General features: G+C 32.2%; 9 protein-coding genes and 1 long non-coding RNA gene across 13 annotated transcripts; 6 read left to right on the top strand and 4 right to left on the bottom strand.

Moving 5' to 3' along the window:
- Positions 1 to 2,491: 2,491 nt before the first annotated feature.
- On the top strand, positions 2,492 to 3,990 carry LOC106125212 (uncharacterized). The gene is made up of 3 exons (XR_001228254.1): positions 2,492 to 2,757; positions 2,841 to 2,939; positions 3,665 to 3,990. It is a non-coding gene; the product is annotated as an uncharacterized LOC106125212 (long non-coding RNA).
- A 445-nt stretch (positions 3,991 to 4,435) lies between these two features.
- On the top strand, positions 4,436 to 5,671 carry RpL37-1 (ribosomal protein L37a). The gene is given in 3 exon segments (NM_001312056.1): positions 4,436 to 4,481; positions 4,643 to 4,778; positions 5,494 to 5,671. Coding segments are annotated over 3 exon segments (279 nt in total). The 5' UTR covers positions 4,436 to 4,478; the 3' UTR covers positions 5,634 to 5,671.
- A 1,123-nt stretch (positions 5,672 to 6,794) lies between these two features.
- Positions 6,795 to 16,682, top strand: kermit (PDZ domain-containing protein GIPC-like protein kermit). Its single transcript, XM_013322620.1, has 4 exons — positions 6,795 to 7,323; positions 14,717 to 14,947; positions 15,200 to 15,451; positions 15,814 to 16,682. Exons 1-4 carry the CDS (start codon positions 7,084 to 7,086, stop codon positions 16,051 to 16,053), a joined length of 963 nt encoding a protein of 320 aa, XP_013178074.1. The 5' UTR covers positions 6,795 to 7,083; the 3' UTR covers positions 16,054 to 16,682.
- A 1,750-nt stretch (positions 16,683 to 18,432) lies between these two features.
- Positions 18,433 to 22,421, top strand: SCOT (Succinyl-CoA:3-ketoacid CoA transferase). Its single transcript, XM_013322754.1, has 9 exons — positions 18,433 to 18,695; positions 18,879 to 19,074; positions 19,249 to 19,367; positions 19,495 to 19,635; positions 19,940 to 20,360; positions 20,760 to 20,915; positions 21,146 to 21,267; positions 21,516 to 21,686; positions 22,034 to 22,421. Exons 1-9 carry the CDS (start codon positions 18,618 to 18,620, stop codon positions 22,193 to 22,195), a joined length of 1,566 nt encoding a protein of 521 aa, XP_013178208.1. The 5' UTR covers positions 18,433 to 18,617; the 3' UTR covers positions 22,196 to 22,421.
- Positions 22,422 to 22,605: 184 nt separating this feature from the next.
- Positions 22,606 to 26,028, top strand: LOC106125138 (tetraspanin-6-like). 2 transcript variants are annotated; one of them, XM_013322222.1, is made up of 6 exons: positions 22,606 to 22,789; positions 22,867 to 22,993; positions 23,479 to 23,692; positions 23,777 to 23,904; positions 23,977 to 24,130; positions 25,879 to 26,028. In XM_013322222.1, the coding sequence occupies exons 1-6, from the start codon at positions 22,690 to 22,692 to the stop codon at positions 25,879 to 25,881; spliced, it is 726 nt and encodes a 241-aa protein (XP_013177676.1). In that variant the 5' UTR covers positions 22,606 to 22,689; the 3' UTR covers positions 25,882 to 26,028. The 2 variants fall into 2 exon arrangements, with proteins under 2 accessions (XP_013177676.1, XP_013177675.1); XM_013322221.1 differs by lacking the exon at positions 25,879 to 26,028 and adding an exon at positions 24,249 to 24,717.
- mRpL20 (mitochondrial ribosomal protein L20) lies at positions 24,617 to 25,281 on the top strand. Its single transcript, NM_001312134.1, has one exon. It carries the CDS (start codon positions 24,748 to 24,750, stop codon positions 25,222 to 25,224), a length of 477 nt encoding a protein of 158 aa, NP_001299063.1. The 5' UTR covers positions 24,617 to 24,747; the 3' UTR covers positions 25,225 to 25,281.
- Positions 26,029 to 26,161: 133 nt separating the features above from the next.
- Positions 26,162 to 52,613, bottom strand: LOC106125131 (pancreatic triacylglycerol lipase). 3 transcript variants are annotated; one of them, XM_013322212.1, is made up of 15 exons: positions 52,367 to 52,613; positions 31,159 to 31,311; positions 30,785 to 30,905; positions 30,084 to 30,231; positions 29,181 to 29,333; positions 28,931 to 29,020; positions 28,694 to 28,829; positions 28,180 to 28,410; positions 28,028 to 28,103; positions 27,745 to 27,881; positions 27,592 to 27,653; positions 27,415 to 27,491; positions 27,259 to 27,328; positions 26,874 to 26,998; positions 26,162 to 26,671 (listed from the first exon to the last, which is right to left on the bottom strand). In XM_013322212.1, the coding sequence occupies exons 2-15, from the start codon at positions 31,304 to 31,306 to the stop codon at positions 26,566 to 26,568; spliced, it is 1,680 nt and encodes a 559-aa protein (XP_013177666.1). In that variant the 5' UTR covers positions 31,307 to 31,311; positions 52,367 to 52,613; the 3' UTR covers positions 26,162 to 26,565. The 3 variants fall into 3 exon arrangements, with proteins under 3 accessions (XP_013177666.1, XP_013177667.1, XP_013177668.1); XM_013322213.1 differs by having other exon boundaries at positions 28,180 to 28,392; XM_013322214.1 differs by lacking the exons at positions 30,785 to 30,905; positions 31,159 to 31,311; positions 52,367 to 52,613 and adding an exon at positions 30,423 to 30,494 and having other exon boundaries at positions 26,179 to 26,671.
- A 3,223-nt stretch (positions 52,614 to 55,836) lies between these two features.
- Positions 55,837 to 58,511, bottom strand: eIF2Bgamma (eukaryotic translation initiation factor 2B subunit gamma). Its single transcript, XM_013322202.1, has 5 exons — positions 58,385 to 58,511; positions 58,093 to 58,270; positions 57,166 to 57,992; positions 56,519 to 56,748; positions 55,837 to 56,151 (listed from the first exon to the last, which is right to left on the bottom strand). Exons 2-5 carry the CDS (start codon positions 58,250 to 58,252, stop codon positions 55,989 to 55,991), a joined length of 1,380 nt encoding a protein of 459 aa, XP_013177656.1. The 5' UTR covers positions 58,253 to 58,270; positions 58,385 to 58,511; the 3' UTR covers positions 55,837 to 55,988.
- A 250-nt stretch (positions 58,512 to 58,761) lies between these two features.
- LOC106125018 (putative leucine-rich repeat-containing protein DDB_G0290503) lies at positions 58,762 to 64,487 on the bottom strand. The gene is made up of 17 exons (XM_013322106.1): positions 64,324 to 64,487; positions 63,458 to 63,979; positions 63,166 to 63,231; positions 62,753 to 62,816; positions 62,454 to 62,486; positions 62,333 to 62,374; positions 61,969 to 62,267; positions 61,563 to 61,807; positions 61,384 to 61,490; positions 61,015 to 61,127; positions 60,765 to 60,867; positions 60,580 to 60,692; positions 60,183 to 60,383; positions 59,750 to 60,108; positions 59,556 to 59,676; positions 59,073 to 59,160; positions 58,762 to 58,970 (listed from the first exon to the last, which is right to left on the bottom strand). Exons 1-17 carry the CDS (start codon positions 64,384 to 64,386, stop codon positions 58,822 to 58,824), a joined length of 2,688 nt encoding a protein of 895 aa, XP_013177560.1. The 5' UTR covers positions 64,387 to 64,487; the 3' UTR covers positions 58,762 to 58,821.
- Positions 64,488 to 64,887: 400 nt separating this feature from the next.
- LOC106125458 (uncharacterized serine-rich protein C215.13) lies at positions 64,888 to 106,815 on the bottom strand. Its single transcript, XM_013322670.1, has 7 exons — positions 106,584 to 106,815; positions 86,992 to 87,114; positions 68,169 to 68,235; positions 67,515 to 67,582; positions 67,204 to 67,380; positions 66,764 to 67,130; positions 64,888 to 66,660 (listed from the first exon to the last, which is right to left on the bottom strand). Exons 3-7 carry the CDS (start codon positions 68,233 to 68,235, stop codon positions 65,219 to 65,221), a joined length of 2,121 nt encoding a protein of 706 aa, XP_013178124.1. The 5' UTR covers positions 86,992 to 87,114; positions 106,584 to 106,815; the 3' UTR covers positions 64,888 to 65,218.
- Between the last annotated feature and the right edge of the window lie 16,231 nt (positions 106,816 to 123,046).

The raw sequence follows: 123,046 nt of genomic DNA, 5'->3' as shown, positions 1-123,046 counted from the left end.
AAGTAAGACGTGATGTGACGGTGTGATCAAGTATTATGATGTCAACTTTGGTGAGTACGTTCCAATTGTTTTCTTCTCCGCTTTAAAATAACAAATAGAAGTTGTATTTGTTAGCTTTTTGTGTAAATTTTAGAATGGCTCAATTTTAATATTTTGTCGTGTCTACCCTATTGATCAATTATTTACCGTAACTTGAATGTCCTGCTTGGAATTACGTCTAATTTTAAATTCTTGCTAAAAAAAAAGAAGACATGCCTAATAAGAGGCGGCAGAGTAGGAGTCGGTCGCGAAATCGCAGATCGCATTCTAGCCAACATGATTCACGCTACAGACGACGTAGCCCTTCTAGCAATATTTTAACCGAAACAATGCAACAAATTTTGAATAGATTGGTGTCATTAGAGGAACAACAGGTAATTGTCTTCATTTCAACGAAAGGAGTGTAGTGGCCGCGCTGCAGTGGAAGTAGCCAAGTCCGCGGTGCCTGTGGCAACCATCAGCGCCGAGCCCCTTCTTGCCGTTGAGCCTGTCGTGTCGATGCCGCCGCCGTCGCAGTTGGGCGAAGCTGTGACTCAGAGCTCGCTTCAAGGGCGCACTTCAGGCTTCAACGACTCCGTCCTCACCGGAGCGTCCCGCGAGCGCTACCTCAGTCCAGGCCAGCGCCGCCGATCGCATCATCGATGCGATACGATCCATAAATATACCGGTGAGATTTAACCAGTCTTATTATATTTCTAATTTATGGTGTGAAGAAGTAGACCGTGCTAGGTCTTCTAATAATTGGAGTGATCACGAATGTCTTTCTCGCATTGGCAATTGTTTACAAGGAGATGCTAAAACGTGGCTCAGTGAATGGGTAGCGAATGACCGCAGTTGGAGTAATTTTAAAAACGAATTTAAGCCTTTGTCTTTATAAGATTTTTTTTTATATATATAATATTATAATATTTTAAATCTAACCTTATTTAATAAGAATAATGTAGTTTCAGTGTGAATTGTGGGATGAAGTGTATTATAATTTAGAGAGTTAGAAAGCTGATGTTTTCTTCTGAGAAGATTTCCAAGAACCATGTGGTAATTACATTGTGTTTTTTAATACAATAGTACTATATTTGGTATTTTTTGTTGTTTTGACTATTATTCTATCTCACTACATATATCATACAAATAAAGTATCAATGACTACACTTGATATTTTATGTACGTAAATAAATCTTATTTCATATTTACGTTAAAATGTTACTAAATGTTTTTATATTCGTAATTACTTAGTAAAAGTCAATGAAATGAAGGTTCGCTTTGAAATTGTATAGAAGTTCTTAATAAAATAACAGGTAATGCTTCACAAAACCGAATCAAGCCAAATTTCCATTACATATGTCTTAAACGATAGGGAATATTCTTACACTGTTTTGGAAGTTTTTTTGGAGTCGTAACTTAAGTTGAAAAAATAACGAAGAAAACTACATAGGGTAAGTTAAGTTTGAAACAATATCAAAAAAGGAACAATAGAAAAGCGCAGGATAAGTAAAGCTAGGTTTATAACATGTAATAAAACACCAAAAGCAAACTGGAAAGGTTAGGTTTGGAACATTTTTAATACCATAAAAAACATCGAAAATGCGAAAATATTTTCTGTTATAATTCTTGTTATTTTATAAAAATTGTGAGTGTCAGCATACCTGTGACAAAACTGAAAGCATATGAAACAATTTTATTATCTCACTGAAATAAATTAAGACCCCGAAAAAAAAATCTTCATATTAATATATTCATCTTCAGCAATCTTCATAGCAATAATACTCATGGTGATCATTTCCTAAAGTTTAAAATTGATTTTACGAAAACTTGTACCAAATAAAATTATTATTCAAATGTTTATTGTTGTGTTTGGGTCGGACTTTAAAATGGGACTGTGACTCACTTTCCAATGACAAATTGACAGAAATTTATTATAAAAAAAAGTTACCAGCAGTTACATCCAACCTCTGAAGTTTCTGTAACTTATTAAATAATAAGAATAAGCTTTACAGTTATAATTAATTACAAAGGAAGAACATTGTATGAACAACTTATCAATTGTTAATACTTTCTGTTTTTAGGTGTGAAACAAGTAAAAAGTAATAGAAAACATAATCTATGGATTCACAGAAATAGAATTTGAATAAAGATATAATTTTACATTCTATTCATATTTAAAAGAACTAAATGATGAACTAGAACTTATGACCTTTTGCTGATTGCTAAAAAATAAATTAACAACAAAAATTGATGAAAATAACATAAAAGTAAGTACAAGACATATGCCAAATTCTACATGGTAAGTGGTAAATATTAAGTAATTCCCAAAGCACATATTTCCAGCAATTACTTGAACAATTTTAACCTATTAAATTGGCTTGATATTTAGTATAAAATGGTTTGCTCGAAATATGAAAAAGATTCAATAATAAAGATTAACTTAAACATTATTTAGGTTGTGTAGAATATCTCTCTATTATTGTTTCAAATATTGTAGATCAACCTGTAAATTGGTCATGTCATGGCAAGTTTTTCAAACTAATTTGATTTATGATTCTATCATAAACATTTCACAAAAATGGGCAGGCAATAAAAGTTCCTATTTGTACCTGTAAAAACTAATCATAATTTTTTACATGGTTAGTGAGTTCCATCATTGTAGAGAATTGCAAAGAAGTTTTGTAAGTAAATGGGGAGAGATCCATATAATCAAAGAAAACCAGTTTTTTAAATAAGGTATGTTATTAGGTGAAAAGCAATAATTACATTGATTATGTTGTACACTTGAATCAATTAATTACAATTTCATTCTGTTGCAGATGAATAAATGCACCTCTTCAAAGTCTACAGAATTATTAAATGAAGGAATCTGCTTCAGAATTACTGACTGCATGTCGCTGCAACATCTGTGCTACAAAGTTTGATTGTTTGAAATATTGTAATTCTAAACTAAATTTTGAAAAATAACTTTTTATATGGAGTAGTTTAACCGCAAATCTAAAAAAGAGTCACCATGATGCAGAAAATGCTAGTAATTTTATTAATGTCAATATTGATATATAGATGCCAACCTGTGTGTAACGTATAGATTTAGTGTTTTATATTAGTTTGATGTTAATAATATGACAATTTTTAGTAATATGTATTAGACTTTAATATAAAATATACACTAGCAAAACAAGATTTTCTCGAAATTGGGAAATGCAGTGTATAGAAAATAAAAATATAGGGAATTAAGTATCAAGTACAAGAGATAAAAAAAATACCATTTAGTGAAAAATATGAAACAAAATTAATTTATTAAATTTGGATGTTACAAATATCACAACTTATATATCTTAAACTTTTTTGAACTAAGTAATAAAAAATAAACCAAGATTGTATACAATTTTCTCAAGTAATTTAAATTTCAACACAGGTACTTTACCCCAAAATGCCTCCTAAGCTCATTATTTTTCCTCGTTAAGGAATCTATAGGTTACACATCTATGGAGAATAGTAATAACAAAAGAGTTCATATGCAGAATCTTTAGGTTCATGATAATTTTATGAATTTATTTGAGAAGTAAAACTTAAATATTGTATTCTATTTTTACATTACATAATATTTAACATGACTTGTACATTTGCAATGTTTTGATAGGAAAAGTTTGGATTAGGGGACTATTTGGAGCGTCGGCAGTGCAGTTGGCGCTTGACCGGATCATATTTACATATCCAGGTACGATCTCCGATATATAGTAATGCGTTCTTCGAATTTCTTGATAACATCCATCCGACATTCTTACTGTAATTACAAATCGCATACAACTGCATAGAAATTCAAAGATATGTGTGAAGTCAACCAACCCTCACTGGCTCTGCGTTGTTGAATAAAACCTAGTCGCATTCTTGAGGGTAGGCTCCGAGCTCCTCAGTGGAATATAGTGTGTCCGTATAGTGAGCTTGATGATGACGATTTGTTTTGCTTCAATGCATATTGTCTTGATAGCAATTTTCTAAATATTTTACCAACAGATAGGAGCTAATCTCTTTCCAGTGCTAACTGGAACAAATAAGCATTTATTATAGTTGGGGTATTTTGTTGGTGAACTAAACAATAATGGTATTATTACGAAAGCAATGAGCATTATGTTGCGTTCTTAAAACATGTTCGCTTTAGTCAGAAGATTAAATTAAAGTTGCAATTAACGAAATTGTTTTATTTTTACAAATTGTTTTCCCTCAAATAATACTTTCAAACGTCAAAAAGGAAACTGACAGATAGATTTTTTTAGGTTGGTAGCAACGTAGACTTGTTCATAATATTGCTAGCATTGAAAATGTCAATTTTTATTCTCCGTTTGTGTATCTAATTGGTCAAGAGTCTCGTCGCTTAATTTATATACTCTTTGATGGCAACATCGACCTGAGTGCTTTGTTGTCTTTGGTCTCTTTCATTGTCAAACTCTGACAAAATGGTACGGTTAATGCTAAATATTTCTAAATCAAGTTTAATCTAAACATTTAATTAACTTATATTAAAAATAATGCTGGAATTAAATTTCAATCCCATAATTTTATTGTTCAAAATATGTATTTGTGATAAAAGTGATGTGATATAACCTATTCCAAATTTCAGACGAAGGGTACCTCAAGTTTTGGTAAGCGGCGTAATAAGACCCACACACTATGCCGAAGATGTGGTAGATCTTCGTATCACATTCAGAAATCAAAATGTGCACAGTGTGGTTACCCGGCTGCGAAACTCCGTTCTTGTAAGTATTTCTTTTATTATGTTCAATTCGAAATTCTGTGCTGTTCGTTCTTAAGGTTATATTTATTAGTAGTAGAAGTGTTTTAGTTAGTAATTCTGTCATAACAATATTATTTGGCTATAGTGCAGTGTTGTAAAACCTGATCATCTAAATAAAAATATTTGTTTACATCAGCTTCGAGTCAGGTTAGTTTCAATACCACACATTTGCCAACTGTCACGCAACAAGAATTTGTTGACTTCCTCAGCCTTAGGAACATACTTTTTTCTTGATGCAATTGTGTACTTTATATTGAGATCCAAAACCTGTCTGAAAGTTGAAATCTTAAAAAAATTATATTTAGTATGGTCTTTTCCTGTTTAAATTCCTAGCTAGTCTTATCTATCTACTAAATTTAATCTAGATCCATGCAGCCATTTTGGAGGTAACTTCTAACAAATCCATCCATTAAACTTTAACATGTATAATATTAGTAAGATTATTCCTACACTGATTGAGGATGCTTACTCAATGTATGTGTCCTTGTATAATGTAGGTAAATAGTACCAAATATTGGTGATATTCAAGTGTACATAAATTTTACACAATTTACACCAATATCTGACATGAACATTATTTAGTGGAACATCTTGACTGGTACTCCATTTCATATAGGAATATTTTCCTAATACGAAATTTGAGATTTATATAAAGTGTTATATTTGCATATTTCCAGACCACTGGTCAGTGAAGGCTAAGCGCAGGAAGACCACTGGCACAGGCCGCATGCGTCACCTCAAGATTGTCCGAAGGCGTTTCCGCAATGGTTTCAAGGAAGGCAAACCTACACCTAAGAAAGCTGTAGCCTCATCGTAGATTTATTGCCCAACATCAATAAAAACCTAAAATCTAAACATTTATTTTATTTTGGTATCTATGTGATATGTTTTATAAAAATTGATTTACATGTTTTTAATAACCCAAATATCAATGTTTAAAAAAATCTTCAAAAATTCTACAGAATTCCATATTTATAGCTTTTGCAAAGTATCAGGTTTTATTCAATTTATCATTATAAAATGTTTTAAACAAATTTGTACCTTTGCAAAGCTAGGATGTGATGATGCTAATATAGAATATTTTATTGTGTGATGATTGAGTTTACTTTGTAAAAAGTTTTTAAATATTATTACAGATCAGACAAAAAATGGATTATAGGTATTAACTCAACTCAGAACTTGGAAAAGAAATAAAATATCAGTTTTATCCAATTAATAGATAAGATTTTCCATGCCTTGGAATGTTGTTATAGGCAAAGTTGATTGTGTTAGGACATACAAGTTCTCAGCTCCCAGCTAGTTGCAAAGGTTATGAGAAAAACTGCATGCAAGAAAGAAACATTTCAAGAATTATCTTACAAGCTGTATTTTTTGTTGGCATCTGTTTTATTATATTAACTAATATGATAGGTATGTACTTTTTATATTTTAATTAATAGAAACAAATAAATATAGGTAGAATTGGTAAAAAAGATTGAATTTCAGTTCCTGACATGTCTGTTAATTATCATACTAATATTATAAATTAGAATGTATGGATGGATAAATGGATTACTTTTTTTGTTTGAAAGTATATCCAGAACGGCTGCATGGGTTTCGCTGAAATTTGGCATAGCTGTAGAACATAGTCTGGAAAAACACATATGCAACCAATTAAGTTTTAATTTCGGGCGGACGACAGCTAGTTGCATCATAAAAATGAAAAAATAACTTTAATGGGCAAACGTCTATGTTTACAAGTTCGTTACATGGTCATCATACTTAATAAACCTAACTATATTACTTTGATTATACCATTTTAAGTAGGATTTGAACCCACTGCCATTAGTCGAAGCTATTTCCATGTCGGTCCAGATCATCGCTGAACTCTGGACAGTATGCCGTGCCGCAACGTTTTGCTGACGTTCTCGGAAAGATGTTCCGTGGGTTCTATACCGCGCTCGCTCACTCACTCGCTATGCGGGCTTCGTCATCGTAATTATTTATTCAGTCTTTTGCTGACTTCCAGTGGGTGCAGTGGTGCCTGTTGATTCGCGCGTATTTCGTAATGCTTTACCTTCACACTCATAATCTTATCCAATATTGCCATTGAGCGATAAGTTATCATTTACTGTGACACGATGATAAATAAATTTACAGCACTTGCGAGTTGTGCGACTCAGTAGTGATTAAATATTGTGTATTGGTGAATAATGAGTGCGCATTAACGTTAGCTTACTAAAAGTTTATTTTAATTTATATACAGTTTTAAGTGATTTTGCACAAAAATGTCATTATTTAAGAAGAAGGCACCAAAATATAACCCTCCCCCCGCGCCGATGCCCGCGGAAGACATTGATAATCATCAAAGTAACGGCTTGGACAATAACAATGGTTCACAGAAGTCACAACTAGTGTTCCACTGTCAACAGGCGCAAGGCAGCCCACTCGGCCTCATATCTGGATTTTCTAACGTAAAGGAACTTTATCAGAAGATAGCGGAATGTTACGACTTTCCTCCGGAAGATGTAAGATTTTATTTATATTACTATTACAATGTCATTGTTATCGAATAACTTGATAATTGTGCTTTATTAATAATAGCGATAAATGATTAATGGAGACTAGAAATTATCATCTTTTCGGCGGCGATAAAGTAAGAAGTTAATATGTAATTGCGCGTAGACAATACGGGATTTAAATCTCGACCAAACCGCAATCTTTAAAACAGCAAATTGTCTCTCATTCAATTTGTACTTACAGTAAAATTAACTAATTATTGAGTAACAACAACAGTACATTAATAATGTACAACAATGCAATTATGACCAATTTTAATGATCTAAATTATAATGAATCATTAACGTTGTTATCAATGGACTCATGCATTAAAGTATTGGTTTTCGCTTTAAAAGTGAATAATTCTTTACAAGGATACACTGATAAAAAGATTTTCCTTGTTCAATACATTGCACTAATATTTCTATAATCACTGTTTAGTTTCTTTAACAATGGTTTAGTTCACATTAAACTGTAGCTATTACTAATGGATTGTAATAGAATTCCTGTGTATATAACTTAGGTAAATTGTATATAAATTAAACTTACGATATCAGTTCCGTCTCTAGAATAACACAATATTACGTCTGTTTACCAAAAAACCTAATAATTGGGTGTGTCAATGTGTAACAATAAACGGATTTACAATACGAAACTTGTCTGGCAATCAAATTATAATTTAAAGCACGCAAACTTAAGGAATTAATGTTTAGCAATACACCTGTATCCACATAGATATAATACTGTGACTGGCACTCAACACTCGGTGGACCAGAACTCAATGTAACACAATCATATTACAGAAAGGAAGGACATGATACATTGATAAATGACACAACCAGTAAAATAATATCACGTATTTATTAGTAGGTAGGCAAAGCTTATGCCTACTCAAAATTCGTTTTTAACCAACTTCAAATAGAGGTAAATTCGGTTAGTTGTTTTTCATGTATTATGTTACCAAATAACTTCACAACTGGTGGACCGTTTTTATTTAATTTCAATTACTTTCTAATTTAACGATTTCGTCATTGGTTTTTAGAACAAAAAAAATAATTAGGGCTTTTATTTTTTTTCAAGCTATCAATGTACTATTTATATAAAATAGATTTATAGTCTTTAGAAAATGGATATCAAAGTCGCGTTAATGCAGTGTTATTTAACTGTGATAAAAAAGAGCATACCCAGAGGCAGTTATCAAATGAACGTAAACTGGTTCAAGCATCTCTCGTGTCAATGAGGAAAGGGAAGTTGTTAACTTTGCAGCGCAGGTCGTTGAGCCAATTCTTGTATGGACAGAGTTGATTGTGGGTGTAACATGATACCCAAAAAGTGCATCGAGCAAGAAATCCAAAATCGAAGGCCGTATTTTTTTTAACGGATTATTAGTGAATTATAAAGTGGTAACTGTTCCCTTATCTTTTTCAAGCCTAAAATTTTATAATATCAAATATAGAGACCGGATTTAAATTATTTTATCAAGGTTTTAGTAAGCTCCTAAAAATATTTTATTTGTATGTACATGCAGAACTGAAGTCGTGTTATAAAGTTCGTCGTTTACTTAATATTTAAATATTTCGTATTGTTGAGGTACAAAATTATTCAAGTCTGTCATAAATCATATCACCTAAATGTTCTATTGCTTGTTGTGAAAATCAAACCTAGGATGGTAGACCATTGCTTACATTAACCATTGGTTCAGAGATTAGTCATTAACTTTATCGATTATAAAACTTTCCTATACGTGGTTCCTCGTTGGCTAATAATGTTCTTAGAAGCCAATAAACTCTTACGGGATAGAAAATGTATGTTGTTGAAATATCCATTATAGTAGATGGATTCTCATAATTGTTTACGAGATTCATTTTATAATATAAACATAGTAGAGAAAATTTATGTTTCGCTTAAACGTGGGGAAACACCCAATAGATTTATGATGATACAATAAATGTTTAATTTACCCGACATGTGCATTAAACGCTTAAAAACTAAAAAAATATATAACCTATATAAGGTCCTTGATGTAACTTTAATTCAGATGGTACAATATCAGACAAACAATAAAAACAAGAATAATTAAGTTTTGACATGATTGGAGTTATTTAAATTTAGTTAAAACTAGTGTATATTCTATGACTGGCAGGAAAAAAAAACATAATCCAAATCAACAGATAAAAAATAATCACATAGAAAGATAAATAATCCATTATGTTTAGATTAAGTTTTATTATCTACACGTATAAGCGATAGGTTCTGTAAATTACATCATATCAATTTCGATTTAAGTCAAAATCATTCAGATATTTTTAATCTGTACCTTCCTAATATTCTCAAAAAATAAGAGAAATAACACGCTAATGAGGTATTTAAGTAATTGTGGTAAAATTAAAAACATCAATTTAAAACTCAAACGTCGTTAAAACTTCACCTTAATAGCAAATTATCACCTCCAACGTAGTGTTAATCACATTACTAGAAATAAAAAACAAATGATGTTGAAATTTCTGTTGAAAATTACTCACAACAGAAGACAGTAGCTAACAAACGTATTTTATTTAAATTTGTCACTTCTTGGAGACAAATTTATAGGCGACTATGTTACTAAATCAGAGTAGAGTTATATGTATCTTTACAAGACTTTTAGACCGTTTATAGCGTTTTTATTAAAATAATTTTATGTTTTAAAGATGTTATCAAACATGTAATGCATGATAAAAAGTATCTGTATTGTTAAAATTATCTTATCACTAGGATTAATTTATTGAACACTTCTTAACCACCGCGGATAAGTGAAGACAGCTCTTATTTTAAAACTGCCTGCCTGATTTATTTTGCAGTTTGTGTAAAACGACATACTTTCTGATTTCGTCGTTTGTGTAAAACTGCTGGATTGATTGATTGATTGACCCTTTGTGTAAAATTACTTGGTTAATTTTGCTGTGTTTGTAACTGCTTGATTGATTTGGCAAGTATATTGTAAAGTAACGCTTCTTTTTCCTCGATTTTTTTATATTTATATACTTCCTAGTTTTCAGAAGCATAAGATTTTGTTGTTCAGTACATTATTACATTGTTAAAGACTTTCTTTATCACGAGTTTACTTTACCGTGAAAAGATTAGCTGACGTCGCGTTGCGCACGTTATTTTCCATTTTGTTATCTAAAAATTGCAATATTAATCACTCTTAGCATATTTTAGTGTTTTCCTTGAAAAAAGTCTGGCAGGTTATATCACTACACAGATTTGATAAAAACAATTACTACGTTTTGCTTACCTTTCATAATATTTTTGATATTCTTCATTTAAATTATTCCGTCTGCGCGGAATTGAAAAAAACCTAATTAGTAGCCTATGTGTCCTTCCAAACTATGATCTACATCTATGTCAAATTTCAACCGGATCCGTACAGTCGTTCTGGATATATCTTCAAACAAACATCCATCCATCCATCCATCCATCTAACCATTCGCATTTATAATATTAGTAAGATTTGTAAGTCAACCGTTTAATTATTCTCATTGAAGGATGTCTTCTGATAGAATAATCAATATTATCTACTGATGACTATAGTCGAGTCTCAGAATTCCTTCTCTTTTCTAATAAATTATGTAGGATATCTTATAACAAGCTAAGGATTGTCATGCACTGACCACAAACTAGTTTAGTCTTCGCACCTGGCTGCCTGCAAGTATAATAACTTTCCATTTTCTGCAGATAGTAACAGATAACATACAAATGGTATTCGTAATTAAGCAAGAGTGAAGGCATAAAACGACCACAGTTTTAATTTAATTTAAACGTGAATCATATTACTTAATTACTTATGCAATAAAGATTTCAAGCCTTCAGTCTTAAGAAAAATGTAATTGTTATAAGTGAGAAGGAATAGAGTTGACGTAAAATTGTAACGAGAAAAATTTGTCGTTGTGTTAACATTAGCTGAACTTGGACAAGGAAGTACTAGGATCCCAGAAGTTAGACGTGAAGTAGATTTGGTAAGTGATGTGTGCCTTCGTACTAAAGTGAAATTACGTCAAAACGTGCCGAGTTTACTATGATAGACTCAACCATGTCATTAGGAGGTAAAGAACTGAAAATTTGTGCGTATAATAATGCATTTCAGTTATTCATGTAAGCAATTTATAAATATAATGCAAATCTTTGTATATGATCGAGTTTACTGAATTTCTGTCGATTTGGGAGACCGAATCACCTCAATTAATCGACGATAGATGTAACTATCTCTGTTATCCTTAAAATAAAAGGTCTTCGCTATACATTATCTTGAAACGTTGATAAAATGTCTTGTTATATAATATTTCGTTCGACATTTGACAATGGACGTCCTTGGATGAGTATCAGTCGACCGCGCTTCGTAAGGTCGAGACAAAATGGCACGAACACTGCAATAGAGTTATTTTACTTGTGAAAAAACTTAACACCTCCCTGAAGCAATCGGTATGCCGGTCAAGTTTGTTGTGTCACTTTCTAAGGCGTATTAAAATTCAAGGTAGATTGGTAGTAAAGTCATTATTCCTTTTTACTTTAAACTTTTCGCTAGTCGAGTCACTATTTTTAGACATTATTACCTAGAATCCTTTGACGCGAATGGCGCGCTTTCGTTACAAAGTCAATTGTCAGAATGATTAGTAAGGGGACATAAACGTCGACATTAAGGTAAGGATGCGCCAGTACACCGGCACAGTGTCGGATTTTCTTTCTAAGACTATGTATTCTTAAAAATATTATTACTTTACAGTAAGATTATCTTTTTCCTTATTATCTTTCATAACATAACCGTGAGTTTTCACTGCCGGAAGATTTTTACAAAAACTTTGTTATTACATTATGTACGTTAGGCAGTGAAAACCGACGATTACAGAACACCGTTTGTTTTTAGACTAAATCAAACTAGGAAGAAGGGGTCATATTGTACTTTTATTCACAAAATTTATATAACGAACGAGTTATAAAGTGTCATTGCGGATATACGCATCGCTGGGTGGGCAGGAAGTGGTACTGGGGCGCAGTCTCTCGTATGGCGCGCAAGGCAAGTGATTTTGCTGACTGTACTAACGTATTACAAGATTAAAATTTTATGGTAGCACGTTGGTTACATGCGACTGATCTGCGCCAGGTCGACCAATACTAGTGGGGCTAAAATTGTGTTCTGCCTTTTGTCTCGTCAGAAATTGCGAGCCGCTTTCAAGTTTGAATAGCACTGTAGCATGTCTGACCTACTGGGTATGGGGTCAAGGACCGAGCGTACGCGCATTATAATGTAGGATAAACTATCAAAAACCAATATAAATAGCGTCTGTACATTTATTAACATCAATTTTAGTTGTTTTACGTTTATAAAGGTATTTTTAAATGTTGTTAAATAGAAGTACATATAATTCTTATGTTTACACTAAGGTATTTCGTGACGTTTCCCGGTAGGGCTTGATCATTTATTTAAACCGCAAAAACCACTGCGTGTATCGCGTAACCACTGGCTTCGTCTGGGCTTCGCCATTATCAATGACTCTGTGAACATTTTGCCAACATTTAAAAAAAAACTAAATAACGTTGTCTGATGACACAAAATAATTTTATGTGAAGGTGATTCAGAGGTTGCATACAGAGTGTGAATAAAAACGTCATAATTTCAACAGTATGTATTTTAATCTATACAGTTAATTAATGTCATTTTAGGAATCGTATTCTTTTACTTAATTAATATTATTTATACCGAAAAGTTAATTATAACTACTTCAATGCAAGAACACAATTAGGAAATTATATTTTTTGCGAAACTACTAAAAACACTACAGTAATACTGACGTGTAATCGCATTTATTCTTTAAATTATCATAGCATAATCGTTTCATGGTTAAGAAAATTAACAAGCATTGCCTCGTATGAACCTTACAACCTTGATGATGTGATAATTACTAAAATCTTTACAGTTTAACAGCAACGTGTTTTTATCCCAATTTCAGTCCACTTACAAGATTTATTAGCACTAATTATACCCTTCCTTTCTTCGTGGAAAATTTTCATAAGTTATACTAACAAAAGTACGTAGTATACTTGTCTTAACCTTTTTCTATATTTTATAATGGAAAAAAACTATTTCGTCATTTAAAAACTTTATTAAATACACGCGCAATATCTGATTGTAATATTATTTCACAGTCGTAGTTATGTATTGTAATAAAGACAAGGTAAGTAAAAATCAAGGTCAATGGGCGACAACTGTTCGCGGCTAAATTGATTTGCGTTTTGCTTTCACTGTAACAATCTGAACGAATTCTATACGGACTCAGACAACTTACGATCTTATATTTATTATGCTGACATTTTATTTATATTATTTCATATAAAATTAGTTTATAGAATAAAGTATTAAGTAAATATAAGGTCATTTAAACTTAAAATTGTATATCATAGTAAACAGAGAAACCTAAAATTTACTATCTGTATGTCACTCCGTCACCTCACTTCTCCCATTTCCATCTATGTTATATATTCTACAATGTTTATTTTTGCTTTTATAAATAATTTACATATTTTATTTGTTTGGAAATAACATTGTCACTGCTGTGTGAAAAAAAGTCATTCCCATTTGTCTCGGAAACCTATTCAAATGTTTCAAAGTTGGTATTACCATCAAAAACGTAGTAAATAAATGTTAATTATTTCAAAGAAGACAACATACAGAGATGGATGCTTTCGAACGACGTAACTGGTCGTTGTATAGTGAAAGTATTTGTACGACTGTTCACATTTGGAATATAAAAAGTTTTGTAGTAAAGTAAAACCATTTTAAATAGTGTAAAAAGAAAATAACTTTCCACATAAACGGTATTTGGAAGTTACCTCACTTAAAGACTTTTTAAGTTTTAAAATATTTATATGGCAATGTCGATTAATAATAATCGATAAATCATTTTATCAAATCATTTAAAAAAAATATATGATACATCCTGTCTCTTAGAGACACGAGCGAGAGGTCATTTAAAAAAATTACATCAATGCTTTTACTTTCGTTCCGTAATAAATTAGTGAGAATATTGGTATTTGCTTAATTAAATAGCTTAAAGTCACGCTACGAATACGAAGACTGGACTGTCTTTGTGTTGTTTTCATTTGATTGAAGAATTGATTGCAATCGTTTCATCTTACCTTAGTAATTGGTAACACGTTGCTGATGGAAGGTGGGACCGTGATTTACCGTATTTATGTCAATTTGAGCTAAAAGGAGGGCGTGTCATAATCATTTTTAAAGCGATATGGCGTTAGCGTTGTTCGATTTATGTCTTTAGTTCTACGTTTTATCGCTTACACGTGTAAAAGTAACGTTTTGTATGGTTTCAGATCCTATTTTGCACGCTCAATACCCACAAAGTAGACATGAGGAAACTCCTTGGAGGCCAAATAGGATTAGAAGACTTCATTTTCGCACACAGAAAAGGAAGACCTAAAGAAATCGAAATAGTTAAAACTGAAGATGCTCTTGGATTAACAATAACAGATAACGGTGCTGGATATGCCTTTATCAAAAGGATAAAAGAAGGTTCCATTGTTTCGAGAATACCGCATATAGAGGTAAGATAAAATGAAAATTATTATCTACATAAGCATACATAATGGTTACTTAGTTGTGTTTAGTTTGGCCTCCTTAAATAAAACCACAATTTTTCTTACTTTTATGCATAAACAAGTATTTCACGTAGGTATATGTTAAAAAAAAAACAAAGTATTAAGTAGAGCGCCAGGTCATTCACCTTGTTAAGACGAACAGGAAATAAACTATTGCGAGAATTAACAGCTTATTGTAGTCGCATTGTTAATCTTCAGGTCGGCGATCATATTGAGAAGTTGGACGGAGAAAATATGATCGGCAAGAGGCATTACGAAGTCGCTAAATTATTGAAGGAAATACCAAAAGGTACCACATTCACAATTCGTCTCGTCGAACCCTTGAAGAGCGGCTTTGGTAGCATCGGACCAAAGACAAGTGGCGCGAGAGCGGGAAGAAAAAGTAACTATGGGTCGGGTAAAGAAACTCTCAGATTCAAAGCAAATGGCCCGGCGACGATAGAGAACGAGGTAAGCAATTTTTAGGTTATCTAAAAATAAATCATGATGTAATGCATATGCATGAATCATTGTGTACTTGCATATTAATTCAGTAAATTATCGATAACAACCAATCAGGTCAATTGTAGTTGAGCAATCGAGCTTATCTGTTATCCCAACATTTGTTCTAGTTTAGAAACGAAGAACCGATTGTTTTAAACTTTGAATTGCTTCACAAACAGTGCATAACGGTTTGCTTTCTAATAGACTAAATTCACTGGCAAAAATGAATAATTTAGTATTTTCACCATTTTGCCAATCTAGATATTAAAATAAACACACTTTAAACTATAAATAAATTTAATTAATTTTAAATAATTTTAACTTTTCAGCACGACGAGAGATCACAAGCTGGGATAGATAAAATAAATGGCCTGTTGGAATCTTTTATGGGAATAAATGATACAGAACTGGCAACACAGATGTGGGATATAGCGGAGGGTAAAACGAATTCAATGCAACTGGCTGAAGCCATAGACAACAGCGATTTACAAGAGTTTGGATTCACGGATGAATTTATCATAGAACTTTGGGGTGTGATAACGGATGCTAGATCTGGCAGACTAAATTAGATAAATGAAATATGCCATGGCTGTTCATTATTTATTTAAAAGAAAGCTAAATGTTAGCTATATAATTTTAATGTATATGTTTAGCTTAATAGAGGCAAACTACGTTCTTAGCGGTATAGTTAAATTGCATTTAAAATTATGTATTTTACGTTATAGGTAATTTACCTAACGTTGTCATTCTGAAATATTTTTGGGCAATATAAAAGCAAAAAATATATACATGATCTAAGTATAAAACTTTTAACAACAGATTATAAATCTCGAGAAGTTAATGTGTTTGTTTTTCTCGCTATGTTTATTAAAAAATAATATTTAGTTCAAAATGGAGTTGAGTACAAAATAATAGAACAAGTCAATTATATTTCAATTTAAAAAGTTAAAGACCAAAATAGAAGGGACATGATTGAAAAAATATGTTAAAAAGAATTAACGTCAAAATATTGGAACTATATTAAACACCAAAATTCGAAGTTATAATTTAACGAAATTGCACTATAAAATGAGAAAAAAAACATTTTATTATATTTTAGAAAGGAATATAATGATTTTGTTAACCAAAGTATGAAGTGTTTTTTTTATTTATTACATATTGTCGATCACTCTAAAGAGAGATATTTAAAGAATTTTGATTATGTGATATTACAAATGTTTGATAAATGTACAAAATTAAAATACTATATTGCCATTTTTAGTAGGAAATTTATTTAAAAGAACTCCGGTATTTTTACCAATAATCCAGCCGAATAAAATTTATATACCTATACTAAACTTTTGTCGCCGGCAACATATCTCGAAGTAGATTTCAAAGATTTGCGAAAATGTCTTCTTGCATATTCAAAACCGCTACATATAGTGGTAGAATAGGCTCCGAGAAAGAATTAAATAGTGCAAAGATCGAGATTGATTTTTTTGGTATACTTATTTTGATCGTTCCCAATAAAAAAATGTCGTGATATCTACAATAATGTTATTTTTTATTAACGGGCGATATAAATTAGTACCCAAAGCCAATTTCGTTCTACAATGATATGAAAAATGGTTCAAAAAGGTCATGTTTTGTTATGAACGATATTTTTAATTGACAATTATTTGTATTCGATTCCAACGAGTCTTGTTACATATTTATATAAAGTTCAAATTGTCTATGACAAACGAGAGTATTAATATAGAAAGAGACAAAATATTTATTGATGAAATGTGTAAACAAAATTAGAGTAATTAATGAATTGTGTGCCTTGTACAGTACAGACTTTAGTGTAATATTTTAATATAAATAAATTATCAGATATAAATAGTATCTACGGCTGCATACCATTTACTACGATTTATAAATTTCACAAAATAAATGTTTTTATTTCACTGCGTTGTCTTTTTTTACTTACTAATACCACTGTACTGTCACAAGAATTGAAGGCAGTACTTTCACAGAATATTGTTGTCATAGATTTATAACCTAAGGTCTTCTCACAGCGAGCTTCTTTCTTTCCCGTCGAGCGACATGACAAGCGCTAAAGATGAATACAATTTATTCGTCTGTGGTTGTTGATCCAACAAAATCTTAATAATTCACTTACCGTAAGTTTCTGAGAACAAAATCTCTGTTTAAAACATGCTGATATTGAGCGCGACTGTACCACAGTATTTTTTTAATATATTCCCTTTGACTAGGGGTTTCGCGTTTCTCTGTAATATTTTCACCGCCCACAATATGTGTCTGTAAGTCAATGACCTGTCATAACATAACTATTATTAGAGCATACGCATAAGCATTTATTATCCATGAATTTCGACTGTTATCGCACATGTATTTCAACATACTGTTGTCTCTACTTTTACAAACAGAATGTAAAGGATGCCAATGTCTTTCTGTACAAGTGTCAAAAATGGAAACCCACTCTTAGAGGGATCTATGACTCTTCATCCGGCCTCGGCTATTCCTGGATTTAATTCTTAAGAATGCGTCTCCATGTTAAATCCAGTTATATCATGGATTCGAGTTTTAATTAAATGCGGCAAAACAAGAATAACAAGTTTATTGATCGGTGAACAAGCTTGATGAAATTAAAAGACTTGATGGAATATTTTTTAAAACATAACATAAACTATGTACTTATTTTCGAGTTACGGTATTTATAAATATTGAAAAATTTGCTACGACAGAAATCTGTAAACAACATAATATTTATTTCAAAATGCGTTATAAAATATGAACGCGTTCCATTCAACACATTCTTTAGGTTCACTATATCATACTAACTTCGTTTGATGAATATTATTTACATAAATTAAAAAGCGAAGTTATAAAGCGTCATTTTATTTAGTAATACATTATGTATCTTGATGACCTCGGTATGTTTGTCCGATTTGTTACATAAACAACTGATCACTCTTATCTGGTTCTTATGATACGCGGGTGGTGCCTGTTTGTATCATGACAATTGAAAGAATTAACGTCACAATTATTTACATTTATTTAAAGAAACATAAGGGAATTAATTTTTATAATTCTAGTGCGTCGCGTTAACCAAGTTTAAATAAAAACGTGAACCAGTTTTGTGGTGAAAATGTCTCTAACTTCTAGAAGGCTTGTGCTTCTAAAATTAAATTATCTGCCGAATTTGAAACTGTACAATGTTGCGAAGGTAAGATAAAATATTTTTCTTTAAGTTTTAATTTGGAATTTATGTTCATAGTAGATAATTTAGAAAAAGTTTTAATTTAAAAATCTGTCTTATTTGCATACCGTTTTTGGTTTTTACTTACAACATTATTGTATTTTAATGACAACATTAAATTGGCTGTTATAAGTTTACCGGGACTTTCAGATACTGACCTGCAGTTACAGTACCATAAGCAAGAGTAACAAAATATATCATAACATAAATGATGCTGTAAAAGATATCAAAGATGGGTCCAAACTTTTAGTTGGTGGATTTGGGCTTTGTGGAATTCCAGAGAACCTCATAAAAGCAGTAAATAAAACATGTGTGAAGGATCTTACTGTTGTGTCCAATAATGCAGGTAAATTATATTTAAGAATACACATAACTCACATACACAGAAACACATTACACATTTTCTTTGTTTTAATTGAGATACTGGCCCTGACAATATAATTTTTAGCACATAACATTCTACAATATACATAGTAAATTAAGACTCAATGTTTTTTTATTCAGTAATTTTGTGTTCTAGGAGTTGCCGACTTTGGCCTGGGCATTTTGCTAAAAGACAGACAAGTTAAGAGAATGATTTCATCATATGTCGGTGAAAATGCTGTGTTTGAAAAACAATTTTTAAGTGGTGAATTAGAGGTAAATTTAATATTGGGTATGGGATATGCATGCTAGATCTTGTGGAATATCAGCAATAATTGATGTCTTTCAACATTAATTGTTGTGAATTAATTATACATAATTATAAAAATGCTATATGTTCTAGGTTGAACTAACTCCACAAGGGACATTAGCTGAACGAATCAGGGCAGGAGGCGCTGGAATACCAGCATTCTTTACACCTACTGGTTTTGGAACTTTAATTCAACAAGGAGGAGCACCTATTAAATATACTAAAGATGGAAAAGTAAGTATGCTTAAGTACAAAATTAAAAGTAATAAACAAGTGTTTAAAATTGATGGATGAAGACATAAAGGTTTACTTACATAATTGTTTTTATATTTGTTAATATTTAAAAAAAACTATATAAATGCGAAAGTTTAGATGGATGAATGGATTGTTTGAAGGTATCACCGGAATGGCTGAAGGGATTTTGATGAAATTTGACACAGATGTCTAATATAGTTTGGAAGGACACATAGGTTACCCATTACGTTTTTTAATTCGCGTCATACAAGTCGCGGGCTACAGCTTCTAATTTATATTTTAGATTGATATACCAAGTGCTGCTCGGCATGTTCAACAATTCAATGGCAAGGATTACATCATGGAAGAAGCAATTACTGGCGACTTTGCATTAGTCAAAGCATGGAAAGCAGATAAATATGGAAATTTAATATTTAGAAAAAGCGCAAGAAATTTCAACCCAGCTATGTGCCGTGCTGCTAAAATAACAATAGCTGAAGTTGAAGAAATTGTTGATGAAATAGATCCAGACTTTGTCCACATACCATCTATATATGTACACAGAATTATTAAAGGTGATAAATTTGAGAAGCGCATTGAAAGGAAGACTGTTACCAAACCGATTGAACAAAAAGAGAAGAAATCATCTGATTTAATTCGAGAAAGAATTATTAGAAGAGCCGCTTTAGAATTCAAACATGGAATGCATGCTAATCTTGGAATTGGTAAGTTATAATTGCAATTTAAACAATTAAAAAAGAACTTAAGAGCTTGTGTGGATGATTAAATATTATCATGAGTTACTATTGCCACAATTATAATACCACACATTTAAAAAACAATTTTAAATTAAGAATTATGCAAATATGTGAATCATAGCTTTAAATATTTCATTGACTTTGTATAATTTATTTAACTTACTGTGGGTTTCTGAGACCAAAATCTTTGTATAAAACATATTATCATCCTACTTGACCTCATAATCCTCATTGACATAACATAGATGACAATATGTTCTAAATGGAGATTTATGTCTGGGAAACCCATGGTAATTCATTCAAGTATGTATTTCATAACTAATTATTAATTATATTTAATTGGTATTTTATCCTATTTTTTTTCAGGTATGCCCATGCTTGCCAGTAATTATATACCACAAAATGTGAAAGTACTATTACAGTCAGAGAATGGCATCCTAGGCCTCGGTCCATTCCCTACGGAAGAGGAAGTGGATGCAGATCTGATTAATGCCGGGAAAGAAACTGTAACTGTTCTCCCTGGTAAGTAGTTTAAGAGATATTATCCTTGTTTAAACTATATAATATATTTAAATATTTATGCGTTTATATACTGCAATTGATGGCAGGTGCCAGGGCACTTAATGTAGATTTCTTACATTAAATCTACACTAAGAGTTGTAACTTAACTCGAGAGGATACTTGAAATAAAAGACAATCCATCCTTCTATCCATACTTTTACATTCATAATATTGTAATTGTATGATTGCAGGCGCTTCATTTTTCTCATCGGACGACAGTTTCGGCATGATCCGCGGCGGACACATCGACCTGACTATACTGGGTGCTATGCAAGTCTCACAGTATGGGGACTTAGCTAATTGGATGATACCTGTGAGTTATTTTAATTTTAAATCTTTAAAATATATTTTTAACCCTAATTAAATTTCAATGAATTTAGTGGATTAATACAACTTGATACTTTTACAATATTCTGATTAAATGGTCCAATTTAAGTTTATTGGTTTTGATATAATTAATAGTTAACATATTGCGTACAACTGGTTACTTGAAATTATTAAATTTAAGTAATATTATTCAAATTGAAATTAAAAAAAAACTAAAAAAAAAAAATTTTTAAGGGTAAAATGGTGAAAGGTATGGGTGGAGCGATGGATCTAGTGTCCGCTCCGCGCACCAAGGTCGTGGTGACGATGGAGCACACCGCCAAGAATGGTGCACACAAGATACTGCCCGAGTGCTCGCTGCCCCTCACCGGCAAGAACTGCGTCGATATGATTATCACTGAAAAGGTAACGTTTTGTTTCTTTTGATAAAAATAGTTAATTACTAATATTTATTTTAAATTGAACTCGACGTGTGGTCCATGTTTCACAAAAATGGATAGTGGGAAACGAACTCACAACCAATAGACCAGTCGGTAGTCATCGTTAAAAAAAATATTTTTACTTTTTTATTCTTGAGATATTCAATGACACTATTAAAGTGAAATTACAAGCACTACATGTGCTAATCATTTTGTATTCTCAAAACGAGTAAATACTTCGATATGATCTTTTGAAAATCCCTTTTATTCCTCTCTGGGTCAATATTCGTTTAACTATTAGAAGTACTAAAATTGTTATAACTTTAATTTCAGTGCGTATTTGAAGTTGACAAAGAGAAGGGACTGATTCTGACTGAGCTGGCTGAAGGTGTAACTGTGGAGGATATAATTGTGAGTACTGGCTGCGAGTTCACAGCCGCTACAAAAATTAAAAAAATGGGTGACGTCACAAAACTTGAAGATATTCTCGAATAGTTCCAGAAAGTTCTGCCGCAAATACGTAAGCTAGTCTATATTTTCATAAAGAATGTTTTTTATATGTTTATTCTTATTAAGGATATTATATAATTGATATATTACGAATTTATACACATTTAAAACTTGTAATATAACTGAATTTTATATTGTTATCAATTTTAAATAAATTGTATACATTATATGTACTTATTTTAAATTGTATATTATATTTTGTACTTAGTATTGTATCTGTTAATAAAAAGTGTACTTTTATTATGATGCATTTTATTTGAAACAGCAAAAATTTGTGAAATAGCCAAAAAAAATTAAGTTTACGACATTTCCGTAAAATAATTCGGTTTTTAATAGATATGTGACCTTGCTATTCACATACTCTTTGCTAATTAACTATGATTGATGTCAGTTTGTGTTTATTTATGACATATCTTAAGAACCTCTAGGATTTTGGTGAGAAATATTTACATGATTTTTATACCTACATATTGGATATTATGGTGGCAAATCAAAACCATCCGTTTGTTTTATGGGGAGCTTGTTTTTTGTGGTTCATATCGATGTTGTGTATAATTTGGTCTCTACTTTTATTCTTCTGTGAGTATGCACTGAGTTAATGGTTAATGGGTAAATAAAACCAGTTGCAATATATATTTTTTAATTTTTCCTTACAGTTGTGGGCAATATTCTTGTGCAGACAGGAACGGATTTGGTTAACGCGTTTGTATTGCTGTCAGGAATAATAACTTTACCCACCAATGTGCACATTTTATATTCTATAGCATACGGTATCCGAGTCGAGTACGGTTTGATTTAATCTATTTATTTAAAACATATCTTTGTTACTGATAAATTGTAGAATTTGTAATCTTCTTTTTTATAAGAGAAGGGGGCAAACGAGCAGCGAGAACATCGACCCACATGGACATCTGCAATACCAAAGGAACTGCGGATACGTAGCCGATCTTTACATTTCTTTATCTAAACCAGTGGTTCCCAAACTCATTTTGTATTCTGCCCACTTTGAGAATAAATATTTTTTTAGCACTCCCATATTTTCACATATTTAAAAACCACTATAACTTCAAATTAAATTAATTAATTATTGTGACCTATATATGTATATTAACGGAGAATTCTAAACGAAACTTTTACTATAACCCGCAACTTGAGACCTGCAGCGCCCGCAAGGGGGCGTTATCTCCCACTTTGGGAAAGACTGATCTATGCAAACTCTGCAGGCTTCTTTATAGATATTGTGCCTACTCTCTTAATAAATATTCCAGGCTTAAAAGTAAAGTAATGTGTTGTCCATTATGGTTTTGTATAATATGGATAATTGTCATCAACGCCGTTGGCATTGTCTTGTGTATAAAAGTAATACATTCGTGCGAAGAGAATACGGTAAATAGTATTGGCCACGGTATGAAATATTATAGAAGCATTCCGAAATATAAAAACTTTATTGACAATGTTCAATGGTCGTTACATTGTTGTGGGGTAAGTTCGCACTACCGAAACGTTTACAAAAAACATGTTAAGGCATAAATCTCTTTGTATCATTTTTATAATATGCGTTTCCAGCTTAACTCGTACAAAGATTGGTTCAAACACGAGTGGTATGATAAAATTCGAGATTACGAATGGGATCCTTTTACGAATAGACAAACTGTAAGAAGTTTGAAGGAGGCCACTGACAGTGTTCCTTTGAGGTAACTACTTTTTTTTACTTTTGTCATGACAGAAATTAAGATGTTACAGTTACGTTCATGGACTTTTAACAGTTGCTGCAAAAGTGGTTCTTGTATATCTAACTTTCTAACCGAGTTGGGGACATATTCGATAAATACTGCTGGATGCGGCCACAAAATGTACCACATCATCAGGTGTTCGATGTATGCGCATCTTTTCCTCTTCACCTTGGTGATTTTAATCGAGGTAACTTGTGTTTTAATAACGCTAACTATTATTTTTTTACAAATTAGTCATAAGTTTTATTTTCCTATGCCATTACTTGAAATTTTTTTATGAAATTGTGTCTAAAACAATGTTTTAGATTCTCATGCTTAAATTTATTGCGCGGAGAGACGATAGTGATAGTTGTAAGAAACTTAAAAATAATGTTCAACGTATAATGTCAGTCAATAACAACTTTGAAGCATCGAGCAGTTCGTATCAAGTGAATCCAGAGGATAGCGAAGATTTAGAATTATCAAGAGAATATGAAAAAGATTAAACCAATATATGTTTGCAATTAATAGAAATAGTTAAAATAATTTTTCATATTTTTATTTAAGGCAACTAAAAATCATTTTATATTATACGGATTGTAAATCGATTGATGATTTTAATCCGTTCGATTAAAATTTCTCGTCTGCCATTGGATTGGCAACATTTGATTTGGTTTTTGACAGTGACAGATATCAGAAAATAGTGTTTGATTTGAGGTTGTTTTTGTGCAACTAGCACTTTAAATTTAGCAATTTTATTGCTACAATTAAGTAGTTCTTATAATCTTGAACAAATACCAATTATTTGAGTTATTAAAGTACAAAATGGTGTTTCTGACTGTAACTAATTTAATTCGCGTTCGTGGGCCTGATGAAATTTGGAGAAAAAGAAAAATATTCAGATTAGCTGCTGCCTTTATTGGGCGTCGCAGAAATTGTTATTCTGTGGCCGTCCGTAATGTTCATCGTGCTTTGGTCTATGCTACAAAAGCACGCAAATTAAAGAAAGAAGATATGAAAGAACTGTGGAATACTCGGATAACTGCTGCTTGTGAGCAGCACAATATAAGCACGTTTACTTTGAAAGAAGGTTTAGATCGCTCTAATATTATGCTTGATCGTAAGTCTTTGTCAGACTTAGCAGCATGGGAACCACGTACATTTGAATGTCTTGCAGCAGTAGCACAAAAGAAGTTGGAAATTGATGGATTTATAGACGGGGCTGACAAAAAACATCCTACCGGAGTTAATTTGAATCTTAAGGATGTAATGTTAGAACAATGGTTAAAAGAAAAGAAGTAGCTTTTATTATTTTAGTAAATATTTTTAAGGTAGTGAAATAAATATCATTAGTACTAACTAAATGTTTTTTATTTATTACTTATGAAGTCTTCAGTTCCTTCTTTAGCTGCTTTGTTAATTCATTTTGCTGTTGTAATAAATATAAATTCTCTATTTTTCTCCTCTGTTGTCTCTCAGTATCTCGTATTACACCTTCATGCATTTTTTCTCTGAAAAATTGGGAATTTAAGGATCATTCTTGTTTAGCACCTCATTTTCTGATAATATTTTCTGGCTTAAGATGTAAAAGAAATTTAGTAAAATAATTGTTATGTAATATCAGATGTTTAAATGGAATTTAAAGTGATCTTGTTTAGTTGCTACATTAATTTTCGTTTACATTTTAAGCAACGAGAGGTATCGAATCAATATTTGAAGAGAAATAAATATACTATAAATTTACTTGTTCACCATTTATTTACTTTAGAATTTTTTCCTTTTGACTGGACATTATTATAATTACCTGTCTGATTGTTGCTTAACGTGCACGTAAGTAATAATTCCCCCCGTTGCAACACAAGTTAAACCTAACACTAGCTTTGATGTCTGTGACGACATTTCTATCCTGGTAAATTATCCTTTAATTAATTATTAATTTGAAAATATTGGTTTTAGTAAACAAAACCGAAGCTGTTGACATGGTGCAGCAATGGTACATTTTGACGTTGACAGTTGTACGGTGTGAGTAGATTAAGTAAATGTCATTAACATTTCAACAGATACAAAAAATTCCGATCATGATCAATTTTTCAAAATAAAAACTTTTAGCGCATTACTGTATTTGTGCAATTTTCAATATTTGAATTTAAGCTATTGCCTACCTCCATATATGAATGTTGAGGTGTTTCAATCATTTTTGTTTTAGGTAGAAAGTAAATGAAGATTCGGGTATTTTTTAAATTCGTATATTGTTACAAAATAAATATAATATTAAATAAAAAATACGCTTTTAAATTATTTGAATCTTAACATTAACGTAAAATTTATAGTTTCTAATATTTACAAAGTCTTAGGGATAATCGTTGATTAAAAATGATTAAGTATTTTAGAATGAAGAGCTAAAATGAAATTCACAGATTCTTAAAAATATTGTTCATCACACGTCATGGTTTTAAACAAACATCACATTTGAGAAAATTATAAGATCATAACTAAGTCATTAAAATTACCACGTCACAAAAAGTTCCAATCGCAAATCACAATTTGAGGCACTGACTTTGATCCCTTTCATTATCGACGACTTAAAGCTTTCCTTATTAACTTGCAATAAATAATGGTGCTAGCGTCACTTGTATGGCACGGCTACCTGTTGCAGTTGTCGTAGAAACTTGCGGAGCCTCTGTTAGGAATTTCAGCAAACTCACGCTTCGGCGTGCACAATTTACTGCTGAAATCTACATTTCTTTTCCTGCAGAAAAATATACTATGTTAAGTAGTTAAACTTAGAAATAAAAATTTATTTGTATTTTTTTTAAATTTGCTAACATAGATAATAAAATATTCTGTGGCACCAAACCCATTTTCGTCCCATAGCGCTAAACCTGAGTCTTATCCTAATTAATAGCTATCAGTTGCTGCATAGAAGTTTCAACAGATAATATAAGATTTACCCTCTACTTGGCAATTCCATTTGGTCAACGAGAACCGATTTGACGTAGAGACGGTCGTTGCACCACAGGATACAAAGAGATCGCGGCTCCAGTACATTCATGTCGTACTCCCACGATAACTCTACCTGGAAACAGATAAAACAATATTTTTAAAGCACTGACCTCTACAGACCGGCTATAAGACGTAGAATTTTGTGCTTGTTTGATATTCGCCATTTTGGCGCTGATGGTTTCGATTGCTAGCGGTGGTGAGGATTTGAACTAATAATAAATATAAAATTCTATCACGTAACATTAACAATTGTCTATCCATGTGGAGGAATTTTATTTCATCTATTTATTACTTTTTTTTTAATTTTAAAGTAAAAACAAACAAAAATCATACTTTTCTTATTTTACCGCCTAAATCTACAGGATGTGTGACAACTATTGTGTATGTTGTCCCATGTTCTAATCTGAAAAATTATAAATAAATAAGTGTCAAAGGATATATGTTTGTAAATTAATTATGAAATGTATCTTCACAGAAAAATATACGTACTTGACATAATTACTTGGCGTCAGATCCATTCCCCTGATTACTCCTCTCTCTGACATTAGTGTCACTTTAAGGAAACCCTGTTGATTGAACAAATACAGCATAAAAATATAAAAAATGTAATTATTACAACCCGTTTCATGCAAAATTAGATAAATGGTAAAAAATCCATAAAATTACCTGAACCCAAGATTCTGCTCCTTTTGGATTGGCTAATTGTATAGCAACTTTATAATGTCGATCTGCAAATAAAAATATCCACGTATTTATTAATTAACTTGTTTATATTATAATTTGAAATAAAATTTAAAAAATAATTTTATTAAAACTTACGACAAAATGGTTGTTCTTTTCCGGTACTTAAAAAGTATTTAGCGCCGATTGTTTCTTGTTCTTCAGATGGAAAAACCTCGTTTTCCGATTGATTGTTTTTGTTGGCGATAAGACCAGGAGAACTGTCCGCGTGGAATCTAAAAATAAAATAAAAATGCAAATTTATGGATGAATGGATGAAGATGTCTCGAGAACGGCTCAACGGAACTCGATGAAATTTGGCATGGACGTAAAACATAGTCTGGAAGAACGCATAGGCAACAATTAAGTAATAAAAACTTACCCCATTATTGCACAACCATGCCCGCAGTGAAAACATTTACCAGACAGAAAATGTTGGTATGATGGACATTGGTGACCTAAATAAAAAAATACAAAATTCAAATAACCGTTAAGATTAATGTTAAGGTTCAAAATAAATATTTTTTTGCTTACCAATGTATGGACATTTTCCATTGATGGATTCTGTGAATAGCTTGATAGCTCTGACATGATTGCAGGCGACGAGCACCCTCGAGGCCTCCTCCAGGCCTTGCTTGACGAGCGTCAGTGGTATCAAAGGGCCTTCAGTGAGATCACATCCTGGTTGCTCCTTCCCATTGTTTGGATAAAAATCTAAATGCCCTACCGGCTGCGACATCCCATATCCTGCCATAAATACAAAATCTGTCGCACGCGTGGGATAAACAGGTCGATGATTAGTGGAATTATGCGATAAATATTTATGAATTTCAATATATATTTATATAACTACATGAAATGAATATATCAACGGCGAGAAAGCATATAATACATATTTACAAAATATACATAAGTATTACATTGTTATATTGTTAATATGAAGCAATAAGCGATTTATTTACACCCAATAAGATTAATTTAAATGAATCTACTAAATACCACATATAAAATGAATGAAAGCAAGTGTAAACGTTAAACAAAATATTACCTAATAGGAATATGCTTTTTCCGTCAGTGTGAATGACATCTACGAATTCAGCATCAGTAGGATCTAACCTGACGTGTGTTGGCATTCCTTGAAAATATGGCTCGGCTGGATCGAGACCAGTTATCCTTCCTAATCCCTACAATATAAGAAGCTAAATCAAAGACAGTATGAAGATCCTGTTTCAATGAATTAAGATTGCTATTTATAAGATGTGATACTCATTTTTGGCACACTTACTTGAATTCTCTCCCCGGCGTAGCCCGCTGTGTGAGCGCCCAAAGAGTGGCCGATGATGTGTACGTCCAGTGGATTTAAACCATGATCTTTCTGTAATATATTCATATTAATTTAATCTTCATCAATGAGAAATTTTAATAGTAGCTTCCTGTTTATATCAGCTACTTTCCACCAGAAATTCCGTGAAAAACTTTGCACCCGCTTCGAAAATTACTTGGGACATACGTCTTATAGATTACATTTTTTTTACCTGTAATGTGTTGATAAAGTGCGCTACTTCTAATCCAACCAGCCGCGTGTTGGCTGTCGCCTGCGTGTAAAGCGGCAGACTGCCGCCCGCCCAGTCCACCACTATTACGTTGAAGTCATCCGCTTTCACGAGCTCGTCTTTCATCTCGCTTACCTAATAACAAATTATATTCTTATAATAACCGAGTCTAAAATCTCGAACAATAAGGTTATCTCAGTTTTATCAAAGACAAGCAGTCACCCGCGACTCCGTCAATGTGCAATGAAGAAAAAACGTAATTGTTCCCCGGCAATTATTCGAAATTATCTCACCTTTTAAACCTGCTCTAGACCTACACGAACATTTCAAGACCAAGATAAGATGAATCCATTCAGCCGTTCTCGATTTTTAACGAGACTAACGAACAGCAATTAATTTTTATATATATAGATAATTACAGGGATGACGATATACGTGTCAGAAACCCACGGTTAGACTTCATACTGAAATAACTTCAGCTTTATAATCTTAAAGATGTAATCGAGAGATGGTTTCAACTTAGTTTTGTGTAAGTATAGGGTCTTTCCGTTTTTTGAAGGTTCGACATTCTTATATAAAATAAGCAATGACATCATGCCCCTAGATGTACTTTTTTATGTCATAAACTGATAGACTTTACATAAGAATTGAGCATAGAGTCCATAAAAAATGTTTACAATCTGCCGTGACGTCACAATTTTTTATTGTTGTTAGTATAAATACTATCACATATCTTGGTAGCTCTTAATTATGCTGGAGTGGCTGCGCAGAACACAATTATAGGTGTAGTTTGGCGAAGCGGATTGCGAAACTGGGCCGCCAAGATATTCGAAAAGAATTATACTAACAGTGAATAAGGATAAATTATATTAAATTGAATCTTACCCAGTTGGATAGTGGCGTGTCTATGAAGCCGTGTATTATCAACTTTGTCAAACGTTTTGGGCTGAAGTTAGACTTGATAATAGTCTTATTCATATTTACATTTAGTATTTGACCGTCTGTTGGATTCTTCTTTGTGTACAAAATGAATCTGAAATAGGTATTGACATAATGAGAAATTATGTATACAGGATGTTTAATAAAAAATAATGGACAATTACTTTGGTATTTAGTACAGTAAACGCGATGAAAAAAATATTTACAAGATGCACGAGAAGATTATTTGAAAGTTCAAACAATTCTTACATATTCATTAGAAAAATATGTCCCCGTTCTACTAACCGACATTTCGCGAGACGAAATCGTCGAAATATACCAATTATGTTTTTGCGAGCGGTCATCTTACAGCTACAGTTTGCGTTTATTTTTTGCAAGACATATATCTTTTACAGCCAAATCATGAACTTGACACATTATTTAGGAGGTTACGAATTAAACTAGTTGTAGTCCGAGACTTCGTTTGCGTAGAATCGAAAATATTTAATTTGACAGAAAGACGGACAGAAATATATATACTTTTGTTAAAAGTAACGTAAATAAAACATGATGTATTCACGTTTGTTACAACAAGGAAATACATGATTATTTTGTTTGTATATTACATACAAGTAAATCAATTTAATTTATATGTTTAGATTACCAACCTGGTGTTAATAACGACTCTGGGCAGAGGGAAAACATTGAATGGTCGGTGGATCAGGTGATACCAACTTCTTGTGATATTTAAACAGCCGAGTTCATCATAACATCGAGTTTCATTTTCAACTGCAAAAATACACAAGATTGGCATTATAAATACTAAAGTTAAACAAGAATGTTAAGCTATTTAAAAAATTGTCGAATTTTTGTAGAGGTTGTGCAATTTTTCTAGATTTCGTATCATTTAAAATCTTTCAACATATTAAGAACTCGTCTGTTTGTTGTTAAATTATTGGATTTTTTATTTTTTATTCGTTCCTTTTGTTTCTTAACTTTACAAAAGATAAATAGAAAGGAGATGATAAATGAGTGAACTTACAAGGTAACCAGGGTATATTGACCTCGATGCGGTCAGAGCGAGCCCAGTTGAAGGGGTCCAGTATACCGGCGAAAGTCGGTTGCAGTCCCAGCAGTATGCACCACAACATCACACGTAAATGTCTGTCTGTCAGGTATAGACGACGCATATTACCTGCGAAAAAATAATTATTTTTTAAAATGTGTTTTGAAAAAAAAAATGGAAATACATTTTTTAAAATCTTACTGTCTTGCACTAATTTTACAAATGTGAAAGTTTAAATGGATGGATGGATGTTTGTTATATCTCCAGAAGGGTTAAAGGGATTTGGCATCTATGTAGAAAATAGTGTTTAAGTATACATAGGTTTATAAGTTTTTTTAAAGCGTCGCGGACGGAGTCGCGGGCGACAGCTAGTAGTGTAAAACATGAATAAAAAAGATGTATTGGATTTGTTTTTGCAACGGTAGTTTCGAAGTATGCCCGCATGCGGAAGAAAATGTTGGGCACATTATCTTACATAATACGGTCGAGGCATATTGCAATATTTAGTAGTAAGTTGCAAGGCCGTATTAACTAGCAAAACATTAGGTAAGTGGTAAATGAAGCTAAGCTTTTTTATTATTTTCGAAAACACTAGCATAATTCTTATGCCACAAACTTGAAAGACACCTTAATTATGCATTTTTTTTATGTTCATCAATTGCAATTTTCACAAACGCAAAAAATGTGTAGTTTTTTATATGAGTTTATGCGCTTTTGATAAAAAAAAATTAAATTTTAAGGAAATATAATGCACCAACTTTTACTATTTTACCGTCACCGTAAGCTTCATTGGGATAAAATTAAAACACAATTTTCGTAATATTATAAATATTTCTACGTGATTGTCTTAGCTCTTGCTGGCTGTGACTCAAACCAAACAAAGAACATTTTTAGAACGCTCTTCGAAGTATTTTGATTAGGTGAAGGTTGCTATTTGACCATTTAATTTGAATATAACATCAATAGTTTACTCATACTTGACACGTTCAATCACATTAACGAATTCCAAGAGAAGTCAATTCAAATTAATTTGAAAGAATATTTAATGTGTGTGTCAGGACTCAAGCACTTGACTTGCAATCTGCAGGTCCAGATTTCGAATCCCACCATGTACCAATGTGTTCTTTTATTTCCGATTAACATATGTACATTTATTCGACGTTCTTACTGTGAAGGAAAACATCGTGATGCAACCTGCACATATCTGAGAAGAAATACAAAGACATGTGAAGTCAACCAACCCGTACTTAGCCAGCGCGGTTGACTATGGCCTAGTCACTCCTAACTTAGGGTAGGCTCCAAGCCCCTCGGTGGGGCTATATTAAGCTGATGATCAATTTTAAATTCCTTTTTACCAAAGATTCGTAGGAACGTGATGAGTTAGTTCAAGAGTTTATAAAAAGTTAAATATACAATTTTAACGAAGTAATTGCTAACTTAACAATTATAAAGAAAGTTATTAAAGTACCAAATTACTACAATAACATTTATTAAATCTTGTAGTACGTTGTCGTGGTCTTATCTATGATTAAAAATATAACTATGAAAGGCAATTATCTCGGATGAGCTATGAAAGTGAAAGCTTTATAAAGAATTGTTGTGAAACGTGTTTGAAAGGTTAATAACTTTAGTAATAGTATTATGTTTATAATAATTATAAAAAAACTAATACGAATTTGAATTAAGATATAACACAAGTAAAATATGCTGTAGAATTTAAAAAATTAAAGCAACAGAAGGAAGTAATAGGACCATTTTAATTATGTATATTATTTGAACGTACACTGGCCTGAATGTAATTGCCATACTATAACTAATATTTATTATAAAAGGTCCAATAATTCTAATAACTGAATCGAGACAAATGAATTACGTTTTGAAAGTGACGATGTTGAAATATCGATGCTACAAAAAGATAAATTGATTAATTGAATGGAACTTGAGGCTTTCACTCGGGGTCAATGAACGATAGTTTTATTATCCAAAGGGATAACGAATAGACAATAATTTTGATTGATTTATATTTATAAATGCTTCTTATTGTACTGTGTCTCTTTGTGTAAATAAATTAACCTCGAAAACAATTATAATTCATGTCGCTTGCATAATATTTAAATAGTAAACATAAATGTACTGCATAAAAATATTAGCATTTTCTGCTTGGAGACGGAGACTAGGCCATGTCCTTTATCGGACGGTCTGATTGTCGGGCGAGGTTAAGCTCTACAAAATAGTAGACAAATATATGACGTTCTTGGATACGAGGACTGTTAACGAGCTCACAGTGCAGTGAGCATTCCGTTTAAGTACAAATAGTTGACTGTTTGATGTCACTTCTTTTAGTATCACTCGCTTGTACAATTTTTTTTCGTCGGATCAATTGATAAAACCAATGCTTACTTCTTACTAATATTATAAATGCGAATGTTTAAATGGATGGATGTTTGTTAGAAGGTATCTCCAAAATGGCACAATGGATGTCGATGAAATTCGGCAGAGTTGTAGAACGGAGTTGTAGTTGTGTTTTTAAGTAAAAGTCGATATAATTGTAACAATTAATTGTACAAAAGATCTCTAAACTAAGATGCAGTGATTAAAGAGTCAAGAACTCTCAGTATGTTAAATTATAAATTCGATACCTTTAAATATAAATCAAGTATATTACTACAAGTTAGAAAACGCATATTTAGCATTAAATGTTAAGTCAGGTTTACAGTCGTGATGTGCTAACATATTCGACAATTAATCTGCAATAATGGATTATAAATTCGCCGCGGTCATATTGACCTGTTGAAATCGCTGTGAGCCGGCCTTTACGTAATGTTAACTCGATATAGCGTGCGCGACTGGATCACCAATGACAAATCATATTTAACCGAGACGAAAGTCTAAATAAAATTATTTAAGAATAAACATTGCACAATAGGTTAACAGTCATCGTGCGCAAGACTTCAAGATTAGGATGAATATGCATTTACAAAGCTAGTGCATACCATCCTTCGACCACATCACCACTTACAACTTGTGGTCAAGCAATTGTTATTTTATATATAAAATTCTTGTGTCACAATATTAGTTACAATACTTCGACGGAATCGCGGGCGACAACTAGTTTGATATAAAAGATGTCACTGATTGGAATCTATTCTTCAATCTTAAATATTCTATAAATTCAATTGATCCCTGTTCCATTTGAATGTTAAAATTATTTTTAATTCGATTTCTATCATATTAATAAAAATATGGTGTTAAATGTTACTAAAAATTCGGTTGCGAAAGTAAGAAGTTGACAAATGATACATCGAGACATCTAGACATTTTATATTAATCTAAATATGAAAAGATTGATTTTGACATGGTTACAGATCACGGCGACCTTCTTTCCACTTTGTTTCTTGCTGACCCACATCTGTTATATTGTTATGGTCCATGCAATGAATATAACGTAATATTTATTTACACAAAGTCGATGGTTATATCATACTATACAATGCAAATCATTGTTAGATATTATATTAACAGAGTCTCGTATGTTATTTTATAGCGTGTAAATTTTATGTTCCACGGCTCATCTGTTAACTATTGTTTTTATTAACAACCATAAATATATTTGAAATTTATTCATCATATAATGAAATATATTTTAGTTTAAATTTATATTATAAATGAGACCTCCTGGGTTCGAATCCCGCCATGTACCATGTGTTTTGCGATTTCCGATTTACGATTATTCGACGATCTCACTGTGGAGGAAAGCATTGTGCTGCAACCTGCACATATCTGAGAAGAAAATTCAAATATATGTGTGATGTCAACGCACTGGGCTATCGTGGTTGACTATGGCTTAATCACCCCTCACTTAGGGTAGGCTCCGAGATTCTCAAGTGGGGACGTATAAAGAGCTGCGTTTAATGCTATCAGTGGCCAGTAGCCGATACTTTTAAGTTGTCTGCGTTATTTTGTAACGGTATCGTTTAAACAGTTATTTCAAATGAGATTTAAATGATGTTTTTAAGTTTGCAACAGCGTGCGATGAATTGTATGTAAATTGGTTGAACATGTATTGAATAAGTTTTTTCTTTTTCCTCTTACGTTTTATTGAAATACTGTTCTTTGGGGATTACGACATTTAAGAATCAAACGTTTAAATGTAAACGCAACAGGAAATATTTCTACATATTTTTTTTCTGATAGGTAATTTTGTTACCAAGAAGGCGATATTTGTAAAGATGGCAACACTGATGTAATTAGTATTGTAAAAGATGAATCTTTCTTGGACTTCTTTATATTGAAAGTACTGTAATTAATTAATGAGTTAAATATTAATAAATGAAAACTGGAAATAAATATTGGGCTTAATGACGTGTTTCTCAATACTTAATGCTGCATTAAACTGTACTTAATTTACGTACTTATCGATGTACGTAGATCTTAATGTAAAGCATTTTCCAGTAACGACACACGCACAAATACTTCGAGGAAATGCCGTGCTGTGAATTGTTAATTGTTGAACGCTTTACTTGTAAACGTTCCTTTTTTGATTCACCTCCGTCATTGTGTTACGAAACAAAGCACACAAATAGATGTTGCGTTTGTTGATCTAGATTTTTCTTTAGAATTGATGTTTTTTCAATTTTAAAACGTTAACCTTACGTTGAGAGAGTTTGAGGCACAAAATAACCTGATTATCATGTTACTAATCAGTTTTGAGAAAAAAAACAATAATGTTTTTTTTATATCATAAGGTGGTAAACGAGCAAGCGATCAACAGAAATTGCTGAAATAGCGAAGTGACTGTTGCCCATAGACATTCGCACTTGCATATGCATTGCCTACTTTTAATCGACGGAGGAGAGGATGTACAGAAAGAAAATTTTTCCCTTTCCATGCATCCTCACATCAGAAAAGTCTACTTCCACTCCTTTCCTTATAAGAAAAAGGGTGGGAAGGGAGAGAAGACTAAATTAGGCCACCGGGGCGCACATTAGACGAAACGAGGAATTACTTTCACTTCACGCCTGTCTTCTGTGTGGTCGTGGTATTTCTTGGTGCGAAGATGTTAAAGCGGACTCTACCACTGTTAAAATAAAATGTATTATACAAAATATTCCTACAGTAAATAACAGAGGAATTAAAGTCTCACGTAATTTTGCTTTTCTTCAACCTACAGAACTATCTTTTATCATATCATGTGATCGTAGTTAATCGTATGGTATTCGCTTACAAAGAAAAATGTTCTCACCAACGATACCAATACCAAACAATAGTTATTACACAACACTATGAAGTTTTTGTATTTACGCGTGTCGTCAAAACTGGCTTAATTAGGGCCGTTTGTGTAATGTATACAATTGGGCCATGTCACTCACGCACGTAGCAAATATTAGAGACAATTTTTTTGCAACACTAATAGATGTGAACGAAAATTGATGCATTCACATAGATTGTTTAAAAAAAAAAATTAATAGATTCTTGAAAGCACTTTCAACATATTAATGGATATAATTTATGTATACACCTTAAGTGTTTACTTAAGATGATCAGAATTGACCTTTTCAAAGTGTACGTGTTGCGTTACAATAATAAGCGATGTTGGATAATACTAGTGAAAGACATCAACGCGCAACTTCCAACTACAAACAAACTCCGTCGTGTTTCTGATCTCCTGGTAGCAGCAATAAGTTATGTAAACAAAGTTACTTATTTCAGTCCGTTTTAAAATATTTAATAAGTATATTCTTTCATATTACTAAAGCCTTTTCCTATGTTATTATTTTAATGACATTTGCATTACAATTAGATAAGATATATAATACCTATTGTAGTGTATGCATAAACGTAGTGTTGTTTGTCTCGAGCGTACACGCCATAAGTACATGCCGGAGAGAGGGGACGTCAGTCGATGTCAGACCTTTGAGCCGGCAACACGAGTCGGTACGTGAACGAGCCAAATATAGCACAACGAATGCTACACCTATGTATTTCTACAAACAACATATGCATGTGGAACGTAGCTGTTAAAAGGAGAGAGAAAGGAACACGTTTAGAACACGGGTTGGGAACAGGTTATAAGCTAGGGTAACAATTTCTTAGGTCTACGTTTCTTGATAATAAAAATAAAATACTTTTTTTTAAATCTTGAGTTGTTGAAAACCGATTTAAATAGCATAAGTTGAAAAAAATATTAACACGTATTAAAATCATTATTATGACACATATAAACACTTGTTTACTTATAAAACTATTGCAATAATATTGAATCTTAAATATAAATAACAAGTTACTATTGATGATAATGATGGTATTTCAAAATCATAAACTTAATAGTAGTTTTGTTTACGCACTCTTACACACACACACACACACACACACACACACACACAAACAGATACAGATACTGCATAAGAACCTATTTAAGACCTAGCTTAAGAAAAGGCACTAGGCCTTTTGTAACACAGATCAACTACCACAGGAAAATTTTATGGATCAATAAAAGATAAAGTTTTGTCACCTCCCCTGCTTTTTTCTTTGTTTTCAGTTATTTGGTATACGTAACGTTTATTAATCACCAAAAAGGCTCTGCAGTCTTTGTAACATAATTACGATAGTAAGAATATACGTTTCTAATTATAGCTTGACAATATTGCAAGTAAAAGTGGTCGAACTAGTTTTAATTTATATCCAATGATGTTTTTTGCTCTGACTAAGTTTGATTTGTCAGCTATAGCTACTATGTATGCACTGCGACTTTCTCTGCACTTGTCAACGCGGTCAACCGCTTTTGTTTGTACGAAAGCTCACAAAACCGGTAGGAATCAGGCTAATAAGTCAATGTTATTGATAACGGCAACCGAAAACTGTTCAATACGTGGGTTAAAAATAAATTATGTTTTTGGAAAATTATTTTGGGAGAATAATTCAAACAAATGAATTTTGGCAAAACTTAAAAATCTAAGAAATTGTTCTAAAATATTCTGTTTCTTTTTTTATTTTTTTTTTATAGAGAATGATACAGTGTACTTTGTATAAGAAAGCGTTTTAATGAAAAGAGTTTTGTAGACATTCCTATTATGAGGATGTGCTTAACAAACGGACACAGAGTTGTGTTGAAATTTTTATATTTTTCGTTTTATCTTTTTTTTTGTTATCTGTATACATTAATCTACAGCAAAAGATGGCTGTACGGTAATTGATGATCATTAGGTTTCCGTTCTATCTTTTTATGCCAAAGTTTGAATAAATCATCTATCAACCTACTTAAAGATTGCTTTAGTGATGATTATTATAATTTAACAAGAATTGACATTTTTAACTTTTACTTTTAGATTTTTACTAACTTATACTTGATAATGACACTGAAATATAACCAAAATCTTTATAAATATCAAAATTAATTTAACAACATTTAACCAAACCTGTACATACGAGTATATCACTATTATTATAAATGCTAATAATTTAGATGAATGGATGGATGTTTGTTAGAAGCTATCTCCAAAACGGCTAAACGGATCTCGATGAAATTTGATACAGATGTAGAGCATAGTCTGGAAGATCACATAGACTACTAAATAAGTGTACTACAATATTTCAGAAATCACTCTGCAGTATGTTATTAAAAATACTTAATGACTTAACTAAACAGTCAAGTTTACATCTAACTGATGAATACGAATGCTTTCATATACGAAAATAAGAATTAAAATCACTTATAACATACGCAAACTATTTCTAACGTGATATTAACTTTCAAATGCACAGACACGCCATCTAAACCTATAATTACCAAAACATTCAGTAATGATTTATATAAAGCAATCGTGATAAAATATTTAATACGTAGAGTTGAAAACTACTTTCACATTCATCTGACTAGACCCAGGGTGGGCAAGTAATGAGTCGATAATGAAATATCGCCGGTGAAACCACAGCAAATTACAAAAGTAATATCAGACTTATAAAGTTGCATGAAGAGAAAGACCTATACGGACCTCAAATAAATAAAATTGAATATGTACACCTTCGCTAGTCTTAATAATAAAATTACAGTCAAAATATGTCTCGTTTCTTACACTATGATAAAATTTAAATCCATGCGATCAATTTTTCTATTAAAAAATTTAAAAGAATAGCCAGTTTCTTTTCCTATTTTTTAATATTGTATAGTGTTAAATATCCCATTGTTAAAAGACGACACGATAGTTTCGAAGAAATGTCGGTGTCAACATTTTAAACTGTTTAAGAAGTTTAAACGATGATTGTATTAGAGGTATAATACTGCCAGAAAACAACGTAAACATATTCGCACAAAATACAATATACCATCTATATTTTGAATTACTTGGTTTTGAAAGTGAAACTAGTTTTAAAAGGTTAACAATATCATTCCGCGTACGTGGGATTGTTTTAATATCGTATCGATCACGATCAAGTACAAGGCAAAAATAATTTGGAGTCAAACAGTGATACTTCCTCATTAGATATATTTTATTATATTAAAATATGATTTGTCATCGTTTATATAAAAAATAAACATAATAATTTTTAGATAGTACTGTTCTGAATACTTCCAACAACACTACGAAATAACTGCTATTGAACATTTTTAAACAGTTTCAGTACTTATTTTTAATGCGTTTTTTGTAAATCGTCAATTATATTAATAATAATAATGAGGACTGATAGCGAAGAGCTTCGACCAACATCTCAAGAAGTTCTCGCTAAACAGTTGAATTAAGGGCCCGATACAAAATTCAGATATGCTAGAAACCGCGCGCATCGTGAGAAGATTCCTGTCTCTGCAGACCTGACCGCTGGTTGTTTGAGTCATGGGACTCCGCAGTCGGTGGTGTTCTTTTTTTAATATAATATATTTTGTATAATTTTTTATTTTGGATATGAAACGTCATATTTTAAGAATAAGGTTAATAAATTAATACGAATTTATAATATTGAGACATTTAATCCCTTTGAAGACATTCATCATCATCAGCTCGCTATACGTCCCCACCGAGGGGCTCGAAGCCTACCCTAAGTTAAGGGTGATTAGGCCATAGTCAACCACGCTGGCCCAGTGCGGGTTGGTTGACTTCACACATATCTTTGAATTTCTTCTCAGATATGTGCAGGTTGCATCACGATGTTTTTCTTCACCGTAAGAACGTCGGATAAATGTACATATGTAAATCGGAAATCGAAAAACACATTGGTACATGGCGGGATTCGAACCCAGGACCTGTAGATAGCAAGTCAAGTGCTTGACTCCTGAGCCACCGACGCTCTCAGAAGTCATTACACCACTTATAACACAATTAAAAAATATATGAGTAACTATATAGTAAGAGTCTCTAAGGATAGAAGAATATATCGAATTTAATTGGTATTACAGGATTGTTAGACAAGTTTAGCAACTAACCTTAAGTATCAAGTATCTATTCCATTTCAACTACATTGAGAAACAAAAGTTGCATACCTAACACCTGTCTAGTATATTAATGTTGACGAGACGTAAGAAATCAATACCTAGACATGTTTCTCAACGGTATGTGTGGCAAGAGGTTGCAGCGAAGTGCAAACGTTTCCCGTTATACTAGCCCGGTTAGATAACAGAAGTTAGAAATACCGTCAGGTCAGGCTATTTCACTTAATGTACTAAGTTACTAGATCTTTAACTAAGTTGCCACTATGTTACTACCTTATTCAGCTAATGCTTTTAAATAAGATGTATAAAGCAACAGTGATTGATTATCATAAGTTAATGGACGTAGTTTAGAATTATTGCAAAAATCTAACGATCAAATAGGAAACATTTTGACGAAAATTTCCCTAAACTTCGTATCATTATATCAACTTGGTAATAAATCTGTGCAGCAAATCTATCGGTCGCTAAAGTAACTAAGAATCTTGGGAGCTAAAATTTCTTTTATTGTCTTGTTACAAAACGATTCTCAACGAAAAATTTGAAGCTCGATTGCAGCGGTCAGAATATACTTCATCGTAAATCAATATGCAGTCTTTGTCTGCAAGTTTCTTAGTTTCTTTTAAGCCTGACAGAGGCGCTGCACAAGTGTCTTACTTTGTTGAAATGATGATACGAAATTCTCGCCAAATGCTTCACTTTTTAATATAATATATTATAGTGTTATTTTAATTTAGAATTCAAATCAAGTCAGAGATGGGATTTTGAATTTAAAAAATATAGAAATTATTTTAAATGTAATTAATAAAAATAAAAGATGAAAAGAAAAGTTGATGTATGTAATAAAGAATAAATGCAATAAAGTGCATATGACCGGGTCAGTCGGCGAAAGTTCAGAAAGGTAGTTTTCTCTCTGGAGTATAGTCTGACTACAAGTCTAGAGTTACATTCTACACTAGAAAATGGAAAGTTATAAAAATCGAATATCCATATTAACATATTTTACATGAACTTCAATAAAAAAATATTTTAATATTAAACGTCATTCAACGACACACGTAAGATGATTTTTGTTTAAGATATAAAAGTACGAAATAAGAATAAATTATTTATACAGAGTATAAGAATGTTTTTCATAACGACGTATAAGTTGAGGTAGGTTCAGATAAGTACCAGTTTCCGTCATTGAAGTAGATAAATAATAATCTATAAAAATCTATATATATATATATATAAAAATCAATTGCTGTTCGTTAGTCTCGCTAAAACTCGAAAACGGCTGAACGAATTTAACTTATCTTGTCTTGAAATGTTCGTGGAGGTCCAGGGAAGGTTTAAAAAGTTACAAATATTAGAATAATTGCCGGGAAAACCATAAAAACAGCCCTTATCTTTTTCCCATTTAAACGGCTGAATGGATCTCGCTAAAACTTGGCATAGATGTAGAACATAGTCTGAAAGAACTCATAGGCTAATATTTTTTTTTTATTTCGAGTGGACGGAGTCGCGGGCGACAGCTAGTTACTAATAGATTTAGATCGTAAAAACAGTTTTTGATACAAATTTCAGTTAATTCAAATTAAAAAAATGTGAAGTAATTATTTTGTTTAAACTACAACCTACTCAAGATATAAGATTTAGGTGATATAGAAAGGCGTAAGAGCGTATACAATTTAATAGTACACGATCCTTGAGAAATGTGAAAGCGAAGTTCCCCCCGCCGCGATTGCTCGGGGCATCGAATCGTATTAGAACCCAAACGACACAAGATGTTTTTTTTTACATACTTTAATTATGGGTTTAATTAAGTGTTTAGTTACATGGTTCTACATGTTACAAGTATAATTCATTGATGTAAATATTTGTATAAGCCTAAGTTTTCACTTGCAGAACAACATATTGTTATACTTCTCGATGTCTTTGACAAAACAGAGATATTGATACGATTGTATACAAAGGGTCTATTATGATGTTTTCGATATGCGTTTTTGTATCGTCATCGACAAAATGTTACAAAATTCGTATTACATTTGTCGTTTCACTTTACGTCCGATAGAGACGTATATCTAATACAAAGTGGATGAAGTTACGAAAACATTCTCACGATTCGCGATAAGCCCTCAGATGTTTTGGTAGTTCAGTAGGCAATTCACATCATAAATATATTATTAGTATTTATTTTACTCAAATATATCACAATAATGAATTGCTTTGTTTATAAACATAATAAAATTCACTCAACATCTCTGGCGAGTTAGTTAAACACATTGCACATTCAATGTTGCGCAGTTTTAAAAAAAATATACGTATTAGAAATAAAATAAACAGATAGATATTTGTGAGATAATTGTTGTGATAGTGAGGTAATAGTAGGAAATGTTTTGCACGATTTGTTTAGTTAACTTTCACCAACTGACGTACTCTTTATTTATCGTGCTATTAACTAATTAGTGTTTAAAAATGTAAAACAATAGATCCATTATCTCAAACAATTTTTATTAACAGATATAATATTAAGCTTACTGTACCGACAATTATTAATAATAAAATATATGCATTTAGTTAAAGGTTTGTTAACTCTAGTAGTAGTTGTTTGTATATGGTTACCGGAAATATTTATATTCTTAGAATATCACCCGGGGAAGTAATATATGTGTATCGATTTTATTTATAAAATGCATTAATTGCAACATATCAATATATTTATTTTTGTTATTTTTACATAATATATTGTATAACTGGATGTCGTCTGCGACCACGTCCGCGCGGAATTGTAAAAAAAAACTTAATTAGTAGCCTATGTGTCCTTCCAGAATATATTCTATATCCATACCAAATTTCAGCGAGATCCACGCAGTTGTTCTGGAGATATCTAAACATTCGCATTTATAATATTAGTAAGATACAGAATATTGACAACATTATTTGTTAATTAAAAACAATCGAAAGTGTTAATCGACTCTACCTTTTTGACATTGAATGGGATTACGAATAAAATGACACATCACTCGTTAAAATCGGTTTAGTCATTTACGTTACAGGTCACAATTGAAATTGGAACAATAGAACATACAAACTGGCATAAATAAAAACATACATACACATTAAAAACAATACCATCTGAGTAATTCAAGTACTCATCGTATGAATTAGTCCATGCGTCTATGGAGGAAATCATTACCAGACCGTACGTAGTACGTACTGTATGTAGGTTAAAGAACTTTATGCAACAATACGGAAACATGTGGAATTCCCTGTGTTATTATGGATGTTATGAGACAATAGTTTGGGAGCGTCCAACTAGAACATGCCACGTAACTGTTATGTAAGTGCATATTGAGGTCGGTACAGACCTGGTCATTAGGCCAACATTTTGAGGTCTTACCATTAACGCATTTAAGTGGCTTTCGGCGAAAAGCTCGGGTGGAACATTTAAGTAATGATAGCGTGTTTATCATTGTTGTAAGGGTTAGGAAATTGTAAAAACCATAACGATTTATTTCCATACAATATTGTGTCTATATGTGTTTTTTATTTACAAATTAATATAGTGTTTTTAGATTCATGCAGGTTCATATTTAGTGTTATTATTAATTAATAAATTCCAGAGCTAAGATAAACTTAAAGTTTGACAGATCTTTAAAGATAACACTACAAGTCGGATGTGTGTTTACTTATTATTGTTAAGTAATTATCTTAAACTTTTTAAAACCTATTCAATACTGTTATTGATTTTCAAGAACATCTTAATTTAATGTTATTTTTTGATCTTTGTATCTTCACACCTGATGAAATCAATGCGGCTCTTATGGTTGTTTACTTTGTTATCGTTTACGGAGAGTTTGTCGTGTGATATTTGGGTCAGGGAGATGTTATGTCTACACTTCAGTGTCTATTGGTTCCTGCTTCAAGTTACTCTATTTTATTACGCGACTTTTTCTTTTTATACACAGCTAGCATCCATTCTATTTTATTACTAAGTAACGTTTGGATTAGTGAATAGAAGGTGTAAAACTGTTTTTTTTTTATGACAATCTAATCGTCAATTATCATCAATTTATTTGTTAGCACTTATTAATGTAATATTAGTTATGAAAACTCGTTGATTTATTGGTAGCGATAAAAAAATCAAAAATCTGTACGGCAATAAACTGTCACAATGTATTCGAGATGTTTAATATTATTTGTTAATATATTCTTTATTAATATTAACAATTATTACACTGTCCTAAAAAAAAACCTTTGAATTTGTCTCAATTAACAATTCATGTTAAGTGACACACAATATCTTGCAAAAAAATAATTATGAAAATCGAACAATCAGGAGCGGAGTTACGATGTAACAAAAATTAACATAGACAATTTGAGAACCTCCTTATTGAAGTCAGTTAAAAACTGCTCTATCAAGATCTGTGTCATGAGTTGTTAAATATTTATAAACAAAAGACAGTAGTCCATTCAGTAATATGACAGTGGTAGTAAAGGGTAATGGGATATTGTTCTTTTAAGTACCCAACGATTGTAATGCAATGATAGGTCTATCTAATTAGAGATATCGTATACGAACTAATGACTCCAAGGACTTTTGCCGTTATAATGTTGAGATTTGTGCTTTTTTATATTTCTGATTTTATTGGCACTGGTGTGCGGAATTAAAAAAAAACTGAATTAGTAACCGATATGTTCTTCCAGATTATGTTTGCATATATGTATGTAAAATTTAAACGAGATCTGTTGACATCAATCCAAGTATTTATAGTATTAGTAAGATTTTTTTTTTAAATATATATATAATAATCGAAATTTAATTACAATAAATTATCTTTTGCATAAGAATGAAACACACGAAAGTGAATTCAGATTTCGGAATATGTAAAGATTTGAGCATAAATTAAAAAAAAATTGCCAAATATTTTAATATTTTGCATTTATTCAGTTACAAGTTTATTAATAAAGTGTAATATTTTATGTAAATTTGTTTATATTCGTATTTAACTTGGTTTATTACAAAATGGGAAATGCCAACAAATAGAGTTGTGCCTGTAATTATAAATGCATACGGATGTTATAATCACGTAGCAGTATCAGCAATCTAACCTTCACATTGTGTACCGTGTAATAATTTTAATGTCTAATGATGAAATAGATAACTCTTGCAGAGCGAATAGCCTAATGGTAGAGTACGGACTATTGAGGTCGTGGGTTCAAAACTATCATTGTATGCTTTATATTGTACTAGCTGTTGCTTACGACTCACGACTTTAAAAACCTTAATTATTAGCCTATATATTCTTCCAGACTATGTTTTACATCTATGAAAAATTTCAGCGTCATTCGTTGGGCTGTTCTAGATATAGAAGCTAAGAAGGTTTCTAATCTCTAATTTGCAAGTCTATTAAAGAAGAAAAAGAAATATGAATATTTAATGTCTTCTGACACTTCAAATTGATGGAAGGATATTAAACTGTATATTGTCTATTCATATTTTAATAATTTATTATTTTATAATTTATTGTTAAAATACCATTATACGTATACATAACGTAACAGAGAAAGCGACAATGATAAATATGTACGGAACTTCAAGCGACTTTATTGTGATGCCATAATATTTGTAAAACGAACGTGTAGTTTTTTTTTGCGAAACGAGAAAAAAAACATAAATAATGTTTTCCTCGTCGATTTCGATCAGAACGAGAGGCACGTATAGAGAAGTATAAAACGATGTTATCTAAGCGGAATATAAAACAGCGTCGCAAGCCATCTATATATCGGTTACTTTGCCACCTTCTAATATGGAACGATGAGAAACAACTACAAGTTGACATAAAATTAGTTCGCACAGATATTTGAAATATTTACATCACTTTTTGTTATAAAATAAGGCTCATTACGTTTTTATTTACATAAAACTGTAGCCTGTGACTTCCTACACATCATCATCAGCTCACTATACGTCCCCACCGAGGGGCTCGGAGACTACCCTAAGTTAAGGGTGATTAAACCATAGTCAACATATCTTTGAATTTCTTGAATTCCTACAGCGGATTTAAAATAAAACTTCATTAGTAGCCTATATGTCCTTTTAAGCTGTGTTCTATATCGTTGCAAAGTTTCCAGTTGAGCCATTCTGCAATAACATTCTACCAAACAAACATCCATCCAAACATTCGCATTATTAGTAAGAAGTAAGGCAGTAAAGACGAGCAGCAATAACTTTAAATATAATTATATTTTTTTTTATATCACAAGGTGGCAAACGAGCGAGCGGCCACCTAAAATCGCTAAAACAGCGAAGTGACCGTTGCCCATAGACATACGCAATTGCATATGCGTTGCCTACCTTTAATCGACGGAGAAGAGGATGCACAGAAAGAAAATATTTTCCCTTTCCATGCATCCTCTCATCCGGAAAGTCCACTTCCACTTCCCATCCTTTCCTTATAAGAAAAAGGGTGGGAAGGGAAAGAGGACTAATTTTGGTCTACGGGACGCACACTCATCAGACGAAACGCGGAATTGCTTCCACTTCACGCCTGTCTTCTGTGTGGTCGTGGTATTTCACCGGGGGAGCCGGGCCGATTCGTGCGAAGATGTTAAAGCGGGCTCTACCACTGTTAAAATAATTTATTACAATATTTATCGATACACGATTTATTTGAGTTTGTAATATGTAATTGAACTCAAGTAGTTATTCACTGAACGAATATGTAATGACATAAATAGACGAGAGGTTGGTAATGTTGACATGCGACCTTCGGAGGATTTACCTTGACACAAAGTTGAATACACATTGAAAAGTTGATTTTAAGATGAATTTACGTGCATAGATCTAAACTAATTTACATTTTTATAAAGAATTATATTTGATCTCTAGATCTTTAGTGGACGATAAACAAGAGAGCACTTTATGTACTCGAAGCTGACTTCTGTATCTTGTTTGTGATTTTATGAAACGTATTGTTTTTTAATTATTTAACTTTTTAATTCTTATCTGTCTGTGCACCTGAAGAACAATGAACTATATAATACGTGTTGAGGAAATCAATTTATACGGCTGCAGACGTGCAACTAATTTTAATTGCAATTGAGATTCTTTTAACTTTCGGCTTAGCTAGACTGAAACAGTACAATCACTAGATGTTAATTCACACATTTTTTAATATCTTACTAATATTATAACTGTAAAAAATTTGTATGAAAGATTGATACCACATAACTCCAGAACGGCAACTGATCTGGATTAAATTTGGAACTGAGATAGATAAGACACTTGAATAGCGCACAGAGTATTTTGACCTCACGCGAACAAAGTCGTGGGCCACAACTAGTATGATGAGGACAAAGTAATGAGCACAATGATCCGAAGGACATATACCGCTGTGTACTGTACCGAGACATCACATAAGACATCGTTTGCCACTTTGTTATATTAAATTTAAAAAAAAGAACATCATTGCTTAAGAGCATATTTAACAAAATAAATGAATGAGTTTAATTACCAAGTCCTTGTTTTGTACTACGAATTATGAAGATAAATAAATGGCAACATCTCGGAAGTTTTTTTTACTCTGTAGCACTACCAAGACACGCATGTCTTTAAGAACTATCGGACTTGGCAAATGACAATCTCGCGTTTTGATACGTGAATGTATTTTAGTTTGATAGTTAAAAAATCTTATATAACGTGTTGCATGCAATTCAGTAATCGTTGCTGCATCAAATAATAGATACGTTCCTTTCGCAAATCACGTTGCAGTGATCTTTGATACTTGTACAGTTTTTTCAAAGTACCAGTGATGCAATGACAAACATTCTTGATACTTGTAACATGGCAATCGCATTTATTGTAATAACGTAATTTGTACATACAAACTGCGAGTTCCGTCGAGACACTTAAATAAAAAGGCTTTATTTTTATTATAGTTAATAATAATGTCACTCTCTCACACTTTGATTGAAACAAAGAGAGAACAATGTGTATCAACATTAAAAGCTGGAGGTGATATAAGGTAAAGTAGGCTGCTTCCCGTTGGACTGGTTAATGGAAATGCGAATTTTTTCCCATTTGGCCGAACGTCCCAACGGCAAACACCCGTAAAGTCTATTAAATAATGATAACAATCGTTTGCTTAATAATTTCAAATACAGACATATATGTGAAATATTTTATAATAACACGTAACAAACCGATTTATGTGATTCCTGTAAATCAAAATCGCTGGTTTATTCTACGTAAAAAATCATAATATAAATTCTGAGATGTGATTGTACTCATAATAAAAATCAGTACTTTATGGATTGAGTTAAAATGTTACGTAAAACATGAGCTGAGTGTAAGCAAAAGACGGTCAAGTGCGGCTCAAATTGGATATGAGAATTTTACATCGATGTACACTTAAAATATTATTGAAACCAATTATATCGGCATTCTAACAAGTAACGTGCAAACAAGCTATTTAATTAATGTGTTAAAATATTTTGATTACGGTATCCAATTAAAACACGACTTCATTATCATATTTATAAGATTTAAAATAGGATTTTTTTTGTAAACACCCTAGAAAATATTGTTTTAAATACTTGCAATTGAATTTTGAAATAGCAGAACATTTAATACAAGTATCAAAGTATGTCATTATATTGTAACTTATACAAAAATCTAAATATTCGAAACAGTGTTGTATTACGGATTCGGCATGTTAACAGGTGCAGTTTTCCACATTTTCGAAGGTTCGAGTATTAGAAAGCGATGCGTTTTGCAAGTTGTCCGCGGCTATATCGGCTGGCGGCTGGCGGCTTGCTTAATGCAAGACGCGTGCCCGGTTTTCATAGTGGACCGACCAAGGCGAAGACGACCGATGTTGTAACGTGCTCCGTGATAACAATCAAAATATTATTGTTAACTATGTCCAGCTATTGTTTGTTTATGGTAACATTGCACATTTGATACGCGACGTTTTGTTTTGTATACAGCCTTCTTTTCTGGTTATGTGTACAGTTTAGATTCTTAAATCTATACTAATATTATAAAGTGGAAAAGTTTGTGTGTTTGTTTAAACGCGCTAATCTCAGGAACTACTGGTCCGATTTGAAAAATATATTTTTTTGCATAGTCCATTTACAGAGGGAGACTAGGCTGTATAATATTACGCTGTGACCAATAGTTTTTTTTTAATTCCGCGCGGACAGGATCGCGGGCGGCCGCTAGTAAAGGTCTTCACACCTTTTACTATATGGGAAACTACAAATAGCAAATTTTAACTACCATAAATTAGAGCGATAACTGTAACTGGCAAAATGAATATGTAAAATAAAATGTGCAATTAAATAATTAAAGAAAAAAAGAATTACGGACCAAGAGTCAGTAGATGTCGTTTACTCTAGAAAAAAAATGGGCACTAACAGATAATTTTTTATTCTTTATTTAGAAAAAGTAGAGCATCCTGTAATAAATGTATTTATGTAAGCTACATTTATTAATTAAATATTGCAACATTTTATTCCGTGTTAATAAATTTTGTCACCTAGCCGCCAAAATGTTATCTTTGCTACGTAAATCTGCTTCTTTGAGAATATCAAGTTTGAGAATCAGTATTGCTTAAGTCTCTTAGCAGGTTTTGTTGACGATGGAAATAAGGATAAATTGTAAACAATAAACAAAGCGCTGTGCAACTTATGTGATCTTTATAAGTATAAAAATATGAATTTGCGTAATTATTCAAAGAAGTAAATTCACGTATAGTATTTAAGTGTTGTTGGAGATATTTTGTGCCACTTACCTTTTTAAACTAATTTCTTAAATGTTAGCTCATATTATTAATAAACTAGCTACCCACCCGACTTTGCCTGCTTAGATAGCCGAATATAAAGTAGTGTCATAAACAAGCTGAAATAATAGAGCTATTTATTGGTGAATTATTATTAAATTCATTTAAGTAACTTTTGACTGAACTAACATACAACAATATATTTCCTATTTATAATATTTGTGCCGAAGAAAAGAAGGAATCTTTAACACATGCTTGTTTTAATTTCAAACTAAGCAAAAGACTAACGTGACCAGAGCAATATTACTTAGACGCGTGAAAGTCAGATATTAGCTTCGCTTTCCTCTTTTAGTCTATTGTCTGTTATTGTCTAGGTCTCTTATTTTTAACTGTTATAGTATTTCGTGAAATTTTTAACCAAACAATACTTTACATTTAAAAATATTGGTTAGTACTTTATAGCAACGCTTAGAGATCATATTAAATAAATAAGACAGCGGAAGGGAGCGTCGGCGGCTCAGTGGTCAAGCACTTGACTTGCAATCTCCAGGTCTTGGGTTCGAATCCCGCCATGTATAAATGTGTTTTTCGATTTCCGATTTACATATGTACATTTATCCGACGTTCTTATGGTGAAGGAAAAAACATCGTGATGCAACCTGCACATATCTGAGAAGAAATTCAAAGATATGTGTGAAGTCAACCAACCCGCACTTGGCCAGCGTGGTTGACTATGGCCTAATCACACCCTTAACATAGGGTAGGCTCCGAGCCCCTCGGTGAGGACGTATAGTGAGCTGATGATGATGAAATAAGACAAGATAAAGTAAAGCATCAATTCATTTTAATGATTGTAATTTAACTTTCAATTTGTACTTATAATCCTCGATTAAGCTAAAAATAAATTATACACATTATCGTCAATTATGTAAAACTCAAATTTATTATCGGCCAGTTTTTCTCAAATGTTAACACAACTTGTTTTATTATTTTTTATATTAATCTGGATTTACAGGTGTTGTTAGGTTACGATGATGTTACGTGGTAAGAGAAATGAGGCGTGCTCTGTAGCGGGTTAGTTACATTGCATACAACCGTGTACTTCCATTCGTTACGGACTCGGAAGTACTTCCTTCTAAATCCTAACACGCTAACATATTGTACCGCAGTTAGAACAGACAATGTTTGTTTTAATTAAAAATAAATAATGATTTTATCATTCTAACTTTAATTGTAATGCGATAAATTAGCTATTAAAAGAAATTTTCAAGTATATATTCGTAGGTACTTTTTGTAACAATAGACATAAATAATGACGCATATTTAAGTACTTGACTTATTAAAAAAACTTTTAAAAAGAATGATAGAGATAATGTATGTTAAATCACTATATTAGTACTAGAGATGATACAAAAAAATCCTGTCTAATTTGATAAAATGAGGATTTAAGTGAACGGGTACAGCAATATTTTTAAATATGACGTCTTTATAATACGGTTAAGGCTTATTCGTATGTCTTCATTGCTTGCTTTCAGTTTTAGTAACATGAAACAATTTTTAACTTATTACAAATCGTTTTATATTCTGTTGAACGGGTCTTATGCGAGGTCATGAGGTAAGTAAATTGGTCAATACTCTTTACATTAAAGTTGGAGTTAAAAACAAATATGAGTGTCATGCTTAAGTTTATAACATTTTTACATTTACATTTTTATGTCTACCGTCATTCTCCTTTTGTTATGTTTTTACTATGATTATTGTAGTATTTAGTCAATTTTTCATTGTTTACCGTTACCATTGTTTATCTATGTTTGTAACGTCCTTTTTATATTTAAAAAGTATGCCCAGTGCAGCAGAAATAAACGAGTTTTTATTACGGTCTTGTACCGTTTATCATTCTAGAGTTGTTACGTACTTTCAGTAGAGCATTAAATCCAACAAGTTTTTAAAAAATGTTGCAACAAGTACGCCTCGCAATAAGCAAAACCAAACTTACCCAAAAAAAATATAATCAGCTGTTTTTCCGTCCTTCGTTCTTGCTTTTACACTTGTAGTACTATTCGCGATAGCACAATGAACAAACACAGGTTATACACCCGATTAAGTAATGTATTGCCAAAATAATAAAGGAATATCGTTTGTTACACTATTGAATAGGAATGTGCGTTAAATGGAATCACGTAATTTCGGAACGCTTCCGACTGTTGTAATACGTTGACAGTGCGCGTGCGTTGCGCGGGAAAGTTCTGCGAGTACTGTCAATCAGACAGGCGAGCGCGGGCTAATGCTCACCGTCTCTGCCACTGCCGTACCGGCTTTACATCTCACTTTCATATAAATTTTATTTTATCACTTTGCAAATATACTTTGCTATTTTATTGGCAGAATGATGTTAGTGTCTGTGTTGTTAAAAAACACTATTGCAGACCGCAAACCTATCAATTGAAGAGGTACTTTTATATAGTTCCATGAAAAGTTGAGTAAAAATTAAAATAAGTTCTGACACATTGTTTTCCAACGCACTTCTGACATTTTTCTATTCTTAACATGTTTGTATGAGACATTTAAAAAGGTAATCTGTTATTATAATATGTGATTACGCATATTAATTCCCGATATGTTGGACATAAATTTTGCTGCCTTTATCTATCTAAATTATGTCGTAAACTTTATTTTTATTTTACATAACAATCATTAAATTATTCGCACAGATTAAGACAGATTTTACAATTATGATATTTTTCTAGCCGGAAAAGATGAAGATTGAACTGGCTATTACAGTATGCGTGACGAGTGCACTAAATTATAAAGGTGCATCTAATAGTTTAATAAATTACGTTGAGAGCAAATTCAATTAGTTATTTATTATTAATATTACGTATCAAAATCATATTAAACTATTAAAATTAATGTAATTGAATTTTATTTTATTAAATTAAAAAATATTGACATTGCAATCGTCGTGTTGACGTTTATATTCATAAGAATAATTTCATAAAAACTATATTTATTATTAATCTACATCAGTATTACTACTGTATTTATGTTCATCTTGCATTAATTTTATGTTGGGTACTTAGATAAAATGATACGAAGTTAACCAAAAGTCTTTTATCACAGAAAAAACAGATAAATGTTCTTTTGTTTCTCTGAAATGGCAAATAGAGCATTTCAGCAAAAGAGCGTTTAAGCAAATGTAAACAGAGCGTGAATACAAGATGTCTGTGCCCAGCAACCTTGACCGATGATGGCTGTGAGCACAATTTCATGATAAATTTTCAAAAAGTACAACTTTAATTTTTGGGTAAAGTGGATATTGGTAAAAGAATGTTTAATCCAGTAGGAAATATTACCTGTATAATTTTAGACATTTTTAGTTAGAATCTTATGGCATTTTCGTTACCAAATCAAGTGTCAGATTGATTAGTGAGGGGACATAAAAGTTGATATTTTAATAAGGCTAGTGTTGCGCCAATACACCAGCACAGTGTCGGATTTTCTTTCTAACAATAAGAAGAGACAATCTTTCGATATTAAAATAAAAGTTATTTTATCACTTTGTAGACATTATTGATAGTTAACCGTTTTGATAAAAACAAGGAAAAGAGCGTATGTTATATCTATCTTATGTATCTTAACACGTTAGCTGCCGTGTCGGACTATGTGTCCGACAAGCCATACTTCCATTCAGCACCTCGCTATGGCTTGTCGGACGATTTTTAATCGAATTGTTGTATATAGCGTGACCTGCAAGGCCTCGTAAAGCTTATAAACAGCGGGTCAATTTCTTTCGTTTTTCGAAAAATCATTCTGGCTAACGTGTTAAATATGCTAGTACTGTTTGCAAAAATGTAATAAATCTCAACTTTATTTTATTGAAGATAAATTTAAATTTTAAAGTGGGCCAGATATTACGTAAGACGAACGTGATTGAAGATTCGTGACTACAAAATTGGGTGACGTTACAAAACTACAAAAGAAATATATATACAAGCATGTATGCATGTCTTTTATTATGTTTGCAAGAGAAAGTATCTATAGGCTCTATATAATGAAAACTATTTAAAATATAGTTATTAAATGTAGATTAAATATATCTAATGTTCAAATTTGTCAAGTGTACAAATTTTATTAAGGTAGAGGAGGTAAAGTAGGGATTTAGGAATTTACTCTAGCGTGGCAAACAAACATAAGAGGGAAACATTGTACTCAATCAAGTACTCCAATCACATAGAACGTTGGAAAGATTTATATGGATATTGAGCCGCGCTTTTAGGGCAGCCGATCAGTTTATTTTCAGTAATAAAAGCACACATTACCCATTTCCGCATTTGTTTTAAAATGTCAATCCCATTCAAAGCAAGGACATATTGTTCTTCGGAATAATGCTTTCAAATGACCTTCTTACTTTAAGAAAGTTAACATACGTTATTTACTTCTTGTATAAACTGCGACTTTAGTTTGCTGTTACCAAATAAAGTTATATATCAATATTGAATATTGTTACGTTGTATGTAATTTTTAAAGTGTAATCATTTATTTATATTAAGCATATTAGTGTTTAAAATAAATATACTATTTTGTTGAGGTTACTAAAGAAGCTTTATTGGTAATTTGAGAATTGATCTTTTAAGCCTGGGATGGATAGAAAAAACCGTCGTCGTCTGTTGCCCTAGTAAATTTAGTACAAAATCGCCTTGATTATCATTTAGACTTAGAGAAGTTAGGCTCAGTGCATCGTTGAGTTTAACACATATATTAGGACTTAACTCAAGGCTGTATACACAGGATTTTAAGAGGCGATCCTTTACATATTTACTCCAGTGTAGAAATTTATTTATTTAAATATTCAGTATCAACCAATATAGAGGACGTCTGTCCATTGGCAATATCACAGGCGAACAAGTAATCTGCAGTTGCAACATGGATTATGAGAAAGTAAATGTTAAAATTTGCAAACGATTTGCGGTTGATCGCGCAATTCTGGTAGTGGTCAGAGCATTTGGATTCTAATTAGATATTCTGAAATGGATGTTACGTTTGGATTCCGATTATCTTGCTTCTTTTATACCCATAAATCTATTACACAGTGGTTTTTAAGTACAATCGAAACTAGAATGTGTTCGCTAAACTTCGTTAGTACAATGTAATCTGGGCAACGTGAGTTAACGTACTGTGATAGTAATTGAAAAATATCTCGAGAATGTCCCCTCATTAATATCCAATTAAGCGCTTACATGAGCAACTTGCCTTCCCATATGATGACACTAGTTACGTACGATGCTAATTCGACACAAGCTTGCGAATATACTTACTCTTTTTATACGATGTTTACGGTGAAGGAAAACATTGTGAAACTTGATGTTTACTATAAATTTTTCTTTGATGGGTAAGTTAAAAATAGTAAAAAATAAAACTACATTTCTCTATGAATAAACTGTTTTATTTTTATTAATTTATTTATTAAAAAAATTTCATCAATTTTACTGTAAAATGGATTATTTAGCGTTTATCAACGATCATGCAACATCGTGTAAGATAATTATAAAACTGTTTTTAATCTTTTTCGGACCTGCCTTTTTATTCACTCATAGAATAGTTAAATTAAAAAAATATATCTATCCAAGTGTAATCATGTTGTCCGTTGTTTCGGCATACAGTTGGTGTACTCCAGCAGTAGAAGCCGACACTAAATGGTGCGGCCCGACAATACAGTACTGTAATGAACAGTTTCCTTCCAGTGTCGCTCCAGTATAAATAATGCAATCTTGTAAAACACAACTGTAAGGTAAATAATTTTTTTAAATAACAAATATTTTTTTTAATAAATCACAGATTTTTATTAATTTACATATTTCTTGTAGCATTCCAACTAAGCTCTACGCTTCTACTAGGACATGGTTTACGACAATAGTCGATTGGCGGGATTCGAACCTCCGACCGAGTAATCGAAAATCCGTACCCTTAACCATTAGGCTATTGATGCTAAAAAAAATTATTCTCTTCTAAAAATCTTTTTAAAATTTACTAACGATTTCTCTAAGTGACTGCTCTATGTACATTGCCAAAGAAATTGAATCTATGGTTTTCTGGCAAATAAATTAATTAATAGTAAATAAGATCAAAAAAAGCTTATAAAAATACATACCCTTCCTTAATAGTGACATTATTCATTATAATGCAATTAGTTAACCTAACTTTGTTCTCAATAGTACAGTTAGCAGCAATAAATGTGTTTTTAATTGATGTTTTTTCACTGACAAAACTTTTCTCTCCGACTGTACATGTTTCATCTATTTGTTTTGTCTTCACTTCACTGTTAGGATGCAATCTGTCAGTCAGAGGTGACCCTGTGAGATTTTCCCACTGAGATATAATCTGAAAGACAAGATTATACTGTATAGTACTTGCTAGATCTCCACAGATTAAAGAAAATCTTGTATAAATATAGTCTATGTTGTCTGGGTATAGAATTTCCCTACATCCGATTTATAGTCTCAAAATTTCAATGCAAACAAATAATTAAATCATTCCTCTTAGTTGTTTGCACAACAAATGTTGCATATTGCATAATAATAAAAGATGTTGCAGAAACCTGGTGTAACCCTGACATGTTCAATAAAAAAATCTCGGAATAGACTTAGATTTGGAACTTGGTCATTGGTCAGAATGTCATAGTAACATTATTTAGCTACAAAAACCTATCAAATATGTCACATAACTTAGAATTAAACTTGGCACTTAGAAGTTACTACATCATCCTGTATATTTAAATACTAATTTTATTAAATTTACCTTTTTATTTGACAAGCAGAATGATGAAAGTGTATTAACTCTAATGCCAAAAGTATTTTTATCAGGTATATGAGCATAACATCTCAAAGTATCATTACAATAGACAGGCTTGCTTCCAAGTTTGTGATCATTGTACGCTGACATTTGTCTTATTTTACTCTCATATCCATGATCAACAGCATAATAAAAGATATCCTTAAATAATTCAACATTTTTCTCCGAAGTACCTTTTTTCTCTGCCGGATTCTTAGGTTTAGAAAGCTGTTTCTTTACTATAAGTGGTATGAGTTCACCCTTGATTGAAGTAAACCTATCAGCATCAATAAAATAATTAATAATCCACTTTTTCATAACATATACATGAGCATCAAGTAATCTACTGTGCATGTTGATAGATTCAAACTTTTTAACTAATAATTTTGGTATTGAAACATTTCCTTCGAAATCACTAGCACTGGCAAGAAAGACAAGTCTTTGTGTTTCTTCATCCACACAAACTAGATCTCTGTCAGGTTTTGTTTTATTCGGAAGGCCTGGCAACTTTTGCCATTCTTCAGGACCATTATTAAAGAAGAGAGTTGTTAAAGCAGCATCATGTTTCCTGTACAAATTCAGTACTTCATTAAGATTGATGTTTGTAATGAGATCTCCAGAAACAACTACTAGATCTGTTGTTACACGGTTACTGATATATTTTAATGAATTTGCTGTACCCCAATCCTCCTCTGAAGGTATGTCAATTAATTCATATTTGATTTTTAAGGGACAGTTCTCTAAAGCATTCAATATATTTGATTTATCTTCATCCAGTACAACAATCATGGTTTCTGTAACAGAAATTAATTAGTTAATACTCATTGATTATAACTAGTCATTAACACTGTAATGGCAAACAACAATAAAAAAAAACGAAATAAGTGTACTGACCCTGGAATCCAACTTTTTCTAACATATTTAATGAATACCATAGGACAGGATATGGCCCCACAGGCAAAAGACATTTCGATACGCTGCCACCAACGTCCGGTAATCTAGAACCTTTCCCAGCTGCTAGCACTACAGCTTGAAATTCCAAAATTTTATGCATCTTGGCACACAACCTAACCTATTAACAAAATAAATGATGAAAACTTGATGAAAACAACGTGGATATGAACTAAATATATGAATATGACATAAACCATCAATTGGTTTAAACACTGTTACACTAATAACTTACGTTTTGTCATGAAACAGTACTATTAGACAAAGGCTTTTTGTGAAGTAAAAGACAAATTTGAACGTATATGAAATAATATAGAATAAATTGCTATTTTCGTGTCAAATTAAAGATAATCAAACGTCAAAACACGATGGATCAAATTGACATTTACGTTATGTTTTACCAGTAAATATTAAAAGTAGCAACTTTTTGAGTTTTACAATATTTCATTACAAAAAATTGTAGCGGACCTATGATGCTACAGATTTTGATACATAGCCGCCATAAATTACCAGTGTTTTGTCTGCTACCAGCTGCTGTTGCGACAGTATCGTTGAACGGGGAATATGATGTATTATTAATTTATTTTTACCCATGAGAAAAAAAGGCAGAGCAAAAAGGAAATAAATTTTAATGTAAGCACATTCTTGGCATGAAGAAAATTAATTTGATTTTTAGTCGTCATCTAAAGGAAGTGTTGGTGTCACAGATACGCTGTTCCCCGTCTCGGGCTCAGGCTGTTGTTCTAAACTAGATGCGTCCTGCATAAAATAATCAGACGGCGCCGTTACATCAGATACGAGTTCCTCTTTAAATTTTGGAGCTAAAATGAAACATGTATGTAAGTTATTATTTCCTTAAAATTCAAATAAATTAGCATTTTATTTTAGAGTAAAAACATTTCAAATTCGTTCCCATTTTGTACCTTGATCAGCTTCCAAGGGTTGAATGGTTTCAGAGTGTGGTTGATTACATGGGACACACGGTTGACAAGGTTCTTCCGTCTTGTAAGTCTAGAAAAATTAGCAAGATTTTACTCATTTAATTGTAAATTGTGTAAATCATGTTTACACTGGCGAGGACTTATTTGAAAATATTATTCTCTTCCTATTAGAAAGGTCATGAAATGATATCGATTGTTAGTTGGCTTTCTAAAATCACTGAAAAACTTAAAACTATATTTTTCATGTATAGGGGTTCATGGGAGTCGCCAGCCGATGATCTAGGCTATGATAACTACCATTAATATGGTATTATTCGAAGTAGCTTTTAAAATAATTTTCCAATGCTCTATACGTGTCTTTAGCTGCCCGTTCCTACGCACCCTGGCGATGCCCATGCCAAAGAACTATATTATAAATATAATATATATTATTAATATAATATATTAGTATATAATATATATTACTTTTCCATCGGTTCCAATGGCAGTAGTTTTAAGTGTTGAGGAAACAAATCTTATCGGGTCATATTTCTTTATCGGACGTCCTATAGCCCCACCACCACAATAACGTTTGCAGAACTCAGATCTGTAAAAAAAAGATTTATTGACTTTTGTCCATATCATGCAATTTTTTTTTAATAAATCGATATTTTTATTACCTCGGGTCTATTACATGAGGTATAGGTCTACCCGGTATGCAGACATGTTCTTCTGTCGGTTTTGAAGTTTGTTCAGTATCGAGAGCTTTCTGTGCTGGCTTTGGAAATTCTGGGAGTTTTGGGATGGTGTCGGTTTCTGTCGTCTCCATATGTGCAGGTGTGGAACAAGATAGACAAGCAGAATCACGGAAAAGCTTTTTAGTGGTAGCTGCAGCAACTGGTTCTCCGAGAATGTCCATGATTAATTGAGCCCTGCTGTTTAGCATTTTGAGCTTATTATCGATATCATTAGACAAGCTATTCAGCTGAACCCAATCAGCTTTTTCGCTCAGTTCTCTAAAAATATCGTCAATAGCTTTCTGGAATAAAATAATAGAATCATGATTAAATTAGAACTAGATATCTACTTAGACTTTATATTTTATTTTTTTACCTGCCAGACTATTTCTTGATTGTTAAATTTGTCGTAAGCAGCAGCAACACTCTTTTGGAAATCTCCACGGACAGCATCGAAATGGTTTTGTGACACCAGACCATTCAATGCCTTAAGTCCAGCTTTATCGCGAAGGGCATCCGCAACTTCGTCTCTATCGGGTTTTACTTCCCTCAGTACTTCGATTTCTTGCCATAGACCCTAACAAGTTTAAATACGATTTATAATAACAACTTTAATCTAACAACTAAACCTAGGAAATAAGATATTTTTTTGTTTCCATACAGAGGCAAAATTTAATAATATTTTTTCAAATGTCACAAGTCACATTGAAAACAGATTATATTTGAGCAATGAGTAATAATTCCTATTTTATTACTAAAAAATTCAAACGTACTCGCAGTTCAATATGTAGAGCATTTTGCATTTCCATTAATTCCTTTTGTTTTACCGCTGCTCTATCAATATCTTCTTGAACAAATCCAAGTTTAGTGTTCAATTCTGCTACAACTGTTAAAGCAATTGTGTTATTATAGAGTTACATATACTTGAGATCATGAACAATTTTTTTTGTTAGCAAACCTTCAGTATCAGAGCCAGTGTTCGCGAGTGCCTCGGCCATTGTCTCTAAAGCAACTTCCAAGTCGTGTTGCATTTGATTCAAGTTTTCATGGTAATCAGTCATCTGTCATAATAAATAATAATTTACCAGTAATAATCTTTTGGTCAACCTAAGTATTCAGGTAAGATTTTAGCTAAGATTAAAATAAACACAGGACAAAAATGATATGACTGTCAGCGAGATTTTTATTGAACATTTTGACTACTTTACCTGTGCACTTAAGCCAGTGTCCAAAGCATTAATTTGTTCAGCATAATTTGAGACAAGTTTTTCTAAATCGTTCATCTTCGGCGCTAGCTGTGACAAGCCCTCTATTTTCATATCTATTTTCATTGAAACAAAAGTTATTTTTTGACTTATCATACTAATATTATGAATGCAAATGTTTAGATGAATGGATGTTTGTTTGAAGGTATCGCCGGAACTGCTCAACGGATCTTGATGAAATTTGGCACAGATGTGGTACATAGTCTGGAAGAACACATGACTACTCATTTAATTTTTTAAAATTCTGCGCGGACGGAGTCGCGGGCAACAGTTAATTTGATAAATAAAAACATACATGTAAAATTATCTAACCTAATTTTTTTGTCATCCTTAAGGCATTATTAGCACTTTCAGTATTGACATTATTTAAGGCTCTGACTTCATTTAGTATTTCAACTTGCAATTTTTCTAATGCATGGCTGAAATGAAACGAATTATAAGAGGAATCGTTAACATATAGAATCGACATAGTAAGATTTTAGTAACATTACTTTAGATCATTAAATGTGATCACAGGCTCTTCCAGTACACTTTCTGCTTGTCCAGCTGCACTTTGAGTATATGTAAACGTTGATGGTTGTTTGGTTTCTTCTGAAATTGTCTTCAGAGTTGTTGGTTGTAATGTAGTTGGTTTCATAGCGGGTGACGTGTCGCGATCTTTTGCACGGAATTGCTCGGTCAACTTTTTTTCACCGTAAGCTGTTTCCCGTGTTTTGATGGTTGCCCTCTTTAAAGTCTGAAGGATTTTATAATCCGTTACTGATGTGTTTAGAAATAAGGTCAAATAGATAAAAGTATTACAGGATAATGATCGTAATAAGCATGTTAAGCATATTAATTTTGTTGAAAGTTTTTATTTATTTAATTTATTTCAAGTTAGTCTTGATAATGATTTACCTCAATCCCGGCTGCGTCTATTCCGGGAGTACCACCAGCGATAGTGGTAATAAGTGATAACATTTGGCCTAATGTTTTTTCAGCCGCTTCAAGACGAGCTGACAATTGTAATGCAGCCATAGCATCAGTTAAAGAAGCTCCTCTCCTTAGTTGCTGCATTAGTTCTATATTATCTGGAAATCTAGCTGAAGGAACTCCGCCAAACTGGTTCTGTAGTTCTCGGACTTTCTCAACTAAAGCTTGAAACTGATCTTGTGTTACTACAGATAGCCTACGCGTTTTCATTGTTGAGCGAGGATCTGTTAAATATAATCTATCAATTATTAGAATCAATTTCAAGCAAGAATATTAAAAATGATATTACCTTCAGTGCCAATCCTAGTTTCTTCAGAAGAGGTCCGTTCAACTGTAGGCATTTAAATAGTATTAAACTTAGTTATATGTAAAAAATTATTGGCATAAGAATATACTGCAAATAATCATACCGATTAACAGCTTTTCATACTGCATTTCTATAAAATATAAATATAAATGTTAATTGTAATTTATATTCATTCCATTACTTTCTATAGCACGATTAGCTATAATATACATTTCGATTTAGGCAAGTAGTTTAATATAAAGTTAACGTAAGATTAACCAAATGTTATCATTGCCACTTACACCTTGCTTCGAGGACAATGAAAAGACAATATATAAAAGACCAATAAGTATACCTAAGATTATTGCTATCATGTTGTTAATGTTTTTATGACTTCTACTAACGTTATTTGTATTTAAATACCTATGGAATCAAGCGATGCCATTGGTGTTGGAGATTTTTCAGCTTCTTCTCGTGAATCTGCTCTCTATAAAAAATAACGTTTATTAACGGATATTTCTTGTTTGAAATCTGCAATGACCGTTTTCATAAACAGTTTTAATCCTTTTGTGTGTATGCTAAAAGTAATTTATCTAAGTAGACAAAAGAACAAATTTAACTCAAGCTTTCTACAGATTCATATAGATTGCTAGACTTCATAGTAACTCGTTGACAGAATGTAAACAATATTAATAGCATACGCACCTGTAATGTTGCATGAATAAAACAAAAAAAAAACGAAAAAAAGCAAAGAAAAACAAAAATTATATTTAATTTTTTGCTGTAAAAAAAATAAAAACAAATGTTAAAGACACGATGATATGACAATATTAAACCTGACGAATCACACGTAGCACACGTTCTCTTTTCTCTTCAATCTCACCAAGTATGCTCTGGTCATCCTGTTAGGGAGTCTAGGTTAGAAATTTTAAGTTCTTTAACTGTTTGAGTGTAATGACAACGTAATAAACTCCAGTTACCGAGTTAGGTTGCGAGAACAAAATCTCTGTATAAACATATCGTCGTCCCTGTCAATATCTTTGACAAAATAGAGATAAGAATATGTTCAAAACGCGGATTTTGGTCTCAGAAACCCAGGGTTAAAGACTGTATAATTTTATAATTTACCTGTGATCTACCATCGTATCGTGGGTCAGACACTCCTCTTCTAGGATCAACTAAAGTTTTTCTTGCATCAGTTTCTCTTGACTTAGCTACGGTCCCGCCTTGTCTGGGATCAGAAACTCCTCTTCTTGGTTCAACAGCATCTTGCCTGGGATCAGCACCTCTTTTTGGTGCTTCAGTAACTGTTTTCTTTGAATCAGTGACTCCTTTCTTTGAGTCAATTGCAGTGGATCTGGGATCACTTTTTGTAGAATCTTGAGCACCACCTCCAGACTTTAAAGGTTTTCCGTGAGATGGTGTTTTTTCAGCGGTTATGTCTGTTGAATCGGTTTCCGATAACTTTGCTCGTTTCGGCTTTCTAGGCGCTGCGGCTTGCATTTTAAGTTCAGTCACAATAAAATTGCTCCGGGGAGGCGATGTAAAAGGCTGTTCAACATTGACTTCCACACGACGACCCAATAAACGCAATTGACGAGCGAGCAGATACAAAATCGTCTGGATTAGTTTAAAATTAACGACGTCAATCTGAAAAATATATGGAAAATAATTTTGTAATTACACCATTGTTTAAAGCCACGTTAATATAGATTATATACAAGGATGGTTTGATTTATTTTTTAGGTACAAAACTTTAGAAAAGAAAGTACTTATAAAGTTCATGGTGGTTTTTATCCTATAATTTTATATCATATAGGTATTTACTTAGTAATGCCCAGGCTATTTATCCCTTCATACAATTCACGAGGCAATTGGTACTCTGCTAGAAATGGTCATGTTTTACCAAATTTATATAGACATGATCAACTCTGAGGCAAAACACTTATATACTAATAATTTTGACCTTTTGTTAATATTATTATGGTACTCACCCGTGGATCTCCGAAAGCCATTTCGATCATATCTTTCACACTCATAATGCTATAATTAGACATTTTTGTAGTTTTTCACTATTATATTATTTCATATATTTTATCAAAAATTAGTTTTGATTTCTACCAAATCTAGACGGTTTGATTAATTTTGACGTTTCAATTTAAAAGTAAAACGGCATCGAAAATTAATAACTTCATCAAAAAGTTTGTGTATTTTTATAAAGTCCAACGAGCTTATTTCACCGGGTGGGCACAAATGAAATTAAACTTTAATTGCTAACCCAAACATTTTCTTTGTTATGGCTATTTCTTTAACTAGTTAACTGTTTTAGAGTAAAAGTACGACTAAAACAATGGCAAACGATGCTGATGTATCGATGTATCTAAAATTTGACAAAATGTATCAAAATAAGTTTACACACGATGATGGCGCAATCCAGCCAAAGTCGGAAATGTATAATTGCTTTCTTTAACTTTGTTGCCTGAACCAAATTACTGATAATCCCTTAATTTTAATAACGTGGTAAAATTATTATTATGGGAAATAAAAGAATAGACATTTAAAATGTTACAAAATAATATATTTTAGGATACATAATGTATGTACAAAACGTCCTCATAAAATTTATTATAGTTATGAAATCTGGACTTAAAAGTTTTAGGAAAATATAAAAATTATTTCTTAATGTTGATATTTCCTAACGTATGTACAATCATGTCTCGGAATAACAAATATTTACTAACTTAATTAGAAAAATATGAGTTCTTTCAAATATAATATTTAAAACAAATTAAATAGAAACACAGTAACACGTCGTTTGCTTGAAAAATTATAAAATTTACTACCTATTAAATATCCGTCTATTAATCTACAAATAAAGTGAGCTATTTATTAGGCACGATTCCGACAGTCAGTGGAGCGCGATGAAGCGCAGGCAGGCGCCTGCACGGGCAGCGGCGCGCTTGGCGTCACTTCACGCGACCCATCGCCAGCCGCTGCTGAAATACCCGCGCTTTGACTAGAGATCATCTGCACCGCAGACGGCGTCGGCCGGGAATCATCCTTGCGACCAACGTTCTTTGTTGATAATTCTATTGGATTCAATTCATCCTTACTTACATTGGTTTTTGATTCTTTATCTACTTTTGTATGTTTAACACGTTCCTGAGATACGAAAACGGCTAGTGGAGGAATAGGGGGCAGATACGCATGTGGTTCATAGTTGTCATCGACATAATCTTCAGGGTTCCAGGCAGCCGTTGTCGTCGTTGTAGAGGGTGTTGTAAAAGTAATTTTAATAGTAGTCGCTCTAGAAGTAGCCGGAGGGAGCGTCGATTCGATGCTACTTTTGGATACTAAGTTTGTGGGTATAGTTGCCGTTGCAGGAACTGTAAATATTTTTCTGTGTTTGCTTGATCTTGTTTTTCTTCGCTTATTCAGTTTTGGCACATCGAGAAAGAAGGGATCGAAAATCAGATCAGATTCTTTGTAATCGTCGTAATTTATTGCTACAATAGGTTTTACGGCGCTAACTACGTTGCCTACGGTATAATTCAATTTTTTTCCATTACTATCACTAACTGAGGCACTAGCAGTGACGATAACTCGCGGAGGACTTTTCGGTTTATTGTATGGCCGTTCTGATATAGTAGGTGGGGCAACTGATCGAGCACTTGGAGGTGACTCTTTTTCGGATGACAGATCATCACTTCGTTTTCGGTCGTAGTAAAAATTAAACGGTAATGATTGTTGTGAAGGTAACACTGAAGGATAAGGTTGTGAGCGATGTTTAACGGACGTTTCGTGCCTCTCAGAAGGCTGAGAGGAAGGTCCTGGGCGCAGGAGTTGATCTCTCGGGTCATGTGTAGTAGCTCGGAACGGTTGTGGTCTCTGTACAAATGGCGTAGGACGGGACACAGGACGCGGTGCTGTTCTTGAAGATTCATATTGAAAATGATCAAATTGTTGTGGCGGAGCGTGAGTTATGAATACACCATCGGCAGGACGGAAACTTTGACGCTGAAAAGAAATAGCTTCAGACCCTGGCCCACGATGGCGATATATAAATTCTTGAGGCGAAAGTAGTGATGGATCGATAGTTGTTAAAGGTTGATTAGACGGTGTTGAAGACGAATGTGTTACAGGAGCTTGTGACGATATTGTAGACGAAGTAGAAGGCGGCCGCCTCGTTGTGGAAGTAGTTGTTGATGTTCTAGCTACAGGTGGCTGAGTCGTCGTTGATGTTGTTGTTATTGATTGTGAACTGGAAGTTGTTGCAGGATGCGAGTAAAATTCTTCGTATTCATCATCAATATCATCTTCTACTCGATATTCTGAAAATATTACATTTTTATTTATAATAAGAATATACATATTTTTCTACGTCGTAAATATGTTTACGCAATAAATAACTATTATAATGTGAGTAATATTTACCATCGTTCATTGATTCAACATTCTTAACTGGTGCCGTCTGTGTTGACGGACTTTTAGATACTTTTTCTTCTTTTTTTACATCTTGAATTGGATCATCCGTCGAGTCTAATGTATCTGCTGAAAGGTCTTGTGTCTTATCATTAGATGATGTTGAACTTTCATTAACGAAGGGATCTGATAAGTCCTCCGTACTAGTTTTAGTAGTTATAGTATATGACTGTTCAGTTGGATTAGTTTGAGGTTTACTGCTTATTTCTGGTTGTATAATAGGTGGTGCAGTGCTTCCATATAATTCTAAATTTAAACTGTAGAACTTTTCTGACTTTGTGCAATCTACTTCATCCACTCTTTCACAAACTCGCGTTTCCTGTAAAAGAATTATTGGGTTAAGACTGAATTGTCAATGTGATTAGAATGAATTAGTTATTATTATTACTTACTTGATCAAAAACAGTGCCATTAAGACAAAGGAACTTTATATCCATCGGCTCATCCTGTTGGCCGACGGTGCATACGTGGAACATTTGACAAGACGTCTCTAAGTCAGCGTAATATCCACCGATAACTTTGCCAGCGCATGTAAAGTTCGTCTCGGGAAGATTGTCGAAGTCCAAGTACTGAAAGAGTAAGATATAATAATTAAAACATGTTATAGTACTATAGACGATAATTTTTCCCTCTAGTATCCGTTACTAATTTTGTGGAAAGAAAATAAAGGTTGTTCCAGTGTTATAAAAAAAGAAATTCTTACGCCTGGTTGAATGGACCTCGATATTCTGAATTCATTCTGGAATACGAATATCAGCAACCACAGCCAAACTGTAACATAAAAAGTATTGCTTAAGATAAAACTGTTGCACATGAGTTCTGTATGATAAGGGGTGAAGTAGTGCAAATAAGCAATACCAATAAGGAGGGATGTTTTGGTATTCTGTAAGGCATCGGTTACTTATTCAATGAAAACCAGATAAGCGGTATGTACGTAACATCAGTTCCGCAACTGAATTTGCGTGATCTTCTTCTAATTTTTATTGTCTTCTATATGGTCGTGGTACTTCATCGGTCGAACCTGTCCATTTGTTTCAAATATGTTGCGGACTCTGCGTCTGTTAGTGGTTCTATTACTACATACACGTTACTACTACTACTACTGATTCTGGTTACAGTATAATGTAGTAATATTAAATTAAATTGTAATAAATAGTTGTCACCCGGGACTCCGTCCGCGCGGAATGAAAAAAAAAACTTAATAAGTAGCCTATGTGTTCTACCACATTGTTCTACATCAATACCAAATTTCAGCGAGATCCATGCCGTTTACGAAATACTTTTAAACAAACATCCATCCATCCATCTAAAAATTCGCATTTATAATATTAGAAAGAAGCAAGATTAGTAAGATTACCTTGAAGAGCTGAAGCGGAACGCACTACGAGCGCGCCTCCTATTGAGATCCGAGCCTGTCGCCGCATCTGGAACCGATATAATTATCATGTTAATTATTTTTTTTTATTGTTATTACACTAATTATTCCATAAATTTAGTAGGTACAGTGTCTTGTGTCTAAGATGCAGACTTTTTAGATTACGACAACATTTGTCTAGCCTATATTTTTTTTCTATAAAGATGCGTAAGTAGGAATTCGAAAATTTCTAGAAAAATGTTTTACAATACAAATAAGTGAACTAACACTTAGAAATAAATAAAGTCGTACCGCAAAAATCTGAAGATTCGGCAGGCGGTCAACGTGAATATAACAATATCCGACTGTTTGGTAATGGGCTTATAATCCAATAAATATAATATACTATATTTATAATATATTCGACGGCTAAGGCTAACTAATAATTTAAGGTCATTACAGAAAACGAAAAATCACCTTAGCTGCCATATGATTAGAGATAATTACTTGTAAAATATTTGGTTTATTTTAATGCATTTTTGACTCTGTTTTTCCAATATGAGGATTAAGAGAATTCGGTTTCCAGCGTTGAGTTTTTTCTGATTAGTTAAAAGGTATGAATTTTCTCTTTAGAATTTTCATCACTAATAATATAAATCTGCATATATAAGAATATAATAAGTACTTCAATATATAGATAAAATAAAAATTAAAATGGTAAAGTAAAATAATTATAACCATGACCTTGAAGGGCAGAGATTATCGAATTCTATTGTTAAAAGATAAATTTAATTGAATTTATTAAATAGAGATTTGTAAGATGTCATTATCGATAACGATTTACTTCTACTTAAAAACACATTCATGGTATTCGTTATTGTGGCACTTAATAAATTAATTGGTTTCAATATCGCAATATAAATGTTATAATAGAAACAATAGAAATGCAATATTCGCACGAACATCAGGACACGACAATGTTTCGACATTTATAAGTAATCATCCACAATGAAATGTTCCGATACGCCCCATACTAAGTTACATAACGTAACAATTAAACATTTCAAAGATAACATTTGATACACTTTTTGATTAAGAATGATGGTGAAGCTACTCAAAGATGTTATACAAAAATACTATGCAATCTTTTTGTTACTAAACAAGCTAGTCAGATATAATAACTGATTTATGGATGGAAGTGTAATAATTGCATATTGTTAAAATGTTTAAAATTGCTCAATCAGATTGATGTAAACAGTGCACTATTTAATTCAATAAGTGCGTCGGTGGCTCAGGGGTATAGCACTTGAATTGCAATCTGCAGGTATTGGGTTCGAATCCCGCCATGTTCCAATGTGTTTTTAAATTTCTGATTAACATGTGTTCATCTATCCGACGTTCTTCAAGGAAAACATCGTGATGCAACCTGCACATATCTGAGAAGAAATTCAAAGATAAGAGTGAATCCAACCAACCCACACTTGGCCAGCGACTCTGACCTAGTCACCCCTAACTTAGGGTAGGTTCCGAGCCTCTCGGTGGGGACGTATAGTGAGTTAATGATGATGCCTATTTAATTAAAAATCGTTACAGACCATAGGTCATTGGTACTAGGATTTTACTAAACTGTATAATGCCATAGACAATATAGATTAGTACATTTGGCTCAGTGTTATCCAGCTTTCGACTTACGACACTGCAGTGCACTGTCTGTGCTAATTTACTCTTATCTAAATCAGACTGGAAGGCGACGTAGGTGACGTGAATAATAGACACCTTAATATTATTCGCCTTAAGCGGTCTAATTGTGAAATAGACTATAGTTTGACTATTAAATACAACAGCCAAGTAATCAATATGATTATAGCTTGTCTTTTATAAGTTAGAACAATTAATTGCATAAAATGGAAGACAATATCTATCTCAATGTTTAATACCTCTAATTAGCTGTGAAAGTCCTTAAATAATGACAGCCTTATTCTGATTACGCGAACGATTCTTAAGTCCGGATTTTTATAGTACTTGATTACAACAATTTCTAATAATCTTTGCTATTATTAAATACCATAACACACTATCCAAAGAAGTACGGAACGATATAGTTAGGTAACCAAAAATATGCACCTACACACTTGTACCTCTAAAAACTACCACTCACTTAAGCCACGTAAATTCTTAATTCATTTTTCTGTTTTAAATATCTTCAAATCAAATATTTCTTGCTTTGATCTAGTTAGAAAAGTTTTACTAAGATATTCTAGATTCGTATTCTTTTTCGGAGTATCATGAAGGAACACTGGTCGACTTTATAAATAAATTCAATTAGTTTGTAATTAAAAGTAATACGATAAGTTGACCGAGCAACCTTATACCGTGTAAAGCAATAATGTTCAGGTAGGCCAGTAAGGCTGGTTGCTACGTGTCGCGGTCGTTGCGTTGGCGCCGATCGACTGATACGTCCTTGCGAACCCGCTCTCGAATTATTATTATCAAATTATATTTGTGTCACTTAAAGCTTGTTCTACACAGATACGCGAAAGTGGGTTATTCTTCAAATAAATATGAATCAAGGGTATAAATGCACGCAATCATTTCATCATTGTGTTTCTTTGAACCTATCGAATGAAAAAGGTACTAAATAGAATTTTAATGACAATTAAAGTAATTCATACACAATTAGATTTTCTGGAATATTTATCCTTCTCAAAATCATTCTTATGTTTGTATGTTTTTTTGTCGATGCATATTTCGTTTGTTTGACATACATTACGGCTAATAAAATACTTTTCTCAAGTCTATTAAAGTTAATAATCTATGGTTCATTAAATAAAGATTGCAAAATTGTTTACAGCCATTTTCGAGCTACAAGCTTGCGTTAGACAAATAAGAATATTTTTCAATTAAATTTCATTATGTAGCCTTATAAGTATAATCGTTATCCGATATTGTGAATGTTATTGCATTGGGATATTATGTCAGATTGTCCCGGGGCGCGGTTTCCTATACGTAACACCACTGACCAGTAGAACGACGCAAACTGGATCATTGGTAGTAAATACTAACAATACTACTAGATATTTTGCTAGGCTAATTTAATTTGGTTACATTGTTTGCTAAACTGTTACGAAAGCGAATCAAAATATAATATAAAAACGAAAACGAAGCGAAAATAGAACTATGAGTTTGCTCTACATGCGAACTGAACTTACTCACTAAACAGTTCGCTGGAAGGATCCTAGTCAACGATAGGTATCTTACGGTTCTTGATCATCAAAGTATTTTAGAAGCTAGAAGCCCTTGACTTCGTATGAAGTTCGGCGTGTCAAACTCTTGAAAAGTTATATTCGATAAGATATTGTTGAGTTGACTGGCCAATAAATAGGACCACCTTGATCTACATAAACGCGGTCAAAATGGGACCAACTGAAACAAATAAAGACGACAAAGTTGTCTTTTCTTTTATAAAGTCTTTTCTTCTTTTGAATGTCTATTGTAAAATTCAATAAATCGTTAATATCAGTTATATTAAAAACATACCAATTAATTGGTCTCATTAGTAATTTTGATGATTTGTCCTTATTAAAGGTAATTTTGTGAGACTAATAACGGACTTCAGTGAAGACCGGACAGTCTGTATGTCCCAATTTCAGTTAAAACATACGAGTTTTTTTTACTTCAATAATAATTTATATGCATATATGTGTTTGTAGAAAGTTAAACAAGCCGAGAATACTAAGTAATATTTGCGATCATCTAACACGTGATGTAATGGAGGAAGATTATTTCCGATAGATTGCGAATTTTAATAGAATCATTAGCATTTTCTTAGATCCAAGAATGAATCTTATTTATTGATGAGCTTGGGGATTATTTTCTCACATATGTAAATATTTTAAAACTACATAACTTATGGAACACATCTTCCTCGTAGAACAATCCCAAACATTCTCTTTCCTGATCCATTCTCTTAAATATAACATTTAAGAAATATTTAATTATTCAGCCAAGGTTTTAGTACTTGAAGTTTAACAACTACACTCACAGTTGTGTTAGGGTAAAGCAAAGAGAAATATGCACCATAATTCAAGTGCGATTTAAAACATTGAGTGATTCCTGGAGGCAAAGCTAGTGTATGACGCAGCGTACTTGTATGGGCACGGCTGCGACGTCGGCGCATTGTAACGGTGTGAACGGCGGCCCGTTATGTCAGCGAGTAGGCGTTATGACGGTCACTGTGTTAGCGGCGCATCGTGTGTACCCACTCTCGAAACATTTAATACTGTGAAGTTGCCAGATGTAAAATATGTTGTCTCTTTAATTTTAAAAGAAATGAAAGTGATGACAATATACTTTTATAAAATTATAGACTTATTAGGATAAACTATATATACCGTGGGTTCTGAGACTAAAATCCCCGTATAGAACACCTTTATATAAAAAATCAATTGGTGTTCGTTAGCCTCGCTAAAATTCGAGAACGTCTGAACGGATTTATCTTATCTTGGTCTTGAAATGTTCGTGGTGGTCTATGGACTGTTCAAAGGTGAGAAAATTCGAATAATTGCCGGGAACCGATTATGTTTTTTTTTAATTACCCCCGGACGCAGTCGCGGGCGACAGCTAGTATTGTTATATTTATTTTGTCAAAGACAATGACAGTGTAGACGATATGTTTTAGTTTTAGTACCCTATTTACAAATCTGAATGTGACAATTAGAGTTAGCATTGCAATTGAAATTAGACTCTAAAAGGCTCTTTACTTGGACGGTAGTATGGAGGTAAGACGAGTTCTATTAAGAGATTCTTCTCTATCCGTATAACATCGATTAAAGAGCCTTGTCCTAGTGAGCGTTGCATAACACGGCTCATCGTTTGAGTCGTTGCCATTTGCAAACGTCTTAATACCGCGGATATTGCATTAGCAAAAAATCTTTGATGGGACTCGCTCACGAAATTGATCGCATTATTATTGCTCTATGGTACGAGGAGTTTCATAATATAACATACATTACGTAATTAAATATATTGAATGTTGTCTATGGTTCACGTATGTATTCATTTTAAAAATACATAGTAATGTAAATGTAGATCTATATTTTGAGTATAAAAAAAATCAGATGTCTAAGTTAAGTTAAAGAAGTTATAAGAAAAAAAATGTTTACAAAAAGGCTGCGTGGAAGAACAATTTAAATACAAAAAAATGTTTCATTTGCAATGTCTTGGAGTATTTTTTGTTAACAATATAATTCTGTTTAATTAAAATTATATCTCGCATTAGCAATGTTGTAAAGATCTACTCAGGACAGGATCTAGGCCTTTATTACAGAAGGAAAACTGACATTACCCGACCTCAACTGTCGTAATAAGGTGAATAGCCTTGTGGACAACATACAATTTACTGGAACTACACTTTTAGAATAATTCTACTGATTACTTCTAGCTCTCTTTTTTATCTTTTATACTCATTTCTCTAAGTATTGGAGACCTTGTTGGTAAATTAATATTTGACACACTAACCTTTGTGTGCTTATTCGAATGTTAAGTATTGTATAACGCACAGCAAAAATTTTACAATCACATATCTTATATTACTGGTAGGACATTTAAGTAACTTTAGATATCTGTTTATTTACAGTAATTTTTTAATTCTTTTTTTTAAATTCATTGACATTTTTAGTTTCACATATTCTTGTTCGAGATATAAAAGGTTTACTAAAATGTCATAGGTTTAAATTATTTTAAATCAAAATCCGAGCGAGTAGCTGTTTGTTTTTGAAACCAAAATCTCTGTATAAAATAACATAACAATATGTTTGATCTCAAGAAGCTCTCGCTAAACAGTTCGTTTAAGGGTCCGATACAAAAGGCAGTTATCCTAGAAACCGCACGCATCGTGAGAAGGTTCCTGTCTCTGCAGCCCTGACCACTGGTTGTTTGAGTCATGGGACTCCGCAGTCGGTGGTGCTCTATTATTAATGTAATATGTTATTTATAATTTTTTATTTTGTTAATGATATGTAATATATTAAGAATAAGGTTAATAAATGAATAAGATGTTTTAAATATGGTTCCTGGTGGCAGAAACCTACGATAAAATATTGATTAAAAGGCAAACATTTAACGACTGAACTGCCATAAATCAAACCAGATGGATTCACATGTAGCAAGCTCATTTTATTGTTATTAAATGTAATAAATAGGTAACTATTTGATAATTATTACGCATCAACATTGGTTGAGCATCACAATGTCGGTGCGATAGCGGGTCGGCTACTCCCGTAACAAAAGCACGAACAATACACTGCCTATTCACCGAAGACAATTAAGCTAATAACATTAGCCTATGTTGGAACGTGTGCTGAATATTACCAAACCTATAAAAGGATTATTTAACTGCTATTCATGTATGTAACTGATTCGCGAGATTGTGCTTATCATCATGTCTTTCGCCTACGCCGTTAGCGACTTCAATTGTTATTCCTATAAGGTAGCAAAAGCTTTTTGGTGAACTCGTCTGGAATTGCGCGACCGTTCTCGTTGCGACATGCTCCTTTTATGTCGAGATCCTTGTAATTAATTGTAGCAGTATTTAAGTGAGGTTAGCTCAGAGCGGGTCGTTTGTTTTTGCAAAATTTTTGTGAGTTTTATTACATCGGATTGCACAATTTACATTGTTCAAGATTTACGTAGTAATGAAAGCGCCTGATCTTAGAATTTTGAAGTAGAACATTGTTTGATTTCTATAAGCAAAACTTCTGGAATTGTGGAACATTTGTCTATATTATTATATACATGATGTTCTTTATGTCAGTTAAATGTCCTGCGATACAGGATGTAAGAAATATGTAACAATTATAGTTTCATAGAAGAAATGCTTTGAAAATAAGTTATATACTTGATTAGACATTTGTAATTAGTTTTTACATGTTTATTTGTCGTTGTTTATATGATGTTATGTAAGGATAACAGTGGTATGGAGGTTATTGTCCTGAGCAACATTAAATAGTGCGTATCCTGGATGAGTCGGCGACAGAATGCGGGATGAAGGTCGGGCGGCACGCGCACGTCAGGAGCGAACGGCACCGCGTGGGCAGGACTTTGCCTTACCCACTTAGAAGGGAGCGTGGCCCAAGATATAAGATACAGCAGGAATGTTTTAAATAATTAACAACTTTAAAAATATAATTTAAATAAAAGTCAATGTAGAATTTTCTCCCGATAATTTTGCTGATAGCAAGATATCGACAAGATATGAATGATAAATAAAAATTAAATATAAGACAAAACTTCGAAAGTTTAACATAACAGAAGGTAGGTATTTAAAGTGGTAATTTCTTAAAGTTTTTGCACAAGTAAATAAAGTTTTTTATTTATTTTAATTACTATAATAATTACAACTAACTTATTCCTGTCTCTTAAGACACTTAGGACCGGCGCCGTGTGTGTCGCATTCCGCGACGTTTCCTCTTTCGTTCATGGAACGTTTTTTTATTGTTCATTCACTTCCACACAAATGATAATTGAGTATTAAATAGAATAATTACTAAATGACATCACGAATGCTTCTACGATGGACCAACGACTTAGTAGGAATATTATGAAGTGTTTTATTGATTTTGTATAAGAATAAAAAGCAGCTTATTTTTATAAATAGATTATAATTTAATGAGATATAGATTTACTAAGAAAAAACAAACAGAAGTTGTCCATTTGATATTAAATAATTACAGATGATTGTGAAACTTACTTGACATTTTGTTGTTTGTTGCTACATCTTACTAATATTATAAATGCGAAAGTTTAGATGGATGGTTTAGTTTGTTGGAAGGTATCTCCAAAACGGCTGTATGGATCTCGAAGAAATTTTCCATAGATGTAGAGCATAGTCTGGAAGAACACATAGGCTACTAATTAAGCTCCGCACGGCCGGAGTTGTAGACAATATCTAGTTTTTTTATAACCGTCGATACGTGTAAAGATGGTTTAGATTTAAAGTTGAACGTTGAAAACACAAATTACGCCTTTTAGAGTAACCTAAGCAATTCACAAATTAAAAATTATCATAAAAGAAATCTGACTACTCATAGTTTAATTTCAAGAGTTGTAATCGTTTTAATAAACTGCCGATGTAATCCTTTACATTAAAACGTAATAGCACAGTTACATAAAAATGTTAAGAAATTGTAAATCGTTTGATACCGGAAACGAGGGAAATGTGCCGCAATTTGCGGAGTAAATGAATAAGATCTTTATGTAGATTGTGATTTTAATATAGATAATATAGTAAGTTATAACAATGAATTTATCAACGTACTATTTTAACAGGAAATAGTTCTACTTTGATATTGTCGCTTAGTAAGAATTTGAATAAACAAAAGCTGATCGGGTATCGCCCTTTATTAAACTAAACAAATTTATTTTTATGAAATTTCCATGACTAAAGATACATACGAATACCTTTTTCGTTATCGGTGAGGGGGAGGGGGTATTTTATAAAGATACCCTACCTTCAGGGCGAAAGACAAAGCATACATTATAGGCAAATTTACTTATTATAGTGTACTGTTATAAATAATACAGGTTTCCATTACGATACACATGTTTAAAACATATTCAAAATCTTTTTAACAATTTTTTTTTGTAGTTGAATTTCACGGTACTAAAGTTTCGGATAACTTTAAAATACAAATCAATTAAACGGATAATTATCTATAAAATAATTTCCACGTCAGGAAATCGATATAAGTATCCTTCATCGTAAACAATTCTATCCGATCTTATATCCGGTACATCACGTTCAATCATGAAAACGGCCTTTGCACGCTGAGTAATAACAATGTTTGAAAATTGTAGGTGTTAATTAAGAATTATATTGTCGTTCGCAGTTGGCATCAGCGCCTTGATACCAAGATTCCCATGGCCTTCCTATGGCCGTGTGTTCTTCATTTGTTTTTACTAAATTTCATATCCGGTACTTCCTTATTTTTTTTAAGCAATCGTTCGGTACAAGTGGCTGTTTGCAATATCTTTTAGCGCAGACATCTAAACAGGAAACGAAACAATTTTGAACTTAAACGGCATAAGTCCCAAATATTTACTTAGTCTACATACAAATATTTAACTTAGACTGGATTCTAGAAAACAAGTGATGTAAAATGTATTTACTGAAGAAAATAGAGCTAATTGTTTTATCTTACTAATATTATAAATGTGAATGTTTAGATGGATGGATGTTTGTTTGAGGGTATTTCAAACGGGTCAACGGATCTCGCTGAAATATTGCATAGATGGAGAACATAGTCTGGTAGAACACGTAGGCTACTCATTAAGTTTTTTTATAATTCCGCGCGGACGAAGTTGCGGGCAACGGCTATAGAGACACCTATGAAATAATAAGATCAAATTATTACTTCGAACAATGTAGTCTACTGTGTAGTCTGTTATTAACTTTTCGAAGTAGAGTAATTCTATAATTAACATTTCGTAATTAGGTGAAGCTATTTCATACAGCATTAAGTAGCTTATCGTATATATCCGTCGGTATTTAATGAACGTTTCTTGATGATAAAATAATTCAGTGTTATGTGTTGGTTACGTTTTGAAAGGTATGTACAGTCAGCTGCAAAAATATTTACACTTACTTAACTTTAGAAACTTATATAGGTCATTGATTTCAAAAATACATATACTAATTCGACAATACCATGTTATGATTGTCAGAAGAATACGGACGGAGGCGTATATACAATTTTTTTTAAATAAAAGGACATTAAGTACTATTTGCTGAAGTTTTCAGTTGACTGTACTGAATAAGATCATATAGAAGCTAAACGAAATGATCATTTGTAACTTTGTGTTATGAAACTATTCGCATCAGTAGCTTATAAACGCTACATTTCTTCGAATTGAATTTATGATGTAATAGAGTCAGAAGTATTGAGTATTGTATGAATGAGCATAGGAGGTTTAACTAGGATGAACAGGCTTGAGCTGAAGGTTATCTTACTAAGATTATAAATGCGAATGTTTCGATGGATGGATGAATGTTTGTTTAAATACATCTCTAGCTCTAGGGATCTTGATAAAATTTGGCACAGATGTAGAACGTAGTCTGGAACACATAGGCTACTTATTAAGTTTGTTTCTAATAGCGCGGACGGAGTCGCGGGCCACAGTTAGTTTAGTATAAAACTTGCAGTACAAATGTCATTATCATACAAGAAACCAGTTATGTTGATCTCTATATTTATTAAATTCAGAGCAAGATGATCTTGAGTATGCTTTGTTAGAGAGCAAGTCTCTAAAATGGCATTGCATTGCCCGGTCAAAGTCAGGGTGAGATCACAGCCACAGCGATGTTGAACAAGTTCCTAGCTCTAGTGTTTGCAATGTAGTTTATGTTATGCAAAGTATGTAAGGCGTGTTTTACATTGCTAGTGACAATGTATACAATTCTAGAATAGACAATGGTGAAAGCAGTAATGTAATCTGCATATCTTCTACTATGTCATGTCATTGTTTCCACGCTGTCATCAAAAATCAATAAATTGTATTACATTAATGTGGCCTCGGGTATTTCAACTTCTAGTCTTTTTATAGCTGAGTTATAGAAATGTAAATTAAAATTCTATTTGCACCTATCTTCATCAAAATTCATACTAATATTATAAATGTGAATGTTTAGATGGATGGATGTTTGTTTGAAGGTATCTCCGGAACGGCTTAACGGATCTTGATTAACTGGCACAGATGTATAACATATTCTGGTAGACCACATAGGCTACTCAGTAAGATTTTTTAAATATGATTTGATTTAATATAAAGTTGCCACTACTTGAGTACATTAAGAACGAGTCGTATGTCCTTTTTGTCACCTACAAAGACGGTACATTAACTTCTTTATAAAAAGAAGGAAAATAGTTTTAAAGTAAAACACAACTTCAAAAGATAACACAGCATGGGATTACGGGGCGTAATGCATTTGGTAAAAAATATCTTTGAATGTAATGAACACAATAAAAAACCGATATTGATTCGATATGTATTGTAGCCAGACATTTAATTAAATATCACATTTAAATTTCATACTTAGGTAAAGATTATTTAATTTTTTTTAATAGGAGAAGGGGTCAAACGAGCAGCGAATCGCCTTAAATTATTTGATCCGACGCCCATGGACATCCCCAACGCCAGAGGAACCGCAGATGCGTTGCCGATGATCTTAATGTTTTGCCAATACGAAAGACTATAAACTACAGTTTACAGTTTTTAAAAATCTTACTTCTTTTAAATACGAATGTTTATATGGATGGATGTTTGTTTGAAGGTATCTCAGAAACTGCTCAACGCATCACGATGATATTTGACATGATTGTAGAACATAGCCCGGAAGAACACATAGGCTATTTATAAAGAGAAAGGACGGAGTCTCAGGCGACACCTTGTATAAACAGAGTAATCAGATAGACAAGATTGAGTGATCAAGAGTGAAATTTTTGTAATCAGTCCATTAGTTTTTCAGTTGATCGAGAACAAACAAAAGTCAACAATATTTTAGATGACGGTACTTTCTTTGGACTACTGCCAAGGATGTTGTAATAAGATGAACATTACGTGAGCATCTCTCACGTATGCAGATAGTTTTATATATTACAGTGATTCAAACAGGATGCTAAATTAACCGGCCAGTGGGCGTCATGTCTACGGGAAGACAGCGCATTGCCAACAGATTGTTGTATGCCAAGGACTTTAATTATGATTCGTATTAGATACTCTAATATGTAGAATGTTTAGTGTACTCTAATTATAATACTACGTAGAAAGTCTCAGAGAACAAGGACTAACAAATGAACTTTTTTTTTTGAAATAATAGTAGAGATAATAATTGTAAACCACCAGAGCTTGCATAATTAATATTTTTAAGATGATAAAATTAATTTGTGGAATTTAATGTAAAAATAAAAGAAACATAAATTTTCTCCACGAAAAGTACTAGGGCATCATATCTCTAGCTACATTATATCGATTACTTTGACGACCAACTGTGAGATTGTATATCGGTTACAAACAAATAGAACATGCAAACAGCATGTCGGGTTCGTGGTAATGGTGAACAGTTTCAGTCTATGTCAACTAGTAAAATACACGGTGGAATTGACGCTTAGTCGCAATCTAAATCTACATATTAGTTTGATCAGGAAATTCATCACAATCAAATATATAAGCGCCAAATATAGAATATATACTTCTAGCTGTCGCCCGCGACTCCGTCCGCGCGGAATTAGAAAAAAAACTATTGGTCGCAGGGTAATGTTATATAGCCTAAAGCCTTCCTCTTTAAATGGACTATCCACGAAAAAAATATTTTTTCAAATCGGACTAGCAGCTCCTGAGATTAGCGCGTTTAAACAAACTCTTCTGCTTTATAATATTAGTATGTATATTATAGACAAAAGACAGAATTAGTAAATGAGTAAAAATTGTTAAAAACTTGATTGTTTATAAGTCCTTTTCTCACATGTAAACTTTAATAATTATAATGTGTAGGTTTATCTATATTTTTGTTAATCTATGATAAGTTTAGATTTATGAGATCGTTCATTCCGTACTGAATATGATTAAGTTTGATTCTGTGACATATGATATTAACAAATAGTATTAATTAACAAGCGAAGCCAGTTTTATGATATGATTTTGATAAAGATATGTAGATCTATTTGAACGTCCTCTACTTAACATTTTCCTTAATAAAATATCAAGGGTGAATTATAAATATACACGATTTGAAACGTTTGAAACCATTTAAATCATACCCAGGTATTGGTTGCGGTGACGAGTTTTTAACAAGTAATTTTCAATTTATTAACCTAAAAAAGGACTCCAATCATCAAATAAAACTGGTATTTAGGGTCTGGTGGTATTAGACTTAGATTTAGACATGCATTTTATTATGGCAAATTACGATAAACTAACTTATTACTAAGGTGAATGTCAGAAAAAAGACAACGGACTGATGACATCATACGAAGATCGGGCAACTAAATATTTCCAGCAAAAACTGCAACTATATTCTGCAAGTCGGAATGTGGTTACATATTCACGTTGTATTACTCCTTGCCTCAGAAATAAGCACCAATGTTACAAGGGGCACCCCATTGTAATTGCATTGAAATGAATAATGTACAAGTTAAAAAAAATATTTAACATTTAGTTCGACTGTTGATTGATTCATTCCACAGAAGAAACTAAACGTACACGGAATAAAATCATTCCGTCTTCATTTCATGCAAGATTCTACAAGTCAAAAGCCATTTAATGTTTAAAAAAAGTTTCGACTACAGTAAAATGACATGTATTCGGTTCAAGCTACCGCACCGTACAGACTGGTTCACTACGCAAAACCGAATCGAATACGGAGCGAACAGGCGTGTCTTCAACGAGAAGACAAGTCTCATCTTGTTCGATGATCCGCTAACGAGTGTAGTTATGTAATAATATGTTTTGATCCAAATCGTAAGTACACCATAGAGAATTGCACGTTGCAGGTGGGCGGGCCACTCGTGACGGCCGCTGCGCAATCTTGCGCAACCTCGGAACGCATTCAACCCGCTTTTACTCGACACTCGTTTACATGGAATGCTTCAATTACGTAAAACTGTATCAAAATTTGTATTCACGTAGAATTCACATTCGCGGTACATTCTTGTAACATCGCGTGGACTCTTACTAAACAAACTAGTGATTGATCGAGTTATCTACTTACACAGTCTGTGGAGATTTCAAGTCAAGCGTTTTAGAGGCGCCTATTTCTGCATTTTTAAATTGCATTTCGTAATATTTCTATTACAAAATCAAATAACTTCAGACTTTATAAATCAGTAAGTTCGCATTTTACGATATTTAATAGCTAAGTATGGTCTACGCTGCTACCTTTATTTTGTGGTCTATTTGTAAAAGCCCTTAAGCAAGTTGTCTTACACCAAATACTTTGCTTTGTTTATTAAACTAGGTCTACTTATGCAAGGCAAAGAAACTTTTACTTTCATCGTAACGGCCGGAATTAGATATAAAAAAAAAACGTTCTTTTTTGCTCATACTAATTTATGATTTCGAAGCGTTAATTTTTTGTCGACTGTTTTATGAAGTAGGCAGTGAATAACAGAATATATAATGTTTTAAAATAATTAATATGCAATTAGTTTGAATTTAAACACCTCGCGAAAACATATGTGGAAGTAATCATTGTTTATTGGCTCACATTGAACCTACTGTGGGCGATATAAAAAGATAAACTAAGGAGCTTTTTCGCAGCATAATTTCAAATAATGTTAACATCATGTAATTTTTGCCTTTTAATTATGTTTTAAACCTCAAATCCTCCTTGTTCGGGTTCACTGTTACCGCATCCGATGTATTCGAATATGGATTGATATGGGCTGACATGAGAGATATTATTAAATCACTACTACAAGAATAACGAATGTGTGTTTAAATATAACTTATCCGCATGCTTCGCGGGACTTTCAACGATTGATACAAACGTCCTTGACATTTCGTTACACTTCCCAGCTTCTCCGACTTGCCTCTCGATAGAGTTGACGCCGCATCGCTACAGACCTTTAGATAGAACCTTCATAATGCGCACGAAACAATTTTATTACACAGATTAAAATTCTTTGAAATCTTAAAGATACAAATATTTGGCAAGAGGTCTATGATTATCATATCTTAAACCGATATTGTTAATATTGTAGATAAATCTTTAAGGAATTAAAATAAATTAAATTTATTATATAAATTATTTAAGAAAATAAAGTTTCGTGTGTGTATGAATCTTATATCTTTAAATGAGCAATTCTTGTATATATATAATTGGAATCTCGAAATCGGCTCCAACGATTTTCATAAAATTTAGTATATAGAGGGTTTCGGGGGCGATAAATCGATCTAGAATCATTTTTATAAAATGTCATTTTATTCGTGTTTTATCGATAATCAACTTAAACGTAAACTTAACTTTTTCTATCGGTAAGATCGAAAAATATTATTTCATCATTTTATTAGTAATTCGTACTTAAATATAATTTCCAAAAAACAAAATTTAAAAAATACCGAGCAAAGCTCGGTCATCCAGGTACTTTTCAATAAAATAGCGAAACTAAGGAGATGACAAAAGGCTAATAAGAACTCGGATCTATACTCCGTTGATTTATTAGTATTGCCAGGTTGTAACACTTAGACCAAATAGAAATTTAATCAAAACGGATTTATTCGCTTTTAATAGTAAGTATGTAAGTCAATATGCCAAGGTTAATCATTCGTTGATACTAAATTACCGGCTTAATAAGTAAGCCTAGATTACAATCCGCATTGTTCATACAGGAAATAATTAAAAAATTATTATTGTTAAAAAAATGCTATACTGATCACATTTCTCGTTTAGCTATGGCTACGTTGTACTTAGTACATGTGAAGTTTGATTTAGAATTAATAATATCAAAAACTCTATTTGTTAATTTAAAAAAAATAAAAAATCACGACTATGTATTTCTATCAAGCTGAACACAGGATCTCTTTAAATGGATAGGCGATTGCTTGGAAATGACAGCCTTTCATTCGTTCCGATTTAAGCGCTCCTGTTGATATCACGTGACATTTAATTCTATGAATATTATTAGTTCGAGTTTACACCACCGTTACAAACCGCTACTATCAGCGCCAATATGGCGAAATTCAAATAGGCACAAAATACAACTCTTATAGCCAGTCCATTTACAGAAGTAGTGAAGCGAAGGAATATGAATAGAATGACATTTTACTTGTCAAAATCGCTTCGGTCATTACGATTCTAGGCGGTCAAAATTAAATTTACATAAAAAAAATCGCAAAAACATTACCCTCCTGGCAGTTGTTTAATTAGACATTGTTATTAAAATTAACCTTTCAAAAACTGGGTGTTAGTGTTGAAATGTCACAGAAGAGTTAAATGGCCGGTACAACAAGCAAGCTTTCTACAAAAGTAGGTAAGTAAACCTTATAATTGTGACGTTGTATGAACAGTTATTACAGTATTAGTGAATGTCAAACTGTTCGACTATCAATTAAAGAGGTGCCAAAACAATTTGAATGCTTATATTTGTTTTAAAATATCGTTTTTAATTTGTGCACTATGTTTATTGGATGAGGAATTTATTATTTATTCGACTAACTTAATAACTATGAAATTATTTAATTTATTTTAATACGAGAAATATTTTAAAAACAACTTAATTGGCATATTAAGTCATAAAAATCGACGAATGTGTTCAAGATTAAAAGGTCTTTCTTAAGAATTACTTGACGTGTAATTATTAGTGAACGGCAAATATTATCAAATGACTATATCAAGGTCATTCTATAGTCACATTTTTTTAACAAACTATTCTATTTTCTATTATCTTTTTCATTTGACAACTTAGAATAAATAACATAATTATTACGGAAATTAATTACAAGTAGATGTGTTTACAATTATTCAAAGTGGGTAGATAAAAATTTTCTTTTTAAATTGTTCTTAAATTTAACCCATACAAAAACATAATATAACTATTTATAAATATCGGATGAAAACGGTATGTTAACATTTTTTTCTGCATGTATTTTTCCTTGAACTTTTAAATGTTTATTGTAATTATGAAATGTTAAATGAGAATCTTAAAAACAAAATTATTAGCGTTTCTTATAATAAATGAAAGTTTTATTTAGTACAAAATAATATTATCACTGACTTGAAAAGATTAAGAAAAATATTAACATACTTAACAATTTCGTTTCACTTTTCTTTATGTATATGAAGTTTTTGTATCGAACACTTATTTTAATATCACAGGACATTTAAATATAATGCGAGACAAATTTATGATTTCCTTAAATGTTTGTAAAAGACGAAGCTTACAACAAAGTATTCTATATTTAGATTGTTGATTGATGGTCTGTAAATAATGTGTTCGGAATTTCAACTGCAATTGGTCAATGGAGCAAAACGAATCGACGATCGCGATAGATTCAGGTGGTACTGTTCAGTATTGTGTTATTAACTTACATTCAAAATTACTTCGAATGTTTGGAATATAATCATTAAGTTGTATCATTAGTTGGTGTTCTATGTACAAATGATTGATGAGAATCGATAATATCGTAATAATTTATAAGATTTGTTTTTGATTTATAATATACTATTTATATGAGAAGTTATTTAAAGAAAAGAATTTTTATAAAATCATTAGGAACACTACGTTAAGTTTATAAAAATGATGTTATAAAACAAGTCCTTTAGTTATATTTAACAAGCGGTCGACCGCGAATATGTCCGTGCGGAATTATAAAAAACTTATTTAGTAGGTTGTGTTCTTCCAGACTATGTTCAGCGAGATCCATGCAGCCGTTCTGGAGATACCTTTTAACAAACATCCATCAATGCATACATCTTAATATTCGCATTTATAATATTTGTAAAATGATGTAGGTTAAGAAGAAATTGTCACGGGTAATCTTACTAATATTATAAATGCGAATATTAGGATGGATGGATAGATGTTTGTTTAAAGGTATCTAGAAAACGGCTGACCGGATTTTGATGAAGTTTGGCACAGATGTAGGTCATAGTCTGAAAGAACACATAGGCTACTGATTAAGGGTTTTTTTTTAATTCGCGGGCCAGTAGATGATAATTATTTCTATATTTTTTGTAAAATATTATTACACAATTGTACCAATCTGGTCTAAAGTTCTTTGAATGAAACTTGACAAATACTGTTGTAATACAGTTCATTGCAAAATCCTTTGAAATATTTGTAATTGCACATATATCGATTGTTATTAATATTATTTAAAGATCAACTGTCATAAGTAACTGATAAATAATTACTTGTAAAGTCATTAAATCTTCATGATTATTTGTTTGCTGCAAAAGATTTCTAATTGACAAATAGCAAATTGAATTTCAAGTAAGGGGATTATTACAATATGATGTTCAATGCAATATTTCATCGACCTTTATCGTAGCTAATATAATTGATAGCATTTGCATTGGTATACAGAGTATTGTTAGTGCAGTTGTTGTAAGGTTTAACTAGCTATCGCTCTCAAGTTCGTCCGCGCGATAAAAAAACTTAGATTATGATAACTACGTTGTATTTCTGTACCAAAATTAATGAAGATCCCTTGAGTTGTTCCAGAGATACCTTCACAAACATCCATACATGTATCTAAACTTTCGTATTTTTAATTAAATTATTCAAACTTTCGTGAGAGATTACACTAAACTGATATATAAATACGGCTAAACACTCACGTATATTTGTCCGGTGGCGGCACCGACTAGTTTCGAGCACATCGGGGACCCTTCATCAGGTTGAATGGTACTGGTATTATTTCGCGGACGCGGCCCGTCGATCACTGTGAGCGACGGGCCGCGCCGTATTCGGTGCCGCCACCGGACGAATAGACGTGAGTGTTGAGCCGTGTTTATATATCAGTTTCGTATTTTTAATATTAGTAACGTCTAGTATCTTATATAATTGGCCACATAAAATAAAGGATGATCTATTTTAGTTTTGTTTTTGTACTCACGTTATTCTTTTGTTTTGACATACATTTAACCTTTTATTTTGTATTGGTTGGAAGAAACTTATCATATAAGTGTAGTCTGATGCACGGAATGTATTGATAGGTTTTACACAACGATGGTTAAAGAACAACATAGAATATGATTATGTCTTTTATGACGTGTCCTTTAACGCGCGAATTTCGGTTTCATTATATGTATGTAAGTGTGCTTTTGGGGTACCTCAATGTGAGCGGTAGTGCGCGGTGAGAGCGTGTCGGCTAGCCGTGCATCCGCATCTTGTCAGTCGCCTCGTCACCTCTGGTCACCAGCTCACCAGCACCAGTACAGCCTGCTGTCCATATCCTGGAATACGAAAATAATAATTTCACATTTGATATATTCGTGTGACATGTGAAAACCCGTAGTATAACTTGTTCCAAAAATATGGTTGTCGCCTGTTTGAGTTGAAATACGAAAATAAATAGTTTTATTTTTTAAATATATAATAGCAATAATTTTTATAACAAAAAATCAATTTTTAAATTTTTTATCTCTCTGTCTGTCTGTCGTCAAGGCCGCGTTTGTTCTGGGTAATCTCAGAAATGGTTTGGTCAATTTTGACTAGACTTTGACTCGTGCATATAGGATGTAATATACTTTTTTCCGCTCTAAAGTCCCGGATGACCTTTATGAAAAAATGTAAATGCAAACTCATTGTAAATTATCAAGAACTGGTTGAGTACAATCGTTATATAGTTAAATTTAGATCGGCTTCTGTTTTTAAATGTATTTAAATATTCAGAAGCTACGTAATTTAATTGGACTGATTTAAATTCTACGCGGTACTTGTTGCGTCGAACGCAACGTTAACCATAAAGTTATTCAATGATATTTCAGTTGCTATTTTGATTTAATATTTTTAATAATCGTGTTTGTTCGTTGGCCCTTATCTTGATAAAGTTTGTTCCAAGCATAGCTATTTTAATGTTGTGTGCAGATTTTTTGAGCAAAAAAGGTTTCATTTGCGTAGTCAATTTTTGTAACTAAGAGTCTTTGTGATAAAATCACGGTCACATTTTTTTTTTAAGTTGACGATAAGTCTTATAACTTTTTAATTAGATGCAATATATTAGTGTATACTTATATCACATTTTCTCTACAACATTTATGTCTATTGATATTAGTTTTGAATAGCATTCTTTGTTTCTGACGCTTATTCGGAATACGTAATATGTAGACAAAGAACATAAATTAGTCCCACTTTTGCAAGGGGGCACAACACCTTATGTGTTATGATTTGAACTGGTCGTGTTATATCATTATAGACTGTTGTAAATTTCAAATGTCATAATGCGAGATATTTAACATACTTTCCAACAACATATTTGGCGCGAAATTTAAAGAAAAAATATAAATTAATCTTGTCGTTTAACAGACATCTTACTTAAATTATAAATGCGAAAGTTTAGATGGATGGATGTTTTAGAAGCCTCGGGACGGATCAACGGATTATGATGAAATTTGGCATACATAAAACACGGTCTGGAAGAACACATAGGCTACTTATTAAGATTCTTTTAATTTAGCGTAGACGGAGTCGTTTGCGATGGCTAGTTTGTTATGTGTGTGTAGAAATTATGAAGTGCGTTTATATTGAGAATGGTTTCATAGAGACGGCATTAACATACAAATGTTAAAACCTGTTTTATGACTAGGGTAAGCGCGCGTAGTAGCCTATTCCCGTAAAAATCTTTTCGGAGATTACCCGCAACAAATTCAGCTTTGCGGACAGATAGACAGACATACAAAATTTTTTTTAAAATTAAAATAAGCTTTCCTTATCAGCAACGAAAATACATCGTGGATACGAAATATCGTTTTTTCGATATGACGAAGAGACTCAATTTTATTAATATATCTAATAGATATGAACCAGGAATATTATTTATTATAGAGTTTGAAAATAGGTGTAATGCGTCCATAGTCTAGTACGGACTTTATTCTTGGCTCTCAAAAATTTATACTAGGAAGACAGAAATATCACTATTGCATACAATGACATCTTGAATGCAGACTATTTCTAGAGAATTTTTATTGACGTCACCAACCGATGCAGGTATCATAAACATTTGAAAATTGTTATGAGTTACAAGAAAATATGTCATATTTTTACTACCTATATGTAATATGTAGCAATTAATTCAATACAATATTCCCTGAGCTTTTTTATTCATTTTATACATATATCCGGATGGATAGTATGTTTATTTATTTATTTTTTTCTGTGATTTAAAACAAGTTTGTGATGCGTAACTATTTAAATAACCAATAAAGAGTAGCTATGAGTATATTTGATATAATCAATTAATCGATTAACATTACGAGTATATAATGATCAAATAGTAAATAATGTATTCAAACATAGTTTATATAAATTGATATTGACTATTAAACGTTTCGAATTAATGATTTAATCAGATCGTTATTATAATCAAAAGATAGACAGCTACCGGATATCATGAATTATTTCCAATAGTATTCAATTAGTTTTCAGAAGTTTTAACGAAAGAAATAAACGGTAAAACCTCAAAAGAAAAGCAAAAATGTTTCGTTTACTTAATACTAGTAGTCGCCGTCCGCGAAAGATTAATTAAAAAAAATGTAGCCTATGTGTTCTTCCAGAATATGTTGTATATCTATGCCAAATTTCATTGATGTCCGTTTAGCCGTTTTGAAGATACTTTCTAACAACCAAACATCTATCTAAACATTCGCATTTATAATATTATTAAGATTTACAATATACTTATATTTATATGAAAAGGTTTAGAATAAGCATCAAAATCGTAATATTCGTTGACAGTCATCTGATACTATTATATTATTATACGATAATCATACACCTATTTAATAATAATAGTATTCCATTATTTTAATGAAACGCCTCACAAAAGTCATAAGGTCAAGATTCTTATTGAAAATTTCATGTATCTAATTTATGAGACGGTTCGTGATATCACGAGTTACCCAGTCTATTGTGAAGAAGAGGAATTGACGATATTTTGGTCACCTGGTGATTATATCACACGATTTGAGAAAAGGTTAATTATGAAACACAAACTATGGCCTAATCACCCTTAAGTTAGAGTAGGATCCAAGCCCCTCGGTGGGGACGTATAGTGAGCTGAGGATGATGATGATGATGATGAAACTCAAGCGATAAAGTACATTTTGGTTAGTGTGTGATATACAAAATTATGAAATTTTACTGTCAAATAAGGGTGCTTAAACTACAAGTTATTATGTTTGAGAAATTATAAACATGTAGCCTTTGCCCGCGACTCCGTCTGCACGGGTGCGACTGAGCCCTGTTGTGTTCTTCCAGACTGTGTTCCACATGTATGTGAAACTTCATCGAGATCCATTGAGCCGTTCTAGAGATACCTTCTATCAACATCCATCCATCCGTATAAACTTTCACAAGTTAGATTTCTTACTAACGTGCAATATGCACATACGAGGTAATACGGCCTTGAAAGTTAAAGGCATTATTTTATCCAAATAAATCAATGATCTCACTGATATATTATAATAAAATGAATGGTAATAGAATATCTTTAGGAACGAGATTTTATTAATGATTGTTGGTTCACCTGATTAAGGTTCGGTTGGCAATGTCTATGTTTGATAAGTCAAATGCCAAGCGACCGGTTTATTTAAAGATCGCCCGCGTCCGCTTTAATACGAGATGACTTAATCACTTAGTTATTCATTTGACAATGATATTGGTGAACTTTTCAAAAAAATTTGAATATTTTATTTATTTATCTTCATAAAATTAAATGTAATAAATAAAATAAGCAGCAATTGGTTAGAATAGTATTGGGCTGTAGTTGAGGTGTAGTTGACAGGAGCTTAAGGTAAAGACAAACAAGAAACAGTAGTAATTCGCGGTAACATAAGAAGTTTAATTTAGCTGTTATATTTAAATATATGCAGCCACGTGGCAGATAAAATGAAACAGTCTATTGAGATATTTATAAAGGAAAGCGTGTCTTAGTTGTTTGTCGCTAGGACAATTGTCCGGTGCAAAAAGCTGGTCTCAAGGCGTCGCGGCGGGGTCGTGTGCCTCACGCCGCGGCCGCCGACCTCCAAACAAGTCATAAGCAATAGCGAAATATTATAAATTGTTCTCCTGCAATGCTCAAAACTAATTACTTTTTAACACCGTAACCTACTTACCGTTCGTTGGGTTGTGACTGAAATCTCTGAATAAAAATATCGTCATCTTTGTATCCCATTCTTGACAACACAGATTTATAATATGTTTTAAATTGGAATTTTGGACTCAAAAACCTTCCTGCGTCACCGTCTATCCTTCGTACGTCAGTAAGTGGAAAGAGCGTGAAAGCATTGGCATTATAGCAGGATTATGGAGAATGTATATAAATTGATGAGTATATAAAAAAACTATAAAGTTAATAAGAGAAGGGAAAAAAATATTCATCCATTTTCTTTATTTATTTCTAGCTAAAGACGCGTGTTTTGGTTTTTGTTCCATTGAGTTTCATACCAGCTTTTTGGAATAGATGTAAAGGCTTATAATTATTAAAATCGAAAGTGAAAGGATTATATATAAAATAATTGTATTTATAAATTATTTTCGGATATATTGAAGTTTGTATTCCAAGGTTTTAGTGTAATTTATGATTGCTCAGACGTATTTTCACGGTTGCTTCCGCCATTGAAAATAATTGAGTACGTTATTGTTGGCTGGGACGAATCTTATGTTCCTTCGCACAATTCGATTTTGATTGTTTTATTGAGATACGGCCTCCATGAAATGAGATTAAGGTTGGCTGTTTGATCACCTCGATAGCCAAGAATATTTTATTATATGTTCGTGTACACTTAACAATAACATCTGTGAATTTCATGTTAACTATATTCGGAACTTTAATTTCACATGTTTATTGTCGTTACGTAGATGTATTTATGTATTAAGTAATCAAATTATAAAGTGCATACTTGCTATAAACTTTAAACTTTAATTCCACTTAGGTACTTTGGACTTGAAAAGAAAAGAAAGAAAGAAAAGTTTTTATTATAGGTAATACAGATTAAACCAAGAAACAATAACTAACATAATAAAATAGCACATAACTAAGAAATTAAATTAGACTTAAGTTACTATTTATGGTTAATTTGGATAATCTAGTGATGCCCACACTAGGCAATGCCTGTATCCTGGGCATCGATATGTTACTTTGGAGTGTTCTTTTTGGATGGAGTCGCGTCCAATTTCCTTGGTCGCGTCAGTTCATTGGTCACGACTGCTATATAAAATGATAGCCATTAGTGACAGTTATTGACCTAGAGATACGCACTTATGATCTGATCTGTACATGAAGAATAACAATATAACTCTGGCCCGTAATCCAGAGGGGTAGGCAGACTTCAATTTGGCGTGGTCCTGACACACCTATCTCGTTGTTTCACAGTCTATATATCTACGCATACATGCACATTAGGTTGCTCTTAATACCGATAAATGTACAGCTAATCTATATAAAATATCAACAAAACACATTTGTAATTGTTAGATATAATCATACAAAAAACTTATTACATTTTACATCAATGGTTGACACAAACTTTACAGAGTTGTAGATTTATCAAACATTTGATTGTCGCGTGCGATTTGAAATTGAGAACACGGCTATAAAATTCTTGATCCATTGTGTGTGAATGTACGTGAAATGTACTAAGTTCAATAATTGAACTAGACACGGTCGGGGCGGAATATCGAGCGTGGGAATGGCGTTTGGCGGTATTTACGCGAATGTCGCATTGTAGCTTCTGTTATTTAATTGCAAACGCCACATGAGATTAATATTATGTATTTACGCGTAATGCATTCTAAAAATTTAATCTATTGTCAACAATATTAGCAATAATTTGAGTTGTAATCTGCAGGTCCTGGGTTCGAAGCCCGCCATGTACCAATGTGTTTTTCGATTTCCGATACATATGTACATTTAATCGACGTTCTTACGGTGAAAAAATACATCGTGATGCAACCTATATATATTTAAGAAGAAATTCAAAGATACGTGTGAAGTATGGCCTAGTCACCCCTATCATAGGGAAGTCTCCGAGCCCGACGGTAGAGACGTATAGTGAGTTGATACGATATAAATGTATTGTGATTGATTGTTGCTCAATAATCTAGCTTTTCTAAATCAAACTTTTCATTTAATTTTGTTATCGTTACAATTTTAAAAATAATATTAACATTGACTTTCTAATGTGTATATAATTGTGTTGTGACAAAAAAATTAAGGTCATTACAAAATCGTGTTAACAAACTGTTGAAGAAAAATCACCAAAGTCTATATTTTACGTGGGTGTTCTAGGCTATTATGTGACTGCGAATATAATTGTGAAACGCCTCGGCCGCCGGAATTTTGTGAGCCACGCACAAAAAGTAAACAAAATCGTAACACAGCCCACTGTTACGTCCATTGGTTTGTCACCTATTACAAAAAATTGTGACACAGTTTCGAATACGACATGGAAAAACAGTATTTGCAAGAAAACTTTGTGAAAAGTATTGTAACATAACTGCAGTTTATATTAGTAACAGATTCTTTACACCATCAATTTACCAATTTAATTATTGCTTGATACGAAATCTTACTAATATTTTCGTCGGTAGGAGCGTCGGTGACTCAGTGGTCGAGCACTTGACTTGCAGTCTGCAGGTCCTAGGTTCGAATCCCGCCATGTACCAAGGTGTTTTTCGATTTCCGATTTACATATGTACATTTATCCGACGTTCTTAAGGAGAAGGAAAACATCGTGATGCAACCTGCACATATCTGAGAAAAAATTCAAAGATATGTGTGAAGTCAACCAATCCGCACTTGGCGAGCGTGGTTGACTATGGCCTAATTATCCTTAACGTAGGCTCCGAGCCCCTCGGTGGGGACGTATAGTGAGCTGATGATGATGATGACTAATATTATAAATGCGAATGCTTAGATGAATGGATGTTTGTTAGTAGATATTTCCAGAAAGTTTGGATGGATTTCGCTGATTTGGCATAGATGTGGAACATAGTCTACTAATTTACATGGAACACAGACGCTACTAATTTTATTTCTTAATTCCGCACGGATGGAGTCGCGAGCAACTGCTTGTATTGTACTAAAATGGGCAATGCTAAGTTCTGTCAGATGTCATTGAACAGGAAATTGTGAAACGAGATCTTATCTTATTTTGTGCCTTAAAATTGACATAAAGGTTGTTGTCGCTTGAGTTCGTTGATGTCTTTTAGTTTAAAATCTGTAACAGGCTATTATATATATTATATATCTACTACTAGCTGTTGCCCGAGACTCCATCCGCGCGGAACAAAAAAAAAACAATATGTATTCACACCATGTTCTACATGTGTGCCAAATTTCTTTAAAATCCGTTCAGCTGTTCTGGAGCTATCTTCAAATAAACATTCATCCACATAGACATTCGCATTTATAATATTAGTAAGATGAATGTCTTTTGTGCGTAGTTTTTTTTTAAATATTAGCCGATTTTTTTGTTAATTTACTAATATTTCTTTAACCATTCCAAGTAAGCTCTAGGCTTGTGCTAGGATATGGTTTACGGCAATAGTCGAATGGCGGGATTCGAACCCCCGATCTCGTGGTCAGAAATCCGTAACCTTAACCATTAGGCTTTTGACGCTTCAAAAGTTATTTGGTTGTAACGTATACTTTCCTTAAAATATATTTTAATTATTACAAAAACTGTATTTACCTTACATAATTCAATATTATAATACTATGTTAATTATTATGCGAATGATTAGCTAAAAAAATCTTTGCTTTTAATTTCATTTAAAAAATGACTTTTACATTTTCTTGTATCACAAATATTTTATATTTGCTAACAGCGGCCATGGTGTTGAGTAAAATGTGTTGTGAAATTTACAAACATAATCAGTAAATCACTAGTTTGCCGTAATTACGTAGACATGCAACGGTTGCGCCGTTTGCCGCCAAATTACTGTGACTACGACTACTACTACCACATTTGGTAATTTTAATTATATATAAAATTGTGATTGAATGTAAATTTATATTTTTATGACGTAGTCAACGAACAAATCCTACTATTATAAATGTGAATGTTTGGATGGAATGGTTTGAGAGTATGTCCGGAACGACTGTATGGATATCGCTGAAATTTGGCATAGATAAAGAACATAGTCTGGAAGAACAGATAGGCTATTAATTAAGTTTTTTTTAATACAGTGTGGACTGTACTGTAGTTTTACATTACGATATATTAAGTTGTTTATTTGATTTATACTAATTACAGTACTCTCCCTATAAAATCATTTGAAATACTCTGTGCCGTATAAAAACAAAAGTAATTTACACTCAATGAATGGGACTGTTGCGTTCAACTGTTTCTTTTTTCCTATAATAGTATTGTAGTGTTTTAATTACATGTGAGGTTAGTTTGTTACAATTATCATTTGCCTTATTAAAGTTGTTTCGAAACACGTTTCTTATACATACTGGTCTGGAAATAGCTAGTTTAATTAAGTATCAGTTGATCTATTCCACTGTATTTTGAAACAACCATACCCTGCTATTAAATATTGAATGATTTTTATAAAACATAAATGTCTCTAGATACGTACATTTTATTTATGGGTTAATGCATATTTAAATTGTTACAGAAATCTTGACAAATATTTAACAGTGGTAGAGCCCGCTTTAACCTCTTCGCACGAATTGTCCCGGCTCGCCCGGTGAAATACCACGACCACACAGAAGACAGGCGTCAAGTGGAAGCAATTCCGCGTTTCGTCTGATGAGTGTGCGTCCCGGAGGGCTAATTTAGTCCTCTTTCCCTTCCCACCCTTTTTCTTATAAGGAAAGAATGGGAAGTGGACTTTCCGGATGTTAGGATGCATGGAAAGGAAAAATATTTACTTTCTGTGCATCCTCTCCTCCGTCGATTAAAAATAGGCAACGCATATGCAATTGTGTACGTATGTGGGCAACGATCACTTCGCTATTTCAGCGATTTCAGGTGGCCACTCGCTCGTTTGCCACCCTGTGATATAAAAAAAGAAAATTATTTAAATTGTTGATAGATAAGAGTAATAAGTACTAACTAATTTAAACTAAAGTTTAACTTTAGTTTAATTAGTCAGTGAAAACATTCTAGTGCACGACTTCCCGTAGCAAAAATTTCACCGAAGTCAGTCACGGTTTTTTTTACTCTATAATTTTTTCTCTTTTTGTGCCAGCTGGCGGAAGTTTGTCGCGACACGATACCGTGATCGAATCGTTTATAGTTATTAGTGTAAATTAGTTTAATTATTAGCATGTAAAAAATTACTGAATATACTTAGATGAAATACTAGGAAAATATAATTCCAAAAAAGGTGGACTAAACCTATTTTATATTGCAATACAGGGAGCATTGATAGAGTAATTTTTTTTCAATTCCATCATAGATCTATATTAGCTTACTTCTTACTAACATTATAAATGCGAATGTTTGGATGTTTTTTGAAGGTATCTCCAGATCGGCTGAATATATTTTGATGAAATTTGTCATAGTAGAACTTAGGAGAACACATAGGCTACTAATTATGTTTTTTTTCCGTGTGGACGGAGTTACGGGCGATCGCTAGTTTTTAAAAATATTGTAATAATAAACAATAATAATGTAAACATGATCATTTACGATGCCTTTGTTAACAATGAATGTAAATTGTTATCATGTAATTTATGCGCATAATTAAAATTATAAATATCTTACGGTCAAAGTATTAAATTGTCAATTGCATACAATAAGCGGAAATCAAACTTAGCTAGTATGAATACTACGAGAGGACCCGTTAAATACAATCCTAATGTTATTGTAAAAGCTAACATTTAATCCGTATTTTATATTACAATTAGCTGTCGCCCGCGATTCCGTCCGAACGGGATTAAAAGAACATAATTTGTAGCGTATGTGTTTGTAGACTACGTTCTACATCAGCCTTTCCCAAGGTGGGCGATAACGCCTCCTTGTGGGCGCTGCAGGTTTCAAGTTGCGGGTTATAGTAAAATTTTCGTTTAGAATTCTCTGTTAATATACATATATAGGTCACAATAATTAAATAATTTAATTTGATGTTATAGTGGTTTTATAATATATGAAAATATGGGGGCGCTAAAAAAATATTTATTCTCAAAGTGGGCAGTAGACAAAATAAGTTTGGGAACCACTGTTCTACATGAATGCTAAATTTCATTGAGATACATTCAAACATCCATCCATCAATCTAAACATTCGCATTTATAATATTAGTAAGAAGTAAGATTTATTCTGGCAAACTAGAAAAGTAAATTTAAAACTATAAATTAAAGTTGCATACTAGTAACGTAATTAAAAAGTTGCGTTATTCAAGTGTTTGAGTGCGCCGCCTTCAAATCAAAAGACCTTGAATCCCGGAAGTTCATACTTCACACTTCTATCGTTTTTTCAACGAAAAGTAATTTTTGTGATTGCATAGATTTTAGAGGACTTTTAAATTTTAAATGTTCGCTTGAGCAGTTTTCGGTATAAAGTTTTGATAATTTAAGTTAATATATGTATTGTAAAAAGATATACTATGGGTATCAATAATAATTTTGGTAGTTTGAAATTTTAGGAAAAAATTTCTATTAAAGAAACATTGCAAAAAGTTTTTTATTTACATATATTGAAGACGCGACGCGGCTGTGAATATATATGGTAGATAATCTTACTAATATTATAAATTCAAATGTTTGTTATGGTGGCTTGTATCTCCAGAAGGGCTGCATAGATCTTGCTGAAATTTGGCATATATGTAGAACATAGCCTGGAAGAACACATAGGCTACCTGAGATTTTTTTTTAATTGCGCCCAGACGGATTCACCAGGCGACAGTTAATGTTAAAATAACAATCCTATCTTTAGATATCGTATTATAATAAACTCAAATTGAAATAACATAATATTAGTAAATGTAATTCTTAATTGAAGAATAATAGTGGCTGGATGTTAGGTCGCCTGCATCGCTTGTAACAACGTGGAATGCGGTATTTTGAAAGTGATACGTGCAAGGTTAAAGGTGCAATAAGCAGACTAGCAACCATATCGAGTCTGATATCCGTTGTATACTTCGTCATGCTGTAATGTTACACATTCTACTACTGAGCTGGCCACTAACAAAAACTAAATACCATTTACTACATACCTGACTGTTTAACTGACGAAATTCATCCTTTAATGCCAATTCACACTACTCTTTTGCAATTATAAATGTACGGCTATTAATATATTATAACTGAGTATCTTTGAATTAATTACAGTAATAGATTTCCATCGTTGTGACTACTATTGAAGGACTTCTTAAAGTATTGTACGGCTACAAGTCTTTTTCTTTTTCTTATTATTGTTTACACTTTTAATATATAATTCAGGATTAAAATTCCTGAAGATACGACTGAATATAATATATTTGATGCATGTTTTAATATTTATCTTATATATGCGGATTGTTGGCTGATAGAATCTCACTGAAATTTAACATAGATGTAGAACATAGTTAGTCTGGGAGGACACAAGGCTACTTTTTTTTAATTCTACGAGAACAAAGTTGCGGGTGACAGTTAGTGTTTTAATATTATTAAAATTATCCTTTTTGGTATTATAATAATACATAGAAAGAATTGGATAAGTACTAATGTCAGATCCTAACATTTTATTGAATGTCACAAAGTGGTTATTTAAGCGTTTCAGTTCGTCGTATACCTCGGCCAAAGGAGAAGGCCATCAAATGAATAAGGACAATGAATAGTGTCAGTTGATAAATGTCATTTGGCGGCCGTAACAGTTGATGTAGAAAGTTAAGGAGACACCATTGAGTCGCCACGAAGTCGTGACCAGATGTCGATACCTAATCACTTGGTCATTCGTTCAATCAGACGCTGCGCAACGCGACACCTCGCCTGATGTGTCACTATTAGTTAACTCAATACGTAATGCTAGTTTTACACGAGGGTAGAATAGTTAGCACAGTAGGATATAACAGTAGAGCTATTGTTTAAACTCACACTTGATTTTAAACCAGTACTGTTATGTCGCGATGTTGTGCGTTCGAACTGCACTGTCTACACATCTGTCTCAGTTGCTGTCTTCGTGTGAAACTAGCAAAAGCCGTCACACATTGAACAATGCTAGCAGGTTGGAGAATATTATCAAATAAAATTTATTAAGCGTTGCATTTTGAATTATTTTTGTTATTTAATTTTACGTAAGAGAATTATTGGGTTCTTTGTTTTTTAAATTGAAAATCTAAATATGACTTGAATATCTTCTCGAAATATGATTCTATACGAATTAAAAATCTTACTTCTTACTAATATTATAAAGGCGAAAGTTCATCGGAACGGCTGAACGGATTTTATAATTTGGCACACATGCAGATCATAGCGTGGAAGAATATATAGGCTACTAAATATGTTTTTTTTTCCGGATGAGAGGATGCATGGAAAGGGAAAATATTTTCTTGTGTGCATTCTTTCCTCCGTCGATTAAACGTAGGCAACGCATATGTAATTGCGTATTTCTATGGGCATCGGTCACTTCGCTATATCAGCGATTTCAGGTGGCCGCTCCCTCGTTTGCCACCTTAGGATATAAAAAAAACGGTCTTTTATACCCTTTAAATACTTATTTCAGATAATAATAATGTTATTATAAATGAAATATTCACACTCGTTATTGCATTCGTTCAAGCGAAACACTATTTTAAATTGAATTACGAGATTTAAGTCAATTGTCGTGGATTTTAATAGAAAAAGGTTGCTTAACACAATAGTTTCGTAATTCGTCTGTAAGAATATTACTCAGATAAAAAACGTAGAACAACAACTTAGGTATGGATAGTAAAATGTATGAAATTAAATCATTTTGTGGAATCTTTTCAGGTAATTGTACAGACAATTACTCAGTACTTTTAGCGATGATCGATTGCTATAATTGTATACTAAAATTTTTATGTCGTGTAGAAATTCTCAAAATTTTAAATCATACTTCATACTAATATTATAATTGCGAATGTTTGGATGGATGGATGGATGTTTTTTTGAAGGTATCTACGGAACGGCTGAACGGATCTCGAAAAAATTTGGCATAGATATAGGACATACATAGTCTGGAACAACACATAGGTTAATGATTATGTTTTTTTTAATACTACGCGGACGGAGATGCGTGTGACAGATCGTATCAAGTAAATTAGATGAAATTTTTAAGCCGAGTCGAGTAAGTCAATTATCTCAGCTTTAACCTTAACTTAGATGTCTACCAAATGATTCTGAATTTGCAAAAATATTTTTAATAAAATTCCGCACATTTGAAAGTGTTATTCTAATGTGACATTATACCTGCACATTGAGTCGAGTCCGAGACCTAAAATAAAACGAAGTGCAAGAGTTATGTTAGCGCCGACTGTTCGCAAATAACTCCAAGTAAAGTTTAGTGTAAAATGAGCTTATTTGTTAAGGCATTGGGGACCCAATTACAATGCGATTGCATGCGTATGGTATGCAGCGTCACCGGTCGAGTATTTACACATGGCTGGGTCGACGACCCGCGCATCTCTGGCTCGCGTGAGCCACAGCCGTGATTGCTTATCGTTAGTTATTAATAGCGGTTACTATATGCTATAACGCATCGTACGTATAGCAGGTAACTTGCTGTAATTAGCACCGTTTCCCGAACACGACTCGATAATTAGTTCCATCAGGGTTTTGTTAATGCGAACGATTATTTACATTTGTGTTTTGTTTTTCGATCATATATTTTTTTTGAGCAGTCAGTATTACTTTATTGACTTGACGATTACTTAAACTACACTTGGCAATTTATTTAATACATGATTATTATAATGTCCTTTGCATAAGATCGCTTCATAATCTGGACTTTGAATTAAAGATTTTAAAAACAACTGGCCGTTAACATATTGTTAAAGAATTAAAAAAAAAAACCACTTGATTCGATAATATATCTTGTCACCTATATATAGGATATTGAAAAGAAAGTCAGACATTGGCTTTTAAGTTGTTGCTGGGGTAAATTGGGTCAACGTGTAGAGTGGCACGTATTATACGTAATGCAAGTTGCCTCACCGGGCTTGCGTCAGCTGCACGTCGCGGCGCATCGCAGTGTCTTCCACGCGATTCCGCGACCTTATAAGCTAGACCGGTGGTTCCCAAACAGTACACCACTATTTAAAATTGTTATAAAACTTTTTGTAAAGATGACTATTAAATATATAAAAAAATAATTAAAACAAAATAGGCCTAATTTTAAATGTCAACGAATGTATAATTTAATTTCAGTCCTATTGGATTCTAAGAAATGTAAATTGTAGAAAAATATTCAAATGTGAAATATTTTAATACGAATACCAAAGTGTCAGGCCGTTTATATTTTATGTTTTTTTTCAACTGTTTTTTTTTATTTATATTTATAAAAGTAAATATACCAAATACATATAACTTTGAGAAGCATTGAGCTAGACGCTTAAAATTTTTATGCATAAGTTGCAGCGGGGTCAATCAAGGTCTTCCGATAACGTTGAATTCCTGTTCGTAAATCTCGCTTATTACTTATGTAGTAACAGATAAAACATTGTTCTCAGCCAAATAAGGCCGCGGTGCTAATAGGAGAAAAAAAACGATTTCTCTTTCTGTTTGTAAACGTACTAAAATAATTCAAATTGTCAAATATGTATGTGTTTTTGAAGTGCCAATAGCTCAATAGTTAGTCTAATAATAATGATTAGTAATAATAATTCGAGAATATTTTAGCAAAAGAGTTTACTAAGTATATAGAAAACGAATAGCAGTTTTTTTAGCTTTCTCTTTTGAAACGTTTAAATAACTTTAAATTTCACTATATATTAAATAACAAGTATATAAATTGTAAAGATAATTATAATTAAGATATACAAACATATCGGTCACTGACGACGATATTTATATCGCAATAATAATGTACATTGTGTTTAAACTTTATAAGCAACAGGTCTCGCCCTGACCTTTGACAACTTTCCATGTGTACATTTGTGACGGGTTATTTGTGATTAGATGCGTGCGATTACAACTGAAGGTCGTTATGCATCAAACTCATCATACGCCGCATTGTCAGAGGCCGACGTGTCAGTCGACTGCTAAGTAACCTGTCGAAACACTTCATTATCCAATTGCCACTCGAAGGGAATGGATTGCTGTACTAAATTGGTTGTATAGATGTTGTGATTGTTATTACAAAATAACGCGTGTTATGTTTTCTTTTGTTTTTTTTTAAACTACTTTTGTGAAGAAATTCAAATAGAGTCATTATAAAAGAAGATAGAGTGCTTGATAATCTTTAATATAGGAATTCCGAAGCTTCTACAGTACAATCATGTCAAAATAAATGTTTTTAATACTTTTTATTTTACAACTCTTTGTTACCTTTCAACTTATGTCAGAGATTTGTTCTTGCAGATTTATTTTTGCTATAATAAGAGTTTGCTAATCATAAAATAATTATTCGAAGCTGTAAATATCAGTGACTAACTTGTAAATGTAAAAAATATTATTTATACAAACATATGTTAAACGTTCCACGATAAAGACACACCTCAAGGTAACAGTTTGAATATTTTAAGACGCGTCAAGTGAGTGTGCGATAGCTTAAATGGTTGACATTTCGGTGACCAGTGTAAATTTATGTTTGTATCTTTGAAGGAAATTTTTAAATAAAGAGAAATAAAAAAAATAAGATGACCATAAAAAGATGACTCCCTAATGGATTCTCGACAAATAGGTATTAATGGAAATAATTTTTGAACTTTTCGTTCATCAAGATATAAACATTAAGCTTATAAAAATAAATTAAATTATATTCATTGACTTCAGAAAATTAAGAAAATAGCTTAATAGTATGTTGAAGTAGGTTGTAAGCTTTTGTAAACACACCTTTATATATATTTCCGTTAATATTTGATATATTTGTGGTACCCGGATTTGGCAATAGAATTCTAATTTGTTAAGCAAAATTCAAGGTTACTTTGATACTTGACAGCAACAAGAGTCTGCGTACTTTGGGGTCGTTGGAAAGTGTTCATTGAAGCGAATCGCGGGTGCGCGTTAGTTGCGCCACCGCCTAAAGGTCGTCTGTGAATCGATTAAACGAATCGATTACATATATTCGATATCAATTTAATAATCGGCTTATCTTATGACATATTTTATGTAAAGAATCGTTAACCTAATTGACGATTTTATTCGATTCTTTCACTTCCACGTGATAATAATGTTCTTAGTTATTATGAGATTAGATATCAATTTGGCATAAACTCATCGTTTTATTAATGCGTGTTGCAAATGTGGGAATTTATTACGAACGTTAACGTAAGATTATATTATCGATATTATTATAATAAAGTAGATCATAATAATTTACGACATTGATGTATCGAATTGCGTGTCTTAAGTATTAAAGAATGTTCCTTATAGCGTTTTGTGACTGAAAAAAGTAAGTTAATTTGTTATTCTAAAACAATAGCACTTTAGATTGTTCAATGGTACATGAGAGTTTTCACCAATAAAACATCTGGATGAGAACTAATTGTTGTTGTCATTTCTCTCATGCTCGGTTATTTAAAAAGGGACAACGATATGTTTTTGTACAATTTTATCAGCAGTGGAAACTCATCGTATTATTATGAATATTTATAAGAAATGAATATAAAATTAATTTGCGATTTCTACCGTGTACAACGAAACGGTCATGCAACAAATAATGTTTTTTAAAAACACTTGAATTCGCTAAAATAGCGAAGCGACTGTTACCTTTAATCGATTGAAGAAGGGACGCAGACAAAGACCCTTCCTATGTCTCCTCCGCCAAATCCATTTCTCCTTTGTTTCATTTCCTTATATGATAATAGTAAGAAGGGATAGAGGTTTAAAATTAGGCTGACACTCACTTTTGTAAACGAAACGTGGAAATGTTTCAAATTCCTGCATGTTTATGGTGTGTTTGTCTTCGTTTTATACGTAAGAAAGTTATTCATTAAAATTAGAATTATATTTAAAATTACTTGCGCGGTAATTAAGAATTAGGAATTTAAGAGAGTTCTTACTCTACTTGCGTAACTGTGATTATGTCTGTAGGTATTTATGCTTTTGGTTAAGCAGTCGGTTTATTATTATTTGATTACATGATTATTTAATTAACTAACTGTCGAACGATAATAGTACGCGTGAAAATAAAAAAAAGTTTGTTTAGTAGCTTATGTGTTCTTCCAGGCTATGTTCTCCATCTATGCCAAATTTTAGCGAGATCTATGCAGCCGGTCTGGAGATACCTTGAAACAAACGTCCATCCCTCCATCGAACCATCCAACGTAAAATAATAATATTAGCTAAAGTTAAATCAGACTAAAACATATTTAGATACTATCATAGTAAGATAAGAAAACTATTAATAAAATAGTTTTCCTCAAACTAAAATCCTTAATTTTTTACTGTTGCTCATTGCATAGCAAATCGTATAGGTGAAAGTCAATCATCACACATTAGTAATTTGAGGAGAAAAGACGACGTTCTTAATAAGGTTTCCTTTCCCTACTAAATAGTAATACATTGGTAAATAATCTTACTACTATTATAAATGCGAATGTTTAGATGCATGGATAGTTGGATGGATGTTTGTTTGAAGGTATCTCGAGAACGGCTATATGGATTTCGCTCAAATTTGGCATAGATGTAGAACATAGCCTGGCAGAACACATAGGCTACTAATTTTGTTTATTTTTAATACTTCGCGGGAGGAGTCGCGGGCGACCGGTAGTTATTATGTAAGCCACTAAGTAAGTTACTTTTTAAAAAGTATTTGAGTAACGTTGACGCATGGTAACATAAACAAAATTAGAGAACAATCATATAAAAAAAAGAAATTAAAAATATACATCTGGATATTTGAAATGTCAATCGACGAATTTTCTAGAATGTTTTTTTTGTATTCAGATTTATTTTAATTGAACCAGTTTAATTTCAAACGTGAATAAATTAATCTAGATAGGATATTGTTTTATTAATAATGTAAGTTTTTTTTATTTAATAATGAATTTACTAAAAGACCGCTGTAGATTTTTTACATTATTCATTTCGTAATAGTGTTTTGTAGACGTCACCAAGTTACTTTGATTTATACTAAGGATTCCCCTTTTTAAGCATTAAACGATTATGTAGAAATAGGTTTTGTTGCAGACAATTAGTTGGACATTATATATTTAATTGCTTATTTGAAAGGTGTCGGCGGCGTCTGGTCATTTGACCTTCAATCGAGTTTACATAACTCATTGTAATCATGGACGCTGGCTTTCCTTGTACGAACTGCTAAAACAAGTTTACAAAATCAACAAAACTTCTATTAGACACGACACTTGATAAGATTCGTCTGTTTTGTTGTACTATAGGACATTTTTTTTTAATTTTGAATAATTATCTAATGAAATATGTAATACAATTGTAAGTCTCTAAACTTGTAAGTACTTTACTTTGAATCTCTTTTTATAATGTTTGTCTGTCTGTCCGTAACATCGCGTTATATCTCCGGTATAGCTAGATCAATTTTGTCAGGACTTTGACGGGAAGGTGGCTGATGAAAGGGATAATATTTTAGGTTAATTTTTTAATTCTGCGCTGTCGAAGTCGATGGCGACCAATAGTTGATACATAAATGTATTGGACTCTTTACGTTTATATATTTTCTGGTTACGTATGCCAAATAATCGTAGTATGTTAAATAATACAGCTCACCAACTTGTTACCTAATAGTATAGGACATTATTTTTATTATCTGTGTGACAATACTTTTTAACGTAAACAATCCTTATGTACCCGCCACATCAATGTAAATGTAGGAACATAGGAATTAAATATTAGAATTTTTTTTTTATCGAATATATATCCAGTACTTATGTACAAATACATCAGTGATACGAAATAATTATATATATTGCAGTTAGCACAAACAAAAGCTTGATAAAGATTTTTGGTTACAAAATATTATTTAAATGTTTTTAGGCAAATGAAAATGTTTCTTAGTAACCTAACTCTTAACTGTCTAGTATTCAGACTTCAACGCTTAGCCACTGAGTTATAAATCTTTTATCGATGGTTTCCGAGATCAAAATCTCTGTATAAAATATATCGACATACTTGCCATTATTTTGACGACACAAGGATAATAATATGTTTCAAACTTTTGGACTCCGTAACCAACGGTTGTTGATATAAATTGCTTAAAGTATTTGTGCAAGTATGGTGCACAGAAATATTAAATTCTCTATCTTTAGCAAGGCTACACGTGTCTGCAACAACTGAAACCAGTTCCAAGTGAACTGAATACAGCTTGTCCATAGCAATCAGTAGGCAATCGAATAGCCCCTTGACCAGTCCCCGCTATCGGGGCCCGTAAACAACTTTCGTCATATGATTTGTAAACTGACCACCGTGTGAAATACAACCAATAAACATTACGAGTACATTTTAAAATTTATCACATAGTTGTGTATGTAGAAATGCAGTATGCAGTATCACCGACTGTCCGTTTCATTCGACATTTGTAAAGATAACATTTGCGAACGGATGTCAGATATTTGTATGCATATGACCAAGTCTAGAATTTGTTTATAATTTTTTATTTTATTTAAGAAAATTACTTACGTCCAATAGTGTATAACATCCAATAACTTCAGCATATGACAACTTTTGATTAATCAAACGTATAAAACTTTTGAAACGTCACTAATATTCACGTGTAAAGTTATAAACACTTTTTTTGATTAATCTTCTAGTTTCGAAAAACACTGGCAACCGACGAAAGAAAATATTAGCGTTATACGTTCTGCCGCGCAGTGGGAGTTGGCGAAACTGACGTACGCAGCGCGCAGGCGCCGCCAAGGTATTGTTAAAAGTTACTTTTACTTGCGACTGCGCGCGCGCCTCTAGAGACCTCGCTGTCATTGCCCGCGAAAGAGAAAAACAGAGTCGTCTCTTTTCAACGGTGGCTACGTTAGAAAATTTATAAACGCTGTACACCAAAATGTTTGTGCAAGATTAAAAGGAAATTTTATAGCTATGCTAAGTACCGGTCACGGTTCATTGAAATTTTGGGCGAGTATTGCCTTACTTCCTCGCATGGTGCTGCGAGTACAACTTATAGCTTCGTCATTGCGATGCTAAGGAAATATTTAATATTATTGCTTCCATTATTTCTATAATAAAATCGTAAAAATCGCTAAACTCACCAAAACCTTATCAGTATTTAAAAACAAACATTAGCATATATCATAAAAATTAAAAAATAAAGTCTTGGAAATTCCACAAGTAAAATTTTAGCTGAATTAGTAAAAGATTAAAATTTGATTGTTAAAAGCTATCTGTTAGCTTTAAGTAAAGTTAACAATCGTTGCGAATCAAAAACCTGCGAAAAAATATCACAAACGCCCAAATAAAGGATCCATAGAACCATAGATTAAGTCAAAGACACGTCTTATGACCTTATCGATTAAATTTCAAACACGTAAAATGCAGCATTGACACGGTCTCAGCGTCACCAGATCGTGAGTCGCTCGTTCCGGCTGATAGGTTTATTTTGACCATAACCTTTTATTTGGATTTCCCGCAATCGCAATTGAAAATATATCCAAATCCAATAACCATTTGGTTATGATTCACAGGAGAAACCTAAGCTTTTCATAGTTTCCACATTGATGATTATACGAGTATTTCACCGAAATATACTTTAGTATCGGGTTTGTTTTATAAGTGACTTATTAACATTTTAAACGTTATTATTACTAAATAATAGAATTAGAATTAAACAACTAATAATTACTAAGTTAACTACTAAGTTATTAGTTTTTTAATTCTTAACTCTACATTTACGTTTTTCTTTTGGTGCTTTATCTTTTATAATTCAATCATATCATTATCTTAAAATCATAGTTAACGTTTCTCACAAGTATTTTAATGTATAAGGTAATCGAAAGGTTTTATAAATTTTAAGGTTTGCATCATTTCTCATTTTCTTCAAATCTGTAATCTCTACCTATATCTTTTTCACGGACGTAATTGACTTTTATATAAAAAATGTATACTTACCAATAGAGGAATGTTTTTCAGTTATTTTTACTAATAACAGTAAATATTTCTTCGTATTGCACTAGACTTTACAGACCTAGAGTTTGTACACTAGTAATAAATCTCTATTTATTTTTTCTGTTTTTTTCATAACTATCTCCTTTGTGTTTCATACACAAAGGCTTCAGTAATTCTGCTGATTGTTCCAGATTTAATGAGTGGACTTTTGATTTGATAAAACACATCATTATGCATCATTTCATTATGTAAAATATTAGTCATTATATACGTCATTTATAAATGAAGAAATTGAAATAATAACCATTGTCAAATAAAATGATCCAACATGAGAAATATGTTATAGTTGGAAAGTAGAAAAATATTTTTCATATAAGAATTCAATTGTTACTATGTTGAATTGAAATTATTTAATGTTTATGCAAACATACATAATAAAATAATTATAATATTTATTAGTATTGATAAGATTAAATATATCAACATCCTTTGACACACGGCCCTAACATCAGGTGAGATGGATTATCATCATAACCTCACTGAAGGGCTCGGAGGCAACCCTAAGTTAGGGGTGACTAGGCCATAGTCAACCGTGCTAGCCCAGTGTAGGTTGACTTCACCATATCTTTGATTTTTTTCCCACATACAAGTATGTGCAGTTTGCATCACGATGTTTTCCTTAACCGTAAGAAATTATGGTTTTTGCGATATAAAAAATAATCAACAAATACAGATGAGTTTTGTGACTAAAATATTTTTTTAAGAGACGTAATATTATTTAATCTTCTTATATGGACTGTTACATTTCGGTGTCCGTTTGATCCATTTAAGGATAACGTTAGCAATAAAGATAAACGAGTCGGTTTGTAATATGTTTTAGTTGCCAAATGTACAGAAAATTTCATGATTGTATTATGAAATTGTATATACGAGCAGAAAATAGATAATCATTTTGTTTTTGTCTACAATATTTGGGGTTATATGTCCAAGTATGGGCATATCTGTGAAGTACCGCATGATACAGTCCTAAGGCAATAAAATACATTTTTTGTGATTATTCAATCTGCAATAATAATTTCCTTTAAGAAAGTGTTTAAGAGAGTCTTATATTAATGCTAAAGTTCTCAGTAACATAATAGTATGTTAGATAAAAAAAAAACTTTTGCCTTATTTTATTTTGAAAATAACTGACCTCGATTAATTCGAAACGAGCATTTGTTTGCGCTAAAGATTGATTGAAGCAATGTGTAACAGGATATGGCCGTAATAAATGCGCTGAGAAAATAAAAAAGATATTATTTATAACTTGTATTATATATTTATAACATACGGCTAAGTTACTTTTATACGGCACGGCTAAGTTATTTATAATCGGACTTTGACAAGTCTCTTAAACAGCATCGTCCCTAACGATCCCCAGATAAAATAGTTTTTATCAAATTTATTGAAAACTAGATGTATCCAGCGCCTCTTTTCAAGCGGAATTTGAAAAAATCTTAATGGATAGGCTGTGTTTTTCCAAACTATGTTCTACATCAATGTCAAATTTCAGCGAGATGCATGCAGCCGTTCTGGAGATCCATCTAAACATTCGCATTTATAACATTAGTAAGATGTGACTAAAACCTAATTTATTAATTTACCTACTCACCAAATTACAAGCATTTAGTGTTACATTAAGGTCATAAAAATAAATATCATATTTCAGTACTCGATTCATCGTAATGATTTTCGAATGACGTCAAATTCTGATGTATCTTAATGGACTGGTACTATGTACGGCGTTGCACTGGTTACGAGTCTATTGTTATGGAAATGATAGTGAAAAGCTTTTGGTATTGATGTGCAAAATTTATACCAAGTTCGAGGTCCTCGTTTGCAAAGTGAACGATGTCGAAGCGAATTATGAAGTATAGCAAGATGACAATAATGTTTTATGTCTAGTTTAGTTTGTATGCAGGTTGTATTGAAAAATATATTTGACATATATTTAATCTTACTAATATTATAAATGCGAATGTTTGGATGGATGGATGTTTGTTTTTAAGGTATCTCCAGAACGGCTCAACATATCTCGATGAAATTTGGCACAAATATAGAACATAGTCTAGATGAAGACATAGGCTATTTATATTTTTTTTAATCCTGCACGGACGCAGTTGCGGGCGACAGGTGGTATTTAATAAAAATAATTTAATTAATTGTCATGTTACGGTGACATAATATGTATTATGTTACGTTTTTCAACTGTAATCGGAGCCGGTAATGCGAGATCAGTCAAATGTTATTTGAACATATAGTGAACGTCAAGGTCGGCCGAGTTTCTTTCCAATTATTCAGTACTAGCTGTCACCTGCGACTCCGTCTGCATGGTATAAAAAAACGTAATATGTATTCTCCCAGACTATGTTCTACATCTATGCCAAATTTTATCAAGATCCGGTAAGCCGTTCCGGAGATACCTTCTAACAAACATCTTTCCCTTTAAATTTTCAAATTGATAATATTGATATGAATGTAAATATGGGCTTCGAGCTTAATTTTAAGCCAGATTTGGAAGACGACGGATAGCAGAGTACAAAGGATCGATTTAACAATTTGAATCACAGAAACACGATTTCAGACGACATTGTTGTTGCATCGTTTCTGTTCGCAGAATAATCCTACGTGGAAATCCGCCTTAAGCAATGTCAGAGGTAAAATAAAGCGTTGTGTCATATTAGCAAATTATTGATTTATAATTTTGCCACTCCTTTATATTTATTAAATTTTTATCTTCCACATATTTCATATTAAGGTCATCTGTCAAGATTCAAAAAGGATAAGCGTCCTTGTCACTTTTTCACGCTCAATTCGTCTTTGTTACAGTTACTTTATTTTTTATTAATTATTATATTATTTTTCACGTTTTAAGGTGGCGACTAAAAGTGGTTATATTATGACGTTAACCTCAATCGTCCTTAAAAGGGAATCAGAAATTGTTATTGCAAGTCGCCGATATTGATTTTTATTTTGTAAATGTGGACTGAGTTTTTAACAAATTCAGACACGCAATGGAACTAAATTGGATATCTGGGCGAGTTCATTTAAATTATTTTTTTTTGTAAAATCTACGGCCAGATATATAGATTATAGTTTTAACTGTTTATACGGTAAAGTTAAAATATACAGTTTGACCTATAATAACATAAATGGTTATTGGTAAAATTAGCCAATGCCTAGAAATTATTGTATTTGATTCATTTTAGTATCATGAATAATGTGAGAAAATTTACTTTAGGAAAAACGATATTAACTAACATTATTAAATATTTTTCAGTTACTTCAAAATCTAACTTACAGCACATAATTTTATTTTATTTGTTTTTTTATACATGAACATTTTTTTGGTTAGCGCCTGAGAATTTATTAACAGCAATTAGTTTTAAACTGAATTATGTTAGTGCTCGTAAAAATCACAATATTCTGTACTACGCCATCTATTACAGAGAATATTAAACTTTTAAAAACTGTAAGTACAAAGACGCTGTTAAATTACTGCAAAGTATCATTTCAAAGTATATAGATGTCGTAATTATACAGTGTTTTTATTTGCTCCATAAAAAACAATATTGATATATCGTATAGCGCAAAATATCTCCGTTATTTTCATCATTTTATGATATAATTTTACCAAAATTTTTCGACGAAACGTCAAATACACTTCGTCATCATCATCATCAGCTCACTATACGTACCCACCGAGGGGCTCGGAGCCTACCCTAAGTTACGGGTGACTAGGCCAGGCCATATACCGACGGTCAATATACTTACGTTACCTTAACTGAGTGAGGTATTTAAGAAATTATGTTTTAGATATTATAAATGATGGGTAAAGTGGTCTATCCACTTTACCCATAATTTCATCATAAATTATCTTTTTGTTGAACAATAAAGTTTCTGGAGTCGTAACATGTCGTAAGTTTGGATAGGAATGATTTAGAAAGCTTACTACAATTGAAAATAAAATATTCTAATTGTTTAAAATAAAAATATTTTTTTTATAATTTATTGTAAGGAAATTATACAATAACTTTACAAAATATAAGCAGCTTAAATATAGAATTGCTTGAACAAAGATACTGTACAAAAATTTGGTTATATTTTTGTTTGAAAGTGGACCATATAGGAAACGTCGGTTGCACGTTGCAAAGGGGTTGTTATTGGTTCGAAGCAATATCGTGCAAAATCCACAAAAAACGGTACATGACTAGCCATCTCGTGTTACAGAGTACGAAAAAGCGAAACTATAATAATGTTTTTTTCTAATGAAACCAATTAGTTTGTTTAAGAAAAAAACCTAAATTACTTTAGGTAGTGGTCATTTAATACATAAATTTGATTGTTTTGTCATATTTAAGTCGAAATTTAGCTGGCTTTTTTTACTTCACTGGCTTTCGCCCGCAATTTCGTCTGAGGGGAATTAAACAAAAATTTTAATTAGTAGCCTATGTGTTCTTTTAGATTACATTCTACGTCATACCATACTGGATATATCTAACAAATATCCATCAATCTAAACATTCGCATTAATAAGATTATTCAATTTAGTTTACACTAGTTATCTAGCTGTGATTGATAACGTATTTCATATCGAACAGTTTGCGAATTTCATGGAACTAAAAGCAATCCCGTCTATATAAAGGCTATTACTCGGTTTCCTCTGCTTTGATTCGCTTCTGCTAGATAGTGGTCATTTTCGCTATGAATGTAAATGGAATGGGATTGTAGGAATCTCTTGAAATGAAAATGAATAGTTTATGTTTTGCAAAATGATTGGATACGCATGAAATATTAATGATGATTTGTTTTATACAGTTACTAGCTGTCGCCCGCGACTTCGTTCGCACGGAATTTAAAAAACATAAGTAGTAGCATAAGTGTTCTTCCAGACTATTTTCTATAGGTATGTCAAATTTCCTCGAGATCCGCTAAATGGTTTGGGAGATACCTTTAAATAAATATCCATCCATCTAAACATTTGAATTTATAATATTATTATTAATAGTATAAATGTAAATTTTTTACTGAAACTATTCAGAAGGGTCACGATTAAATCTTTGGGAATAATATGTAAATTTTATTGTAACACCCTGTAGCCTAATCCGCTGTACCGATTTTGGCCAGCGAGATGTTATTTGATGCGTATTCTTTCTCTGAGTGTTATGAGGTCAGGTGAGATATAGACAGTCATAGGTATAGGGTTTCTTAACAAATACATTCAGTTGTTTACATTTTACTTAATTTAATGTGAACAACATTTATAGATATTACGATAGTAGTTTTCCACAACATTTCTACATTTTCTTATCAAATGGCAGTTGACAAGGCTTTAACTACAAACTTTAGTTGAGTGCCTCTAAGTGGAAGTTAGTTTGAACTTATGCTAAATTCCTTATCATTTGAGAATATCTTCCTCGACATTTTCGATTAGTTACGGGTATTAATAAAGAAAATCAATTTTTCTTAGTATTAGATATTTAAATAACGTAATAAAATAAATCGCGTTATTTTTTTATTGAGAAAAAAAATACGTGTAATATTTTATTACATAAAGAGTTGATAAGTAATCGTTCGTCTTTATAAAGATTATATTTCTATTCGATAAATCATAGTTATGGATTACATCCGAAGCGAATTGAATGTCCAGTTCTAATATTATATTTAATTTTTGCGTTCCAATAAGAAGATAAACTGCTCTATGTAATAAGAGATTGTTTTCTTAAAACATACACTAAACATGAAAGTAATATATACGAATTTCTATTGTCATTAGGGAACAAACTAATCTTCACATCCCGAACTAGACTAGAAAAATAGCATGTATTTTTCCTAACAAATATTACAAATATGAAATTTACTTCTGTTCCGTGAGCACTAAGTAGGCTTGTTAGTGCTCACAGAACTCAGTGCGTTGGCTAGAATTAATTTTTCAATTGAAATGATTACGGAATATATGACAGCATAATGTTAAAACTCAATTAATATGTGTTTGTTGGAAGCAATATCGCGGCGGGTGGTCAAAAAAAGAACAGTGTGCGGTCAACTCATCGTATGAATTAGTTCGGGCCGCTTTGTTCGTACACTCGAATAGTGCTAGATGAAATTGCTTTTGTATGTGAATGTACAGTTGGTATATTTTGTAAGAATAAGCGTTCCTATTTAAACCTTTTAAAGCTATTTTAAACTAAACACATGGTGCGGTTTTGCGTGTATTTTATTTACGATTCGTTTAAAAAATAATTTATTAATTAATAATATTTTTATTAAATGTTAATGTTAAGTTATTATTCTGTAGTTTTGAATAAAAGTAATAAACAAAATTTTCATATTTAAAACTTTTGCAAAGTTTTAAAATAATCATGTAAGTAAAATAAAGTTACGAAGCAGAGTGACACGGTTCTTTTGTCAAACTTTTAATAAGCTAACGGACAAATGGCTGTGGCTCACAGACAATTTATCATTTTTTTGTTCAGTTTTGTCTATTGTCAACTTTTACCAACTTTTGCTATATTTACAAGACGGAAGTGTGACGCCAAATTAAAAAAAAAATCGGCAACATATTTATAGTTCGTTTCTAAATTTATTTTAAATTCGTATTTCGTAGTGTTCTTTATCAGCAAACAATAATACGAATTTACACGAAGCAATTGTGTTCATGTTTTAAGCGGTGCGTTACCACAAATTTAATATTTTAAACAAGAGCTGAAATTCACGTTAAATAATTACACTCGTTATATGACTGGATTCTGCCTTTGTCGGGTGCAATTATAAGTAATTTCCGATTTGAATAAATTTTATGAATGGTTAAGTTAACAATTATTTTAATACATAATACAGTGTATCCTTGCATCTATTTTTTGCAACGACAAATTGACATATTTAGGATTTTAAGAGCGTCGGTGGCTCAAGGGTCAAGCACTTGATTTGCAATCTGCAGGTCCTGGGTTTGAATCCCGCCATGTACCAATGTGTTATTCGATTTCTGATTTACATATGTACATTTATCCGACGTTCTTATGTTGAAGGAAAACATCGTAATGCAACCTGGACATATCTGAGAAGAAAATTCAAAGATATGTGTGAAGTCAACCAACCCGCACTTGGCCAGCGTGTTTGACTATGGCCTAATCACCCTTAACTTAGGGTAGGCTCCGAGTCTCTCGGTGGGGACATATAGTGTGCTGATGATGAATGAATGAATGAATTGACATATTATAGATCTTCTAGCCTAAACGCTTAATCGATTTTTAATATAATTTTTAGATTTTTAGTTCCTGTTACGCTGTAATACATTTTCTAAAGAAGGTATGTAAATGTAAACTATGTAAATGTAGTAGTATTAAGGTTTATACTTTTCGCAACTTCAAGACAAGCGCATAAGTTCCACGAGAGTAGGACATGCATTACTCCAGCCAAGTTTACTTATAAAAGAAACATAAACATTTTTAAAATGTTTAATTGAAGCAAAAATGTAGAACGAGCAATTTTTTGCTCCGTGTATACACCGTTAGTGTAAGCTAATAAAAAGTTAGAGGCTAATTTGAAAGTGTTTTTGTAAGCTTCTAAAATAGCTAATGTCACTAAGTTTTAATAACCCTGGCGAGAGTGTCAACGGCGTGGCTCGGTGCCAATTTATTATCTTTGCCTGCGTTATTAGCAAAGGATCTCTCGCCTGTCTCTGACACCTTTGCGTATTCTAATTATTATTTGTTGGTGTCATATAATTTAAAGCTTAGAAACAGAAAACTCTCTTAAATTAAATTCGGCCAGTTAGTTCTCTCCGGTAAAAAGTTACAAAGATATGATTATTTCTGTATTACGCCAAAAATTATAGTTAGAAACTGTTTAGTTAAATACGTGTTTTAACCTTTTGAACGCCGATGAAGGATATTATGGACGTCAAGGTGTGGTTATATGTTTCATAATAAATATGTATTGCCACACTACTTTCAGTATAAGTATTTTATTATTTTTTGGTCAATAGTTCAGTTCGCAAGCATTCGCATAATGATGTTTTCAATAGTCACGATTTGTCATAAATTCCTGCCGGGCGTTATAGTCACGGTATAAGAAGTTAGACGTATGTTTAAGCTAAAATGTATTATATTTGAAACATTGTCAATTTTTTTTCATAGTAAGGCCCTTTGCGTGTTAATAAGGGACTGCAATTCATTTAAAAATATTGTGTCAAGATACTAGCAATGTCCCTTCTAAAGAAATTCATTCATGTCGTAATTCTTTTGAATTTTTACTCTAAACTCATTAAATTACTTTCAAAAGGCTTTCAGTAGAAAAGTACGAGAAATTAGGTTTTAAATTCTGTATAGCGGTTAATTTTTCTTAATGAATAACTAACAAACTATGTAAAGTGAATTTTAGCAGCAAAATACGTTTTTATTATTTGATACTGGTAGTCTATTAAAGAACGAATTTAAGATTGAAAAGGTTATTAAAAAGAAGAAAATTAACAATTACGAGTAATAACTGCATTTGATTTCAATATTTTTTTCACGTTATATGAGTGTATATGATGGTTGTTATAAAAATCGTTAGCTAAAAGCAGGTTTAAATTGAACATTATATAAGAAATAAAAGATTGAGTCTCGTACCAATTCCATAGAACTTCAAATAGAGGTCTTCAGTAGTATGCAGAGTGAAGTCGGTCATCAAAAGACACTTCAATAATTAGGTCATAGCTAGCTCAACCAAATAAGCATCGAACGTACTCGTATTTCCGATGAGTTTCGAGACGAAACGCAGCAAACCTCACGGGAATAACAGACGATGACTCGAGCACGTTCTGTTTGGATTAAAAATCTTACCTTAACGTTAATTAAGCAGAATTTTAATTAAAATTTATATTTTAATCTAGATATTTAACTAAAATTGAAGCTTAACTTGATAGTTGGAAATACTTTCATAGCTTTTATTCCACAAAAGCTTTGTTATTTCCAATTGACATCTTAGATGATATTTATTTTATCCAAATAAATTAGCGAGTTTAGATAAAGAAGATAATTTCGAGGCATTAACATACAGATAACAGCCATCGTAGACCAACTTAACTTGGCGTTACAAAATGTGACATGCTGTAATATTGCCGATTCATTTTTGCAGGCGTTAACACACAAAATTCACTGTGGTAGAGTTAGCTACCATGGAAAAAATGTGTTTGATGAAAGAAATAGAGGTAAACTAAAGAAACATCTAAGACATATTTAATATTAATGTTATATTAATGTAAGATCATAAGTAGTTTTCACACGTATTCAATATCTGAAATTCTATGAATAAATTCCAATTGAAGCTTCTTCGTGTTTATTATTTGAAGATTTATTACATTTGCATAATAAACCTTTTTATAAATATACAGGCAGATATAACGTGCTTGTCAATATGTTTTTAATATCATAACTACATGACTTCTCATCTGTAATTAACACATTAAAAATAAAATTCTAAAGCAAATAAATAAAATAAGACGACATTAAATTTGTATTAAACTAAGCCAAAAGTAATAAAAAAAACTCTTCTTCGCTATTGTAAAATAAAACGAAAAACTTTTATACTCAAGAGAATTGAAACAGGCTGAGAAAAATTAACCACTTAACTTACATTTGTGAGAGAAACAAATCAAACTGCCTTTTCCCTCAGCACTCGAACTTATTATTGGAACACTTAGCTTTAGATCAAATGTGGGTTAAGGGAAGAGTTGAACGAAGTTAAATAATCATTTTTAGCATCAATATAATGTAATTAGGAACAAATAGTGTGGCTAATTCTTCTTTATTGCATACTTCGTTTGATTGAAGCCTAAATAGCCTAAAAATTAAGATACCGTAATTCGAGAGCATAGATTCTCGTGAACTTAGCACTGGCTGGTTTAGAACTGCTGCTAAAATTAAATATTTATGAATAAAAAAAGATGATTATCAAAACTTCAAGTTTTGATGATTCAACTCAAAGTTTTTTTTAGTAACCGACTTTCCGTAGCTCCGTTGCGTATTTGTTTAATGACGTAATAAGATTTCAATAAATATATAATAGTAACAGTGGGTTTCCGAGTCCAAAATCTTCGTTTAAAACGTCTTGTTATCTCTGTATTGTCAAAATTAATGACAGGGATGACGATATGTTTTATACAGAGATTGTCAGAAACCACAGGTAAGAAGAATAATGATTACGTAGTAGTATTTCTAATAGACAGAACACAATTAATAATTAAATTGTTCTGAACTGATTTCTTTTTTAGATTTTTGGTTTCTCTGTTTTGATTGCTCTGTGCTCTATCTTTTCTGTTATGAGGAATAGAATAAAATGAAAGGTTTTTGCCTTTTAGGTCAGGTTATGAGTGTCTGTGAAGTGCCCTTGTAAGTGAGGGCGAGATAAAAATTGGCACATCGCCCGGGCCACTGACGTCGTTAACTTTGGCACATTAATCAAACTACCAACTTTTAAGAATACAACGAATTTATTAGCTATATTTTATTCCTTGATTGAATTTATTAAATAAAAATATTAACACTTTAACCGCCGAACGCTTCGATTGTTTTCACTCCCGAAAGGTCACTACAAAATAATGTTGTCACTGCTCTTATTGTATTTGATAAAATGGAGATAACAAACTTAGGTTTATTTATGGATTTTCATGGCAAGTAATTTCAATACAAACTGATAATTAATACAAACATAATAGAATGCAATAAGGATATTTGGAATAAAGTAGTTTACGACATTATTAATTAGAATCATTTGGCGCGAATGACGTGCTTTCGTTACAAAGTCCAGTGGCAGAATGAATAAAATAGGGACATAAACGTCGACATTTTAGTAAGGCTAGTGATGTGCCAGTACACCGGCACAGTGTCGGATTTTCTTCTTAACAGTAGCAAATAGTTAATAAGTCCTTAAAAATAAACATTCGAATCAATGTTATTGTAATTTTTATTCTTTGAGTTTTCTATGTGACTAATATATTCGGCCAGAGTTAAATATAATGAAACTATTCGTAAACAAAGAGATATATTATATCGAAAGGTCATACAACTGTTTTAAGTTTCAACAAAACTGCAAAGCTATGAGTTTTCTATTAGACATTTAGAATCTTTACGAGATACTTGCACTTTTAATATTAGTTTTCTTCAAGCTGGTGACAAAATTTATTGTATTTGTAATAAAATAAGAAATTTCATAAAATGTTTTCTTTAGACTTGAATCTTAGAGAGTCTAGTTATAAAACTTAGGAATAAAGAATGGTAGCAATGGCCTTACCATAGTTATTACTTTGATATCTTTGTTATGAATTATATATTTTTAATTTACTCATGTGTTTATAAATTGTGTGTTTTGCTATGAAACATAAAGGTAAATATAATCCGACTAAAATATATAGTCGTGAAGATAAAAAGTAAAATGTCGGTCATCCATCACCATTTTCATCAGCTCACTATACATCCCCGCCGAGGGCCTCGACGCCTACCCTAAGTTAAGGGTGATTAGGCTATAGTCAACCACAGTGGCCAAGTACGGGTTGGTTGACACACATATATTTGAATTTCTTCTCAGACATGTACAGGTTGCATCACGATGTTTTCCTTCACCGTAAGAACGTCGGATAAATGTACATATGTAAATCAGAAAATCGAAAAACACATTGGTACAAGGCGGGATTCCAACCCAGGGCCTGTAGATTGCAAGTCAAGTGCTTGACCCTTGAGCCATCGACGCTCGACGATTTTTAACCATACTATATTACAAATATAACAAAGAAATAGTACAAAATGTACAAAGCGTTTTGTACAAAGCATTCTACACTTTTAGTATGCAAACAAATCCCTTTGTGTGCCATAATTAAAATAGGCGTGTGGCCTAAAAGACTGAAAAAATAACATAGTCAAAGAGAGATTTAAGGTTAAAATAAAACAAGGTTAGGTTTGCTCTCTTTTAGATTTTAGAGCATACTCGCGCGAGACTACGTCTGCGTAGAATTAAAAAACATAATTAATAGCCTATGTCTTCTTCCAGACAATGTTCTACATCTATACCAAATTTCAGCTAGATCCACCCAGCCGTTCTGGAGATACCTTCAAACAAACATCCAACAACCATCTAAAAATTCGCATTTATAATATTAATAAGAAATAAGATGTAGGTATTGCTTAAAATTATTCTGTCACAGAATTCCTCAGATGTGATGGTTTTATTAATAATTTCTTTTTTTTTTGCCAAAAAAAAAATAGTACGCGTTAATGGAAATGCCACGACAATAGAGTTCTATTGACGTATTTTATTTTATAAGAAAATAATAATTGGCAATATAATATTATTAAAAAAATGAAAAATATTCTCTGATCTATATTAATTGTGCAATATTACATCAATTGAATTGTAACCAGTGCAATCAGCTTAAGAGGTATTAAAGAGCTACAGACGTTTGAATAAAACCGAGCAATTGCATAGGTCCATTTCAATTTCATTAAAACAATATAAGTGACATATTTAAGTCCTGTTTAGATCTGAAAAATCCGATTATATTTAGTTATTTAAATAAAATAATTGGCGATAATTGCAAACGTAATATTCTTTGTAAATTACTAGTAGGAGATGTTTAAAAAAGGTTTTTTAAAAGTTAAATATGTGATAAAATATTATAAATTAGCGTAAACCTTAGAATTACTGTCTGATTTCCCATATAAAAACATATAAATGAGTCCGTCTCTGTATTTGTGAAGTGCCCTTGAGCTTATTGCCTATTAGAGCGTATGGATTTTAAACCAGTTTTTCAAATACTCATTAATCGTATATCATAAAAATAAAATTTTACAGATAAAAAAAAAGTAATAAATGACATACATAGAGATGATAATGATAAGCATAATTTTTTAAAACTAAATAAATAATTTTATGCTATTATGTTTACTTACGAAAGTTTAAACTCTAACTCACGTATTAATCCAAATGAGGTACATCTTTTTATAGCATAAGATGGCAAAGAAAGTAAGTACGCAAAATAGCGAAGTGACCGCCGTGAATAGTCATTTGTAGATGCGTTGAATACCGACAGAGGGAAGGATGCACAGTAAGAGGACAGTTCCTTTTTAAGTGTCCCCTCCTCTGTCAAATCTACTGCCCTTCCAGTATATCACAAATCCGTATATCACAAATTAGTACTTTAAAAGTAATATAAACTATTTAGATAGTTCAAAAATCTTATTAAAAACAAGACGTTGTGACATTCTTAAAGGCATTATCTTGAAAGTATAGCGAATAAATTTGAGATTAAGATCAACAATTTTTGTATGTTTATGAATTTCAAGAGTATTACAAAGTTCTTAGTAATATAAACAATTGCAAAGTTAATAAACGTAAATACGTGGAGAAGTTTCGTTTGTGCAAATTTAATCAACCCTCGCTCGAATACTCGAAAATGTGAACATCATTTGTTATTTCAACGTATCGCGAATGTTAAATATTCTGCAACTGGTATTTTATTCGGTTCAAACAAAGTAAATACTGATACGTTTAAAAAAGGCTACTTTTGAAAATGTACAGGAATTGAACATGTTAAATAAAGGTATCCGAATGTCCGAAGCGTTATGTGAATCGCCCGGAGATATTTTTAAACATTACTTTTAATTTAAATTATTACAATTTGTAATTTTATTATTTTCTTTGATAATAAATTAATAATAATATAATAATACAAATAATATGGACTGATAGCGAAGAGCTTCGACCAACATCTTAAGGTCTCGCTACACAGTTGGATTAAGGGCCCGATACAAAAGGCAGTTATCGTAGAAAGCGCGCGCATCGTGAGAAGGTTCCTGTCTCTGCAGCCCTGACCACTGGTTGTTTGAGTCATGAGATTCCGCAGCCGGTGGTGTTCTGTTTTTAATATAATATGTTTTGTATATTTTTATTTTTTTTTGGATATGAAATGTATTATATTAGAAATATGATAAATAAATGTATATGACAAATAATATAATTCATTTTTGTATTCTTACTTCTCACTAATGTTATAAATGCAAAAGTTTAGATGTATGAATGGATGGATGTTTGTTAGAGTGTATCTCCAGAATGGTTGCATGGATCTCGTTGAAATTTGACATAGATGTAGAACATAGTGTGGAAGATCACATAGGCTACTAATTAAGTTTTTTTTTAACTCCGCGTGGACGGAATCGCGGGCGACAGGTATTATTTTGTAATCTTCCTTCTTATAATACAAATATTACAAATCCGAGAAATTAGATGTATGGATGGATGTTCGTTTAAAGGTATCTCCAGAACGACTGAACGAACCTCGATTAAATTTGACATGGATGTTGAACATCTAGAACAACACATCGGCTAGTAATTAAGTTTTTTTTTTAATTACGTAAGAATGGGATTTCGGATGTGAGCTAGTGGCAAAATAATTAGTGACTCACATGTCAGTAAACTCGAATGTAACACATTAATTTAATTCCACTGACAAATGAAGTGGTCATAAATTAATTTGTATTTAATTGAATTACACATAAATAATCTCTGGAACAAATACACTGACTTGAAAACAAACACATTACGTATAATCTAATTTAGCGGCTGTCAGTTAAATGAACGTTCGGAGAAAGAATATAAATCAAACGTTACGAGAAGTTACGTGTAATTTTGTTCTCTTGTATAAAGCTCGATAAGAGACTATCCATTGTGATACGATGTAGAATTTCCACCAAGTTACTAATTAATTAAAGCGCTTTTTCCTCTAATTGGCATTATGGTTTGATCTCTTTGTCTTTTTCGCTGTTAAATATAAAAGCGGGCAGCATTTTTTACTGAAACGACCAAAGAACGCCAGAATTGCAGCGAAAACTAATTACGATTAATTTTTCGAGCAATTGTTTCGATTTTTTTTTATATTTTAAAGTGTTTTATTTTGCAATTTCTATTCCATTTTTGAATTTATCTGTTTCTATTGTAGTCATAGTGTAGTTTAC

The sequence above is a fragment of the Papilio xuthus genome, unplaced genomic scaffold, assembly GCF_000836235.2.
Source record: "Papilio xuthus unplaced genomic scaffold, Pxut_1.1 DF825928.1, whole genome shotgun sequence".
Classification (NCBI taxonomy): domain Eukaryota; kingdom Metazoa; phylum Arthropoda; class Insecta; order Lepidoptera; family Papilionidae; genus Papilio; species Papilio xuthus.
Note: the sequence above shows the minus strand (reverse complement) of the source record. Positions and strands in the feature narration are given on the sequence as shown.

What these genes read in the sequence shown, in the direction of transcription:
- LOC106125018 (XM_013322106.1), bottom strand. Translation starts at nt 64,386, where the DNA reads ATGTCTAATTATAGCATTATGAGTGTGAAAGATATGATCGAAATGGCT. An exon ending in CTCTACATATTGAACTGCGA is followed by an intron (nt 60,384 to 60,579) that starts GTACGTTTGAAT and finishes TAAACTTGTTAG; the next exon opens with GGTCTATGGCAAGAAATCGA. An exon ending in ATCAAGAAATAGTCTGGCAG is followed by an intron (nt 60,109 to 60,182) that starts GTAAAAAAATAA and finishes ATTTTATTCCAG; the next exon opens with AAAGCTATTGACGATATTTT.
- LOC106125138 (XM_013322221.1), top strand. Translation starts at nt 22,690, where the DNA reads ATGGTGGCAAATCAAAACCATCCGTTTGTTTTATGGGGAGCTTGTTTT. An exon ending in GCATACGGTATCCGAGTCGA is followed by an intron (nt 22,994 to 23,478) that starts GTACGGTTTGAT and finishes TAAATATTCCAG; the next exon opens with GCTTAAAAGTAAAGTAATGT. An exon ending in ACTGACAGTGTTCCTTTGAG is followed by an intron (nt 23,905 to 23,976) that starts GTAACTACTTTT and finishes GACTTTTAACAG; the next exon opens with TTGCTGCAAAAGTGGTTCTT.
- mRpL20 (NM_001312134.1), top strand. Translation starts at nt 24,748, where the DNA reads ATGGTGTTTCTGACTGTAACTAATTTAATTCGCGTTCGTGGGCCTGAT.
- LOC106125131 (XM_013322212.1), bottom strand. Translation starts at nt 31,306, where the DNA reads ATGCGTCGTCTATACCTGACAGACAGACATTTACGTGTGATGTTGTGG. An exon ending in ACACGCCACTATCCAACTGG is followed by an intron (nt 29,334 to 30,083) that starts GTAAGATTCAAT and finishes ATTTGTTATTAG; the next exon opens with GTAAGCGAGATGAAAGACGA. An exon ending in ACGCCAAGTAATTATGTCAA is followed by an intron (nt 27,329 to 27,414) that starts GTACGTATATTT and finishes ATAATTTTTCAG; the next exon opens with ATTAGAACATGGGACAACAT.
- SCOT (XM_013322754.1), top strand. Translation starts at nt 18,618, where the DNA reads ATGTCTCTAACTTCTAGAAGGCTTGTGCTTCTAAAATTAAATTATCTG. An exon ending in AACTGTACAATGTTGCGAAG is followed by an intron (nt 18,696 to 18,878) that starts GTAAGATAAAAT and finishes CGGGACTTTCAG; the next exon opens with ATACTGACCTGCAGTTACAG. An exon ending in TGTTGTGTCCAATAATGCAG is followed by an intron (nt 19,075 to 19,248) that starts GTAAATTATATT and finishes TTTGTGTTCTAG; the next exon opens with GAGTTGCCGACTTTGGCCTG.
- kermit (XM_013322620.1), top strand. Translation starts at nt 7,084, where the DNA reads ATGTCATTATTTAAGAAGAAGGCACCAAAATATAACCCTCCCCCCGCG. An exon ending in CGAGAATACCGCATATAGAG is followed by an intron (nt 14,948 to 15,199) that starts GTAAGATAAAAT and finishes GTTAATCTTCAG; the next exon opens with GTCGGCGATCATATTGAGAA. An exon ending in CGGCGACGATAGAGAACGAG is followed by an intron (nt 15,452 to 15,813) that starts GTAAGCAATTTT and finishes TTAACTTTTCAG; the next exon opens with CACGACGAGAGATCACAAGC.
- LOC106125458 (XM_013322670.1), bottom strand. Translation starts at nt 68,235, where the DNA reads ATGCGGCGACAGGCTCGGATCTCAATAGGAGGCGCGCTCGTAGTGCGT. An exon ending in ATGGCACTGTTTTTGATCAA is followed by an intron (nt 67,131 to 67,203) that starts GTAAGTAATAAT and finishes ATTCTTTTACAG; the next exon opens with GAAACGCGAGTTTGTGAAAG. An exon ending in TGTTGAATCAATGAACGATG is followed by an intron (nt 66,661 to 66,763) that starts GTAAATATTACT and finishes TAATATTTTCAG; the next exon opens with AATATCGAGTAGAAGATGAT.
- eIF2Bgamma (XM_013322202.1), bottom strand. Translation starts at nt 58,252, where the DNA reads ATGCATAAAATTTTGGAATTTCAAGCTGTAGTGCTAGCAGCTGGGAAA. An exon ending in AGAAAAAGTTGGATTCCAGG is followed by an intron (nt 57,993 to 58,092) that starts GTCAGTACACTT and finishes TTTCTGTTACAG; the next exon opens with AAACCATGATTGTTGTACTG. An exon ending in TCTGCTTGTCAAATAAAAAG is followed by an intron (nt 56,749 to 57,165) that starts GTAAATTTAATA and finishes CTTGTCTTTCAG; the next exon opens with ATTATATCTCAGTGGGAAAA.